Source organism: Podarcis liolepis, assembly GCF_965112155.1.
Source record: "Podarcis liolepis genome assembly, chromosome: 4".
NCBI classification, from domain to species: domain Eukaryota; kingdom Metazoa; phylum Chordata; class Lepidosauria; order Squamata; family Lacertidae; genus Podarcis; species Podarcis liolepis.
Genome location: NC_139558.1, coordinates 63047264 through 63191442, shown reverse-complemented (window position 1 = coordinate 63191442; position 144179 = coordinate 63047264). Strand labels below are relative to the sequence as shown.

The 144179-nt window shown below is 41.7% G+C and overlaps 1 long non-coding RNA gene across 1 annotated transcript; it reads right to left on the bottom strand.

The window, feature by feature from the left end:
• Window positions 1-38685: 38685 nt before the first annotated feature.
• Window positions 38686-95766, bottom strand: LOC310704828. The gene is made up of 3 exons (XR_014525054.1): window positions 95682-95766; window positions 73747-73908; window positions 38686-38753 (listed from the first exon to the last, which is right to left on the bottom strand). It is a non-coding gene; the product is annotated as an uncharacterized lncRNA (long non-coding RNA).
• Between the last annotated feature and the right edge of the window lie 48413 nt (window positions 95767-144179).

Here is a 144179-nt window from a genome sequence, read left to right as displayed (position 1 = left end):
CTTGCTCAGCACTGGGACCACATGTCATTGTTGTGTAGGGCCAGTGCAAAAAGTAGGTGGGGTCACCTCCCTCTCACATACCCAGTTATTCACATCTACACATAGACATAACAGCTACAAAAATCTATTCTAACACATAACACCCACACAGTCACTTACTCGCATCTGGACTCTCATTCTTACTCCTATGTACAGTGGTACCTCGGGCTAAGTACTTAATTCGTTCCGGAGGTCCGTTCTTAACCTGAAACTGTTCTTAACCTGAAGCACCACTTTAGCTAATGGGGCTTCCCGCTGCCGACGCACCGCCGGAACACAATTTCTGTTCTTATCCCGAAGCAAAGTTCTTAACCCGAGGTACTATTTCTGGGTTAGTGGAGTCTGTAACCTGAAGCGTATGTAACCTGAAGCATATGTAGCCCGAGGTACCACTGTATGTTCATACAGCATTGGGCCTTTTCTCTTTTTTTGCACTAGAAGAGCAATGAGGGAGCTCTTTATTCAGCCAGTGGGAGGCTATTGGTGCCATACAGATGGAGTTGGTCAAAGTTCAAAACAGGAGTCATGCATGTAGAACTCCTGGAATTGAATGAAAATGCCCATCAACAATCAGATGGTGCCTTTATGTACTTAGTGTCAATAGTGAGGTCTAAGCTGCATATTTTATTCATTAAAACTACCCTTTTCTGTCTTAGAAGACCTTCCTTTCATTTACAGTTGAAACCTTCTGTCCCGCACCAGGTTAGCCTTTGAGCTATTAGTTTTTCATTTTTAGCCTTGGGCCAGCTGCTTCTAACCTTTTTGTTGTGCATCAGTGGTAGCCAGGCTTTTGTAGTTTATACCAATCATGTAGCAATGACCTTATACACTTTCCTCACCTATCTCCTTGAATGTTCAAATTCACATCTAGACTGGCAGCTTTGCTGTGTAGCTTCTCACTTCTGTGCTCCAAGTTTTCAACAGACACCAGTTCTGCTTCAGTAGGCTCCGGCCTATGCTTTCTAATATTGCACTGGAGTCCAAATTACTGAGATAGCAATCTCTGAAGGCCATTTATTGGGATCCATTGTTCATCCTGTTCCCATATTGCGGTATTATGATCTTTACAAGAAACTGGAGCAATTCTCACAAGAAATCTTTTTCTCCCCATTACTCCTGGCCCCTATTCATAGCTTTTGGAAGAAAAAGAAAAATGCAGGCAACCGGATTTGATTTTCTTTTTTTTTACGTATACTAAATGTATGCTATATAATGCTCCTGTGGAGGTAGGATGAATTTTTGTCAGCGTATCCATTTTACATCAACATATCCTTCACATGATACACAGCCATTTTATTACTTTCCAATGTTACTTATTGAAAGTTTAGATTCCCTTCTATACTTCATTAAAAATAAATCTATTCAAAATAATAAGAAATACTAATATTTAGATTGATTGATATATTCCATCATCTCATTGAAATAGGGTGATTGTGGAGCCATATCCAACATTATTTGTTTTGTTTTGTTTTAAAATAGAAAGAAACACAGCACCTGCTTCCTTTTGTACACAGCACATGTAGAGAGCAGTGAACTTCTGATTATTCAGATTGTGGACTGAGAAAGCAGCCAAACTTTAATACAGGTGGCATAAGAACATACCTTATGTTGTCCATCTATAGCCCATTGTTGTCCACTATGACTACTCCAGAGCCTCAGACAGAGAAAGGTCTTTCACATTACATGCCACCTTGTCAACTGGAAATTCCAGGGATTTAGCCCTGAATGTTCTGTGTGCTGAGTCTGAGGGCCTATCATGGTACAGTCCACTTGCTGAAGCTAAGCAACTTTGGGTCTGAGTGGCATTTTTATGAAAGGCTAGTTGGAGATCCCATGTGCACCATGATGATGAGAGAAAGGTGGAATAAATAAGCGAATTTATCTCAAAGGAAATAGCGTCAACCTGCATAGCTGATATTCTCATAGTAATATCAAGACACTATTGATCTGTCCAATGAGTCCAATAACTATGGTCTTCTACGGAGTGTCATCTGGTGGCAATAAAGAAGTGGGTCTTCTCTGCTGGTGGCACCTGCCCTTTGGAGAGACCTCCCACCTGTTTTTAGGAGGGTTAAAAACACACTTTTTTGGTTCAGCACTTCCTCAGCCTTTAAACACTGGTTCCAGTCACTCTGTATTTCCAGTGATCTGTAATATCTGGGCTTTATTCTGTAATCTGCTTTGGGATATATTTGTGTGTTTTTTAACAGCAAGCTGTATAGAAATATTTTTGGATAAAGGAAATAAAAATAGCCACTTTCCTGGGAGTAAGCCCCACTGTTTAAATGTTTGTTTCTGAGTGATGAATATTAGTGTATAACCTTCAGTGTCTATTGTTAGGCAGGTATATAGCCATCACCCACTGGAATAAATCGGAATCCGTGGGGGGAAATGCTTGATTTTTATATTCCTTAAGGGATATTTTGGTGCACTGAGCTCTCAGTATTGCATTTCCCCATTTTTATCATCCAACATTTCCTTTTGCCTTGTGGGAGTTTTTTTAAAAATAGTTAATACTCTTACTATTTTGTTTTCTCTTGAGATGTTCACTAACTTGCCCAAACAAATCACTTTTACTTTTTCTCTTGCTGTAAAGTGTGTACTTTTGAACGCGGGGACAGAAACTAATAAGGTCACATCCACACTGTACATTTAAAGCATATTGCTTTTCCCAAAAGAAACCCGGTATTTGTGGTGATGATGATGATGATGATGATGATGATGATGATGATTATTATTTATACCCTACCCATCTGGCTGAGTTCCCCCAGCCACTCTGGGCGGCTCCCAATCAAGTGTTAAGAACAATACAGCAGTGTATTGCTTACAGATCTACAATTCCCAGCACTCTTACATTCCCATAATTATTGGGGAATGAACAGCCATGTGCTTTAAATTTGTTTCAAATATACAGTGTGAATATGACCTAACATTGGTGCAATTACAAAAAAAATTATTCAAGGGGCAAACAGCATTAATCCCCTGGCAAAGTCATAAAATGGACAACACCTACAAACAGGAAAGGATATAAAAAATAGGAGCACATTAAAAGTTCAATAGCACTTTGTCCAAACTAAACAACTAGTGCTGCAATTGCATTTTATCACCAAAAGTTTGCAACAAATCGGATCTGAAAAGCCACAAGACGTCAGTAAACACAATGACTTGTTCCAGGTGGTCCATTTAAAAAATGAACAAACAAAGGATAACATTCCAGAGAAATTGTCTAGTGTGAAAGTAACTTTAAAAGGAAGTGCAGTCTGCAATTCCAGTTTTAGCAGCATTGCAATTGTGCAGTAGCTGTGCCTTGATTTGCAAGATAGATGTATAGTGAATCAATTACTCTGCACAGATCCACTTAACTCATGTTTTCAACATAGCAATTTGATAATGTGAATTGGTCTTCAGAGATGTAATGATCATGGGAACTGACATAAACTTCTTCTTAAATCTTTCTTTTTCCAGTTAAGATTGTCTGAAATAAAAACAAAACACTCTTTTCTCCTGTTCTGGTGATCTATTTTTTCCTGCACTTAAATTATTTCTTCTAGCTTCTTTGAAGAAACAGGGCACACAATCTGCCAAATGTTACCAAGTAATCCCCCCCACACACACACACACAATTAGACTATGATCAGACGAAAGGTTTTTTGCTCGCAGACAGAATTAAAATCTAGAATTAATGAGTTTAAAATGTTTTGTGTATTTGAACTCCTGATGCTTCCTTCAAAAACAGGAACTTTGTGTTAAGCATCTTTACAGGTAGAAGAGTGGAATTTCACTAAGCACCACCAATCTGTGTTGTCACATGATAGATTGCAGGATGGATTCTTTTAAAAGCCCTATAAAAGAGATTTACTATAAAGGGGCTAAGGAAGGAAATCAGTTCATTTTTTTGTTCATGGGTTACTGTAAAAGCAAAGGGATCAGACTAATTATAGCCATTTCAGACCACTTTCCAGATAGTTCTATTAAAAATTATTCAACCTGAATTATCCAACCTGATCCATTGATCAAAACTTTGCCATCTCTGGTGTGCAGACCAAATAAGCTTTATGTGGCTAATTAGAACACTACTCTATAAAGAATCATATGGCCACTTCATAGTCTGGAGTTATTCTAGTTCAGTTTTCATGACTGCAAAGGTCAACATCAGTGCTCATGATGTCATCCAAATTGTAGCACTGAAGTTAGACAACAATATAATGTGTGAAGAAAAGCTAAGCCAACATCCATTGCAAGAGTCTTGTGCATTTCCCAGTTGACCTTAGAATGTTATTGGAGTCCCTGACCACCTCATCTGTCTCCTGAGAAATCTCTATGAGGGACAAGAAGCTACAGTTAGAACTGGATATGGAACAACTGATTGGTTCAAAATTGGGAAAGGAGTACGGCAAGGCTGTATATTGTCTCCCTGCTTATTTAACTTATATGCAGAATTCATCATGCGAAAGGGTGGGCTGGATGAATCCCTAGCCGGAATTAAGATTGCCGGAAGAAATATCAACAACCTCAGATATGCAGATGACACAATCTTGATGGCAGAAAGTGAGGAGGAATTAAAGAACCTTTTAATGAGGGTGAAAGAGGAGAGAGCAAAATATGGTCTGAAGCTCAACATCAAAAAAACCAAGACCATGGCCACTGGGCCCATCACCACCTGGCAAATAGAAGGGGAAGAAATGGATGCAGTGAGAGATTTTACTTTCTTGGGCTCCATGATCACTGCAGATGGTGGCAGGAGTCACTAAATTAAAAGACGCTTGCTTCTTGGGAGAAAAGCAATGACAAACCTAGACAGCATCTTAAAAAGCAGAGACATCACCTTGCCAACAAAGGTAAAAGCTATGGTTTTCCCAGTAGTGATGTACGGAAGTGAGAGCTGGACCATAAAGAAGGCTGATCGCCAAAGAATTTATGCTTTTGAATTATGGTGCTGGAGGAGACTCTTGAGAGCCCCATGGACTGCAAGAAGAACAAACCTCTCCATTCTTAAGAAAATCAGCCCTGAGTGCTCACTGGAAGGACAGATCGTGAAGCTGAGGCTCCAATACTTTGGCCACCTTATGAGAAGAGAAGACTCCCTGGAAAAGACCCTGATGTTGGGAAAGATGGAGGGCACAAGGAGAAGGGGACGCCAGAGGACGAGATGGTTGGATAGTGTTCTCTACCAGCATGAGTTTGACCAAACTGCGGGACGCAGTGGAAGACAGAAGTGCCTGGCGTGCTCTGGCCATGGGGTCACGAAGAGTCGGACACGACTAAACGACTAAACAACAACAACAACACAGCAAATAAAAACCTGAAGTATCCAAAGCAAAACAAAAACAAAAAAGGCTCCCAGTTGACCTTGCCTCTGTTTGCTTTGAAATAGTATGTCTTCTGCTAACTATGTACTAAATGAGATTGTTATGGCTTCTCCACATGCCCCTATTAATAATTGGCACGGAAGAAACTCCAATGAAAATCCTCGTTATTGCATATTTTACATGCCTGTTTATTTGTATATATTTCTGAGCCTCTTGGGCTTGCCGACCAAAAGGTCGGCGGTTTGAATCCCTGCAATGGAGTGAGCTCCCATTGCTCTGTCCCAGCTCCTGCCAACCTAGCAGTTCAAAAGCATGCAGTGCAAGTAGATAAATAAGTACTCCTGTGGCAGGAAGGTAAACGGTGTTTCCGTGCACTCTGGTTTCTGTCACGGTGTTCCATTGTGCCAGAAGCGGTTTAGTCCTGCTGGCCACATGACCCAGAAAACTGTCTGTGGACAGTTGACTCCCTCAGCCTGAAAGCGAGATGAGTGCTGCAACCCCATAGTCACCTTTGACTGGACTTAACCGTCCAGGGGTCATTTACCTTTACCTATATTTGTAATGTCTAATAAAGGTTTAGCAAAGTAAGTAATAGGCCACATTATTACCTTTTACAGCTTCATGTATGTGACAAAAAGGTTTCCCTAACACCTACGATCTGCTTTCATTAGACATCTAACAGGTAAGAAACTAGACACCAAAGTATCTCAAACAAAATCAAACAATAATTCATTTCATGCCCCCTACTATTCAGTTCACAGTCTTACATTGGCAGATTTGTTTTAGCTTAATTTTTGAAACCTCTTGATATTGCAAAAGACGATAAACTTTAGAAACAATAATAATTCTTCCCCTGTTGCTTCATATCTTTCATAAGGATGCAAGCCTCACAATATTATGTCAAGCACATATGGCGCCTATTATCATTTAATCAAACCACCTTACCGTCTTCCGTGTATTTGCCCTCACAATGCACTTGTGAAATTAGTGCTATTACCAGACTACATTATACTCCTGTGTAATTGAGATGCTGTTATTTGCCCAAGGTCATAGAGGACATTTGTGGTAACATTGATCTTGAGTCTCCAAAGTTCAATTTTAGCACACTGGAACATGCTTCCTCTTTGTACAATGTGACTTTGTTATAATAGAGTCCCTAGCCCTAGAGAAAATTTCAAAGAAAATGGGCATACAAAATGAATACAATTAATTAGGTGGCAAGATCTCTTCACCTCAGAAAACACTGCAGAATTTCTGCTGGCTCTAATTCAGTCAGCCTAGTACTGAGAATGGGGGCTTTGCACTTTCTTGCATTGACTTCTGGGATGATCTATGCACATTATCCTACACCATGAAATTCTCTATATATTTCTGTTATTTTTATGCAGCATCTTTTTGGGCAATGTGAAAACAGGATGCTGGAGTCGATGAGCCACAAGCCTGATACAGCAGGACTTATTCTGTATTTAAGTCTGATTATTTTAATTAAGCGTTTTATTTTCTGTTAAATTATCTTCCTTTTTAATTTTAATAGACAGGAGATTTAAGACTATTCTGTAATGGTCATTGTACCTATATTGGTTTTATTATAAAAAATGTAGCTCTTGGTGATATATAGTTAAGTGGTTGCTGCTGGAAAAGAGAGAGAAAAATAAGAAAAATCAGGTCCGCCTTTTCATTTCTTCTGTATGTAAGTACCTTCAGGACATCACGGTGTAACTTGTAGCTTGACTCCAAAAAGAAACCCAATTTCTTTGACAATTCAAAGAAATAAAATGAAATAAAGCAGTCAAAGTCAAGGCTTCAGTTATGTCATCTGTCTCACATGATGTCAGTATCTGTAAATGGCCCAAAGACAGATCAAGAGGTGAAGACTCCCTGGTGCTCCAGGTTTTCTTCTACAAAGGGGAAAATGTGGCTTGTTTTGTCTGTAGCTGCTACCAGGGATTTCTGCTTTTATTATTTCAGCATTTCCTTCAGTGCAAACAGTGTGCAAATGTCTGTTAGCAAGGAATAAGAAGATATAACACACACAAACACATATAAACAGCCATCAAACTGCAAAACTGTGTTTACGTGGAGAGAATATATGTACAATAGAACTGAGCTGTACAATTTTTCTGGAGCCAAGCCAAACAGGAATAGAGAATGCAGTATAGATGGACATAGGTTTTTCACATATCCTCATGGGAGAACATGTGTGATACAGAGGAGGCTTGGGCTCAAATCTCCATTTGGTCAAGAAGCTCATTTGGGAGAGCCATTATAGACCTATTTGGGCACTGGTTTTTATTTCCATGTAAGGAAACACACTAGGTGCCATGGGGGCACACTGCCAAGCCCCACCCTCTCCATCATAATCTGCCAAGCCAATCAATCAGTACATCACTTTCCTCAAGTTTTTAGTCAAGTTTTAGAAATTTCTCTACTCGTGGGTTCTCCCAGTGGAATTTACCACACATTGTGCGGGCGAGAAATAAATAATATAGACAATGCACTGGGATGGCTGCAAATATTAAAATCTGAATGAATGGGGTTGTATTCAAGTGTGTGTGTGTGTGTGTGTGTGTGTGTGTGTGTGTGTGCTTGTATGGTATTCAACTAAGATTTATTCAGAGTAGGCTCATTGAAATGAATGAGCATGACAAAGTTAGGTCCATTAATTTCAGTAGGTCTAGTCTGAGTAACATTTAGTTGAATGAATTTAGTTGTGAGAAAGTGGGAGGTGGCATCCAGCTCCCAGCAGGTTAGTTGAGGTAAATGTAGCTTTTGGGGGGGGGCAGGCAGGGAGGTTAGCCACACCTGATGAAAGGAATGTCTTAAAAGCCGGTCATAATGGCAAATAATGCCTAGATAATAAATCATAAGAATGCAAAAGACAGGAAAAGGATCACATATGAATGTTGCTAGAACTTCAGTTCCAGACTCACACCAAAGTGTTCACACTCACATTCGCTATTGTAGTGGTTCTTCAACTTGCTCCCACCCATGAACCACCAGTGCTGAGTGTCTTGGTAGACCACTGAATTATTTTTATGCATGTTGTAATGATTATAATTGTACAGCTAGTTACAGTGGTACCTCGGGTTACATATGCTTCAGGTTACATACGCTTCAGGTTACAGACTCCGCTAACCCAGAAGTAGTACCTTGGGTTAAGAGCTTTGCTTCAGGATGAGAACAGAAATCGTGCTCCGGCGGCGCAGCAGCAGCAGGAGGCCCTATTAGCTAAAGTGGTGCTTCATGGTTAAGAACATTTTCAGGTTAAGAAAGGACCTCCGGAACGAATTGAGTACTTAACCCGAGGTACCACTGTATATGGTTTTTCTTGTTATTTTATTTCTTATATTGCTTTATGTTGTATTACAATTTGAATTCCAAAGAATTCTTTATCATTCAAATTGTATGAATTTTTCACAGACATACCATGGACCACCTAAATGAAGGTTATAATAAATGAAGGAATAATAACCTGACACTTTTGGTTATTATTAATCACTAGTACATTTCAATGGTGCCTTTACTGGGAAACTGAGGGTTCTGCTCCACACATACGCTGTTCTGATCCTATGTATTCTGTTTGCTGTTTCCTTTATATTCATGTCAGCTAGCTCACAAACATGCAGCACTGAGACTGACTTTTAACACGCAAGCTTGTTTACCAGGTGGATTTTCCCCAGCTCTAATTATGATGAAATATAGCTGTATGGTCTGCTCGGGAACGTGTGCTTGTAAGCAGAAAGAAATCTGCTTAAGTAGCTTATTTTAAGGGATGCTTGTGTACTTGTCGCAGAGACAAAAAGGAGCAAGTCTTGCAGTTTAGTGGAAAAAACTCAAGCCTCAATACTTCTGACATGGAAGGTGCTGCAGGGAGAATAAAGCAGAGAACCATGGGTAATTTCTACACATTTGTCTAAGAGAGGAAATTGATTATTTATCCTTAAAGTAAATACCCGTAGGGACAGAGAGTTGCAGTGTCTGAAAGGGATGCTTATTTCAACTATACTGTTATTTTGTGAATAAAGAACTTGTTGATTCACACCTATAACTTAAGTCAAGTGTGCCCAAATGTGAAGTTTCATCCTGGAATAAAGAACCCCAGGAGATGTTTACACAGGTAAGTAGCCAACACCATTAAAAATATTCTTTGATAAATTGTTTTCTGCACTTGGATAACACATTGTCTTGGTTTTGCCCCAGACGTTCTATATTTTAGCATATTGGCTTTTTCCCCCACCTGGGTTACTTAAACAGATGATACTTGATTTTTTCTTAATTTATAGCACTTTGAACATCTTGTGCATAAATCCCACAAGTTGGCTAAAAGCGGACCAAAGTTGTTTTCACAGCTGGTGAGTGGGAAGGTGGTCAGACAGGCAAAACGTGTCTGGATCATGCAGCCTTAGTTTGTAATTGTCATTAGTAATCCTCAAAATGCCAGGGCTTGGAGGCTTTTCTTTTCAGAAGTCTTGTACCAAATGGGGGGAAGAGATACATATTTATTACACCTTTATTCATTTTCTAAGACCAGAGATTAGGGGGTGGGGCTGTGGCTGTGGCAAACCCTTCTACCACCACAAGTGTGTGATCAACAATGCTGGCAACATCCTGATATTGGTTGTCACCAGGCTGGTGATGAGGCCAAACTCCATGCTGGCTTGGGCAAAACGGTTGCCTGAAAGTTGAGGGCATTCTTCAGCTCATCAAGGAAGGGAGGGACATCCAGCTCTTCCAAAACACAAGGAGTCTAGATGCTGTCACTTGGTGTGTAGGAGACCATGCTTTCCTATGAGTACAGTCCTTGATAGTGTTCTGCCCATCACTTCATCTACTTGCTGCAGTCTGTGACAATTTCTCCAGACAAATTTTTCAGTGGTGCTGTTCCAACAAACCAGGCTGAGTTCCAACAATATAACCAAAAATTAAAAAAGTGAAACAAGATTATGCAATGATAAAAGCAATTGAAAGAATTCCAAACAAAGGCAGCACAGTATAGTTTAAACAGAAAGAGAAGAGGTGGGCCCCACAAAAAAAATCTTAACGGTCAAATGCCAGGTATAGATAAGCATCTTCAGAATGTGGCAGAGCCTATACAATCTCTGTGGGGAGAGATTTCCCCAATAAAAGAAAAGCCCTCTCCCTCCCAGGCCCCCATTCACATGAGAAAATTTCATCATAAGGCATATTAAAATAATTGTGAGTAGGGCAGGACAATAACTCTAAACATGTTAAATTATTACACCTAAGGATCATTAAGAAGGACAATGGGGCATACGACTTGAAACATTCCTCTTTTTATGGAATCAAACTTGAAATACCTCCTTACTGAGTTGATACCCACACAGGTCAGGAATGAAATGTGATATGTAAGTCCATATTAACTTGAGTTCAGCCCAATTTCTGAAAAATAAGTCATGTCAGACTAACCTGATCTTGTTTTTTGACAGAATTACAAGCCTGGTAGATGAAGGGAACGCAGTGGATGTAGCCTACCTTGATTTCAGCAAGGCATTTGACAAGGTGCCCCATGATATTCTTGTAAAGAAGCTGGTAAAATGCGGTCTTGACTATGCTACCACTCAGTGGATTTGTAACTGGCTGACTGACCGAACCCAAAGGGTGCTCATCAATGGTTCCTCTTCATCCTGGAGAAGAGTGACTAGTGGGGTGCCACAGGGTTCTGTCTTGGGCCCGGTCTTATTCAACATCTTTATCAACGACTTGGATGATGGACTCAAGGGCATCCTGATCAAATTTGCAGATGAGACCAAACTGGGAGGGGTGGCTAACACCCCAGAGGACAGGATCACACTTCAAAACGACCTTGACAGATTAGAGAACTGGGCCAAAACAAACAAGATGAACTTTAACAGGGAGAAATGTAAAGTATTGCACTTGGGCAAAAAAAATGAGAGGCACAAATACAAGATGGGTGCAGTGGCGTAGCGTGGGTTGTCAGCACCCGGGGCAAGGCAAGTAATTTGCACCCCCTAACCCGTGGATTTGCGCCCCCTAACCCTTGGATTTGCGCCCCCTAACCCTAACCCCCAGATGTTGCACCCAGTGCGGCCGGGCCCCCCCCTGCACCCCCCACGCTACTGGATGGGTGACACCTGGCTTGAGAGTAGTACATGTGAAAAGGATCTAGGAGTCTTGGTTGACCACAAACTTGACATGAGCCAACAGTGTGATGCGGCAGCTAAAAAAAACCAATGCAATTCTGGGCTGCATCAATAGGAGTATAGCATCTAGATCAAGGGAAGTAATAGTGCCACTGTATTCTGCTCTGGTCAGACCTCACCTGGAGTACTGTGTCCAGTTCTGGGCACCACAGTTCAAGAAGGACACTGACAAACTGGAACGTGTCCAGAGGAGGGCAACCAAAATGGTCAAAGGCCTGGAAACGATGCCTTATGAGGAACGGCTAAGGGAGCTGGGCATGTTTAGCCTGGAGAAGAGGAGGTTAAGGGGTGATATGATAGCCATGTTCAAATATATAAAAGGATGTCATATAGAGGAGGGAGAAAGGTTGTTTTCTGCTGCTCCAGAGAAGTGGACACGGAGCAATGGATCCAAACTACAAGAAAGAAGATTCCACCTAAACATTAGGAAGAACTTCCTGACAGTAAGAGCTGTTCGACAGTGGAATTTGCTGCCAAGGAGTGTGGTCTCCTTCTTTGGAGGTCTTTATTTTTTTTTCCTTTGGAGGTCTTTAAGCAGAGGCTTGACAACCATATGTCAGGAGTGCTCTGATGGTGTTTCCTGCTTGGCAGGGGGTTGGACTCGATGGCCCTTGTGGTCTATTCCAACTCTATGATTTTATGATTCTATGATTCACTCCACCATTGACATCACTCTTCTGTTACAGATTACTCCCTTAGAGATTGGGGGAGAGATCAATTCACTTTGCATTTAAAGGCAAACCTACCTAATTTGCTGATTCTGAAAGAGTGCACAAACCGAAACACTCCCCTCCTTTGAAATTCACACTTCTCTGAATTTTGCAGTGCAGTTTTCCAGCCAAGTAAGATGTACAAAAAATCATGTAGCAGGGGGAAATGTGCATATAGATGCATATATTGGTGAAAATAACACACAAAAATGCAGCATAACAGGGGTTTATTTTTATTTCTTTGAAATATGTGTGTTAGAAAAGAGTGCTTATAAGGAAAACTTAAGATTTGAAAATGAGAAACAACGATAAACTGAAATGGACAGATATATCCATCCTTACACTCCTGCACAGAATCCCTCCTCAGACATTATTATTAAGCATTACCTTATGGGGTGAGGCAGCAATGAATGGCAGGCTAGCCCCATTCCAATCACCCTCCAACACAGCTAATGGCTGAGAGTCAAAGAAACATCACATTTATTTAAGGAAGAACTTTACTCTTCCATAGTGGAGGTCACTAATGAAATGTCAGAAATGCATTCAAGTCCATCTCACATGCACATGCTTTGGATTCCACCTTAGAAATTATAATAGATGCATTGGGATAGGATAGTTGAATCCAGAGAAACTGAAGAAACTGCAACTTGAGAAATTGAATCTTGAGAAATTTGCAAGCGTTACAGTAATCATCGTTGTACAAAGATGGTTTATTTCACATGAGTCTAATGCTGAGCAGCAGATGCTGCCTTCACAGGAGCACATGGAAAAGAGTCCATCAGATGGTACGGTAGCAAGTATTTTTGAGACACTTTCAAAAATACAACTGAAAAGCTGAAGCCATCTTACAATCCACCTGCTAGATGTCAAATTGGGGAATTGTTTGCATTTCTACGGTAACAAAATGCTCTTATATGCAGATAATGAACATTTGGGGAACTTGAGCAATGGCAAATGTTTTTGGAGGAAATTATTTCAGATCTGTAAACTTCTCCATAAAGTCTTTCAAAGCAACATGAGGGGGGTGGAAAGAAACTAAAACAAGGTGAGCAAGTGCTTCTCTGGGCATGAAGTCCAAATCACATAGTTCCTTCTCTTTCCCCAACTGTCCTGAATTTTCACTACTATGTTATATGCTGTTTCAGTAATTAAATCAAGAAGTTCTCAAAAGATAGAAAAAACACAATTTGATGGCTGTGCAAAGCATAGGTGGGCAGCCCAGGAGATACATGCAGGACTCAACCTCATTCAAAGTGCATCCTCCTGGACATCTTCTGAAGCTGTTTCATTCCTTTACCTATCAGAGTTACTTCATTCCTGTTTTGAAACACAGGAACTTGTCTTATGCTGAGTCCAACCATTGCTTCATCTAGCCCAGTATTATCTTCACTGATTAGCAATGGCTTTCCAGGTTTTCAGACAGAGTCTCTAAAACCCCTGTAAGGAATTGCCAGAGTTTGAACCAGGCATCATCTTCATGTAATCCAGGTGCTCTACCACTCACCTATGGTCCTCTTTCTCACCCAGTCCCAGCTACAGTTATGTACACACTAAAGGCAGAAAGGAATAACTCGCTTCATTTCCAGAACAGTAGCTGCATTGTCTGCCTGTGCATTGGTTCGCTGCACAACAATAAAAATCCCCGGTACATATCTGACGGTAACCCCATCAAACCTAGTGGGGCTTAATTTTGAGTACTTTTGCCTAAGACTGGGGATTCTAATCTAAGGTAGCCATGGAGGAGACTGAAGTGAGCTGGTCTTTTTCCAGCTTAATTAATATTTGGTCTCTGTCTCTTCTCGCAGGCCTGACTCTGCCCACCATCAGCCATTGGTCTTCTACAGAGGAGACATGTGTGGTGCTGATGATGCAAACCTGTATCTCTCCTGACCTCATCACCGCCTCACCCTGGTCCAGCATGTGGCACCGCTATGACTGCTGGGAGGTCAGTACTGCCATTTCACCCAGCTCTCATACAGTGCTGCTGGTCAAATAGCTTTGGCATCTGCTGAAAGAAAGTTTCGTAATTAAAAAACTTCTTAGCTCTTGGACTCTGGATCCTGGCCCCCCAAATTGGACCCTTTTGCCTTCTATGAATCCCTAAGCATGATCGGGTTCAACTGCATAATTGAGGGTCCTCCTTGAGTGGTGGCAGGGCCTGTGCAGCAGGAAAGCCTGCAATGAAACCTGCAAATCCCATCACCCAATTTCTTCTTCTTTTTTGCCAATCTATAGCTCCCTTTAAGCTTTCTAGAATCTCCCTCAATCATAAAAGATAATGGATTCAGGTTCCTTTTGCCCCCTCCCTATAGTTTGAACACTTGAAGAAGCAGCTGAACATGTGTCCTCCCTGGGCACATAGCATGATGTGTGATACAATCACACCAAACAAAAGAGCCACATGCATGTAGGCCTGATAATATGTGTACTCTTTCCTTGCCTTTTGTGGGAGAGAAGAATTGCTTACATTTATGTGTCTAGAACTGTGGCCACACATTACCGGTAGCTGCTCTGCCACATCAGTGGAGTCTTTGGCCAGGTGAAAGTGTGATCTGGTGCCGCATGTCATCCTTGGGCAAAGTGCTGTGTGGTTCAGCTATAGATAAACATATTTGGTCCTGCTGAAGAGAAATGACTCAATTTGTCTGGGTTTTATCTTAAAGCAGGCCACCCGTGACAGCCCTTAATAAATTATGCATGAAATTGATTTAATCTCTGTTGGAAACATAATTTGTTTTGTAGAAAGCCCTGTGCATTGTTTAGTCACACATTTATTGCAGGCTCTGGCTTCTGGGTCGGACTCTAGACATAACTTAAAATATTAGAGAAACTTTTTCAAGGTTTCCCACACCCACACCCCTGCTTCCTGTTTTCTGACAGAACCTGTTAAACTGGCTAAAATCATGGTGTTAAAAATGGAGGCTGTGTTTCATGCCATTTCCCAAACACAGAATCACAAACCGTGGCTGAATATTTCAGTGTGTTCAGTGCAGATGGATATTTCTGTGAAGCTGCAGCTTCCATGACTAGTGAATCTAGCTAATTTAAGAGTAGCTTAGAAGGGACCATCCTCACTAAAGCTTTCTACTGCCTGTAAGCACTGCTGTAAGTAGTTCTGTTGGGCAAATTCCTATCCTTACAAAGGGCTTGGCCCTGTATTGTCCTATGTGTTCCTGTTCCTTTCTTAAAGAATAGGTCCTCCCTGGTCACCAAAAGGTTTGCTTTGCAAAAATGAATTTCTATTTTCGTACTGCAGTCACTATAGTCAGCTAATCAGCAGTGACTGCAAACCCCGCTTTCCTGTGTCTTTACCTGACACCCTGTCACACACCTGTTCTCATATATGATGCCCTGTATAGCTGTCCCTTGCTACAATGAAATATACGAATATACAGCGGGTGGCACTGTGGGTTAAACCACAGAGCCTAGGGCTTGCCGATCAGAAGGTTGGTGGTTCGAATCCCCACAACGGGGTGAGCTCCCATTGCTCGGTCCCTGCTCTTGCCAACCTAGCAGTTCGAAAGCACATCAAAATGCAAGTAGATAAATAGGTACCACTCCAGTGGGAAGATAAAAGGCGTTTCTGTGCACTGCTCTGGTTCGCCAGAAGCGGCTTAGTCATGCTGGCCACATGACCTGGAAGCTCCCTTGGCCAATAAAGCAAGATGAGTGCCGCAACCCCAGAGTCTGCCACGACAGGACCTAATGGTCAGGAGTCCCTTTACCTTTACCTTTATACGACTACAGCTTTGTGCTGGCTGTGTCCACCAGGGCTGGCATATATTCTCCAGCTGAAGACTTGGCGATATGGTGTGATGGTGCTCTCCCAGCTGCTCAGAAGAAATGTGCAGGAGCTGTGAATCCCTGGAGAAGCAATAATCTGCTAGAGTCTGGTTATGAGATTCTGACATGCCACAACAGTGCAGACTAGTAGGGTGGAAGGCAGGGAAACCAATGCTAGCTAGAGCCAATGAGAGGTAGAGACATAGGATCCAACTCCTAGGGGTTGAGGTCCCTTTGGGCCCCCCAATAAAATATTTGAGGTGCGAAGAAAAGACTAAGAGGACATACATTTGATAAAATTATTTAGAAGCTGCTGAAATAATTTTGGAAATTGGGATGCAGAAAGGGGAGGTATGGGGGAGTCCGAGAAATGAGGGTTATGAAAAAAATGTTATGAAATTATACATGTTTGTTTGTCTTTTTATTTGTTTGTATTGTTTAAAAAATGTTGTAAAACCAATGAAAATTTTTTTAAAAAATAATAAAATAAAATATTTGAGGTGGCTGCCCCCCCTCCAAAGGAGATGAGCACTGCCATTCCAATGGTGTGCATGCAATACATCATGTGCTCAAATATGTGGGGTGGAGCTTACCTGCACCCCCACCCCTATGTTTTATTCAAGTTGGCATCCCTGGGCAGAGACAACTATTTCTAGCTTTGACCTTACTCTTCTCCCTGATGTGTTAAACAAGGGCAACAATGGGACTCAGGAGGAAGCTGATAGGCAGTGCTACCTCCTGAACTGGATGTAAGTAGGAAGGCGGGAAGGTGGGGGCTGGCTGACAGAGACTGAGAACTCATCCAGACATGTGTTTGTCCTGCTGCTTCCCCCCAGGAAAATCAAAACAAACATCAGTTGGGTTTTCTCTGGATTGATGTTTGTTCCGCTTTAGCACTGAAGAACAGGTTTTCCAGAGGGATCGGGCAGGGCAAAGGCAAAATCACTCAGCCCCATGCCTGGACATCATGGGAGAAGCAGAAAACCACTTGGTCCCATGCTTTCTAGGCACGGCACAAGTGGAAATGTGGACAAGTTCAGAGGCTGATGGGTAGTGCCCCATTTGCTCTGATGGCCAGTCTACACTGCAGGGAACCATAAGACGCTACAAGTGATCCTCCCCTTCTATATCTCATTGCTCTAGCTGAGGTAGAAAATATAATGACATGCAATAAAGTTGCCCAGAAGAACTTACTTGCCAGTAGAGCATAAAAACAGTTTTGTTAGGTTTTTCTTTTTTTTTTTTAAAAAAAGACCCATGTTATTGTCCTCTAATAGTTTTCTGTTAAATGTATTTACCCAATAAACATTTCCTATTGCAAAGCTACATTTACCTCAAAGGGGGAAAATGTGGGATGCACAGTAAATGAAAATGAAAAAGTCAGTTATACTGGTTGTCAACCGAATACTCAGGGAATTCTATGAGAAATTAAATTGGTTTGATTATAATTACCAAGAGCTTCCCTGCTTGTATAGATACTTTGCGGGAGTTGGGGGAGGAGGTGGGGATTGCTTATTAAATAACAAGTGGAAGAAGAGAAAATGAATTTTCATTTATACTGAAATGCAATAAGCAAAATACGCAGGGAAGTATCTTGTGAGCAATATTATTTGACAAGAGAACCCAATGCAAATTCTTCTAAGGAACAGACAAACAATATAGAAAACATTTTTTTAAAAAAAAACCCTCAAGTAGAAACATGAAATTATCTTTGTGTAAAAGCCAAGCAAAGACAAGACTTCCAAACACATGTAATGGAAAGAAAATAATGAATGTTCACAGACACAAGGGAAGAATTCTTCTTTGCATTAAAAAAAAAAATCGTAGGAGATCCATCACTCCCATTGTCTACCACTGAAGGAACAGTAGTATGTGTAATTCTGATAAAGTATGGTCTTTTAGGAAGGCTGATTATCTGTGATTTTTTTTCACATGCAATATGTATATGTGAGACAGAAATTTGGCTTCTTTCCACAGTATTACATAGTCAGCCCCATTTAACATGTGTCAAAAGGACTTGCATTGCAGTTAGAGACTGACAGTCTCAGGACCGACTTCAGTGGAAAGCAGCTAATAATTCCACTGAGTGATTAAAATGTTTCTTCTTGACTTGGCTGCCTAGAATCCCAGTCATATTCCTCAGAATGGTGACCCTCTCCCCAGAGCAGCCGGAAATTGATCCTAATCAATGGTAGGAAACTGCATAAGCATCTATTATCATATCTGGAATACTACTACTACTACTACTACTACTACTACTACTACTACTAATAATAATAATAATAATAATAATAATAATTTTATTATATATAACCCACCCACCTGGCTGCATTTCCCCAGCTACTCAGTTGATGTTTTGACTCACTTCACTCCTGTTCTAATAGTTCTTTGCATTTGCAAATAGGTGCATTGTTAGCCACAACCCTGCAGAAAAGCAAGCTGGCTGTGATCATACATTTGACTGCATATTTGGGGCAAGGAGCAGGGGAGGGAAATATTTTACTGAGGCATATGTACTCTTCCACAGTGGTAAAACACTATAAAAAAAATAAGCCTGATATATCTGCATACAGTCAACACTCTCTTTTTTGCAGTATTTTATCAATGCACGCACGTGCGCGCACACACACATGCACACACACACACACACACACACCAATAACATGATAATGGGGTGCTATTTTGAGAATATTTTATTTTATTGCAGTCTTCAGAGCTTTGCATACATTTTTGTTTCTGTTTGGTATCATTTAGAGAATTGCAACTTCTTCTTGAATTCAGTCAGGCAAACAGATGCCAAAGTATGTGTGACAATAAAGGTATTTTTACATTCAACATTCAGGTTTTTAAAAATGTTAATTCCATCACCTTGTGGTAAGGGCTTGGTAATTAGTAGAATAAAAGTAGACATGGAGAGACACTAGTGTGAGGGATTCTTCTAAAAAAATAAATACATATTTCAGAAAAGGTATTTTCCTCAGAACCACAGCAGGAGAGGAAAATGCCTGCTTTGATTCTACTAATAAGCCCCCCTGAAGTGGTGCAATTTACTTAGAAACAAAACTGAAGTTCGATGCAAAGATACATTTGACACTATTTCTGTATGACTGGCTGCTGGGAAAGGTGCATGAGCAGAGTTGGGGAAAGGTGGAAGCCACAATAAAAATTCCAAACGGTATTGGATCCAGGATAGTTTCCAAATATTACCACTTTCCAGCATGGTATAGTTTAACTAGCAACCAATATTTGGGTGTTCCTTAGGTTGCAATCTTCCCTGGCAGTAATCCCCACTGAACACAATGGGACTAACTTCCATTAATCTTGCATAGGATTCAATGTTAGGAATTTTCCTTATGATAGTTTCTACTGAACCAATTTCCTCCAAAACATTATGAAATAGTAATGTGGAACTGGGTCAAAAGCCTGGTTGAAATCAAGATCTGTTCTATCCAATGTGGTCTTGTCCCTGATCAAAGATGTTCCCTTCTCAAAGAAGGACATAAAGCTTATGGGGGTGCTATATTCTTAATGAACCCTTGCCAGCAATAGAAAATTACCCCAATGAATTTATTATATGCCTGAAAATTGAGGCTAATTGCTTTGTTAAACTCAAAGTATTGCTGATATTATTATTTTGCTAATCTCTGGTCTTGATAGAACCCAGCTATGGGTAAACTATTTTCATTAAGTTTAAATAATCTAAACTTTGAAGTGATTGTAAAATACTAAGAGACCTCGGTGTCTGTACATGGACTTGTAAATCTGAGACAAACACACCTCAGTATTTCATTCAGCTTGAATCAGTGCACATTTAGGGTGAGATTCTTATCGTCAGACAACTGTTTTTGTTTTTCCTTTCTAAATCAATGAAGTTCCATTATTTATTCTGTCTCCCTGTTTGGTCTAAAACATACACAGTTCATTGTATTTGCAATCTTATCACAAAGCAAATGTTGGCTTTTCACAGCTTGAAATTATTATTGCTTAAAATCATCCCTCAATTTTAGAAATATAAAAACCCGAACTCATACCACTGTCTGCTTGTCTTACTTCCCATTGTACAATGATGTTCCTGCAAAGAAGAGCTAGCACATATTTATTATCTTAAGCTAACCCTTTTAGAGAAAGTAAAACTAGTTTATCACCCTTGCTGGATACTTTACTGCTGTTACCCACTGGTAATTGTTTCCTAAAGTACAAATAGCATTTTGTGCATGTAGTATGTCAATCTAATTCTAATGGTCTCAGATACATCTGAAGCTAATGTGAGAAGAAAGCTTCCAATATATTTTCCAGACATTCAGTATATGTCTCCCTCACCTTTAGCAGCTCAGATAACCCAAATTATACAAACTTTGCAATGTTAAACTTCTAACGGTTAACATGGCATAGCTGAGGTACTGCAGAATCCGTCTGAACCTAGGTGGTACAATTGCCATGGGATGGACAGACAATGTGTTATTTTTTGTTGTTTCTTGACATTTCATAAGCTTATGGTTTCTTTAATTCACACAAGCATGTACATTGTAAACGCTTGATGTCTCATCACTCAAGAAACACATCACTTTGGCTTAATATATGGCTTAATTTGTTTTTAATGTTTGTTGCTCTGTAAGATGCTGTAAGAATGTGTGGATGAGTCATATTACAGCTCTGGGATATCTGCCAGGGAACTGGAGAGAAGGAGTGTGTCTCTGTTAGTTCCCTGCAGCTTTCAGTACCATCAAACATGGAACCCGCCTGGACCACCAGGTTGGAATGAGACCTGCAGGCACTGTTTTATGGTAATTCTGGTCCCTCAAAAGTTTCATAAGATGATGTTGGGGGACTTCTAGGCCTTGATCATTAGTCTGTGGTGCTCCACAGCGTTCTATATGGTCTCCAATGCTGTTTAACATCTAGATGTAATTGTTGCGGGAGGCCACTCAGGTTTTGGGGATCTGGTATTGCCACTATGTTCTTGTCATCTAACTCCTCTCCTTTCCATTTAAATCAAAGGAAAATATGAATCTGTGTTTGAGGTCAGGAATCTCCTAGATAAAGCTGAAAAAACTGAAGTTTAACCCAGATAAGACAGAGATGCTCTGGCCATTCAAAAAGCAGGTAACAGGAATTCAACCTATCTTGGATGGGTTGCACTTCCTTTGAAAATTTAGGTATTCATGGAAACCCATGTTTCAGTGGTGGTCAGAAGCACTTTTGCACAGCTAAGGCCAGCATTTTGCCAAATAAAAAGAAAGATTAGCTACCATTTCCAAATGCCTAGTCATATTTTATCCCCTGCTCTTCTTAGAAGTCTTATATTTAGACCTCATAAGTGTTTGGTAATATAAACAATAATAATATAAACAAGAACTCTGTCTTTGTACATTTATTTCCATCTTAGTTGCAGGGCTGTTTATGCTGGTAATAAGAACAGCCACTGATATTACTGTCTCCTCATTATTTCTCCTGAATTCTGGCATTCTTTTCTCTATACTTCTGTACCTCTTAAACCAGGGAGTTGTGAAAAATGATGATGCTACTGTTCTCAGGCACCACACTGTGTCTGAGCACAATCTTTGCCCTTTCTTCAAAGCACAACTTGCAACGGTAGCCATTTTCAACATCAGCCTTTGTTTCTCTGGGTGTTTCCACCCCCCACTCCCCATTCTTCTCAATGACAAAACTATCCTTCTCTTCCTTAGCTTGTCTGAAAATCCAGAGTAATGTCACTAGAACCTTGGGGGCTATTATGTGGTGGCAACAAGAAACAACTATCTTTGGAAGTCAAGGCAGTCTTTTCAGTCATGCTCGGCTTTGTAATAGCAGCTTCCTCCTTCCAGATTTGTCCATTTTGATTTTGCAGTTCAGTCGGCAATGGCATGTGCTGTTTTCCTCCTTTCTGTTTTGCCAAAGGAAATGAGTCATTTTCTCTTCCAGGTGCTGCATTTGAAAAAAAAAAAAGTGGGGGGGGGGGCTTCTTTGAGGTTTCCATAATGGTTTGATACAGAAGCTGCATTATTTCCTTTGATAAAACAACCATAACGGATTGCATAATTTGGGGGAATATTGCAACAGCTTCTAATGACTAGAAGAAAGTAGGATGGGGAGCCTGTACCACTCCAGTCTTCTATATATGGCCTTTGGGAGTCTCTTCAAGCTGCAACCCTGACTGATCTTGCTTCACACTCTTCTTGACTGTTCCTGCCTGGCTGAATTGCCTGGCTGAACTCTAGTAATGACTCTGGAGGCCTGCATTTGTCCTCCAAGCCTGTGGGGTTCCTTACCTTTGTTAGAGAAATGAAGGTTTCTCTTTGTGTGCATCTGGATATGTATGTAAAAGTGCAGAACAGAGATTTTCTTATATGGAAAAGCATTGTTCATGACCTGATTGTTACTGAAACTTATGGTTTATAGGGATACAATAAAAAGGTGCATTTTGAGGCCCACGTCTCTTTTGTAGTTAATTCTGAAGGAATTCATGTTGACTTGAAAGTGAACACTGCAAAAGCAAAATCTATACTGTTACACAAGCCACACTATAAAAATGCAAATGCACCTTGAAGCATACGTTATTCATGAATCCCTTAAAATCTTCAATCCGTTTTTTAAAAACCGCAAAGCCAAAGTAAGCCCCTCTATTTGAAAAAGCTGGGACATAGAATATGTATTTAAAAAGATAAATTATACATCAACATTGTTTATAATTTATTGCCTATAAAAGTTTTATCAAAGGCACAATAGGAGTTGGACGTATGCAAATACAGGAAACAAAAATAAACATTTTGATAAGCCAAGTAGAGGGAATCTACTTTTGTACATAGTGTTATATTTTTAAAAAATGCTGTATAAGAGAAAACATCATGGAATAGTGGCACCCAATTGCCTTTTAATATTCATGCTTTGGTAATGTGCCATAATGCTTGAAGCAGTGCACAGGCAATGGCCATGCTAGTTCAGTTCAACCAATTTCAGTTGAACAGAAACATTCATCTAATATGGCCAAGATTCCTATTTGCTTTCTGCAGACTATTGTGAGGTCTTGATTCCAGCCTGAAGTTACTTTAATTCTGAGCAATCTACCCAGCACACTTAATAGCAAAGAATATTTAAGAAGGAAATAAGGAACATTCTCAGATGTCCTAGCCTAATACCAAGAGCTGGTGCTTTAAAAGTCTCCATGTGGTAACTGTCACCACGTGGTCTGTTCATTCATGCACAGTGTACCAACATTTCCACCTACCACACACACACATTTGCAAATATATAGCATATATTGTCCAGGTCACATGGCGAAATACTGCCAGGGGCCTCTGAATTAGAAACTCCTAAGCTTGTACCCCTGAGGAGCTGGCACCCTCCACATGGGTGATCTCACACAACCCTACAACTCAAGCAAACAGTCAGCAAGCCTGGAGGGAATGGAAAGAGATGCAGTACCTCGCCTTTGACCGGAGGATTGACACTTTAAGACCTTCCATTCTTTAGGGAAGGCATGGAACCCATAGGGCATTGACTTAGCCCTGGAAGGATGAAGGGCCTCAGTTCAGTCTCATGCCTTGATAAAGATAGTCACTCAGAACTGTCCATGGTCCTGCAATTTTAGCCTGCCATGCCTCATGGTCTTCCACTTGAGGTCACAACAGCACATCTGCCAGGGCTGGTTTGAAATCTGATCTGTGTTTTTTCCATAAGATTTCTTACCTGCCTTTCACACTAAGGTCCCAGGGAGGGTTACAACAATATAATATACAAGCATACAAGTTTGTTGAGCTCAGGTCCCTTTGAAATAGTGACTTGATTCCAGTGTGAATTAAGGTTAAGTAACATACCACACAGGCCTAACTATGTCTAATCAGAAGTAAGTCCTATTGAACTCAACTGTGGTTACTCCCTGCTGAAGTTACATTCACAGCCTTAGTCTGGATCCAGCCCATAGTTTTTCAGATACAACTCAGAGGAACATAGGAAGCTGCCTTATACTGAGTCAGACCATTGGTCCAGATAGCTCAGCATTGTCTACACTGACTGGCAGTCTCTTTTCAGAATTTCAGAGTATCTCCCAGCTTTCCCTGGATATACTGGGAACTGAACCTGGAACCTTTTGCATGCAAAACAATGAGCCACAGCCCTTCCCCTTATCTCTTTTATCTGTAAACCAAACCAGCCCCAAGTGGTGTCCTTCACCTGTTGCTATATCTGCAAGCTTTATAAGCAGGTATGCAGCCTGTAAGCTTCAGAATGAGAGTGATTTGTAGAATATGAAGATTTATTTGGCCTTAGATATGGAACCATAGATCTTTAGTTTGCTAGGCATCTGATTTGCTCGGCTGATATTTGATAGCTGCATACACCAGACTTAAGAATGGGTGAAGTACATAGAATTTGCTCAACTTTGTGCCACTCAGCACTCTTCATCAGGTTTACCCTAATGAAAAATGTAGTGTGGCTGTATCTCAGTCTATTAAATAAAATTATATCTATAGTTAGAAACCTAATGGACTGTGTCCCTAGTTCTGATTCACTCAGGATTAGTTATTAACTGTAAGAAATTGCTTACGTTTATACTTCAGCAATATATGCTATAAATATCTGGGGAAAGAACTCTACTAGCAAAATGGTAAATAAGCGGCTCTGTTAACAATAATTTTTCAAAAGGAAAAAAGTATTAATTCTACATTATGTAAATACGTTTGACTTGTCCAGAAGCAATATAAAAAGAAAAACACATATGCACGTGTGTGAACATTCACACATACTGAAATAACATACAGTTTCATTCAGAATATCCCTTGTATACTAGAGGCAAGGGCCTCTAGGCCAAGCAACAAGTGGACCTTCATAAGATGATACTGGTTATTAACGAAGCTATTGATCCCTCGTCACTATTTTTCCTTTCTTTTGCAATGTAGTGAAAACAAGTGACTGTGGCAACAGTACAATTCTTCCTGAAATCTTCCACAAAGCTGATTAACACTGTAAGTATTAGGTGCTATAGGAACCTAAGAAGAGCCTGCTAGATCAGACCAATGGTCCTTCTAGTCCAGCATCCTATTCTTACTGTGGCCAGCCAGATGCCTGTGGGAAACCCACAAGCACGACCCAAGTACAAGAGCATTCTTCCAGCAACTGGTATTCGGAAGCATACTGCCTTCTTGGAATAGCATAATTACTCAGACCATCAGCCACTTGGTCAAGGAGGAGGATTCCATATCTTGCAATAATGACTGCTGTATGGGATAGTTAGGTGTGAGAGTTCAACATATGTCATAATCGTGAGGCTGTATACATACCTTTACTTTATATGTACAGTGGTACCTCGGGTTACAAATGCTTCAGGTTACAAACTCCGCTAACCCGGAAGTAGTATCTCGGGTTACAAACTTTGCCCCAGGATGAGAACGGAAATCGCACAGTGGTGGCGGGGCAGCAGTGGGAGGCCGCATTAGCAAAAGAGCACCTCAGGTTAAGAACAGTTTTGGGTTAAGAACGGACCTCCAGAATGAATTAAGTTCGTAACCTGAGGTACCACTGTATCTTAATTTATATGTGGTATCAGTTAAAATCTGTCCTTGAACTTAGATAACTCCTGGAATGATATAGTCAAATTATTTCCCCCCTTTTTTCTTTTCTTTCGTTTTAATAATTTACTCCCAACACTTCTAGTCTATACTTTCTTTTTCAGAGTTGGGGTGGGGAGACCTGCTGTGTTATGCTCAACATCACTCTCTGTATTTCAAATTTCTTTTCACCATCTCAGAAGCTGTCATGCATTCACCTAACTGAAGTACCTTGTTCTTAAAAGAAATTTTGACATCACAGACTTGGCGTTAGTCTTCTCAGTGGAACCTGCTGAGCAATTCTGAAAATCTGAGCATGTTATTCCATCTCACATTGAGGCCTGGCCAATTGATAAATGGGAAAAAAGCCTGTCCACAGTGATGGATATGTTTGATGTATGTTTTATATAGTCAAGATTGGAATGATAGGTTTCCCCTCCCAGTAGCCTCCAAGCAGCACTGCAGGTGGGAGAAGATAGGAACAGAGAGGCCTGTTGGGAATTGAAGGTAGGAGGAAGATGGCATCCCCATGTGATAAAATATGTCTTCTATCCCAATCATTGTGCTTTCCAAAAGAGGAACGGATATGTTGAGACAGTTCACACATGCATGCATGTAACATGAGACAATGACTCAAAGCTAAATGGGAACGTCCAATTGGAGTGGTGTAAGATGTTATGAAAAGTCTATGTTAGAAGCGCCGCATCTGGGTATTCTCCGGTTGGTGTTAAACTGTGAGGAACATCTGTCTCAATTATTATCAATTTTCAGGTTTTTGTTTTTTTAAAATTTCCTGTTTGCTCAGGCTTATGGTGGCTGAAAGATGCTGACTAAGGCAACCTTGAAATTAGCAACTGCAAGGGTATGTGATTGGTTTTAATTGTTTTTTGGTGTTCAAACTATTTTCAGATAGTTTTAAATTGTTTTTAAATTATTTTAATATGTTGTTTTTTAAAATGCATCGTTTAAACCTTTTGGTGTTTGCCACATTGGGCTTTTTTTAGGAAGAGGGTAAGGAGACAGGTATAATAATAATTGTTGGCATCTGTTTGTCTTGGAGATGATGGAAGAGTGTGCCTTTGGGATGAAGTCAAACAGTTGGTGAGCTACTGTGATAAGAGGATGTCAGGCTAGAAGGGTCATTGGCTTGATCCAGCAGGCTCCTCTTATGTTCTTATCTGCTGCCTCAGACCTAATGGGATGCCATTTCTCGATCCTCAACCATTTGGTAGCAGCTTTTCATAATAAGGAGAATTTCACGAGAGTGGGGTGACCAGAAAGGGCTCCTGGGCATGTAGTATATGGTGAATGACTCATTGGATCCCCATTCATATTCAGCAGACTGGTCCCATGAGCAAAAATTAGATACTCTGTCTCTTTCATAGAGATGTCAGTAAAACCTGGGAGGCTCAAGCGTGGAAATGTGTTTCGAGGACTCAGATTAAAATCTGAGGGAGTGACAACATACTGGTTTACCACACAACTAAATCTCAAACATCTTGTCCATGAACAGTATATCACCACTGAAGTTGCTCTTACCCCCAGAGCTTTAGTGGCTGTTTCCCCCATGTATGTGTGCATACACACACTCTCTACACACAGAGAGAACCACCAGACAGGTACTGCAGCTTCTTTCAATCTCTTTACAGAAACCAACTGAGACACCCATAGAGAATTTGAATTGGCTTGAAATAAAGTCAACTCATTTTCCATGTGGGAGTGAGATGAGGAAGCTTGCCTTATTTCTGATAATCTGGCATGAATCATGGGGAGGTTGGGCAGCACAACCTTTTAATCCTGCTATGTAATAACTGAGGGCCAAAATGCTTACTTAAATTTATTGCATTAAAAAAAAATCATAGGTTAAGAAGTTCAGTATAAAAACTCCGCCAGATATTTCTTTCCTATTTTTATTCCCACCACCGCCCTTTTGGCATCCAAAATTATCCATTCCCCAACATAATTATTAGTAAAGAAGCCCTGACACAGACACCTGCCTCCCCCCAATAGCACAGATTTGCTGCTGTATTAATAAAACTCCACAGCTCTCTTAATAAGTGAACATTCATCATTCTAATTCAGTATGTTATACACACAGGATTTATGCTGATAGTAACACAGACAAGAAAGGTCTACAGAAGCTGCATATTTCTCTTTCTCATGCAGCTCTTGACTTTGGTATATTTTACTATTCAGAAACACAGCAGCAGCCTCTCCCCAGTGAGATTTCCAGGCTCATCCTCTGTAAAATCTGTATCAAGGAAGCAGATAGTAACAAGCCTCAGTGATTTATATTGTTATTATGTGCAAAACACTTCCATGGCATATATGGAGATATGAGCAACTAGGAGAAGAAGGTAAAGGATTGAAAAAGAGCACACGATCCATTCTCCTCCAAATGTACCCTACATAGATGCATATATTTTTAGTGTGGTGCATCTCACAGTACTATACCCCCCCATGCTGCCTGACTGTATCTAAGAAGGCTGGTTAGTAGATATATGGGGAACGTGACTGAATGGTGAATATATAATGTACAGGAATTCCCTTCCTCTCGCTAGCACAGATTTTAACATTTCATCTCAGTGATTATATGATTCTAGGCAATACTAGATTCTGCTCCCAACCATGATCCCATTGAGGCAGGACAGGATCATAGGCAAAAAGAAGGAAGAGTTTCATTGTTACTTATTTATGTTCATTTTCTAAGGTTTGTAATACAGGTTACAACAATAAAATACACACTTACAAAACAAATGAAATAGTTGCAACCCATAAAGCAAGTGTAAAAAACATTTAAAAGGAAGTCCATATACCTGTATAAAAACAATCAAAACATTCAAAAACAATTCCACATATAAAAAGAGTTTCATTACAGATGCAGACTGGGATAAACTGCTTAGAGGTCTTTTCATTAGTCTAACATGTATTTTTTTACGGATGAATGAATTTTAAAAAGCATAAAAAAGTGTGTGTCTTATGTTAAAAGTGCATATTTTACTTTTACTGTGCAAAATAAAATAAAATGCATGGCTTTTCATGCATCCTTTGAACAACAAATTCCACACAAAATGGTACAAAACAGATTGAATGCCAGTGAGAATGAATTGGGCACTGCAGCATGCCAGATCTAGGCCTGGCAGTTCCTATTAAAATGCTCATGGGGGATGCCAAAGCTGCTTGCATGCAGAAAGTTATTGGTATCCCTTGGGTGACGTATTGCAATAGGAGAGACCCCTAAGATCTGCCTGAAGAGCAGTGGTCCACCAGAGCACACCAGGCTTCCTCAGCCTGGTACTCTGTCATCCCTGACCATTTGACATGCTGGCTGAAGATGGTGGAAGTTGTAGTGAAGAACATTTGAGGGTCAGCGGGTTGAGGGAGGCTAGAATCGATAATACTGTGCTAGATGGAACAATGGTCTGATGCAGTATAAGGCAGCTTCAAAAGTGAGGGCTACATCAGTCACACTTGCATGCCAGGGGATGAAGAACAGGTAGCAAGGGAGATTTGCGGCAAGGATCTCCATAAAAAAGCAGCCCCAGATAGCTGCTTTGATGATGGTGGAAGTAGTGCCAAGTGGGACATTAACTCTTATTCCCTCAAGCCCTGTACTTCAGAGATCCACAAACCAGCTGTAATGTTTTTCCCCTCCCTTCCTTAAGTAGGTGACAACCATATTTGCTACACTCTTTTGACATCCATGGGAATGTTGTATTTTTTCTGAGCACCTCCCCAAGATATAAAGAGAAGCACACCCACACCCACCCTTCTGTTTAACTTGGCTTTGCAAAACCATAAAGCAGAGCCTGGCCTTCAGAAGAAATGTAGTCACCATTTAACAGCATAAATCTAATCACAGCTTGGCTTCTGGCCATTCCTGTAACTCAGATGTCTCGTATATATTTAATAAGCACTCTGTCTTTATATACTTATTTGCAAAGACTCCTCCCATGTCTTTTTCTCCCGCTTATTAAATGCTTCCAATCCCAAGCCTCGGTATTTTATCATATGTTGATTTTGCCACTTTGCATACTTTGAAACTTGCATTCCACTAAAGACTGCAGCAAATTTCCCCCGCAGTTTGCAATCTCAGTCCCATCCATGGTGCAATCTCAGTCCCATCCACGGTGTGAGGCACTCTAAGGACCAGAGCCACTTTGGTCCTTAAATCACCAAGGGGTGGGTGGGTAATGAGGACAGAATAACCATTTTAAAACAGTCTTTCAAACCAATCTCTAGAAAAGCAAGTGTCAAAAATAGCCCACCCACTTTGTTGTTGGTATTCAATCAATTATTCCAAGATTTGGCAACACTGTTTGATCCCCAGTGCTTTCCACAATGGCTCCTGATGCAGACTATATATAATATCTTGTGAATTTGGGGTTGGACAGAAGAAAGCTAATGGACCCAGGAGTACTGTTGGGAACTTACAGTTGTTCTGGCAAAGTTGCCACACGTGTATTTAAGGAAATTCTATTCTGACAGCTCTCTGTGGATTTTGAATCCTGAGGAAATACCTGAAAGGGGAAAACTTCTCTCCACTCTTCTTCCTGAGGTTGAAATTATCTTAGGACAGACATGTATTCTAGTTTATTCTCTATTTGATGACTACCAGGTCCGAGTCTTGTTTGAAGGTAAAGAATTAAAAGATGGATGATGTTACCCATAAACAGCACATGGACAACAGACAACAGAAGATGACAGGCACTGGTCACCTTCCCAATTTCTGGAAGGAGGTGATAATTGTTGCCTGTGTGGCCTGTAGTGGCCATCTGGTCCCTGCATGGGTGGCAAAGGACATCATTCCTCTGCTGGCTGTGGGGGCTGCTGGTGCTCTCCCACGACTTTAGCCAATCATAGGCGAGCCAGAGGGCATGAGTTTGAATGTGGGCCAAGGGAAAGACTGCGGGCACTAGTCTTCCCTCTGGTCTATTCCTGGGACATTGGATACAGAATGTGCCTGGACTCTGAGACTTAGATCTACCCTCTTCCCACTGACAGCTCCAACTAAGTTGAACTAATCACAAGCCCCTGGTTTGTCTTTCGCCTGGAATAGACACATGGAATCTATGCAACAAAAGCTATCATGCAACTGAAGCTACCATTCCACATTACAAGTACCCAACTGGCAACCAGCACTGTCCACAAGAAATGATACAGTCCACTGAACCATGTTTAAATTATAACCTGTAGAACCTACCTCCCCACCATCACCTCCAATTATTCATCACACAAGTGATCTGTGATTTAGTTGGTTCAACCCTAACATAAGGCCACAATTCTAGGCCTATAAATTTGCTTCTGGAATGTATAATTTCAGCCATTACAGGATGGAAATGCGATGGGAAAAGACTAGGCTCCCTGATGATTTTCAGCTTCCATATATCACGATAGCTGCGTGCATGCAGAAGCATTTTGAGTACAAGTATAATGCATGTGTTATTCCATTTAATTTCTGACTTCCACATTTCAGGATTAGTTTAGCAATAAAACTGTCAAATATACACCTAATTGTATCATAATAAATACAGTATTGGAGTAGACGTGCTATATAAATTCAAAACAATCCATTAATTATATGAAAGCTATGACTACAAATGAATAATTTCCTATAGACTGGGGAGCACTGACTTGCTGCAAAGAACAGATTTAATGGTGTTATAATGCGATTAGATCAAGGTTGCCTTGCTTTTGTGCAATTCTTCTATGATTTGTGCTACTCTAGTTTAGGATTTACATGCAACTATATACAGTATGATCCATTCTCCAAACTCAGTGTGACAATTCTAGTGCCTCTGAAAACTAGTTTGACACACATGCTTTGCTGCAATGGCCTTAGAAACTGGATTTAATGACTGCACACACCTCTCCTTGAGATGGTGTGTGTACTACTGCAATTGTGAAGCACACAGTTAACACATTTCTCCTTGCCATCCCACTGCTACATTCTACTTTATTCAGCATTCATCCTGATTTGCTTGCACAAAGCTTACAGGGTGGTTAAACTATGTTCAACCATTACTGAACATTTAATCTGATCTGCTTATGGGCTGGTTACAAGATAATCAACATTCAACTTGCTTTGCTTTTGGGGTGTTTGATTAAATGGAAAATGTGTATTCATCCAGCCCACAGTTTTGAATGCATTTTGCCAGTCACTTTCAAAACTGCAAAATATCCTGGTGTGCATATGTGTGTGTGTGTGTGTGTGTGTGTGTCATCAAACAATTTTGTTGTACTAAGGCAACAGACTGCTTTAGCAAGAAAATGAGCAAAATTGATTCAGCATCCACTACTAGCCTGCAGTAGGAGATGGACATGGGGACAAGAGTTGAATATATTCCCTTTGCTGAGGATGGGGGAGTGCCTGATCTTGGGTCACAGAGTCTATGGGCATTGGTGTCTCCGTGAAATGCCTTGAATTTCCATCCACATTCCCCTTTGCCCATCCCAGACAGCTACTGATATCTGTCAGCACCAGCACCGGTGAGGTTCTTTCCAATGACGTAAGGTTCAGAGTAGGGAATTCTGAATTTAAGTGTTGCCTTTAGAATCAAGGAGGAATTTGAACAAATCCATAGGCTGATAAGTTTGGCAGTGCTTAATGGTGGAAGATGTATGATAAAAACAGAAGAAAGTCCCTGCTAGATCAAGTCAAAGGTCTTCACATTGGCCAACCAGATGCTGTGGTTGAAAGGGTATGACAGATAGGCTGCTTCCACACTGCTAAAATTCCTGGTCTTGTCTAAGTGGCTGCTGAAGCTCATTCTCAAGTAAGTAAAAACTTGGCTCAATCAAGTAGAAGCAGTATGAAGCTGCCTAATCCTCCACCAGACCATCTGGCCCAGAATTGTATACTCAGGCTGGCAGTCCATCTGTGACTGAGGAATGTCCTTCCCATTTTCTGCTCCTTCACCATTTTACTGAGATGTCAGGACTGAACCTGGGAAATTCTGCATATGAAGCACTCACCCCTGTTGTTAAGCTATGGTGCTTCCTTGGTGCAGTCCAACTTTTCTGCCTTTTGGGACAGCAAGAACTATGGATCAGAGCTTGCAGATGCTCTTGCTACTCCACAGAATCTTACAATCCTGGATCAAGGAGTGGTAGTGGGGGGAAAGATGCACATTCTAGAGCAATATCATCCATGATATGAAATAATGGAGAAGGTGAATACTGGAATGAAAAAGACAAAAATGAGACTGCTTCAAGACATAACAGGTGGTGGGTGCAACATCCCTAGATTTTGAATTCCCAGGATTTAATTTCCCTAGTCAAAGTATTCAGGCTGCTTCACTGATTCAGTTCATGGAGAATAATAAGCCAAACCAGGGTAATTAAGGTTTGTTTTTGCTCTAAAATTCATGGTTTTTCTGGAGCAGGCAAACAAGGCACCCAGGTTTTGATGATACGCTAACCCAAACCATGGCCTAGCTCACAACAGCACCACAGGAGCAGAGAAGGAGCAAAGCACCTGCAATCTCCTCACCAGGAGCCCAGATGCTTGTGCATTGGCACTAAGCCATGGTTGGTTTAGCATTATGTGCAAACTGATCCTGCAGTTTTTGACTAGTGCTAACGCTCCTTCCTCCCTTGTTCAGGTAGTGGAAGGAGCAAGTGGATGATAACTAATTTAGTCTGTCTTCCTGTGCTGGTCCTTCCATCTGTTCTATCATGTTTAGCACTCTGTCACTACATTTCAACATTGTGGGAGTATATATCATGCTTACACCAGTCTGGCAGGTTTGAATTCCTGCAGACTTACTTATATAAAAAGTCCACTCATTGTTTTGCAGGCATCGTTTCAAATTAGCAAACATTACTTGGCATTATTTCCTTTCTTTTGTCTTCATTGCTGTGTCATGAGTTAAATGCAAATCAGCTTAGCATAGTCATAAAAATGGCAAATCCACTGAACTGGCAAGTGTTCATTGCGATTCCTAATGTTTTTAGCAATTCCACATCTCTTTTTAAGAGCGTGCACTCAGCTTTCAATAGAAAGCATATACACCATGCCAGTCATTAATTACAAAACGTTTACCACAGAACCGTTGATTTGCATCTGTGCCACATGTGTGGCCTTGATCAGCTGAGTATTTTTTTAAACAATTACAGAGTTAATTTCTAACAAAACAACAGACATCTGGTCTGATCGGAACAAAACAGCATAGATACTGCCACTCTCTCAAACAGACCACCTACTACATTAGCCCTCATTAGAAAATGGTCGAAAAACCAGCTGCTGCATTTTTAGAAAGGCTGGAAGTGACTCTCAGTTTAGGGCAAAAATGTTGGGATTTTGTGCTTTTGTTGAGATGCTTATGGTCACCTAACATACATTGTAGCACATATTATTAAGAGAGTCATTCAGCATGTTTGCCTTGTGCATGGATGAGCTGTTTATTCTGTTTACATTCCACCTCATTACAAAGGCTTGGGCAAGTAATGTTTAAACGCTTTACAAATATTAAAAAGCTAACCTTCATATCCCCTGATCCTTGATCACATTCCCCTACAACAAATGGGCAGCAATTGCACATCTGTTTCAGTAAAGAAAGAAAAGGGAAAGGAAACGATAATCTTGAAAGATCCTTCGACAAAATAAAGGATGAATACACACAGAGAGAATACGGGTCTCATCCCACGATATATCCCAGTCTTCACATTACTCAAGTTAATGGGAAAAGACCAGAGGAATATAAAGCAGAAGAAAGAAAAATGAAAAGAATAGATAGGGGGCAAAAAACTAACGAACCAACTTGTTTCTGCTGCAGCAGACAAATTCAGTAGAGTTGCTCACCAAGTTGAAACCCATTTTGAATGTACTAAAGTCAACAGCTGCCTTCTGTTGTGAATTTCAGTGTGTCCAAATGCATGTTGCGAGTGCCATATGATTGATATGAGTCACAGTCTGAACTCTTGACACATATTAAAAAGACTGATTCTGTCCTCCCAAATCCACTAGAAAACCCTTTATGTTTGGGTTTCAAAATGTTTTTTAAAAAGGTGTGTGTGTGTGTGTGTGTGTGTGTGTGTGTGTGTGTGTGACTAACTGTCCATGCTAATTAGAGATATGTGGTTTTTATTGGAATTGGCGTTCTTGTTTGATAAATGTGGCTGGTTTGCTCAAAGGCACAATCCAACAAAGCTAAATTTTCACTAAAGCAGTAGTTCTATGTGCATTTATATAGGAGTAAAGCCCACTTAGCATGTGCAGCAGCAGGCAGAATTGTGGCCATGCATGACCCTGGGCGATGTGGAGGAGGGATCTTCTCTTGAGGCCAACAGACAACAAGCCCACATGGGACAATGGGAAAAGCCCACAAAAATTAAATTCAGTCTGCCCAATAAGGACACATTCAGGAGCATATATGCCAGCTGCACTTGCACTAGCAGATAGGATTCATCAACCTGAGAAGGTAACCCATCTAGGAGAAAGAAAATGCTGATCCTAAGCCTCTGTTGCCTTGTTGCTATACTCATTCATGAGAAAGCCTTTGAGAGTAAACCCCGAGGAAAAAAAACCATACGCACTGACATCTTCAGCAGAAGAAAAGGTTAAGGAACAAATCCTACACAAATCTGGAGTGGAGTCCCTAAAGAGTTGGGTGGCATCTTGTGTGCTTCCTTCTAGCAACTCCTGCAGCCAAGCTGGTGCCAAATGTATTGTTCTACTTTCATTTGGACCACATCAGCAAGGCCGAGAGGGAGGGGTCTTGTCATTTGGGCCGCCCATGACCTCCATACACAATGCCCAGTCTTGCACCCCAGAGAGGTCACTTTGGTGTTGCTAATACAGCAAAGCCATTGTGGGAGACAGCAGTTACGAGTTACCAGTCTTTGCAGCCATGGCAGGAACTCCGTCGGTTTGACTTCACACTCCATTGTCTCTTCAGACAGACTGGTGACAACAACAAAAACAAGAATGTATGGGATTTGACTCACGTCTTATTGAAAGCAGCAGCTAACCTTCACTGGCTCATGCCCTCAAGTCTACATATATCCGCTATCCAACTTTGAAGCTAACCGACCCTTTCTTAATCTGGTCCACAGATCAAACTACCTGAAATGTTGCATTGTTGTTTCCCTGAGCTAGCAGACTCTATTCTCATCATGTATTGGGTTGTCATGATAAGTACACCAGGAAAAGTGACCTAGAAAACAAAGGCTCTTTCTGCTATTCTCCAACGTGGATTTGCATGCCATTTTGCTAAAGGGCACAGCAGGGATCAAGGCTGTCAAGAATTAACATTTTTTATGGCTGGTGCATAGCAGTTATTGCAAGGCTAGTTGCAGGAACAAGATGAGTACTGAAACAAATCCAGTTTTGATCCCTAAACCCAGATTCACACATGCAAACAGAAGTGTAACAGCTGCTTACAATTCTACCTAGGGACAAGTTGTTTATGCACAGTAAATTGTTACTGAAGGAGCATCTCCACCCACATGGTTCTGCCCGGACACTGAGGTCCAGCGCCGAGGGCCTTCTGGTGGTTCCCTCACTGCGAGAGATGAAGTTACAGGGAACTAGGCAGAAGGCCTTCTCGGCAGTAGCGCCCACCCTGTGGAATGCCCTCCCATAAAATGTCAAAGAAGTAAACAACTATCTGACTTTTAGAAGACATCTGAAGGCATCCCTGTTTAGGGAAGCTTTTAGTTTTTGACAAATTATTGTATTTTAGTATTTTACTGGAAGCCGCCCAGAGTGGCTGGGGAAACCCAGCCAGATGGGTGGGGTATGTATGTATGTATGTATAAATAAATAAATAAAATTATTATTATTATTATTATTATTATTATTATTATTATTATTATTATTACATATTTCCACAACACTCAAAACTGCAAACCTTCTAGCCACTAAGCCACTCTGCCAATAAGTGGCTGATATTGGTTTAAACAATTGGGGTCTGTTGTATGCAACTGACATTTCTTCAGATAATATTGTTCTGAATAGGCTTTACCTAACATTAACTGAAGGGTTTAACGAGACTGACCCTGTTGCTGACCATGTCATGGCATCAAGTGATGGCCCTGGCATTTATTTATTAAAAGAATTTATATTCATCGTTTCAAAGAAATCTGCCAGGATCACTTACAATATGGCAAAGACAAAAATATAATGTTGAAATACAAAAATTAATAATATTAAAAGTTAAATTAAGAAATGGCAGTGTGACATGAAATATCAGCATCCATGATTTAAAACGGTATTTTAAATGCCTGGGTAAAACAAAATTGAAAAGACTTTGCTTGTTTGACAAGACAAATGTGTCATGCAAGAATGACACCTTAAGGAATCTATCTATATCCAACTACTATTTTAGCTGCTATTTCTACAACCATGTCTAAAAAGTCAATTTGGATCCCAAGGGTTATAAGCAGAAGCTTTTGGGGTGCACAATGCCCCCCCCCCCCGTGGCAATGCTGTGCTAGTCAGAATGGGACAGGGTATGGTGACACTAGCGAGATCAGAGGAGGTGGCAGCAGACATTCAGGTGCCATCTGTTTTCCTTTTCTGTCCCAGCACATCAAATGCCACTAGGAGGATGCCACTTCTGCCAGCTCCCCTCATGAGCCACCATAGAGAATTTTGACCCATTTCCTCTCCTCTCTCTACATCTATTTTGCTATTTTACCTCGCATATTGTGCAGGACATATGTATTGAGCAGGCAAGCTGAATAATGTTGTTTGATTTAAAACACACAGAGACAGAGGGAGCCCACAGATACCATGGTTCAATATGGACTAAAATAATTTACTGTCTCTAACTCTAACTTGAGGTAGCAGTGTTTCTTCAGTCTTGAACTCTGGCTATAAGTGTTGATTGGGACTTCATCTTCATCTATTTTCTGGATGATTAATGTCTGCCTGTGTCGTGTGGCGAGCAAATGCAGAATGCCCAAACTGCTTAAGTCAGGTCAGTTCTTTGTCTTAAATTCTCCACCATCTTTCAAGTTGTGAAGTCTTCTCATAAGTCATGTCTTTTGTTTGTTCAGCTTATACTCCTGGAACAAAGGCTCCAATTCCTATTTCAGTTCAGTTGCTCAATAAAGGTCCAGCGCACAAAAGGCTAAAAGTCATAAAGCACTTCTTCTTTTTTCTTTGTGGAGCAGAATAATAATAATAATAATAATAATAATAATAATAATAATAATAATAATAAACCATTGCAAAGTTACAGAGACTACTCAATCTCTTTCTTCACTGCTTCACGATCACACCTTCTTTAATTATATGGAAAACTTTCTGAATTGTTTTGTAAAAGATGGGGATAAAAAGCATTTATCCTTCCATGTTGGTGAGTGTAAGAACATATGGGAAGCACATAAGTAGGACCTGAGAGCAATAACGCTCTCACCTCCTGCAGCTCCCAGTAACTGACTTTTGCAACCAGATTTTAAATAATATTTGAACTATGTTTGATTAACAAGAAATAAAATGAAAAGAAGCAAAGGTTGTTGAATCTTAAGAGGACCATACGTTGTTTCCAACCGTATCCTTTCACTGACAGAAGACTCTGTGATCCAGCCATGGGTGTCTGCAGAAATAATCCTGGCTTGACATCCTTGTGTGTTTATCTCAAGAATGAGAAGTCCCCTTTCAGTGCTCTAGTAAAGACTGAGAATTTTGTCTTTTTTATTATTATTTTATAAAATTTCTTCACAAGTAGGTCTCAGGACAGGTTACAGCAACGTAATCGGACTATAAAGAGTGAAAGAAGCAAAAGAAGCAAAACTTTCAGATGGATAGTTTCCCTTGGAATAGTTCTGATCACATTTTCAAATAATGAGATTCGTTTTATTACGGCAGTCTTGTTACTTGTCTTACACTGCATTTCTATGTATGCCTACTCAGAAGTAAGCCCAGCTTAGCGAGTATAAAATTGCAGCCCTCATGAGATAGAATCCATTTGAATGTAAGCTATAAATCTCTCAAATAAACATGTTACTGATACAAAACTAGTCAATTAGCATTTAAATCACTCATTAGAGCTAATTTCGTGATATTGCCTTGAATGGTATTGAAGATGCTAGCTGGGATAAATGATGCACAATTACCTGCCGAAGCCTACTGTACAATCCAAAGCCAATCAGGATTGTTTTATGAAGCTCTCTGCATAATCAGCACTATAACTGCCCAAAGCACACTGCCATATTGATAGTCTTCAAATATTTAACAGTCTGTCAGGGAGATGAAAGAGAACAGTTGTTGACCAATATCCGTGAATATTACCTCTGGTCATGAAAGCAGTGGGTTTCCATTGGAGGACAGTTGACTTACGTTACATGTGGGGTAGGGGTGGGGGAGTCCTAATTGTAAGAATGGTTCTTCAAAGGAACAAGCTGCTTAGGGTGACTGAGAATCTTTTCCCTTGGCATTCTCAATGACTCTTTCAATAATGAGTTGAGTGTATGATATTTTGATCCAAACCAGTGTTTGCTGTTGATAGCCTACAGCTGCCATTCCAATTTGTCATTCTACAATGGTGCGATACTGAGCTCAGACAATGGGACACGGGGGGGGGGGGGGAGTCTGCAAAAATTCTCCCAGTTTGCAAAAATGTGAATACATGCACAAACAAACATACATCTGGAGATGTATACATGTATTCATTACACAAACACCATTGGATTTGAGGGTTTTTGAAAATGCAAGCTGATGTTAAGCATTACTGTTTAAAATTAATCGATGAGAGTTCTGAGCATGGCTGTGTGTTTTGAAAAGGTAACCTAACCATCAATATTTTTCAGAAATATTTTAGTATAGAAATTGTTAACATTTGGCTCTGCAGATGTGGCTGGATTCTAAGTCCCATCAGCTATAGCAGGCATAGCCAATAGTCAGGAAAGATGGGAATTGTAGTCCAACAACAGCTGGTCAACATCCATGTTCTTTTAGAATCATCAGATAGTTCTGCTTTTTTTAATGAGCACCAATTATCAAAGCTGTTGTTCTGGCCTCATTTGGATGCTAGAAGGCAATCTCTGTTGCAGAGTTGTCCAAGGATTTTGTAAGAGCAGAATGAATAAAGGACCTCTTGAGCCCTGCCTTTAAGGCTTGGGGTAGCCTTTGCATGGCTACCAAGATAATTTCCTGTTACAGCTAGAGACAAGTGGTATAGAACTGTACAGAGGTTAGTTTTGATCTACTTGTCTTGCAGAGTGTGTTTTTCCTGTTTGTGCTCAGAAGATTGAGATGCCCATTTAATGAATGAAGAAACAAATGAATGAATGAATACCCTCTACACATACCTTGTAAAATAAATTTCAAAAAGCATGGATTTCATAGTTTATTGAGACTGTGCCATCAGAAGAATGCAATTTCTAAAAAGGTAAAACTGGAAAATTACAATCTGTTTTTAATAAATTGACATTTGAGATTATATATGTATGAGAAGCAGCCCTTTGTGATAAAGGTTCTGGCATCAGTCCTTTGTGAAATATGTTCTCATTTGGATATAAGAAACAAATGTGATTATCACAGTTTCTGCTGAAATGTACTGGCCAAAACCCAGAGAACCACAGAACTAGCTCTGCATGCTGTATACCACGGGCATTGGGGCTTGTGCTTCTCAAACAGCCCACCATGGTATACTATATGCCACATTTGTAACTCAGCCAGTTACAAACATAGTTTGCAACATGGCCAGAGCAAGTGCTCCATTCTGATACTCCAAGAATGATGTCTAAAATTTTGACAGCCATGTGTGAGATGTGCCTAAAGTTGTTTGCTGGATTGTCGCCATGAATGCAGCTTTTATTTATTCAGTATTGGGTTAATCCTTCTTGCTTTTGGAAAACACATAATTTTCCTATTAGACCTATTAGATCTCTGGACTAGAGATACATACTTTACTCCCAAAGACGTATTCATTATCTATTTGATCCATTGCTATTTCCCCAGCCACTACTCCATTTCTATGAATACTCTGAGTGTTATAAACAGCTGATCACCCTGTCATAGGTTGTTTCCCTAAGAACCAGTACCACCAGTACTTGCAATCAAGCTACTTTGTTTATTATTATTGTTACACGCCACCCCAATCACTGAGAAGTGTGAGACTCCAGGGTTGTGTGCTTACCAGAGGCTCAGTTTCCTTGGCAGAAAGGACAGTGTAGACCGTGTATGGTTTAAGAGGAATTGTTTTATTTATACATCTATACAACCTGACTATAAGATGGAGAGGCTCACAGCATAATACCCACAAAAGAACTTGCATCTCCATTAGTCACAACTTTGGATCCAGCACAGAGCAAGATACGTCTCACAACAACTCCCTCCACATTCTAGCTCACTCACACAGCAACTCTCTAGCACCACCTTCTTTTTGCCTTCTTGCTTGTTTCTCACTTAGATGCAGCTATTTCATCCAGTTCATTCCTTTGGTCTTCCTCTTAAAAAACAAAAACCTTACCTGACCACTTCCCCAACCTTCCCCAAACTCATAATGCCAGAAACACGAGATTAGAGCTAGACAACATCTTCCATGGATAAAAAATGGTAAAGGACCCGTGACAGTTAAGTCCAGTCACAGATGACTCTGGGGTTGTGGTGCACATCTCACTTTACTGGCCGAGGGAGCCAATGTTTGTAGGCAGACAGTTTTTCCGGGTCATGTGGCCAACATGACTAAGCTGCTTCTTGTGAAACCAGAGCAGCTCACAGAAACACCGTTTACCTTCCCGCCAGACCAGTACCTATTTATCTACTTGCACTTTGACGTGCTTTCAAACTGCTAGGTTGGCAGGAGCTGGGACCAAGCAACAGGAGCCTCACCCTGTTGCGGGGATTCGAACCACCAACCTTCTGATTGACAAGCCCTAGGCTCAGTGGTTTAGACCACATCACGACCTGCGTCCATGGACAGAAGATGCCTTCTTTCCATGGAAGACTTTTGATCCAGCAGAGGGATCCTGGTGACAGGAGAGAAAAAAACTCTTCCCCCAAATTCTTCACCCTCTCAGCACTGCTTCCCACACTGTTCTTGAGAATCCTCTAATTTCCAGAACAGTGTGGGAGGTGGCAGTAAATGCTGCAAGGGAAGGGGAAACTGGCAAAAGTATTCCCTTCTCCATCAGAGGCAGAAAAGTTTGGATCCTGCACATTGTTCTTAGCTTTTTCAGACCACTCTTAAGAAGAAATTTGTTCAATATCACGATTTCATAAAATATCTGGTCAATTAAACTGCAGCTAGATGTGCTGGGCTGCGTTATTTTGCATATAATGTAATTTTCTTTGGTGATTTTGTATTTGACTTTCATTTCAACAACTGTATTATTTCTATTGCATTATAAAAAGCACAGGACACATTTCACACTGGGTGTGCTTGCATAGCAGATTGTGGCAGTTTTCAACCACTTGAATCTTAGCACTTCTGAAGCCATAGCAGTGAAAAGTGGACTGTAGTAATGTACTCAAACCGGGCAATCGTTAAGATGATTTACAATGAGATGGATGAGAGCAATATTATGTACTAAGAGGGAATGACCAAGGATATGTTCTACATGCATTTGAAGGCACCTCAGGAAGTACAACATTACAGGAAAAGGTGGATGTGGGTGTGAAAGAGAGAGGGGAAAAAATAGAAAGGATAAAAATGGAGGAAAGTAAGACAAGTGAAATGGATACTGTTGTGCATGATGAAGTCTGATAGAGACTGAGTACACTATAGCTTTGAAGCACATTCAGAGCTCATATTCTTCCCCTCAAAGTGTCCTGGGCACTATAACTTACCACTCACAGAGTTACAGCTCACAGCAACCCTTAACTAACTACAGAACAGAACTACAGAACTAACTACCCAGAACTCTTTGAGGGGAAGAATGTGCTTTAAATATGTTTTAATGGCATAGCATGTACTCAGTACTATACACACAGTCTCTTTTCTTTTCTTTTCTTTTCTTTTTGGATGTTGAGTGATAGGCCAAGCTTTTTGGCCTCCACAGTCACTTATGGACTCCTTGTTAAAACCATGTTTATGGAAGACAATCTTACTCGGCTATGAGTGATCACCAAAGAAGAAGACACACAGTCTATAGGGATATGAGAGAAAGAAAGATTGCAAGGTTGGCCCCAAGGGTCAGCATCATTTGGCCCATGCCAATTCCTACACCAGCTCAGGGGCCCACTGTGGATACCTGGAGACTCCCAGCTCCTCCATTCACTTGCTATTCTCCCTATACATGTTTTTTATACACGTTTCCGAATGAAAGAAAAAAGGACATTCACAAAATCTCTCAGACACTTCAGAAATATGGAAACCACAACAAAACCTTTGAATCTGATCCATGATAATTTCCTCTCCGCTTTGCTAAATTTTGATTGCCATTTTTTCCCCCATTTGCTGAAGGGGAATGTTTGGGGGAGGGGTAACCATGCAGAATGGTGCTTTTGGGTGTGTGTGTGTGTGTGTGTGTGTTTTGGCATGGCTCATCTGCAGTTTAAGACAATGGATAAGCTGCTCATTTGCTCATGGTTGCCCATGCTGAGGTAAACTTGTTCTCTTTCCATGAACCAGTGCTGTTGACAATATTAGCAGAGCGTAGAAAGAAATAGGTGAAATATTCCAAATGCACTGCAAACAAATGAAACCCAAACACCCCAATATATATGCTGGTTAGCTGATATGTGATTCTGTGGGACTTTAATTAAGGCTGGTTTTCCCATTGTCACTCTTAGACCTCACACAGATAATGTGAGCCTGAAATAGTACTTGTAAAACACACTAAAATGTGTAGGTAGAAGATGTAGTGTAGTGTAACTTATTAATTATTGTTCACCGTGTTTGATTGTTAAAAATGTAAACAAACCATTAGCAACTGGCACACAAATTGCTTCCCATTTTAAATCTGCTGCAAATTAATTAAATTACTTTTTCCAAGCTCCACTGTCTAAGCATGATTATTATTTGTGTCGGCAGCAGCAATGTTCCTTTCAGCTTGACTGAACGATACAAAACGAAGACTTTGCAAATCCAGCCTAGAATTCCCACTTGGGATAATTCTCTTCCATTAAAGTTCCTAATAAAAACACCTCAGGGTCTTTTTTTATTGGAAACTCATTCCCAATTATTCAGCAGCACTTACGGTTGCAAAAGAGCAATTGAAGCACTTTCATTTTAGAACAATATGGGTTTTATTCCCGCACTGAATGTAACTATGAGAGTAAAACAGAACCAAAAACTTCCATATTGTTGTGTTGCTGGAATTAACCACACGATGAATCATAAAATTGCTTCTTCAGATATAAAACAATAACATATGAGTGTGTCAGGGTAACAGAACTACCTTGATAATTTCACAAATACTGTATTCATATGCTTTACAAATGATCATTATGTTTGACCCATCTGGGAAAATCTGTAGATCAGCGCCAATTTCTGTAGCCCAATACTTTAATTAAACTTTGTCCTCAGAGAGGTGAGGTAAAGCTGCAGTATGTGTGTCCTTTATGGATCTGTTAATTAAATGTCTACTTTCTTGTAAAAAAATGATAAGACTGTAAACTGGTCTAAACCTCAAATTAAACATATAGTGCATCTGATAATGTGAAAATTGTTATATAGTAGCCGAAGGACATACATGGGTTTCTTTCCCTATTTCCTTGTATCAAATGATAAGATTGCAAACTGTTCAGAGCCCTAAATTAAACCTGCACTGTATTCGATAATGTGAAAATTGTATATTAAGTAGCCAGAGGATACACGGAGTAAGTGCAGACACCAGGTGGGATTCAGACATGTACAGAATCATCCATGAGACTTAGGGCACTCAATTATTCCTTGCATCTCTTCCTGCTCTTCAGCAGCATGCAACTCTCCATTGCCTTCATTTTCTTTGTAGTTAACCATGTTTAGTGCTATGTGTCCTCCAATCCTAACGCTAACCATAATTAGCCACAAACCACAGTTTGCAATCATGGTTAGGATGGTACTTGAAGGCTCTCATTTGAACGATGATCAGCATTATTATCAGCAAATGCATTATGCTAACCACAATAAGGAACTGGGACCAAGAAAAAAGAGAACAGGGCAGTGGTGGTGGTGGTGGGGAAAGCGTGTGAACACATGAGGAGGAAAGTGAGGGGGCAATCATATAGTGGCGATAGGTAGGGAAAGATGCATAATGGACACAAGAGCAAAATGGACCCCACAGCTCCATAATAATGGGGGGCCTTTTCCTACAGGATGGTGAGTTGTTTGTACCCCTTTTTCTATTGGCTAGGGGATGAAAATAACTAAACACATTGGAGAATTTTAAACACGAGCCTATCTGGCATCGGAACAGATGCATGGTAAGGACTCAAAACATATTAATTATCACCAAGAGGGAAAGGACTGGCTTACACTCTTCATCATTATCTTCATCATCATCATCTTAGAGCCCCTTTGTAGGTCAAGAGGGACTCAAAACTTGTTCCTTCAGGTCAGGAACACTGAGATGGTCACATACATAAGCTACATAATACCCTAAAACAAACTTTTTTTCCAAAAATATATATACAAAGTTTATATTAAATTTATATAATTTGATATAAGCTTTATATTGATTCATATCAAAAGGTGGAACTTCCAGTGAAAAGGAAGAGAGGCACTTGTAAATTTGTATGTGTGATGTGGTATTATGACATTTATTCTTCTTGGAGGGAATCGTGCTTCCCTCTCCTTAAACTGACAGGTTTAAAACTTGTATATATTTCTGTTTTAATAGCAATGATTTCCCATTGGTTTGTCCTTTTCGTGGTAGAGTGGGTCACCTTGCACCCTGGAAACACAGGACTTTGCATTTTCCTAGAGAGGAGCATTTAAGCTGTTGTAAAGGCATTTATTATAGATATGGCACTTGGGGAAAAATGCTTGAAAGGCATCTGGAGGGGAGGAAAGTATTGTAGGGCACATCTGCCACCTCAAAAGAAAGGCGTGATGATAATAGAGGGGATTCACAGTTTCTATCTTTCACAAACTTTCCTTGCTCTCATAAATCAGCAAGGGGGGAAACCAGCCCCAAACCTCATTATATCATATGCACAGGCTCTCGTTTTCCCCACCCCTTTTATTTTCTAAAGTAGGTTTAGAAAGAACAAAGAGGTAGTAGCAGTTCAATGATATTATGCTTGGAAAGAGCTGTACTTGCGGGTTCCATTTTGCCATCTCAAAGAGGATTTTATTCAGCTGTCACATACACAGAGAGCTCTTTTGCCTCTAGATAAAGTAGAGCAGGGAGAAGTTTTTTGTTGTTTGTTCTTTAAAAATAGTGGAAAACATCCCAGTCTTTGTGGGAAATTTTTGAAGTTTCCTTTTTTTAACATCGGAAATAAAGTCAAAGTCACTGTTAAGTCAGCCATGATGCGTGTTTCTTATGCTTATTCTTCAGAGAATGGAATATCACAATTTTAGTCAAGCTAAAAACGATGCTTCAAACTTCTTTTTTAAAATAAAGCCCTGGGAAGCAGATCTGGGGACCTATTTTGATGTTGCCTAAAAGGCAAACACTTATGCAAGGTCAGCTATTTTATATGCTTTATTTGTGTGTTTCCATTATTTCTCTCACAATGCTACTAATATATTCTGGTCCCAAAGCTTGAAACGGGAATTAAAGCTTCCATTTGATTAATATCTGTTACAGATATAGGCATAATTCTTAGGATGACCTGCTCACCTTAGACTGCTCAACTTTGTCTAAAAAATTAAGACAGAGGTCTTAATCCAGTTGTAGTAATGCAAGACAAGTAGTGTAATTAGTGACTCTAGTAGGAACTGTGAATTCCCATTCAAATCACTGTCAAAAGACGATGGTCTACAGATGAGTATTATGATACAGACTTTGTTGCAGATGCACTTTCCTAGGGTCTTAAAGGATTTGGGGCACACACTTTCAGAGGGGCTCTTGCCATTAGGGATTGCTCTGAGATAAGGGATGCCAGTAGTACACTGTATGTAGACTGGGTCTCTACTCCACACCCAATATATAGGCAAAATCTGCTAGCTGTGTGTATATTAAAACTAAGGCAACTCTCATCCAACTTCTCCCTTGTCAATAGCCAGCAACCACAGATAAATACAATCTATATCACAACCCAAAACCAGGAAAATGCCTTATGTGTAGAGGAGATACTTCAAGAACTCAAGCCACAAATGTTGAGCATTATATCATAAAGGTGTTAAGCTTGTGGAAGACTTTCCATAAAACATCTGCCCATTTCAGTGATGAGAAAGCGTGTTCTCCCTGAAATGAGAGCACGTGTTGTGGTGGGGTCTGCCAAGCCAACCCTCTGTTGCCAGGCAGGTAAAAGTGAGCTGGCCTGGGGCAACGATTGGATGGCCGGGTTGCTGGGGCAAATTGCATGTTGCAATATGGTGGGTGGGACCAAAGGCTTTAAATATTGGGGCACTCAGCTTTTGCTTTCTCTTTCTCTGAGTGCATCGGATCACCCGCCCGCCTGCCCTGAGTTCCAGTTGACCTTGCTATGCCTGTCATGGGGCCGTCTGCTGTTGGGGCAGGGGCCTAGTAGGAATTTTGTCCATTTGGCTGATTGGCTGGTGCCATTTGGTTTTTGCCTACTACTTAGCAATTCGTCACAACTTGTAAGGTTGCGGTTAGGCATTGGTTATAAAAATTGGTGGAGGAAGGGTAAGGATAGGCTGGGCCTGCCCCTCCAATGGTGGTGTGGAAGGGAATTCCATTAAAGGAATCCAGGGGCTTGCCATGATTTCGTCAAATCCCTGAAATGGGACCAGGGCCGGCAAGCCCTGGGGAGAAGGTTGGGTGAACGGTGAGGGCCTGTAACTCAGCTCAACTGATCCCAATATTGTTTTCCCTTCACTGGCTTCCGAGGTAGTTTGGAAAGTCAGTTCTGTCCCAGGCAGGGGGGGGGGGACAGATAGTCTTAACCAATGCCTAAGCAACCACTCACAGATTAAGTATTTTAATAAAGTTGTGGCCAAAATTATGCCAAAAACCTTAAACAAAAATTATGTGTGATTTGTGAATCATTTGAGGGGTGGCTTGGGGACCTCGACACACAAGACAACACTGAACCATAAGATAAGGGATGCAAAAATACAGGAATGGGTGGGTGGGTGAGTGTAATTAATGAGTAGTCCCTTCCTAAGGAATTGTAAGAACCAGCCATCTTTCACTCTGTACTGGTTTTTTTTTTGTGGGTTTTGTTTTTAAAGTTTGGACCACCTCATAATCATTTTGTGTCCTGACTTGGCAGAGGAGGAAAAGTGGTGACCACCTCCCCAGCCTGACCCTTCCAGAGAAGAGGAAGAAAGATTAGATTTACAACAGGGGTTTGTGGGAGGTTACAGCTCAGAGGCAGATGATGGGGAAAGCTGGGAAATAATGATAGAGGAGGAAGAAGAGGAAGCAGCAGGGGGGCAACAGCTGTCTTTAGAAAGCATTCCAGACCCCACACCGAACCCAGTGATCCTTGAAAGTAGGAGAGCAAAGAATTCATAGACAGTGGGCACTTCTCAGCATCCATAGGAGAGATATTGAGATTGACGAATGAGGAAGTAGAAGAGATGGGGCAGTGAAGATTCACACAGGACAACACCATTATCAAAGAGACTGGGTTTTATAGCCTCTCTCTGTAAATACTGAATAAAAAGTGGACGGTAAGAACATTCCTTGCCTTTGTACGTTCCTGGGCAACTATAGCAAGCCATGGGAGTCGCTGGCAGCAGCCTGACATGTGCGTATGCATAAAAAATCTGCTCACAAACGCAACAACCCAGATACCATTTTGTGAACACAGTAAGTTAGCACAGGACAGAAATTGGTTGAGCCAAAATCTAGGCTTTCTGTTCTACTATGCAAAATTAGCAGGCATTTATGTAGTTTATACAGTTTGGGGACCATCACAAGCCACCTCTGGGCAAGCCCTGACAATGGAGGGAGACATGTTTTCTAACTTGCCTAGAAGAAACAATACTTTTTTCTATGATTTTTCATCTTATGCCATTACTTTATTTGTTTTATGAAATTGTATGTTTTAGAAATTGTATGTGTCAGAAACCAACATAATTCCCATGAAATTATATATATATATATATATATATATATATATATATATATATATATATATCCCTTTGTTTGTTGATGTAAATCCAGAAAATCCACGACATTTTACAAAAGAGCAGCCTTGCTAAAGCTGGGTGGGCAGACAATCTTCTCTCATCTTCACTTCCTTCCCTGGGGGAGTAACAAAACTGAGGTGAAGGAGCCTTCCTCTCCCTTTTTAGCACATGATTACCAGGCCTGTTGTTTATTTTTCTACCTTTCAGTAACTTTGGTAGCCGAAGTTCTAAATCCCTGTCAGCACATGAATGAGCTGCCAATCTTAGTGCCAGTCCAAACATTATGAAACAGCATTGGAGGCAGAGGTAGCTCAAACGCGAGATCTTTTTTTTACTCTCTCTCTCTCTCCCCTCCTGATGTCCTGATTTTGTATAAGCCATTGCTAATGAAACTCTGAGCAACTGCCTATCTACTTTTGTTTGCTTGTCTGTCTTGTCAACACACTGTAAGCCCTTTTGAGGCATGGGCTGTCTCTCACCTGAAAGAACAGTGCAAACTAAACAATGCCTTTATTATTGGCAAGATTTATATGAGCTATTGGCACACGACTACTCTGTACTGTACTATAAATGAAGGTGGTGGGTGTATGTGAGAGATCTGGACAAAACCATTTATCAAAGCGAGGTTCTACTAAATCCAAGCTACAAGGCCGAGGGCTAGGCCTGGCTGTAGTGAGGTCAGGAGGAACAAGGAGAAAAGATATGGCAGGAACAAAGAACGCAAGGAAGAGCAGCAGCATCTGCATCTCTCCATGGCAGCTGCCATTTCCCTACACATAATGCCCCTGGAGCATTGAGGATGCAAAATGATGGCCAAGCTGCCAATATACACTGTCCTCCTATCACTTGCTGTTGCAGCAAACAAACAGAATTAGGAAGGGAGGAGAAAGGCGCTGTCTACTGCCACTGTTAATGCTGATCTCAACTTGCAAGAATCTTTGAGAAATTTCTCCTTCCCCTGGAGGAATTTGGTGAAACGGTTCCCCCAGTTTCATTGCCCACTAATAGGGTAGAGAATTTCAAGGGGCCATCTGAACACAGCTCCAGTCTTCAGAAAGGTGGAGTCATGAAAAGTATTGCATTTATTTGTTTCACTTACCGTATTTTTCGCCCTATAGGACACACTTTTCCCCCTCTAAAAATGAAGGGGAAATCTGGGTGCGTCCTATGGGGCGAATGCAGGCTTTCGCTGAAGCTTGGAGAGCGAGAGGGGTCAGTGTGCACCGACCCCTCTCGCTCTCCAGGCTTCAGGAAGACATCCGCAGCCTAGGCCGCCCTGCTTCAGGGACCTCCCGCAGGGCTGTCTAGGCTGCGGATAGTAGCCTGCTTCCCGGAGCGCCGGGCGCCCTGAAAGCAGAGCGCCCGGCGCTTCGGGAACACATCCGCAGCCTAGGCAGCCCTGCAGGAGGTCCCTGAAGCAGGGCGCCCCTCGCGCAGGGCAGACATCGGCCAGCCCCACAAGCTTGGGGGACAGCAGGGAGGCACAGCGCCGCCATCCCACTGTCCCTCAATCTGGTTCGGTTTCCCCGACCTGCTTTTGGGGGGAAATAAAGGGGGGAATTTCCTTTATTTCCCCCCCCCCAAAAAAAGGTGCGTCCTATGGGATGGAGCGTCCTATGGGACGAAAAATACGGTATATCCCACCTTTCCTCCAAGGAGCTTGAGGGGACATGGATAGTCCTCCACAAGCTCTATTTTATCGTCATTGCAAACCACATTAAACCAAGTATTTACCAATGTTTTTATTGTTGTATTCTGTTGTTATCTGCATACCACCTTGCTTTATTTTCTGTGGCGGGGTGGTTTATCATTACTTATATAAACAACCCTGTGAGGTAGGTTAGGCTAAAAGACAGGCTAAAAGATAGGCTAGGCTTACTGAGCAGAAATTTGAGCACTGGTCTCCCAGGCCCTACTTTGACCCTCCAGCCATTATCCTACACTGGCTCTCAGTAAATGCGGCATCTTAACTGAAAAGGTTAAAGATTGGTAGTTTTGGGGAAATTGGATCCCTGTGGGAATAATGCTTGGCTCATTTACCAGCCCAACTTCTTTCACTGAGCCACCATAACCTCTTTTCAAAACAAACGTTTGGGCTATTGAAACAACACAGTGTGTGCAAGGTTGCTCCTATGTAAAATCTTTGCACACACTTTCCCCCTCTGTCAGAAAGAAGTATATATTAGAAAGCAGGGAGGATAGAGTCAGAGGACAGAACAAGGATGGAACAGGAGTAAAAAGAAGTGGCTGGCAGGACATTTCTGAGGACTTGGCCAGCCTGGCATGGCAAACAGCCTCCTCCAAATCACTTGTTGGCATTTACTTGCTGATTTAAATGCTTCATGCAAGATTTTTGTCAAAGCAAGCTTCTCTACGATCTGAAAACCCAGCTGAAAAACAGAGATATCAGAATGAAACTTGGATCATACATCCAATGCACAATGTTTTATGTAAAAACTGAACACCCCACCCTTTTTTGTTGGTTGGTTGATTGGTTTGCTTATAGATATTTGTATCTTTACTAAAATGATCAGGGTCCTTTACAAGGAAAAAAATCAGTGCAATAAAAATACAATTTAGCAGGAAATAACTATAATGAACCTCTCAAAAGACAGCAATGTGCAAGCACATAAATAGCAACAAACCCCACAAATGGGTAAGACAGTGTTATTTCTGTTGAATATTAATCTGTTGGGTAATTTCTTCTAGGGGGTGGTACATGCCAGCAATGGGAATTAAGCGAACTGGCTGTGGGTGGAACCACAGCAAAAAGTGGCCAAGGCCACTGCCTCTTCTCTGCGCCCTCCTCTTCCTCTTGCTTCATGTTGAGCAGGCTGCCATGGAAGTGATATATTGCTGTTTCTTCAGACAGATGTTTCAGCTGATGCGTTACTGAAACAGCTGGAGATTCCAACCAGGACCACCAAGCTCAGTGATTGGCCAGGTCAGGCACTGACTGAGGGCCCCAGGGGCTCTCAAGAGCCCCTTGTGCCCTGGTCCACCTCTGCTGCTACTCCCCACCCTTCGCTTTGGGCCCCTAGATGGGCATCTTAGCAGTAGGCTAAGGCTTCATTGCTAATGGAAACAAAGCTTGATTTCCATCCACAGCAGCTGCCCACCTCAATTTGCACAAAATTCAGTGCCCTGGCCTAAAGAACTATAAAATCCACAAAACCCAGCCTATAGTTCTATAAAATTTGTAGATCTCTGAAATGTAGATTTCATATAGATTGGGTCTGCAGCAGTGCATTTTGCATAGATCATGGACAACCACGATGGATGGAAATACAAGCAGTATTGCCTCCCCCCACAATACTGCTAAAATCATGGCCGGCCAAGAAGGGCAGAAGGTGGTGCTGTTGTTGCCACTGTAGCAGCAGCAGAACATAACAATAATCCTGCATGTTCACGGCTATAAGGAGGGAGGGTTTTTTTGTGGGGATGAGGGTCTTGTCACATCATGTCTAGCCTGACTCTCAAACACTGTGTTTTAATAAATGTTGTGCAGAATAGAGTCTATTGCATTACCATTAATGTTTGATTTCATATGTATATGCTTCCCTTTTTTACCAGTTGCAGTTCTCCGGCTCACTAGTATGAATTTAATTACTTCTGAAGTCAATATGGTGTTCTTAGAGCTGGCTTAGCCGGCCACAGAGTCTGCTAAAGCTTTATCCTCATTCAATGTAAACCAGTATTTCTCCTTTTAAGGTCAACAGACCTCTGCTGATTTTTCACCAGCTGAGAAAGTAGTTTTATAATTCATTGTTGATTCCTCCCTCTCCCCCAAAAAAGATTACATTCTTGTTGCTTTGGGTTTTTTTAACCTTATGGCTGAGTGATATCGTTTTGTTTATCAGCCACCTGCACCCCCTCACCCTATTTTGAGGCAAAAATCAAGGAATAAGAAATTCCAATTTTAAATTCAATCAGCTCACAAGTTGTTTGATGCCGTGGATTCAATTTGAACAGCTGCCTCTGTCTACCTCACCCACATGAAAAAACAGCTTCCTCTGGAGATCTGAACATGTACATTTGGTGGCTAAAATTCAATTTAAACCTGTCCAGATACAATATTACTGGCACCAGTCCCAGTCCTTGAAACTGATTTAACCCCCTCAGAGCTTCCCCCTAAAGTCCAACATTGTGGACTTTGTGTGCCAAAATACTTTACACCTTGCTATGAAACATTTTCACTTGAAATAACTGTCCAGTGAGTTCAGTGAAATTTATTTCCCCCTAAAACTGTTTAGGATCATAAGTGAGGAATGGCAATGCCAGTTACATAAGGGTGTTTACTTGAGTTTCCCTACCCAGACCAAAAATGTTCATACAATTCACTCCTGGGCTCAGCCCACCACTGCCAACTCAAATAGAAAAGCTTGTGAAGAGGCAACCAGAACAGCAGTCTCTAATTTATAGGAGCAGAAGTAGGTCCACAGGTGAGTCATTCAGCTAGAGATAGGAATGTGAGAATTAATCAGCAGTGACTAGAATTTTTCAGATATCCATAATGCAAATATTCACGTCATACTGCTGATATAAGGCAAGACATAAAATCAACAGAATTGCAATACAGCTGCAACAGCAGTAGCATTTTCAGCCATCTATACTGGATAAATATGATAAATATATATATTTAGCCATTTAAATTATCTAATGGGGGATTGAGGAAAAGAGTAAAAGGTATACGGGACAATATACCTACAGAAATTTTTGGTTGTCCATGGAACATTAGCTTCGTGAAACATGTCAGAGAAAAAGTTAATTAGTTGAAACCTCATATGGGGAGAGGACCCAAATTCAGTGGTCAAGCACATGCTCTTTGCATGCAGGATATCCCTGGTTTAAGCTCCAACATATCATTAAATTGATCCCAGGGAGGAGGGCTGAGAAAATACCTTTGGCCAAATGAGATGCTGGCTATTCACCTTCAGACAGAACAGGCAGCACTAAGGGAGACTGACCACTGGGCTTACACAGTAGCAGGAATTCAAATTAACCCAGTGATTTACAGGTAACTATATTGTTATCATGAAAAATAGGAGATCACATGAAAGCATTCATTTTTACATTTGCAAACAATATCATACTTAATATGCTGCATCTATTCTATTTGTTGAGGTTCATTTGATCTGATACCAGATCAGTACAATCCATTTTTCTTTCCATGGAGTATTAAACTTAAGTCTCCTGCCCTCTCCCTTCCTCATTGAAGGCTGGGAGCTTTGTCTCACTCCCTTTCATTTCCCCCCGCCCACCTGCATCTCATGAACATGCTCAAAAAAAAGTTCCTAGTGGAATTTTTGGCACAACACTAGTATCTACCTGCAGCCAGTCCTAGAGGAATAATTTTCATCTCCTGCTTTCAGACAGTATTTTATTCCAATCTTGGGCTTCTCCATCCCTTAATTATTTTGCAAGCAGGCTTGACTTGGATCAAAGCAGCATTGGTCAGGCAAGGTTGAGATTGATTAAAAATAGGCTTTAATTGAATGCATTTGCTAAAGTTGCCTCTCTCGCTTTTTTCTTTTTCCAAATAATTGAGATATAGCCCTGGAAGTGGCAAGCCCTATCTGCATGTGTCATATTGGAAATGGAAAGTGGTTCATGTCACGGTTGCTTTTGGATAATTTGTGCAATTGCCTGTGAAGTGTGGGTTAGATCATTTTGGTGAGTGACTGGTTTTATCCTTTAATTCAAATAAATGCCCTAATAGGCCATTAAAGCTTGTTTTCTCCAGAAATTCATCAATAATTTACTGTATGATACATGGAAAAATCAAAAATGGTCCTCCAGTTTCCTTCAACATATTAGATCTCTCTTCCAACAAAAGCTGTATTAAAATAATTTGAAAGGGTATATGTCATGCAAATGTGCAGGAACTTATGCATGTAATTCCTATTAGCAATTACAGATGCTCGTTAGGTAAAATGTCACTCATGCTGACAAAATTCTATAAAAAGAGTTGCACTCTTATGACTGTAATATTTATCCCCTCTTCAAAGCGCACTGCAAGCAAAAGGCCTGTTTACTGCACATAGGGGGCTAGGATGGCCCCAGGTTATTATTTGTATTGCTGTAGTGCCTAGAGGCACCACCTGAAGTTAGGACCAAACAGTTTTTGGAGAATTTATATGCAACTAGAGCTGAGCCAAAGTTTTCAATTCAGTTTGTCAGCTGGGAGAAAATAATGATTTTTAAGGGATGCAATAAAATATTTTTTCAAAGTTCTACAGAGGGAGGTGCTTTTGATAGGAAATGGTGGTGGCTTTTCTGGGAAAGTTCTTTCTTTGACTAATTGTTGTGCCATTGCTTGCAGCCTAGGTGAGCTACCATGGTCTTCTGCAGTGACCCAGGAAGGAACAAGAGGACATTCTGACATAGCATATTTCAAACAAAGCTTTACAGAGGAGGGATACAAGTGAACAGTAGTGGAGCATTCATTTGAAGGAAAATACAAACACAGAAAATACACACACCATATCCTCCAACATTCCTCAGATGAAAATGGGGACATTCTCTTCTACATCAGAATCACTGCCGGGAGGAGGTGCTTTTTTGCACCTTAAGATTTTTATTATGCTGACAACCCCCTGTGAAAGCCCAGCTTGTTCTAGTGCCCACCCTCAACACCCATAATCTCCTTGCTCCCACACCTCTCAAACTCCAACCCCCACAAGCCTGTCTGCACCCCACCAGCTACACCCTTCCCCACCACCCCCAGGACCTACTCCTACACAGGGTCTCATCCAGCTGCCAACTTCTCTTCGGGCCTGACCTGACTCAATTTCTCCTTCTTGTTTTTATTGGGAATGGCCAGCTGGATGGGTGGCTGCAGGTCTGCCAAGCCAGAGAGTCACAGCCTCTCATGCCAGGGACAGTGGCAGGTGGCATCCTGGTTGCTTCAATCCCCTTTTCTCCTGCTGCTGCTGCTGCTACTCCTTGGACCCAGCACAAGACTCTTTCCTCTTCTTCCCGTCCCACTTTCTCTGTCTCCCAGGAGCAGTGGCAAAGAAGGTGATGGTGGAAGAGGAGGAAGAGAAAGAGACTTCAGTTGGCAACTCTCTCTTCCCCAAATTGCCCCCAACATAAAGCTATTTTCAGTTAGCTTACCTCAACAAAGATGGGATTTTGGGACTCTGTGTGACAAAGTGAGAAGCTGTAATGGCTCAAGGGTTTTCATCATGCAGTTTCATCAGCATATTCAGAGCAGTTGGAGACTATCACACACACACACACACACACACACACACACATGCACACACACAGCTACTGCTGCAACAACCACTGCTTATCACTGTAAGCCAAGGGTGGGAGAGAATTTTGATTCCATTTGCTACCAAATTTTCAGTTTCTGAAGCAAAGCACAAAGTAAAACACAGGCTTCCTTGAAATCCGCATTTTGCAATGCAATTCTCCAGCTAAGTAACATGTACAAACAATGTATATTTGGAGGTAAATGTGCACAAAAATGCTTGTACTCATCAAAACAACATACCAAAATGCATTATATATGGGGAAAATGTTTTCAAAAATGTGTATGTTAGGTAAAATGACATACAAACATGTGTATATTAAAAGAAATTCCCACTAAATGTTGACGAATTTTCACGAGAACCTTTTCTTTTTTTAAAAAATACACTGATGTGGAGAAGTGAAGTCTGGAAAAAAGAGAACTGGAGAAAGATTGAAACTGACAGATTCACCCATCCCTACCATAAGCCCATTGAGGTAACAATATGTAATAAGTGATAATTTTTTGAATTTCTCCTGACCCCTGGCAAGTGAACTGAAAATGCTGTTCCAGGTTTGCAACTTGAAAAGTAGAATGAGGACGTGTTTTCAGATCACTACTATATAAAACTCACAACCTGCCCCACCAAGGTCCCAGTGGAAAGCAGCCTGTATGAGAAGAGAAACAAAGGCAGAAAGAGATGAGAAAACTGGGCTAAGCTCCTGCAGAGAGCTGATGTGATCCAGTACAGAGAGAGGTGGGATTAGGGCCATATCCCACACTACACAGCTATGCCTCCAAGTGAACACTTGAAAAGAGAGCTGTAGACAATCCCTCCTCTCTCTTCATTTCACCCTTTGATATACATGCCGTAATTACTGCTTGCAGCAGTCATTTCATTCCAGGCTTCAACATTTCTTCTATTTTAATAGCATTTAGTTGAAAAGTTAAGTTGCATTTGGTTCCCTATGTAAGCCATACATCCTAATTGTGCTCTTGCTTACCCTTTCCCTTATATTTTTCCCTTCCCAAGGTTCATTTATCTCTCATATGCTTTTGATTTCCTTTGATATTATGATTGTTCTGACATCTTTCATAAATCAAAATGCATTCACTGGTTTTCTGATAACATATCTACATTAAATTTTACAAACTGATGTCAGCCTCTGGTTTGATCTGGTCACAGTCCTCTTGACCACTGGGGCAAATTAAGGACCAGAATTCCAGTAGTAGATCATATGTTTGGCATGCAGAAGGTCTGAGGTTGTATCCCTGGCATCTCCAGAGAGGGATGGGAAAGCCTGCCAGCTGAAACCTTGGAATGCCACTGCCTGTCATAGGGCTAGATCAGGGGTGCTCAAACATGCGTAAGGGCCGACCAAAGTTGGTGAGCTTTTTTTAGGATTGAAGTTTTTACCCCAGGACATATACTGCCACAGGGGTCGGCTTAAATCGACCGGTGGGCCAAATTAGGCCCCCAAAATGGACTTTGGACATGCCTGGGCTAGATAGATTAGTGGTCTGGTTTTGTGTAAGGAAACATTATTTATTATGGACATATTATTATAGGAGACATACACGTCTCTCAAAGTAAGTAATTGTTTGGTACAATGTTGCACACCAGTGCCCCAGCCAAAATCCAACACAAAATGAAGAAGAAGGGGAAAGGGCTCCATTAATGCTTATGGAAGGGGTCCTCCTGTTTGCCCTGCTCTGCATATGGGTGGGAATATTGTGCCCCCTTGGTTTAAATGGGTTTTTTAATATATATTTTAAGCCAAGTTTTTTGATGTTGTTAGGAAAAAATGATTTATTTTACTTTTTGAGGGGGGGAACAGTATTCTTTAAAGGAATTTGCAAATGCAGGGAGCTATATAAATGAGAAATAATGGAACAAATAACAAAGCAGAAGTTTTGGATTCACCCACCTTCTTCGCTGGTTAACACACAGACCCTTTTTAGAGAGAACTGCATTGCTGGTCACCCCCATGCTTCATTAAGGGAGTGCCTTGATTTTTGTGTGTATACAGAACAACCCTATTAGGTGACCCTTGGGTTTTTTCCTTTCTGAACATTACAACCACCTATGATTTCTGCCCCCATTTCCACCCGTGCTCCCATTTATCTGAATGTCCAATTATCTGAAAGTTTTTTGATGTCCCCACCGACAACTCAGATCAATGAGTTTAAACTGTAAAGTCATTAGAGCTGTCAACCAGTTAAAGATTTTAGAGCTGATTAATTGTGCTGCTTCAAACAACTAACTGACAAATTAATTAAAAAACTTAGTCCTACAGAATCTCAGCACACCCATTCAAAACCCCCGTGGGGCCTGCAAGATGTATGTGATCCTTGCGCTTCACATGCTTAACAGAGAGAGCTATTGAAGTTGCTTCTTTTTATTTTCGTGACCATGTAATTTTCTTTCCCCATTTCCCCCCCCCAAAAGCAAGAGCTTTGAGCTACACGGTTCATTTTGTTTCACCTGTTTTTACTGTTCCTTTAATGAGATATTTTATAGACGGAATTATAGTTATGGTGCAAAACCCTATTCACATCTACTAATTGAGTTGTGGTGCTCAGCGACACTTATTCTGAGGTAAGTTTGTGTTAGATAACAGACTTAGCATTACAGCTGGGCCAAATATCCACATTTTCACAGGATTATTCTTTCCAATTGCCAGGACTTGGGGTAATAATGGCTTTCGAGTACAGGCAAAATTGAAGAATGTTCAGGGATGGGTTTACCATAATGGCAAAGTGGCCAAGGGTTTCTTCTTCTTTTTTAAGCTTTGCCACTACTTCAAGTGACAGCTTGGTTGCCTTAGCAGCCTTGGGGTATTCCTGTGGCGTCTCTAATATGTATAGAGATAACGGGCCAGGGAGGTCAGGGCTTGGCAGCCCCCCACCCTACCTTATGTGTTTGTTTCCACTTGAGGAGATTGCAGGCTTGCACACGGTTGCGGTAAGAGTTCTTCATTTCTCCTTCTAATCCAAATTTTTGGAGGGTGTTTTTCACCCCACCCATATGAAAGTAACAAAACTATTGAGGGCAGCGGTTCATTATCATGTTATTTAGGATCCCTTGGGGTAGCCCAGCTCTCTGATCCTCTTATCCCAGGGGACTACTCTTCTGTTACCCAATACAGTACAAATTAAGTATTTAGGGAAACAATTTTTTCCACCTGCTCCTATATCTCTCACGCCCTAATGTGTCTGTGGCAGTAACATTTTCTGTTTCAAGCTACTGAAATGGAGTACAATGAATCATAAAGCAAAGGCAGTTTAACACTGTACATTTCTCATGCGACTGATACTTTGGCTTCCTGCTTCTTGCTGGTATTGCTTTATGCAATAATCTGGAAGTGCTTCCTTCCGATTCACATCATTACCCAAGGTCCTTTTTTACAATGTCAAGTCACTATGTGACCAGTACTCAGTCTTCAGATGAGAAGCTAAGTGGTTTTATTATTTTGTCACAAATTAGGCAAGACACAATACCACAGGTGCTAAAGTGGCTCATATAATAACACCCACCCCTTTCCACTGAGACATATATTAGAAGATGACAGGATTTCTTTAGTATGGCTCTAAAATGTGTGAGCGTCTTGGGTTTGGCTCAGAAAATCTTCCCAGTAGACCTGTGCATTCATTTTTAATTTTAATACATTTTGCTGCCTGAAGCAGAGCAACCACGTCCCACCCCAAGTCAAAGAGTCAAGGTAATGATATCCTTGAACATGCATGGAGTTGGTTTTAAATGAATGTTTTATTTCAGATTGGTAGGTAAGGTAGAGAAAACATAATCCACACTACTGTGGATCTTTATCTTCTTCCCATAGAAAATTATAAGCAGATGAAGAGAAGCAAATCTCTAACTGAAAACAAGAGGATGCTTTTAAGATATATATCTGTTTAAATACCTGTAAAATGAGCCCTGTTTCCCAAACTTTCTGAAATATGATAGATATGTGTTTAGGGAATAGCAGAAGGTTGGAAGATTTCATGTCATTTGGATGGAAAACACCAAAGTTAAATGCAGCAGAAATATCTTCCATTGAAAGCAGGGGTAAACAGAAACAAATAAGAACAAGGAAAATGAATTACTGATGCAAGTTATGCAAATGAATGAGTACTGAAATGAATGTATGTTGAATGACAAAAGCAAATGGCATAACTAAACTTAAAACAAACAAAAAAATCCACACCCATATGTCTTGACACATAGTTTGTCGCAACCTAATTCCATAAGAAAAAGGAAAAGACAAGAGCAACACTCATGCTTGCCCATTGTTTTTCATCTCATAACCATGGCAGGGTCACTTAGAATAGTCAGGGTGGAAGGGGAAGGATAAGAACTTCACTCATTCACTTTCATGGGGGAACGAGTCATCCACAGTGGGGAATTCTAGTAGGTCACTTCATCCTTGAACACTGAAGATCTATACGGTCATTACTGGACTAGGGTCTTGGTTCTCCCAACTGCTTTGACTTCCAAGGAGTTTGGGGATAAATCTCACTATGTACAATGTAAGATGTGCCATGCTAAGGACTCTTTGGCAAGCTGCCGTCTGCTTAATTTTATATATCTAATGCACATAGAAGCCATTTTAAAATATCTTTTCATGGTTTTATTATTCCCAGTACCTTAACTGTGGCATTATGTTGCAGCACAAAGAAAGCCCATTGAGAGATAGCTCAGATTTCTCTGCGATTTTGACTGCCTTCAAAAGCAAAAGCTTCCAAATTGTTCTGAAACATCAGCAGTAAATATTGTACTACCAAGCCGGCTGTGATTAAAAAGATTACTGTTATTGAGCAGAATAATCAGCCGCCTGAAACTTTTGAGCTTGACAAAAAATAATGAGGTGCCCTTGATCTGTTTAGCCCAGTAAGGTACCATGAGATAGCCTGAAGCTCTGAAATGAATAGTGCCAGCTATGTTCAGCAAGAATGGGGACAAATTGTCTCCTTTGACACTACAGGAATTTTTATGTTGCCAAGTTGGGAAGAATCTTTTTTCTTTTAATTGATTTACTTTCTATAAAGTGCTCAGTGTTTTCTGGTCTCAGTCAGGGAATCTGGTGCTTTCCCTCCCAAAATGTTATATGTGACAGATTAGTGAAGCTGCAAACTGAGGCACAGAGGAGAATGATTCTATTATACAATGACGCAGAGTCTGAATACAATAGAAGACTAGATGAAGAAGCACCTTTCATCAGATGCAAAGGTTCATTAACTGAGCACATTCTTACCTGAGCATAAGTGTCGGGTTTCTCAAATGCTGAATGATCAGAACTTGTTCTATCTCTTCACAGGCCTTTTGCTGCTATGTTCTGGAAGAAAATGAAACATGGCTAATATGGCTAACAGGCAGGGGTACCAACTGGAATAAAATATTGGGGGAGTAGGTAATCCCCACCCTGCATAATTGATTTCATGACATGGCAAAACACACACCATTTGAATGGCAACAGCCATCAACTTTGCTCTCCCCCTCCAATATTTTAGTGGGGACAAAGAGATCTTGGCTCCTACGAGTTGACTCCATGCTAACAAGAATTACATAGGAAAATTAAGCTGAAATCAGTGGGACTTGTTCATCATGACTAACTTTTGTTCATTGATTTCTAAGCATGATGTCAGGGACTGGCTGGATGAGGAGCAATGATGGGAGGCTCCCTCTGAAGAGCCCCTTAGGGAAGCCTTAGAAGAGGAAGGCTTTGAGCCAGGAGAATGGTGGTGGGACATGGAAGATAGGTCAGAGGATGAAGGGGAGGGGGCAAAATGGTTGGATGCTGAACAAGCAACAGGCTTGAAGGAGAGAGAGGAAGAAGAGGCAGCAGCTGAGGAGGAGGTCAGGGCTGAGGCTGTAACAGATTCAGAGGACCCTGGTGGTCCTTCTGTATTCAGTTCCCTTCCCCTCCTCCCTTGTCTCTAAGGGCTTAGAGGCTTTTGCATGTAGCAGAACAAAGAGCACAGAGAATGCACACCTGATGGAGTTTAAGACTGCAGGAGGAAACCTGGACAGGGAGGAGACTTAGGGGGAAGTGGGATGTCCAGATGGTCAGTTCTGGCAGCTGTTTTACTGGGAATAGTTTCGCCATGGTTTCTCTGTTTGTATTCTGTTTCCTTAAATAAAGAATTACAGCTCATCTCTAAGTCTCTGTACTGACCTGCAGCTGAACCAGCCCTGACCAAGGCTACACCTCTTACCTGAGAATCACCTTCAATGAATCCAGTAGGGCTTTCTTTTGAACTGTCACTGTTAGGATTGCAGCCTAAATCTGGATCTAACACAAGGATTTTGTTCATATCATGAGCTGTTAATCTGTAGACATAATATCAACAGTGAGCTTCTGGAGGAAGCTTCATTTATCCCATCCCATACTACGTATAGATATTCTGCCCTTTGCTTCTTCTGAGGCAGAGGCAAGTGGTGCTTTATCGTCTTTTAATTTCTTTCTTCCCTCTCCCATTCTTCCTTTCTAAAATATTCTACCCCTGGCAGGTGCTCCATCCAGATTTTCACAAAGCTTCTTTTTTTCTAATTCTAAGCTCTCCAGGCACATATGAGTCTTGCAGTCTACCCTATCATTCTTTCCTGAGTCCCACTGAAGGTGCTGTCATTTCTGCACTTTGCTTTCTTCCATCAAGGCAATCACGAATCTTCCAGCAATGTAAGGGGAAGGGCAGCTGCATGGGTCAGTGGACAGATGGAAAGTGCGGGCTTGAGAAAGCTAAACAGTTTGCATCCTCCTCTGAAAGACAGCAAAGCCGGGGGCCAGGGATCTACTGTCGGATTTGACAGTGCAATGCCCTATAGCTGTTTGAGTAGATTTACAATCTATCTATTTAACTGACGGGTACTTTGGTTACAGCTCTGCTCAAGTCATTCCCTGCTTTATATTTACCAAGACGTAACAAAGTAGAATTATACTTTTTTCCAATTGCATTTACAAAATAAATGGTGTTTTCCTTCCTACAGCAAAGGGAAAGTGCTCTGTGATTTGTATCTTTTTTCAATAAAGACTTCCATGAATGCAAACATTAACCAAAGAGAGAAAGAGAAAACTGTTTTCAGCAACTGTCAATGATAGCCTTGGGGAGGGGGGGGAGGAAGATGTAGCTTCATGTGGTATCCAATGTGTTTATCCACACTTTCCTGTATAAATTCAAAGTGTGACATGGCAATGGCATGGCAGTAAATATGAGGAAGAGAGTAGAAGGGAAAGAAAGGGTGAGAAAGAGGGGAGCAGCAAGAGCAAAGTATGAGTTAAGTGCATGAAATTTTCTGTGGTATTGGTTAACAATTTTGAAAATAGGATCCCATCTGCACTGCAAATTTAAAGCAATGTTATACTACATTAATTTGGGATAGCTTCCCCCAAAGAATCCTGACAACTAAAGGTGCTGAGAGTTGTTAGGATGCCTCTGTTCCGCTCAGGGCACTATTATTCCCGGAGTTCCCTGGGAAGGGAAATTGATTGTTAAACCACATTTTTACATACTTCACCACTTCATGAAAGTAACATGAAGGAGTCATATATATGAGTATGTATGAGTATATATATATATATATACTCACCCCCAAAGGGCTTTTAACATGTTGTTTGGAGTAAATCTACCACAACACTAGGGAGAGTCATCTTTTGATTAATACTAAAGGCCTCTTCAGCCATTTTGCTCCCTATGATTGATATCAAAGCTTGCCCTTCACCCAGTTTTCACTATTATACTAATCCCTGCCCAATGATGTCCACATTTTGGGTGAAGGTTTTGAAGAAGAGATCCCTTACAAATGCATGTGAGGTAGAACTCTATATGCTTGAGGTTTCATATAGCAGAGACCAGCGTTTTTATATATATATATATATATATATATATATATATATATATGCTTTCGTAGATTTTCACGGGTACAGGAATGCAGGTTTTGGTGTCTTCGGGTGTCTTCCCGTGTAAGAGTTGGGGTGTCTAGGCGACGTTTCGACGAGGTCTCACTCGTCATCTTCAGGCTGGTGCTTTCGGCTTCTTGTTACTGGAACAGAGCAGGATCTCAGTGTTTGAGTTCCTAGAAATACTGTTGAGGGGGTGTGGTGTATAGCCTCCAACGTTCTGGGCAGAGAGGAAGTTCCCAGGTTAGTGTGCCTTTTCTTCTTTTGTTCCTTAATTACTTGAGGGATATCTTGAGTGATTTCTTGAGTGATATTCTGAGTACCACTTAGGTGGGTCATTAGGTGTGGATTAGTGGCTAAAGCTTTCGTGTCTTGACCTCTTGAGCTTGTGAAGAGTTTTTCTGAGAAGATGGCTGTACTGCACTTAGAGCCGAAAGCACCAGCCTGAAGATGACGAGTGAGACCTCGTCGAAACGTCGCCTAGACACCCCAACTCTTACACGGGAAGACACCCGAAGACACCAAAACCTGCATATATATATATATATATATATATATATATATATATATATATATATATATATATATGCTTTCGTAGATTTTCACGGGTACAGGAATGCAGGTTTTGGTGTCTTCGGGTGTCTTCCCGTGTAAGAGTTGGGGTGTCTAGGCGACGTTTCGACGAGGTCTCACTCGTCATCTTCAGGCTGGTGCTTTCGGCTTCTTGTTACTGGAACAGAGCAGGATCTCAGTGTTTGAGTTCCTATAAATACTGTTAAGGGGTGTGGTGTATAGCCTCCAACGTTCTGGGCAGAGAGGAAATTCCCAGGTTAGTGTGCCTTTTCTTCTTTTGTTCCTTAATTACTTGAGGGATATCTTGAGTGATTTCTTGAGTGATATTCTGAGTACCACTTAGGTGGGTCATTAAGTGTGGATTAGTTGCTAAAGCTTTCGTGTCTTGACCTCTTGAGCTTGTGAAGAGTTTTTCTGAGAAGATGGCTGTACTGCACTTAGTTGTGCTCTGGCTTGGCTTCGTGTATAGGGGCGAGCTGTGGTTTTGTGCCCTGTGCCAGCCAGATCTGTGTAGGGATTGCAGGGGGGTGCAGCATCCGGAGGTGCCACTATGGTTTGGCTACTGGATGGTGTCTGTAATTTATCTGTGGAGAGGGTCTGGGTTTGGGTCTGGTGTGGTTGATTGGTGATGGCGTTCTGTGTGCCTCTGGTTCTGGTGTCGGTTTTTGTGGGGAGGGCTAATTTCCAGATGTCTGGCAGGCGGGACGTGTCGTCACGCTTGTTCATGTTGTGAGGGTGTTTCTCTATCTCGATGGCTTCCATGATTATTCTCTTGTGGTGATGTTCCATGTTAAAGAGCAATTTGGAATCTGCAAAATTAATTTCGTGTCCTGTTTCTTTCATGTGTTGGAAAAGAGAGGAAGTTTTTTCTTCTTTTTTGACGGCATTCTTGTGTTCTGCGATACGTGCATTTATTCGTCTGTTTGTTTGTCCAATGTACGTGGCTGGGCAGACTTTGCAGGGTATTTCATAGACCCCTTGGTTTTCCAACTGGATTTTATCTTTGGGGTTTCTGAGGATATTGGCTATTTTTTGGTTGGTGCAAAAGGCTGTTTTGATATTGTGTTTATGGAGGATTTTGCTAATTTTATCTGTAGTGCCCTTGATATAAGGAAGGAGGGCCATGCCATTGTTTTCTTCTGTGTCTTGGTTTTTGGGGGGTGTTTCTTTTTGGATTAGCTTCGTAACCCTGTTTTGCTGGTATCCATTGGCGATTAACACATTTGAGAGATTCTGTAACTCAGTTGTCAAGTGGTCTTTGTCAGCCAGGCGTTTGGTTCTGGAGATGAGAGTCTTGGCTACGGAGTTTATTTGTGCAGGGTGGTGGTGTGATTGTGCATGTAAGTAGCGGTTGGTGTGTGTTTTTTTCCGGTAGATAGTGTGTCCTAGGGAGCCATCAGGTTTTTTGTAGAAAATGAAAGAAACAGGACACGAAATTAATTTTGCAGATTCCAAATTGCTCTTTAACATGGAACATCACCACAAGAGAATAATCATGGAAGCCATCGAGATAGAGAAACACCCTCACAACATGAACAAGCGTGACGACACGTCCCGCCTGCCAGACATCTGGAAATTAGCCCTCCCCACAAAAACCGACACCAGAACCAGAGGCACACAGAACGCCATCACCAATCAACCACACCAGACCCAAACCCAGACCCTCTCCACAGATAAATTACAGACACCATCCAGTAGCCAAACCATAGTGGCACCTCCGGATGCTGCACCCCCCTGCAATCCCTACACAGATCTGGCTGGCACAGGGCACAAAACCACAGCTCGCCCCTATACACGAAGCCAAGCCAGAGCACAACTAAGTGCAGTACAGCCATCTTCTCAGAAAAACTCTTCACAAGCTCAAGAGGTCAAGACACGAAAGCTTTAGCAACTAATCCACACTTAATGACCCACCTAAGTGGTACTCAGAATATCACTCAAGAAATCACTCAAGATATCCCTCAAGTAATTAAGGAACAAAAGAAGAAAAGGCACACTAACCTGGGAATTTCCTCTCTGCCCAGAACGTTGGAGGCTATACACCACACCCCCTCAACAGTATTTATAGGAACTCAAACACTGAGATCCTGCTCTGTTCCAGTAACAAGAAGCCGAAAGCACCAGCCTGAAGATGACGAGTGAGACCTCGTCGAAACGTCGCCTAGACACCCCAACTCTTACACGGGAAGACACCCGAAGACACCAAAACCTGTATATATATATATATATATATATATATATATATATATATATATATATGGTACTCTCATTTTGACTCAAGAAAATCACCGGAAAAGGAAATGAAGCCACCATCGGAGGTGGTAACAATGAAACTGACCAATCACCATGCTAGATTCCAACTCCTACTTCACACATTAAATGCTCACTTCCATCTAAGACTCAAATGTGAGAGGAAATGAGGCCGCCATCAGGGGTAGCAATGGAACTGCCGATTCACCATGCTAGAGAAGAAACTATTTTTTTTAGTTTCTTCTCCTGTCATATTCACAAAATGTTTAGGGGTAGGCGTACCCCTGTGTACCCCCAGAACAAAAAGCACTGGCAGAGACTGCCTGCTCACATTTTCCCCAACAGTCATTACTCTAACATATGGATAGTCAAGGGCATGATACTGGGCATGGAGCAGGCATACATGGCCCCATTGTCTCTCTTCAAGGTATCGCCATGCTGATTATGGGGAAAACTGTAAGAGTATTCAGCTCACAAATCCCCTGAGATGAGTGGGGAGGTGAGATGCTGCATGCATCTCTATGCCCCCTAAAATACAAAGTTCAAGGACACCTGAAAAAGGCTTAAACAGAAATGGGAACTGAGCAACTTGTGAAGGGATAGCCTTTCAGGGGATAAATGAATATGATAAAGGAAGATCAGGATCATAACTCAAGAGTCCCATGTATACAAAGCCTAGACGCATATAACTGAAGCATATAGGGTCCCTTACACAGGGTTTTTGTCTCAGGGGAAAATATCACCTTGATGTGTGTGACCTTACCACATTTCACATGATTTGACATAGCACAGTAGATAAACAAATGACACTTGCCAGTCATTTAATGTTTCCAGCACAATGTTTGTTAAATTTCAATCTGTACAAAGTCATAATGAAATAAAACCCTTCTATCATGTGCAGTAAAATCCCACATAAAGAACAGCATCCATTAGGCTGCGGAACAAAAAACAGGGGATCTCTCCCTTTGGAAAATATTTGCAATCTTGTTCCTGGAAACATTTCAAGGATGTTTTGTAAAGCAGTCAAGGATACAGTGAAGATAAAAGTCAGTGCGTTGGCAGGAAGAAGGACGGGCTGACCCAACAGAGCCTTTCCCAGCTCTGATTTCTCTGATACTGTGAAGCATGCCCTCTATTTATGTAAAGCTGAGAGCAATATAGAAGCTTCAAGGAGGCAGGCATTTGACAGTAGTTACTGTTGTGAAAGCCATCCCCAAGAGAGCCTTGCTGCCTTTGATTGCCAAGACCTTATGAGCATTTTGCAGCTTTCCGTACCTTCTGAGTCTAAAGAGTCTTTAAGAGCTGTTGACCAGGATATCAGCAGAACGTACTGAATATGCATTGCATAAAGCAGCTTTTGATAGACCTACCTAGGATGTATCATTCCCCAATTCTCAGCAGTGTGACTGTGCACAACAAAAGAAATGGATAATTAATGACTGCAGCCCCCTTCCCCCCCAGGCATGTTTCTGCCCTGGGCACCCCAAGGCAATGGCACACACGCTTTTTCAAGCTCAGCAGCCCTACCATGAGGAATAGGAAGAAAGTAGCAACTGAAGTGGCTGACATCAAAGCCTTTTGGGGCCATTCAGCTTCATGACTTCCTGTGAACAATAGCTACTAATCATGTTCCAAAGGAGCAGCTGCAGACACACATTTCTGAGAAATATACTGCAGGAAATGTGTGCATGTGTCGCAGCTAAACGGAACATCTATTTTGTCTCTTCGCAGATCCACTAATATGCCAAGGTTACTTTCTGTGAGCAAAGCTGGCTCTTTTTACTCGACAAATGTGCTAAATAGTAGACACTGTAGCATGATAAGCAAGGAAAAGCCAAAGCACAGCAACAAATAGAGTTCAAAAAAAACCCTATATTACTGTAAACTCCCAGACATTGGGGCTCAAAAAATATAAAAAACAAGTGGGACTCTGCAATGTTGCAGTGTGTACTTAACATGCACATGTTATCTAAGGGAGAGGAGAGCAAGTGTCCTTCTAGACAAATAACTTGCCCTCCCCCCAGTTCATGGATGCCTGTGGTAAGTTGACAGAAATGCACTTTTTGCATGCTTTAAACACTTTACTTAATTATTTTGCTGTCTAGAGAGTAGTGCCCCATGGGCTGTTTTCCTTCTGTTGGTGACAGAACTAGCATGTGGAAGAGACATACGAAAGTGGAAGATAGATGATGATACTCTGAGACATTCAGCGCTCCTCCATACTCCCAAGCAAGCACAAATAAGAGTGCAGCCTCGGCTGCTTGCAGTGCAAAGCTTCCAAAGGTTATCTCAGAAGGGCTTGTCCACACCACTTTCCCCTGGAGAAACCCATGGTTTTCCACTAAATCAAAACAAACATCAATCACGTTTTTCTGTGGATTGACTTTGGTTCTGATTCAGCAATAAACAACAGATTTTCCCAGTGAAAGCCATGGGACAAAAGAACAACCACTTGGATCCATTACTGAAAAACAAGAGACAAGCAAACACCTCTGTGACCCATGCTTTCTAGGCATGTATCAAACAGAAGTGTGGATGAGCCCTAAGTCTCACTGTGCAGACTCTTAATGGGTCCTAACTTGGACATCAAGAATATAAGGGATGGGATATGCTTTACTATACATTATATGTGTGAGCAACCCTAGAGAGACAGGGAGAGATACATAATTGTAAAACAAAGAACGGATATTTTCCCTCTCTTCTCACTTCCAACCCAGTATTTTGTTTATATTGGTTGCTCCATAAGGGCATGTTCAATGAGGGTGGCAGGCAGAGCAAAGAAAGGTTGATTGGTCAGAACCAACCAGCCAGCCATAGGAGCCTTCGCTGTGTTGTTAGGCTGCCAGCAGTGACAGCAGCTTGGGGAAATGCTGCAAAAAGCCTAACAGGGTTTCAGTTCCAGGTCAAAAACTGAAATTGACGTGTGGGTCCCTTAGCAAGAAAGGATTCCATTTGTATTGTGGGTCTTCTTGCAAAAAATGCTTGGAAACTACTGAACTATACCAAACTGTGTCCTGATTGAATTTATTATGTGGATTGCTTTTTATATGTTGAAATATATATATATATTAAAAAGACAACTTGAGGACCAATCCATTCAACCATGTGCACATGTCATAGCCACTTTATCTTATGTAACTCTCTCTGCAAAAAGCCAAGTGCCACAACATGTAGTATTATGTTCCCAGTGCGCTATTGCTATCCCATTGACCACTTGAGAGGGCTAAAGCTTATCCCTGCCACCAGTGTATTGTTAGCAGGTTTTCTGACACCAATGTTAAATCTCCATCACAGGGTATCCATAGCTGCAGTTACTCTCATATAAACGAACATCTGCAACTCATGTGGGGGGAAATAAGGTTCGACATCTGGGACAGTGTTTCAGTCACTATCTTGTAACAGAGGATGGCCCAGTCTCTATCAATGCCACAGGGAAGGGTTGCAATATGACCCAGGGGTGCCAAGGGGAAAGGTTGTGATAGATTTCTGTGCACAGAGCAAAGCACATGGAGATGCATATGATTGTACAACACACCCAGACACACCAGCAAGCCCAGCAGTATGCAACCCTTGACACAGACTGTGTAGCAGGCATTTTTTCTACTATTGAATAAATATTGAAAACAATTCACTTTGGCTATGCACAAAGAAACTAATGATATACTGCATGTCATGTTTCCCCTCATAATAGATTGACACGTGTTTGAGGAAATGTTGATGATGCATTTGAGTGCATAATAATATGTGTTAACTGTGTTAATTATTTTGAATCGTTTGGAGAAGCCATTAGTAAGGCATTAGAAGAATTAAATATAAATATTTAACACATTTAAACTGATTGCATTTCATCAAATCTTGGCTTATCTTTTATGTTTCCCTAATCTTCATGCAGTCCTCTGAACTTCTGAACAGCTTCATGACTTCCTGTGAACAGTGCTACACTGAAGGATAAAAACCCGGTGTGTACTGGAGTCTGTACACATACAATTTTTGCACACATAGGCTCTGTGCAGTAGTTCTTGGGACTGTGTGGTTAAGGGCAGAGCCAAAGTTGCAATCCCTCATTTACTCTTTTGAAGAGGGCGTTTTATCACATTTTGTCGAGCCATGTTTGCAATACAAAAATTAATAAAACTAAAAATCATTAAATCTCAATCCAGGATGGGGAACCTGTGGCCTCCCAATTGTTGCTGGACTATGACTTCCATCATCCTTGATGCAGGCTGGGCCTGATGGGAGTTGGAGTCCAGTGACAACTAGAGAGTCTTTGGTTCCCCATACCTATAATAACTCTCTGTGTTTGCCCATTGTTCAAGTGGCACACATGGCAAATGATGGCAGCTCCCAGAGATTTTTTTCCATAGTACCTCAAATAAAGAAAAGACACTTCATGATGTGCACATTCTAGTCTTTTCATATTTCCTTCCCTTCCTCTGAAACCCATAGACCAAAGTAAATTTCTTGGAGTCATATCTTTTTTTGTGTTTACTTCAGAACTGAACCTGTCTGTCAACCTGGAAGCAGTGCTGATAGCAGTAATGTCCTTCAAAATTAAAAATAGGAAAGGCAACAAAGCCCATTGGCCCTTTTGATATAAAATGCATGTTCTCATAGCAGGACAATCAGATTGCTCTTAGTAGAGAAGGAGGAGAAATAACATTTATAGTACATTAAGCCAAGATGGTTTTAAAAACAACAATGGGGATACTGTGAAACCACGTCAGATACAGCAGAAGATATTTGATGTCTTTTGGACTAGACAGTGTAGCCTGCTAACCTAATAAATCTAGTGTCTGGGCATTGTCAGTAAGCATAAAACCCTTTAGATCTATATGTTGCAATATCTACATTATCTATTGCCTTTTTGCTTTGCAAATTATTTCTTTTCAAAAGCTACCTTGTGGGTTGGCTCATGTCTTTCAATGTTAAGACCTGGGCTATAGAGCCAATGGAGAAGGTCTTATCATATTGGGGATACTAGCTTCTTTGCAGATCATCTTTAATGACACAGGATTAACAGGCAAGATCCATGGCAGCTGAAAAATGCAGTTGTGTTGGTATCCACTAGCACAGTGTTTCCCAACCACTGTTCCGCGGCACACTAGTGTGCCGCGAGATGTTGCCTGGTGTGCCGCAGGAAAAATTAAAAAATTCGAAAGATTTTTTTTAAAAAAAAAGTCAAATTTTCGATTGGGGCGCCGTCACTAGATGACCCCTGGGGTTCCCTCCCTCCCGCTCTGCGCCTCCCTCCTCCTCCTCCTCCTCCGGGGAGGCCCTTCCTGGCTCTCGGCCAAGGCTTGGCGGCTGCCACTCACTCACTCGCTTGCCCACCCGTCCCTCCATCCCTGCACCCGGCCTCTCCCCCTCCGTCCCCGGCGCGGGGGCTGCCGGGATCCGTAGTCCCCTCACCCTTGGGTTCCGCACCCGCGCGGGGTGCACAAACTACGTTTCCCAGCATGGCCTGGCGGGCCGGGCGTTTTGTTTGAAGCGCTCTTCTCCCGGCCATGGAATGAGCGCGGCGGCGGCCGGGCGGGCAGGGGCTCTTCCGCGCAGACCCCGCGCAGCCTGCCTGCGCCCCCGCGGAGATCGGGCGGCAGGATGGAGCCCGGGGATCCCCGCGGAGGCGGAGCGGCGGAGGCGGAGGCTGCCCCCCAGGTAGGGCTGCGTCGGGGGGTGTGTTATTTTTGCAATGCTGCATCCGCGCCGGAGGGGACGCATCAGACCGCGGGGAGACCCCTTGGCGGGCGTGCAAGGCAATGCATGCGTGCAGGCGTTGCATGGAGTGCAGTGCAATGCAATGGCAACGCGGCGCCCTGCATGCATGCATGCAACTTCCACCGGCGCTCCGGACTTGGCAGGTGAGGGGGGTCCCCAGTGGGCGGCAGAGAGAGCCGGGAGGGCGAAGGGGAGCCGGGGGGAGCAGCGCTGCTCCCTGAGCCGAGCCCGGGGGGAAACTTCGGCGTCGTTGCGCCGGGTGTTGGAAGCGGAGGCTGGCGGGGGCCCCTCACCTGCAAAACCTGGTCGCCTCTCATATATTTCGTGCATTGCATTCATCGCCCGCTTTCTCCTCCAAGGAGCTCCCGGGGGCGCGCGTGGTTCTCCCCGTGTTATCCTCGCAACAACAGCCCTGCGAGGTGGGTCAGGCGAGTGGTCCAAGGGAGCACCCAGGGATTGTCCTGGCCAGGTGGGGTGATTTGAACCCTGCTCTCTGCCCGGTCTTCGTCCTCATTTAGCCCCCACATGTGCATGACTGTGCATGACTGAGGTTTTCCCCCCTCGTCTTGGCTATGGTGTGAGTCTGTGCTGTTAATTAATGGGGTTCTGCCTTCGGAGAAGATGAGCCAGCCCTCAAGGAGGTGATTATGTAATTTGCTAGCTGACGTCACGGAGCTGTAATGGTGGTGTGCCTCGAGATTTTTTTCATGAAACAAGTGTGCCTTTGCCCAAAAAAGGTTGGGAAACACTGCACTAGCAGCTTCAATAGCAAAATGTGGGGAGCAGACCTACAGGAGGACCAATCAGAGTGCTGCTAATTGGCACCATCCTGACCCCTGCCTGGTTTGCTCTCCCAGCCAGTGAAATTGTATGTGCTTTGGCTGCCTCGGTCTGAGAGTTTGTCATTCTTAGTGTGATTGCTGCCTGCCCACTAGTGATACCAGATGATGCTGCTAGAATGTGTTTAGGTGGTCAGGTAGCAGGGAATTACAAAGATGCTGCCCCAATTTCAGTGGTGGTGGGCGGGGGACTGGACCAGTTTACTTGCAGGATCTCCTTAACCCATATGCACCCACTTTGATGTGCAGAACTGACCCTGTTACAGGTGCCATGTAATACTCATTACACAGTTGTAAGAAATCCACCTTTCTAGTGTGGCAGCACCTACAAACTTTGGTACTCAGGCAGAAACCTTTGCTGCACTCTTTGGGTGCATGCTTAAGACATTTTTGTTTAGGCAGCCCTATCCAGACCCGTAGATGCTGATATGCTTTAAATTTATTTTACTGCTCATTTTAATGATCTTGATATGTTTTTAAATTGTTCTTATTGATTATTTTAATATTTCTGCCTGGAGAGTTTATTATTATCAAGTGACATATAAATGTTGTTAAATAAGGAAATAAGAATAACCTTACGGTCTCCGTGTTTGCTGTGTGAATGGAGCTCAGCCATCAGAGGGAATCGCTGAAAGTGGACTCCATAAGGGGGTCTGTTTCATGTGTACCAGCTTTGAGGAACTGACTTGTGAACTGAATGTTAAACTGAACAATTTCTTCACCGCCTCCAATAATTATTTCCTGAAAATGAAACATCAGATGATATATCATATATGAGTCAGATACATGTAGCTTGTGATGAGAAATAGCAGTTGAAGATCAAAGGAAGACAGGTCTAGTTTAAAAATAAAAACACTGTTCATTATCTGTTTTAAACAAAGTTGTCGCTGAAATGTCAGCTAGATGCCAGGCATATGTTGTAAGCTGCACTATTGTATGTAAACCAGTTTCAAGAACTAATGATCATTTTGAAAGGGTGTGGGAGTTGTGAGCTGACCAGGAATGAACTATAGCTAAATACTTTTTTTTACTGTGAAATGTTAATTTTATGAAATTTAAATACCTAAAATAAGCATTCTGAGCCATATATTTAAGTGTATTCTGAATAGTTTGCAGTACCCAAAAGAGAAAAGTGACATTTCCCCCCATATAACGGAAATATCTGAAAGACCACCTTCTTCCCTACAGACCCTCTTGAGTGCAGAGTGCCCTCTTGGTAGTTCCTCCACCCTTACTGAGATTCAGATGGTGGCAGCTGGGGAGAGGGCATTCTCCATGGTGGCCCCTAAGCTGTGGAACTCTCCAGAAAGGTGTGTGTGGCATCTCTATTGTACAATTTCCAATGACTGCTGAAACCCTATTCATCTCCTTACCCTGGCTTTCGAAACTTGAGGTGTATATTTTTAGGACCAACCTTTTATGTGACTGTAGGTTGCTTTAAGCAGTTTTTAATATTGTGTATTAATGTTGTAACCTGTCTGATGATGATGATGACCCCTCTCGATCTCCATGCTTCAGCAAAAGCCTGCATTTGCTCCATAGGACGCACACACTTTCCCCCTTCATTTTTGGAGGGGGAAAAGTGCGTACTATAGAGCGAAAAATACGGTAGTTTTGTTGCTCTCCTGAACTCATTTGACCAGCTCAGTGTGAATGAATGGTCACAATGGCTTGATTCAGGCATTTGCCCGCAAACATGAGGGCTGAAAGTGTGGAGGGGGCTCGGCTATGCATGCAAGCCCCAGTGCCATTGGATGTAGCATAAGTCCTGTTTCACTGCCAGAAAGGTAGATCTGTCATTGGCATGGCACTTAAGCCTCTAGAAACTCTATGCTCTGCCCAGATAAAACTCCACAGGCATAGATGTAATGTCAGTGATCTTACCTTACTGCTGGGGTGAAAAGGTGTTATTTGGGCATGCTGTTGGCAGGAGCTTTGGAACCACAGCAGCCAACCAGGTACCTATTGGAAGCCCACAAGCAAACATAGCACTCATCCCACTTGGGATTCTCAGCAACTGGTATTCAAAGCCATACTGCCTCTAACAGTGGGAGGGGGGGAAAGCCATCACCATCATGACTAGTGGCCATTTGGGAGCCTCATCCTCCAGGAATTTACGGAAATCAGCCCTAAGTGCTCACTAGAAGGACAGATCATGAAGCTGAGGCTCCAATACTTTGGCCACCTCACGAGAAGACAAGACTTCCTGGAAAAGACCCTGATGTTGGGAAAGATTGGGGGCACAAGGAGAAGGGGATGACAGAGGATGAGATAGTTGGACAGTGTTTTCGAAGCTACCAGCATGAGTTTGACCAAACTGCAGGAGGCAGTAGAAGACAGAAGTGCCTGGCGTGCTCTAGTCCATGGGGTCACGAAGAGTCGGACACAACTAAATGACTAAACAACAACATTAGTGTCAATGAAAGCAATGGAAATGGTTGAAAAGTGAGGGGAGATCAGGCATTTCTCTCCTTCTTCCAGCCTGGCCACAGCAAAGGAGTGGGGTTTGGATGTAGCAGAACCACCACCATAGAACTCCTCCCCATCCCAATTCAGCACATTAAATCTATTAATTAGAGTCAGCCCACACATGAGGTTGAGATCTTGCCAAAATCATATGAGATCTGGCAGAGCACAGATCTCGGCAAAGTATGTTGCTGCTGCTTTGAAAGTACCACCACACAACCCAGGTAAGAGAGGACTTGGTGGTGCAGCAATGCAGTGGTGCAGTAGTGAGGTGGCACGTTTCTGCTTTGCCTTAGGCAGCAAAACAGGACACACCGCCCCTGCTATTAATTAGGCATGATCAAGACAAGAAAGTGACTTTCAGTGAAAGAACTGTAAAGTGTCATGTGCCTTTTCTAATTGAAAACCAAGGAGCAAGAGCTCTATGTGTCAAACGACGTGAAGTAGCTCCACTAGGGAAGACAAAGCTTCTTGCGGATTCAGTTATTCTTGGCTCCGTAAATCATTTCCCCCCTTCATTTAAAGGGTGAAATTCTGACTCTATTGATGTTAATGGAAGCTATCCCATTGGGTAAAGTGTTGCCAACAGGTTGAAGCCAGATGCTCTTCAGCCCCTATGGAACTGTCAAGCAACAAGCAGCTGGTGCTTTAGGTATTCTTCTCATTGTTCCCAGTTATGGGACTGCGTCGTGATTTAAAATTTTGATGGCAACAAGATATGCTTTGTGACTAAGTAACGATTCTTTAGCATATATTTCCCAGAGAACATCTTTGTCAGCTACAATTTGGCAGCTCGGTAAGGTTGCACTCTGAATAATCAATGTAAAAAATAAAATATAGAATGATTTCTATTATTCAGGCACAGGGATGCCTGAATATGTAAAGTTCAACAACTATTCCGTTTTCTTTTCCAGGGAGGTCAAGGAAAGGAGCCCATTACTCTTACAGTTTTCTTAAGGAGGGACTGCTTCTCAGAAGCAAGTTCAGGCACCTTCCCTTACCCCTCATAAAGGTGCCAGAGGTATATCTGACTCAACCAACCCTTGCTAAAAGTCTCATTTTACCAAAATCTTCTCAATTCCTGGAAATTACTCCATGAGTGATCATAGTGAAGTGGAAATCTAATCCATCACATCCAATATCTCTGTCTCTCTTTGGATAGGTTCTGGGGAGAAAGGAATAGTTTGTGAGTTAAAGGTCAAAGCTACCAAGCAATGGCTTCCTGCTACAATGCTTTTGATTGGCTGATTATTTCACAACAAAGCCAAAATGCCATGATATATAAAAATGAGATGAGCAGGTTAGGGGAGGGGAGGAGAGAGAGCGCAGAACATATGATGCTTCGGCAGAAGTGGCTAAGAGACAGATTAGTATAGAGTATTCATTCAAGTACTGTTAAGTTAAAGGGGTTTTAGGAATACACATTATTCATTTTCATTCATCACTGTATGTTGCAATGGAACAACAGTAAATGTGGATTAAGTAGTTTAGAATGAAAAGCTCTAACCCTGTGCACATGTCTTCCTTGATGCTTGTCATTGATTCCTGGAAATTTATGTTGCCAGCAACAGCACTCAAAATAAGGAGGATAGGTAATGTGGTCACAAGCCACAGTAATCAAGCACATTTTTCAGCAGCACATCTGAGGAATACATTTGCCCTCCTGAAGTCTTGAAGAAGCACTTATTTCCACAATACATTGTTAAACTATGGAATTTGTTGCCACAAGAGACCACCAACTTTGACAATTAGACAAATTAATGGAGGGTAAAATTATCAATGGCTACCAGTTAAAATAATGCCATTTGAAATAAAAGCATATTTACAATTTTTTTCAAAAGTTTAAAAATCAATTTTAAAAATAATTTTAAAACCAGCTGGAAGTATTTCAAAACATTTAGATCATCTAAAAGCATAGTTATATGGTGTGTCTGCCTATCACATATCCATCAAACAATTAATTATGATGATTACGATTATTTATGAGACACATTCTTGCACTCAGGTGTCTCAAAGTGACTTACACAATAAAAATAGGGGGGGACAATAAAATCAGATATAAAAAATTCCTCTTAGAGGGGAAGGTTCCCCTTAGCCCACAGAAAAGTTTATTTGTTAAGTAATTGATAACAGCAATCTACATTTCCAAAGGGATGGAGAGCAGGAGGAAGCATTTGTTGCTATCTTCTTATAGCTCACTCAGCTTTGTATCTTCAGCGATTATAACTGTTTAGAACCTGGCTTTTCTAAGAGCAATGCCCTGTTCATTATTAATTTCACTTTTCCTTGAAGCACATTTCCTAGAGACTATAAACATAAAGACTATATTTACACTTTCTTTGATTTGAACTGATCTGTCAATACAGGTGTTGTTGCCACCAGGCGTAAGTTTGCTTCCGACATTAACATTTTGTTTCCCTTCAAAAGGTTGGAACTAAGCTACATCATATAGCACCACTGACCATAGAAACTGAGAAGTATTGATTTATTTGGATGAGCAGACCTGTCTGATAGGCCATAAATACCACTGACTAGCTGGCTATAATTAACTACCTACAATTTCTCATTGCTAACTTTAAAAAAGAGAGGGAAAGAAGTATTGTGTGCTTAACTCATTGTAAGGAAGTAGCTCCCAATGTGGAAAAGGTCTAAAAATTATTTATGGCTTCTATTCTGCTTACAGGCACATGTCTTGGGGAGGTTCCCTGGGATTTCTGGCAACATGGTTATAAATGTTGCACCAACAAAAAGCTGCTGTGATTTGAGATTGCATATATTGCTGAAACTGTACCCAGAATGTTAACATTTGGAAGTGAATATATTATCACAAGGGAATAGTTCCTTGTCCAGTCATTCAGGTCTACCTACTGACTTTAAAGGGTCACCCAAACCATGTTTCTCTACCCTGGGTCAGAAAAAGAGAACCCACCAGCAACCCCCCTCCTAAGTTCCCAGAGCTTATCACACAGGGTGGACTGGCTGTATGAATGTAAGGGTTAAGCCCTGTTTTATGGTCTCTTCAGAGCAGGAGCTGGTGGAGCAGATCTCCACACTGCCAGTGACTCTGAAGAGCCTTTAGATCTGGACATCCCTGCCCCCAGTATAGAAGCCATCATATTAGCTGACTGGCTCTCATATCCTTTCACATTTCCCTGGGGGGGCCAATCAAAAGGCAAGGGCCGTGTTTGGTTTGGTTTCAGTTGGCATCTGTCTGCCTCAAGAGACACTGGAAGAGTGTGCCTTTGGGGCTGAAGCCAAAGTTCCATGGGTAGGCAAACTAAGACCCAGAGACTGGATCCGGCCGGATCGCCTTCTAAATCCTGCCCGCGGATGGTCCAGGAATCAGCATGTTTTTACATGAGTAGAATGTGTCCTTTCATTTAAAATGCATCTCTGGGTTATTTGTGGGGCACAGGAATTCGTCCATTTCCCCCCTTCAAAATATAGTTTGTCCCCCTACAAGGTCTGAGGGACAGTGGACCAGCCCCCTGCTGAAAAAGTTTGCTGACCACTGAGTCAAACCATTGGAGAGTTTCAGTGCCTACTGTGACTGTAGAGACTGATACAGGAGAGATACTTTTTTTGCAGCTGGGGCAGATGAAGGTGTCTGGTTGTGCCAATGCAGGTGCACCATGGTGTTTCTTCTTTCTGTGCTCTTCCCAGCAATCATTCATCCTCTGGTCACTGCTGTGACCTGACTAATTGTCTCCAGGCACTGAGGTCATCTGCAATGGATTACCACACGGCGTGGTTAATGTTTCCAGCCTCCATGTGACGTTTGCAGACTTCTTTGTAATGCAGAGTTGGTCTGCCAATGGGCCTGGTGCCTGAAGCCAGCTTCCCACAGAGCACGTCCTTGGGGATGCTGCCATCTTCCATTCTGTAGACATGACGAAGCTGGCATAGACATCGCTGAGACAGGAGTGTGAACATTCTGGGAATGTGGGCTTAGTTGCCATCATTTAAATCACGTCAAAGCCAAATAGTGTGGTCCAGTCAACTGACTGTAAACTAAGTGTCCAAGTGGCTGGTTTCTAAGCATGACCCATAAATCCGTGGCAATTGTACAGACAATTTATGTGCATGGCAGGCTTCTCTTTTTGAATATATATTCACTATGGGCACATACACATGCTGTCAGTCTGTTGTTCCAGACTACTTTAGGTTGCCAGGACTGGCAAAAGCAGTAGCATAGTGTTGAGACCTTTTAAATACCAGTTGGACAAAATTAAACTAATCACTCTATTGTGGCTTTTGGGAAAGTTCTGTTGTTGTTATTATTACAACTATTAGCTTCCAGTTGCTGAAATATTATGTGCAATAAAAAATAATAACATTTTAAAATAATAACAAAATACAATCTGTTTCAGTCTGGACTGCTTTCTAGCTCTGCAAATGAACCTGGGTAGCCATCTACATTTGATTTCAATGTAAAATACTCCAAATAGTTTTCATTCTATGTTCTGTCCTATTCTGTTTTTTCTCCTATGTTGGATGTCAAGGAGACTATCAGCTGTCCTCCTCTCCTGCTGGTAAATGCAAGCTGTTTTGGATGGCAGTGCTGGAACACTGCAGCAGACAAGTGGGAATTATGTAAAGGCATTTTCTTTCCTTTTCAGCTAGGAGTTTTATCAAAACTCTCCATCACATGGGAAGACAAAGATTGCAAAGCTAATTGAGATTTGGATATTTAGAGCTAGCTTCTGCTGCTTCCCTTATAAATATATAATAAATGAAATGAATATTTAAGAAGTAGCCATTCCTTTTACAGTAGGAGCCTTCTTTCTGAACCTCACATTTCATCCTGTAAATCATCTTAAAATGCAAAGCCACTTTGACTGCCCCCCTTTAAAAATTGGTACATTATGGAACCTGAAGGATAGTGCCTGTACATATGCAAAATAGTCCACTTCGAAATGTAGAACCATTGTTCAAAATGTACAAAATAGTATATTAAACAGAGAAGTTTTCCATTTGGAATGTTTTATTTCAAAGAAAGCAATAATGCTTTAATTTAATATGTTGAAATGCAATAGTACGTAGAGTCTTTGTAAATTAGAAATGTGAAATTCTTCAATGCCCTATGACACATGCATTATGTAGTATGGCACTTTTTCTTTTTGTATTTGCAAACTATCTGATTTTGTTGTTGTTGTTGTTAAAAGGGGGGGTCAACAGCTTGTGTATGTATAATAATAAAAATCATACCAATGCCATGCAGTAGGGTCTGGCAGTGGCGTAGCGTGGGTTGTCAGCACCCGGGGCAAGGCAAGTAATTTGCGCCCCCTAACCCGTGGATTTTAGCACTCGAGTCTCTTCCACTAGATTAGTGCGCCCCCCCCCCCCCCGATGTTGCGCCCGGTGCGGCTGGCCCCCCCTGCACCCCCCACGCTACGCCACTGGGGTCTGGTGGGTTGCTCTGGGTATCATCGGGGAGAGGGGGGATTGTAGAAGGCAGACATTTTTTCTAAATGTACAGCATGGCTTTAAATTTTGTTGGCCCTTACAGACATTATTGCACCAGCATTGTAGTAATAATCAGTTTAGAAACTTTATTCTTTTAAATACATTTTGGTAAGTAGTCCCCTACTTACCAGCATTCTAAAATAGGCCCAAGAGTTTGTTAAATCAGTAAAACCAGTCTTCTGAAGTAATTGTTAGCTCTAGAATTAAGGTATCATGATGGGTACACCCATATGTACACTTCCAAATGTTGAATGCATGCACAACGACACAGGCTCTGTGGGTTAGATGTACCTGGTATCACCTTTGCTTGAATACCACTATCACGGTACACTGGCAGCATGCTCCCCCAACAAATGTCCATTTGATGTCTGCCAGAAAGAGTTCTCTGCACGTAAAGGTATACACTGGAAGTTTCTCTGGAAAGGTCTCTCTTTGCAAGCACAATCTCTCCATAGGTACATCTGCACATATGGGAAGCTTTTTTCAATGAACATCAAACAGACTTTCCTTGCGCAAACCTGGAAGCAGTGTGTGGTGATAGCAGGGCTAGCTTCTGTGGCCCTCTGTCTATTGGAGAGGGTTGTGTGTCCCCCTCTTTGTAGGCCAGCTCTCCATTTAAGGCAGGTTGTTCTCTTGCAAAGATTTCAGTCAAAGATCATCCCTGGCCCCTTGAACTCTGAAGTGTGAGGAACTTTTGAATGCAAAGCATGTGCTGAACCACTGACCTATAACCGCTTCCTGTGCATCGCCAATCTCATGAAATCTTGCCTGATATATGTGGCAACTGTGCAATATTCATTTTGGGTGCCAAGCCATGGCTGCATAGCCCTAGCTTTAATGGCTGCTTGAAGGTTCAACAATGACTGTATCAGTAGCAATGAATTTGGTGTGTACTGTATTTCAGATTAAGAAAAATGCAACTTTTGCTGCAGGTTACGCAGCTCACAACAAATAGGTGCAATTTAGAAGTTTGGGCGGGTGGAGATCCTCCTCCAAAGATTAGTTTTATAATATACTGTTCCTATTTCTCCTTCTTTTCCTTATTTTTTCCTGCAGCTCTGATATCTTCTCCTAATAACCAATCTTAAACCTCCCATTTTATTTTCCTTACACCATACACAAAGCCCCCATGGGAGCCAGTTTCTTGGTGCAATCTGTTTCTCAGCGTTCAGATCATGCTCCTCTTCTGTTTCTTTCTCTTTCTGTACAATAGTGAAAAATGTGTTTGTATCAGTTTTATCAATTCCCTTCAGAACCAAAAAAACCTTTAATTACAGTATTGATTCCAAGTGGTGCAATATGGCAGGTAATTTCCTACAGAGTTCCAGGTCAGCTCTCTGATGGAAACAATTGTATTCAGAAGCAATAACTTCCACATTATCCCAGCAATAAGATCATCTTAGCTCATGATAATTCAAGGGTTGACAGGTGTCACAAGGAGTGATAGGTGAACCATAAAATTCATAGATTAAAATTAAAAAAAAAGTTTTGAGGATCATCTGAACTTCTTTGATCTAGGCTAGTCTGAAGAATGCCTTGTCTTGTGATTTATTGAGATTCTTCAAATAGACAGCTTGTCTCACTTCATGGAAAATATTATGGAGTCCGACCGCTTTTAATCATGCAGTGTCTTGAATTACACTAGTTTTTAGTGTTTTCCAAAAGAGTGTGAATAAACGCCACAACAGGAACTCTTGCAAGTTCCTCAGGGAGAGAATGAAAGACAGTTCTAGAGCAGGAATCACCAGCTGGTCCTTTCCTTTTCCGATCTATCTACTCTTCTTCTCTTGTGAGCTTTTGGAAAGGCTTTTCTAACTCCATACCTTTTCCTTTGTGATTTAAATTAAATGAAGAACAGCATATGTAAAAATTAGATTAAGACACCACAATATAGTCATTAAAGTTGCAGGGGCACAGCTTGGGGACCACATTCCATCTTAGGCAACTTTCTGGGAACACTGGCTCTCAATATGTGAAGCTACCCTAAGAGCACTGATTTCTTTGTAAATTTGCCACACATATCTATTTCTATGAGAATGATAGTCTCTCCTTGCTTTATGAGAACAGAAGCCAAAGGGCCTTTTAAAATATCTTTTGTGTTTGTGAAATGATTAAAAAAAAATTAGCTTGCCAAACAGTTCTGAAAGGCTATCAATTCCCTGTGATTTCTTAACTGCCGTGGTTAATTACCATTTACTTGCTCACATATGTTATCAGAACAGTGCCAGGACATTTACTAGGGAACCTCCCATTGATAGCACTGGTGACCACTTGGCTATGTCCCTTGATGTAATATACACCACCAAGGAATGTTTTCTGTTTCTCTGCCAAGCTCAGCATATCAGTAGTGGGAAACGTTGCCATAGCTAACCTACGAGTTTTTCTTTCCCTTCAGATAGAGAAATGCAAAGCCAGCATAGAAATACACTACAGGGATTGGCACAGCATAGGCCGCATCTCCCACGGCTAATAGAGAATTTGCCCAGCAAAGGCCAGAAATCATAACATGTATTCAATATACAGTTCTGGCATGTACACAAGCTTGCATGCCAAAGCAATCTGAAGATTTAAGCAGTCAAGTTCAGAGAAACTGAGGAAACAAATAATAGAATGATAGAAACCCAAAAGTCTTTGTCTAGTTTTTCTAGAAAGCAGCTGCCATTTCCTACATATGTGAATGATTTCTCAATGAAAGAATTATATCACTGTGATATACTCTGCTGTTTTGAATCCGTGTCAACGATCTCCTTGAATGTTGAGATGGTAGCCATCTCTGTTACTCCATTTATTTGAAACAGGGCTTTTCCCAGCACAACACCTCAGATTAATTATGAATCATAAAAATAAGTTTTATTTTTATCAGATAGTAGCACAAAGATTGTGTGGGGCTCAGACAATGCAGAAATTTGTACTCATTGCTAATTATCTCCAAATGACTACAGATTAGACATAACACGACAGGTAGAAAGATGTGTTTTCCTGTTAATCAGCTCCACCGTCTGATCGCATTCATCACTTCCTGCAAAGCAGGCTGTTTAAAGAAAATTGTAGTGATGCAACAGGAAACTCTGTGCCTTCAATAAGACAAACTCAGTAATTACTCCCTATGTGGGGGATTTCTTGTTCCTGGTTAGTCTACACAATTCTGACCTGGATATATCATAAAGGTAAAGGAACCCCTGACCATTAGGTCCAGTTGTGAACGACTCTGGGGTTGCGGTGCTCATCTCGCTTTATTGGCTGAGGGAACCGGTGTACAGCTTCCGGGTCATGTGGCCAGCTTGACTAAGCCGCTTCTGGTGAACCAGAGCAGCACACAGAAACGCCATTTACCTTCCCACCGGAGCGGTCCCTATTTATCTACTTGCACTTTGACATGCTTTCAAACTGCTAGGTTAGCAGGAGCAGGGACCAAGCAACGGGAGCTCACCCCGTCACAGGGATTCGAACTGCCGACCTTCTGATCGGCAAGTCCTAGGCTCTATGGTTTTAACCCACAGCAGCGCCCGCGTCCCGGATATATCATACCAATGCAGCAAAACATGGGCTATCTTTTAAGTGGTGTGATTAAAATAATGTGGAGTGATTTTAGCATACACACATGCTACACTAAGCAAAATCATGGTAGGTCTTGCATTTGGGTTCTGATTCTTGTCCTTATAATCCACAAACTGGCTAGGACTGCAATAGCTCTCTCCCATTGTTGCATCCCAGCAACTGGTGTTTTCTGGATGCATCTGATTTCACCAAGGCTACCTGGAGAGGTCCATATTTGAGCAATAATTGTAACCTGTTTCTCCTAAGCATATTTGCTATACTTTTGTTGTCACTTGTAACTGGAAACATAGGAAGCTCCCTTTCACTGATTAAAACCATTGGTCCACCCTGGTCAGTATTGCCTGATTCACAGTGATACTCCAGAGTTTCAAGCAAGTCTCTCCCAGCCCTACCTGGAGATATCAGGGATTGAAACTGGGATCTTCTGCATGCAAAGCAGATGCTTGGCCACTGAGATGAGACTCTTCCTCATCTATGACATTATGTGTGTTTTTTTGAGGGGAGGGAGAAATTAATGAATGTCAGTCAGAAGGAAAGATTGCAGGCAAGTGGAAAAATACAGGCTAAGCTTCCTTCCAAGCCAGTGCCTCACCTGGGACAGAGGAGTTAACATGACAAAAGGTGTTGATGGCCCATCTAAGAGGAATCCTTGAGGCTGGGCAAGCAGAAGTTGCTATGGTGGTGGGTGGGTGTGTTTGAGGTGACAAGAAAAGAGTGTCTTTAGCAAGGTGTGCTGGGAAGAGGAAGGGAGAGAACAAAGACTGAGATCCATATTGGGCAGGCTGGCTGAAGGCTGGCTGCATGAGTTGCCTTTGACTCCAGTGTTGCAGTGCTGTGGGAAGCAAGCCCTGCTTAAGATAACCATCCCATAAGATCTGGACTCCCTCTATCTAAACTCAGGTGTAAATATGTGAATAAATAATATTTCTAAAGCTACGACAGTCTCCACCGTGTCTTCAATTCTCTAAAGGAGCACAAATCCTGGGTGAGCACCTGGAACCCCCTGGAAACTTGCTACTGCACAGTTGGGAGTGGCACCCAGCTTTTGTAACAATATGTATAACAAGCTTTCTTGAAAAGTGGTATATCTTACTACTGAGGACCAGATTTCAGATATGTTATATTCATTCCCTCTGGAGCAGAAGTAGCAGTATAGCAGAGAGGCGTTTTTCAATTCCCTTTTCCTGATATGTTTGCCCTTCTTCAAATGCACCCTGCTCTGTCACCCTAAACAGCAAATGGAATCTGTTCCTCAGGGAGTATATCTGCATGCGCGTGGGGGAAAGAGGGTGCACAAATACATGTGCATGGTGCAGACCTCACTCGATTTCATGTATTTTATACTCCTTTCTCTTCTAAAGGTCACAAAAAAACTTGTGTAACCAAAGCTGGATGCCTCCTCACTACCGAACCATGAAATTGTTTATGACAGTACCATACAGAAATGTATGTCAAAAATATATATGGGTAGTTTATCCAATGAATTCTGACTGACTGCAGGTATTTTGATTAATCCAGGATTCTTAAATCACATGACACTTCAGGAGGAAAGGGATTTTCTGGCAATCTCTTTACTTTGTTAAAAAGATATCCACAATATCTTTTTCTTTGTTTTAAAATATGTAAGACAGAGCTTTTTGAAAACTTGCCTTTCTGCATCAGACCAAGTACCCAGGGTATGATACAATGCATGATCCTCTCATCATCTGCACTCCCCCTTCCATTTCTAATAAACACAGCAATTATTAGAAACCTTTCATTGAACATGGAGTCTCTATTGTAGTTATTCTGGCTAATATTCATTAGCAGTTATCTTCCATAGATTAGACTAATCTGAGAGCAGTTTTGTTCCTCGAAAGAGCATAACAACAGAAGCACAAGTGCTTTTGCACACTCTTGGTGAGTTCCTGTGGGGGGGGGTGCAGAGTTAACCCAAGTTCTTTTTCCACTCCTTTCTCTCCTAAAGTTCAGACAAAAACCTTATGCAACTAAAGCTATAGTGAGATTGAGATTTGAAAGGTTGTCCTTCGACAGAAAGTCATCAGTCTCACTACCAGGGAAAAGTACAAGTCACTGCTTGAACATTGCAGGGATAGTTCAAAATTCACTCTGTTGACTCTTCCATGTATTCAAGGTCACCCTAAACAAGCCTTTCCCAAACTTGGGTCTCCAGCTGTTTTTGGATTACAGTTCTCATCATCCCTGACCACTGGTCCTGCTAGCTAGGGATGATGGGAGTTGTAGTCCAACAACAGCTGGAGACCCAAGTTTGGGAAACCTTGCCCTAAACTAATGGCCATAACTTTGCATCATTCATAATGCTATAAACTACCTTCATTTAAAAAGTATAAATAAAAACTAAAAAAAAAAAATGCTCACCCATCTTAAGTTGTTCTCCAACATCTAACCACAAACTTCCATTAGCTGGTTCTTTTTTTAACTTTATCCAGTTCCATGATAGCTTCCTTAAGATCAAATTAGTTCACAGTAGTCTAACTGTGGTCCCATCATAGATTGGCTTATTCCTGCTTTATGTTTTTAAATAATCTGGAAAAAGTTTAGATTTATTTGTAAAAATAAGTAAATGAAACTAATTCAAAAGTGAAAACAGGTTGTTCACACTGAGGAAACTGAAGACAAGCGCTGTATTAGTGTCCTAGAACATTTCGTGTCAAGGGGACTCACTACCAGGTGATCTAATGTGGGCTGCTGCTGCAGCACTTCCACAATAGAAATGTATGACCGAGAGAGAGAGAGAGAGAGAGAGAGAGAGAGAGAGAGAGAGAGAAGTGAGTCCCCAAATGCATGTTTGGGCTGAGAGTGAATCCTGAGTATCAAAAAGTTGAAAGCAGAGCATGAGACTCTCAATCTCAGGATTGTCAGTGCAAGCCCCATGTTGGGCAAAAGGTTCCTGCATTGCAGGGCATTGGACTAGAGGATGCTTGTGCGCCCTTCCAACTCCACAATTCTATGATTCTATGAAACCTATTCCTCTAAAATATCCATATTTTCCCATTGTCTTCATATCAAAATATGCATTCTACAATACTGGTAACCTAGTTTCAGTGCTGCTTATTTTAAACAGACAGGACACAATACAGCAAAGTTTAAGTTGCTGTGACCAAGCATTCTACTTCATTGGTTTCCACAACATTTAGTTGTTACTAATGTTTACTAGATGATATCCATAGGGCTTAGACAGTTTTATACACATTAGTGGCTTTTCCGTAAGAGACCATTTAATTATTTAGGAACTATTCCCTTTTCCTTAAGACTCAGGAAAGAGAATGCACAATGGTGTGGTTGAAGTCAAAAAAGGAGTGATTTTAAAAATATTTACCCTCTCAGCTTACGCCAAAATCACCGCACTGGAAAAACATGACTGTGATTACAGCCCTAATGGATTATTTTGATTGCTTATTTGAGAAAGCTCCCTGTTTCAAATGAAATCCCCTGAAACTGTTTAGATGTTGATTGAAACCTCTCCAGTGGATGTATGGTAATCCTTGTTCTTTATTGTCCTCATCAGTTTCTAATGGCGCAGTGTTTACAAGATTTAGCTCCAATCCTTTGCAACATCTCTCAGCTAAATGTCTTTCCTTCTCTTCTTTTCTTGACTCACTTTTCCTGCTGCCACATGTTTCAAGTGGGTCTTCCAAGGATTGAGTTTTCAAAGGAAAAGCCATCCCGCTGAAACTTCATTGTCTCAGAACATATGCTCAGACATTTCCAGGCACTATCAAAATGAACAAGAAGCTTCTTCCTAAAAGAAGCTCTGCTCCCCAGACTGATCAAAGAGAGATGTTCATCGGATAGAAACAAATATTGATAAGCCTAATGTGGCCTTGAAATGCCTCCTGAAATTCCAACCACTCTTCAACATCTAGAAAGAGTTGTCTTTTAAACTAATGTACCTGAAATCTTGGTCAGGCTCCTAATAATTTTTAATATACAGTGGTGCCCCGCAAGACGAATGCCTCGCAAGACGAAAAACTCGCTAAACAAAAGGGTTTTGCGGTTTTTGAGCTGCTTCGCAAGACGAATTTCCCTATGGGCTTGCTTCGCAAGATGAAAACGTCTTGCGTTTTTTGCAAGTTTGTTTCCTTTTTCTTAACACCGTTAATACAGTTGCGACTTGACTTCAAGGAGTAACTCATAGAACACGGTGTGGTAGCCTTTTTTGAGGTTTTTGGTGATTTTTGAAGCTTTTCCAAAACTCTTCTGACACCGTGCTTCGCAAGACGAAAAATTCGCTAGATGAAAAAACTCGAGGAATGAATTAATTTCGTCTTGCGAGGCACCACTGTAGTAATGTATATATTTCTTGCATTTATATTCCACCTTTTCTCCAGGAAGCTCAAGATGACATGCAGGATTTTCTCTTCATCCCCATTTAATCCCCTAAACAACCTTGTGAGGTAGATTAGGCTGCAAGGCAGTAACTGGTCCAAGGCCAGCCACTAAGTTTCATGGCCAAGTGGGGATTTGAACTGCAGCTTCCCAGGTCCTAGTCTGACACTCTAACCACTATGCCACAAACTTATTTTTAAAATGTCCTCACATAGAATGAAATTCTCTAGCCACCACATAGTTCTTACCAATTTTGTCATTCAACTTTGTCATTCTTCATCTCACATCACCCAGTTTGATTGGGTATGAGTAGCCAGTATAATTTCAGTAGACACTGGAATCTTGAAAGAGCAAGCAACCACACAGGAGATTATTTCTAATTATTAGCCTTGGTTTATCTGATTTCTCGGAGGGACGCGGGTGGTGCTGTGGGTTAAACCATAGAGCCTAGGACTTACCGATAAGAAGGTCGGCGGTTCGAATCCCCACGACAGGGTGAGCTCCCGTTGCTCGGTCCCTGCTCCTGCCAACCTAGCAGTTCGAAAGCACGTCAAAGTTCAAGTAGATAAATAGGTACCGCTTCTGCGGGAAGGTAAACAGCGTTTCCGTGTGCTGCTCTGGTTCGCCAGAAGCGGCTTAGTCATGCTGGCCACATGACCCAGAAAAACTGTCTGCAGACAAACGTTGGCTCCCTCGGCCAGTAAAGCGAGATGAGCCCCGAGATGAGATGAGTCGGTCATGACTGGACCTAATTTACCTTTTTATCTGATTTCTCAAGAACAGAAGAACAAGGGTACAAGGGAAAATAACTAATGTGTTTGCTAGATAAGCAGTTTATCATGCTGAAAAATTGTTTTTGGACTCTGCCACTTCAGTCTACTGTTTAGGAGTTGTATGACTGTATGTTCCAGTGGGGTTGTGGGGGAATTCAACAGCACACAATCCAACATAACCATGCAGCAGAACTTTCCTGCTTTCCAGTTTCAAAACATTGCGTTGAAGAAGTTTCAGATTGTTCCTAGAGGTGTTTACAACTGGCATGTAAAATATTCACATGACCCATCAGAACCCCCTAAAGAGTAATGCTACCCATTATAGTACTGGTGACACAGAGAAAACACCACACAGAAGTCTATATGACATGATAGGAATCACACATGCAGGACAGCTCTTCAAGATTACATAAAGGGATGTAAAGATTCAGAATGATGAGATACAAACTTTACGAGAATGTGCTATACTGCTAAAGACTGGGTATATTATGCTTTTATTCCACATAATCTCTACTACCCTTCTGACTCCAACCTTGATACATGAAAATAAATCCCACTGATCTCCGTGGAACAGAGCCCCATGGAAGCATGTTTAGGAACATACCTTTTGTGACTTTTGAAAATAGGAAGTACAAGAACTACTACTGCTAGTACTCCATGTAACAGGTTTCCCAGGAAGAATGATCAGTGTTACTGTCTAAAGCTCACAGGTTTTTAATTTGTGTTAAAGCCTGTGGACTTCAAGCAGAAAAGTGACGCAGACCACCAGTCCAATAGCCCAATGTCTTCTTTATTATTTCAGTGAACTATTTGCTTCTTATTCTCATCACTCTGCTTCCCCTCTGAAAAAAACTTATCAGCTTTAAATGGGTTAAGCCCTTCCCACCTATTCCCTAACTTCTTGAAAAGGAAGTCTGGTATATCTCTCACTTTATTATTTAAGGCAGCGTCTCAGCATCCAATTTGTCCCTAGGCAGGCTATTATTCTCCTTGGAACATTGCAGGTCTAGCTCTTCTATACCACAACCACTTTGACTGATAAAATTAGATTTCCGTTTCCACCATGACAAAAATTATTTAGCAATTTGAATATATTCCAAAGGAAATCATACATACCACAAAAAAGCAACAATTTCCCTATTAGTACTTACGATGGGTCTAAAACTGCATATAGCATTGATTTAACAATGCATGTGTTTTTTCAAAGTTAGGATCAACAGGCAGCGGTTGCGCACACTTGCTGCTATTCTTATACAACAACATCCTGTCTTCATTTCCCTCTCATTGGAAAAATAAGTGAATGCTGTACTTCCAATGTGACATTATTGTTGCAAAAGAAAAGTGAACTGGGGGGACCTTAGTTACACGTCCAGTTCAAGCACAGAAGCCAGGAAGTGAAGCTGCTGACTGAATGCTATAATATGTATATCCTTCAAGTTTGTCCTTACGAAAAGAAATGACTGTTGGGTGTCCTTGTACTTTAAGCAAAACAAATAAATTAGAGAGCCACGCTGCTGCTAGACCCAGTGCCCATCGGGACTGGTAGGATGGAAGACAGAGGGCCCAACGGTAGGTGTAATCAGAGCCAATAAGAGACAGAGGCAGAGGTGATTACAGGCAGAGCTAACTATTTGTAGCCAACCAGATGTCTTGTAGAACTCAATTACCTGTACAAGGGTTTAAGGAGGAGGAAGGTGACAGGCTTGCCACCCTCTGGGCTAGTTGTAAATAAAAAGGCAGGCAGATGGGGGTGTCGGAATTCAAGCCTATATCAGGAGTAACTGGCAACACTCCCAGGCACCCGGCTTGATCTCCTGTTGACCTCCCTGTCTGCACTCCCCAGCAAGATTCAGGCTAGGTCGCGATAGGCGATTCTACTCAGCGTGAGAAGAACACACACCCTCTTTCCTACCCCCCCCCCCCGGCAGAGGAAAAAGATAGACAGAAACGTATTTACATGCCTTTATTTCTGTCTTTGCAGCATTACAAAAAACATGACTGCTCTCTTCAAGCTCCAGCAGTCGAGTGACAAACACTTCCTGTACTTCCTGTACAGGAACAAAAGGAAGAGCTCATATTACACTCTGAGCTAATTCCGGTGCTTCGCACTGTGAACTGACTGTCCCTCTGTTTCCCACGGAACAGTCCAAACATTCCATCATGTGATGTTTTCAAGCTACCAGCTTGCAGCTGCATTGCTTCTATATCGTAACAGGGGGTAGGTGGCTCAGCCCAATCCCAGAAAACTATGTCCAGTATAATCCTGCAAACAACCACCACCTTTATTATAGGAACATAAGAAGCTGCTCTATATTGAGTGAGACCATTGGTTCCTCTATTTCAGTATTGTCTACACTGACTGGAAGTGATACTCCAGAATTTCAGTCACAGCCCTACCTGGAGATAACATGGATTGGACCTGAGATCTTTTACATGCAAAACAGATGCTCTACCACTGATTTATGGCCCTCCTCATGCCCCCAATTGAGGAAACATCAACAAGAGAAAAGGGGTGGGCAGTTGAAATAATGGAGATTCTTGTTTGTCACATAGCTCTCCACAGACTGGGTGACTACTGCTGAAACCAGAAATATGTTTAAAGAAAACAACAGGCTGGGTGGTTGGACAGCAGACGAGCAAGATGGTTGGAGTTGGAACTGAGCAGTCAGAGTAGTTGGAGAGGGAGAACCTGACTGCGTCTCTCTTTTAAATGACCACTGATTCAGAAATGCCATATAATTTGCTCAGGCTCCTGTGTGTTTCAGTGAGCAATAGCAAAAATAAAGACACAATGTTCTACTGCTGAAAAGTGCAAAATGTGATGCATGAAGGATGAGAGTTTTTCACAGCGGAAAAAAAAGAATCTCATGAAAATTGCATTACCCTTTTCCAGAAGCTCAGCCTTGCACATCTCTAAAATATCTCAGCCAAGAGCCTTAACATACCTCACAAACACAGTGGTAAGGTATTATTGATCATTACCTTTTCAACTCATAAGGGAAAGGAAATGTGTTAGAAGTCTGACAGTGCTATAAAGTAGAAGGGACTATATTACAGCACAGCTAGATAAGCTGTGACTTTGTAGCTGTGGATGACAGGCAACTCCCATGTGTGTTGACAGGTAGCATACACATATACCTCAGTCATAATGCAGATATAAAGCCATGATAGGAGGAATAATGCATAGAGGTATACAGTTTGATGACGAAGCTAGATAAGTAGCTAGACAAGATATGAATCTGTTAATGTTACATTTGATGGTAACTGCAATTAATATCTTTCTTATCCACAGTGCACAGAATCTTTATCAATTGTAGGAGCTCAGACACTCGTGCCTACATCTATAAGATAATATCTGTGCTACATTCCTTCTTCTCCAACAGGTGTGGGAAACCTCTTTCAGTCTGAGGACCACAGTCTGAAATGTGATGCATGCCAGTGGTGGGCATGACCAGAGACAAGAATGGACATAGCCAGAGGTAGCTGCAGAGGTAGACTACTTTCCAGTCACACAAAATCAAGAAGCTTCTACACACATGCACACACAGCAAAAAGCTTTATTACAGTAAAGAATGCATTCCAAAAGCATACCAGGAAGGCACACAAGCAGAGCTGATGGGAGATGCAGCCTGGGAGGAAAGTTGTAGCCTGGAGAAGTTGTGTGAATCCTGAAGGCCATACAGAGAATCCTAGAGGACCATCTTTTGCTGTCCCCAAGATTGAGAGTCCCCATCTATTGTTGTGCACTGTATCTGATGCAGAGATTGGCAAACACCCCAAACTGGGAGAACTTCTATAATTTTTCTGATCCAGGGAAAACTATTCTGGCCATAGGATCCAAGAGTGAGTCCTTCAAGATGGACTAAGTCTGATTACCTAGTAGGGGGTTAATTTGAATAGGCCTTGGGGACTCTGGCATTTGAAACCAAGGCAATTTAGACTACCAAAGCCCCAAAGATCCCTGGCAAAGGTTTAGCTCAGACCATGCAAAAGATTTGCCAGCTGGGCAAACCCCTCTTGGATTATAATCTGAGCAGGAAAATAATTGTTATCTTTCATAGCTCACAGCTCCCTTTGAGGTGGACTTTTATGAAGCCTCTGGCTCAGGGGCATCCCTACTCTAGGCATTCTTTCAATTCTGAATCCGATGCTATCCAAATACAGTGGTACCTCTTGATACACAAACCTCCAGTTGCGTATCCTTCAGGATGTAAACGTGGCAAACCCGGAAGTATTTTTCCAGGTTTCGCCACATGTGCATGCGCAGAAGCAGTCCCTCCGGTTGTGGAAACCTCAGGATCCGACTGGAGCTCCAGAACGGATCCCGTCCACAACCGGAGGTCACATGGTGCTGAAATTTGCTCCCTGAGCTCTGATTTGAATCATTTAGGTGAAGTATCTAAATCAGCGGAGACACGGGTGGCGCTGTGGGTAAAACCTCAGCGCCTAGGACTTGCCGATCGCATGGTCGGTGGTTCGAATCCCCGCGGCGGGGTGAGCTCCCGTCGTTCGGTCCCAGCTCCTGCCCACCTAGCAGTTCGAAAGCACCCTTAAGTGCAAGTAGATAAATAGGTACCGCTTTATAGCGGGAAGGTAAACGGCGTTTCCGTGTGCTGCGCTGGTGCTGGCTCGCCAGAGCAGCTTCGTCACAATGGCCACGTGACCCAGAAGTGTCTGCGGACAGCGCTGGCTCCTGGCCTCTTAAGTGAGATGAGCGCACAACCCTAGAATCTGTCAAGACTGGCCCGTATGGGCAGGGGTACCTTTACCTTTACTTTATCTAAATCAGATGTCCCACTAATGCACAATGATTTAGGGTGTGTGTTTTCATTTCAAGACCAATGGCAAAGCACAACTAGCAAGGCCATTTCATCATATCATTTCATTTCATGAGCTAAATGCCGAAGACAGAAGCTAGTCTTAAATAGTATCATTGACCAGTGCCTTGCAGCTTTACTTCTGCATTTACTTGGTTTGTAAAAGTTACCAAATTATTCCCATCTCCTAAAGACATATTGAGGTGCTCTGATGCAGTGAACCAGGATCTGAAAAGTCAAGAGGAACCCATCAGCACCATGGCCAGCGATCTGACTCTTGTCTTGAGGAACTGCTTTCAAAGGGACTGAGGGAGCTGGGGATGCCATTAAACCCAGGCAAATTATTTGCTGTTGAAGCCAAAGGTTGTATCACTTCAAATGATACATTTAATAATGAGATTAAGCAGGTAGACTGCAAATAGGTCCGGGGGCAGTGCGATGCTGTGTGTGTGTCCAAATTATAGCAATAAAATCTCAAGTTGAGGCTCAAGTCATATGCTAGAATATTAGCTTCCTGCTATACGATGCAGTTGCTATAGAAACTTACAAGTGGGAACTAAATAAAGTAATTTCTATGCTGGTGCTGATGTCTGGAACTTCAGCACCTGATGCTAACAAAATTGTGCTCGATAAACAAATGTAAACTTTAGAAGCATGCAATAAGTTCACAATAGCTTCTATCCCACTAATTAATCTCAATTAATCTTGCCCTAGAATGCAAGACCATAAGAAAACATGGGGGGGGGGAAATCAGAAGATTACTTAGGACCAATGTGCATACTCCTTCTGTCTTATCTGAAATCTTCTTTCATTCCTCTTTCTCCTGTCTTGTTTATTTTCAAACTTTCTAGTTCACTGGAACTCTAGTTGATAAAACTGATATATCTAATGATTTTAAGCAAATTAATTATATCTCTGCTGACTTAACCCAAGCTAATTTAAAGATAAGCCTGAGAACAAAGTTCATGTGTTCTTTTTCATGAAGACACAATTAACCACAAAACAATAATACTCTACAGTGGCTGTGTAAAATTTGCAGAGATCAGGACTGCAACCTTTAAACTTCAATTCTATACCCACTTACCTGGGAGTAAGGTCCACTGAACTCACTTGGGAGGGTCTAACTTCTGAGTGAATTTTAGCTGGTTAGTCAGTCAAGCCCAGCCAAGTGGTTGGGGTTTTGTAATTACTATTTTTGTTGTACAATAAGGAATAAAATTAGAAGAGGTTATAAATACTTTTCTGCTAGCAAAAAAATATTGAGTTTTATGAAGGGGGAGCTTCTACTTGTGCAAGTCAGGAACTTGGCTTTCACCAATCCTGATAATGCAGAGTTATAAATTGCTTGGGGAAAGTCCACAAAAAGTGTCTTCCCACTATGGAAGCTGACCCTCCAACTCATGGAGGAGTTGATGAGCCAGCATGCCCCACTTTGGGCTGTGGCATCCCTGGAAAAGCATTGTGACCTTTTTGCTGCCTTGACTTGTATCGTTGAAATCGCCCAATTTATCTCCATCTTCTAAAGTCATATTGATGTGTTGCACATAAAGATTTGTGCCTACATTGCCTACAGTGATGGGATGAGTGCCAAAGAGCCTCACAATAGTGATGGCAATGATGAAAATCCAATTAAAAACTCACATTTTCAAATAGGCAAATTAAGGATATGAATAAATAGGTTGGTACGGCCTGACGCTCAAAACCTGATTGGAATTCGTGCACACTTGTAGGGATGGTTGTGCCAGTTCAACAGAGTACTTGATGGACTGGCAAGAAACTGAAATGTCTCTGCTGACATCATCGGAATTCATTGCATCACACTGGTGTGGGTGTGTGTGGGTGTGTGTGTGGGTGTGTGTACTGTAACAGGGACTAATTGGCAAGCCATTTTCAGTTGGTTTGAACAAGCCCTGAGTTTGGGCTTGCCATATGCAGATAGGACTATGAGGTGTGAAAGCAACTGAGAATGCATCTGGAAGGATCTTGCAAGCAGGCTGGAGCAGCAGCATGCCTGCGTATTAGCCCGAGGCAAGAGATGGCAGCTGGCAGGGTGACCCAAGCCAGGTGGTCAGAGTCTATTCACTGCTCATTTTGGCACTTGGGCCAAACAGCTGCAGAGCAGAACCAGCCTGATATCAGACGGAGCAGCAGTATAAAATCAGAGCCAGGCCCTCAATTTGCCAGCCAAATCTGAGCACAACAGGCACCCATCCAGACCACAGAATATGAAGTCTAACTTCTAGAGGCGCCTGCAGGGTTCCTGCGGTTGGTTGCTTCGGTGGGGGGGGGGACCTAGTGTCAATAACCACACTGGACAAAAGTGTGTGTGCTGTTGCTTTTTTAGCACGAACTTTAATCCACATTGTATTGTATTTATTTATTTTAAAAGGAATGATATAGGCTTGGCCTGCCTTTCTTTAAAAAAAGAATTACACAGAAGGCGCTTGAAACAGCTTACATGCAGTGCCTTACACAGTCATCGTCGTGAAGTGTAGCACTGGTCCTCATGTTATACTTCCTCTTGATATGCAGTATTTTCATACCAATATTTTCTATACCAAGCAGTGGCTGCCTGGGGAAAACTTTATGTCATAACTCTAAGGTGAACAAGTTTCATGTTTCAATGTTCCCCACACGGGGAAACAGCAGTACTGTGTGCACTGAAAACTAGCATGCCAGACTAGATATTTTTTCCTTGACATTTAGTTTTCTACATGCAGAGAGTGATTGGGTTTAATTATACCATTCCATTCCAAGTAATCTAAAGTAGCACACTCCAGAAACACTTTTTCCATGTAATCTGTTCTTGGTGTAGACCAGCCCGCCCCAATTTGGAGTTTTCCAGATGTTTTGGACTACAACTCCCTTCATCCACCACTATTGGCTATGAGATTGATGGGAATGGGGGTTCAAATCATTTTGAGGCCACCAGGCTGGAGAAAGCAGATGTAGCCTGTCTTTGAGAACTTAGATGTGTCATTAAATGTTGTTGAGGCAGAAAACTGATGTAGACTGCCATCCTAGGCATAGCTGACTGGGAGGAAGCCTCACTGAATTCAGTGGAATTTAATTCAAGCATGAGATTGACACTGCAGTGTTAAAGAGAACTTTGATACCTCAGGAACTAATCTACATGTGATAAAAATAAGAGGTTTTCCCCCCCTCTATTTTCTTTTATCAGTGTTTTCATTGATTCTGTTGTGATGTTGTGTTCTTATGTATACTACCTTGCTGTATTTTTGTTGTGCATTTTAAGTGTGTGTGTGTGTGTGTGTGTGTGTGTGTAAGAATGTAAGACCATAAGAAGAAGTTGTCAGATCAGGCCAATACCCCCATCTAGTTCAGCACCCTGTTCTCACAGTGGTCAACTTTCCAGATGCCTCTGGAAAGCTTGCAAGTAAAACCTGAGTATAACAGCACTCTACTCTGCTGTGGTTTTTAGCAACTGGTGCTGTGGGTTAAACCACAGAGCCTAGGACTTGCCAATCAGAAGGTTGGTGGTTCGAATCCCCGTGACGGGGTGAGCTCCCATTACTCGGTCCCTGCTCCTACCAACCTAGCAGTTTGAAAGCATGTCAAAGTGCAAGTAGATAAATAGGTACCACTCCGGCGGGAAGGTAAATGGTGTTTCCGTGCGCTGCTCTGGTTCACCAGAAGCGGCTTAGTCATGCTGGCCACATGACCCGGAAGCTGTTTGCAGACAAATGCCGACTCCCTCAGCCTATAGAGCGAGATGAGCGCCGCAACCCCAGAGTCGGTCACAACTGGACCAAATGGTCAGGGGTCCCTTTACTTTATTCAGAAGCATTATTGCCTCAAACCATGGAAGCAGAGCAGAGCCATCATGGCCAGTAGCCATTAATAGCCTTATCCTCCAAGAATTTGTCTGAAACGCTTTTAGCCATGCTAATAGCTGCACTGGGGAAGGGTGGATTTCACAGAGACTGTCTTCTTTGTCTTTGGCGATCACTCGTAGCCAAGTCAGATTGTCTTCCATGAACACGGTTTTAACAGTGAGTCGTCGTAACATACCACTTGTTATTTTCCTCCTGTTCTGCAGTTGAGGACTTCTTGGATCATTCTTTGTCTAGCTCCTCCCCTTTGACCTTACCGCCTTGGATGACCCTGCTGAGAGTACGAGACTCCCAACAGCTTCGCCCACAAGGGTCATAGGAACGTGCAAGCCCACTCACCATGACAAGGTGATAATCCAGCAAGTGAGACAGAGACTAAGATAGAAGGCTGCAAACCTTCCTCCACACATTATGTAATCTTAATCATTTCCCTATCCCTCCACACTGGGTATTTCATTTTCAAACATACACATACCATGATTACTCATGTCCTGTTTGTAGGATTCTCATTGGAACCTAGCTGACCACTGTGGGAAAGAGGATGCTTAACAGATAGACCTCTGGCCTGATCTAGCAGGACTAATCATGTATGCTAATCATCTTGCTAATATTACATCTAGTTAAGCCCTAACATAGCACAGTGATTCTATATGCCAGGGGTAGCCAACATGGTGCCTTTAGAAGTTATTGTTTATGACTTCCATCATCTTTGACCACTGGCCTTGCTGAGTGGGGCTGATTGTTACCATGTGAGCTTAACTGCTTGTGCAATTGAGCATAACAATGTAGGGGATTTGCTTCCAGTCACATTTGCCTAACTGATAAGCCATATTCTATTCTACAAATGCAGCTCATATGCAAAACCCTTAGGATGAATGAGAAGATGAAAACTCTATGCTTACATTTCTCGCCTCTCCCAAGTTGCCATGGTAGGCATGATGAAATTAATATCTTCTTTCACCCTGTAAAGATGTGCACTTCGAAGGAAGGTAATGAAAACAATATAGCTATGATCCAGAGAGCATCCAACAAAATGTAAGATACACCATTTGCAGAATTCTGCCCATTAGATTTAGCAAAACTTCATCTGCTTCATGAAATAGGCATCTGTTTTGCAGAACAAAAAGATCTAGGCACAGCTTGGTCTTCCTTGTTCAGGAAACTTGTTTGAAGTGTCTGTATGTCAACCCCCATTTTCACATGCAAAAGCGATTCCTTGGATCACACTATACTAGGAATATTATACAATAATGTATGAACTCATAATCTGCAAAGGCATCAGAATTATAGATTGCTAAGAATTATTTTAGTTTTCTTTGAGTCTCATTATAAAGTAACCTTGGAGAAGTCTTAGCATATGTATAAAAAAGTCATTAGCACATTCTTCAGAGGATATCAGCTCTCACCTACGCAATAATTATAAGCTGTTCATGTTATTATTTAATAAAGTGTTTTTCCATCCATCTGATTGGTTCTGAATATTCACAGATGAACCATACCTGTGACTGGGGTAAGCCGCAGAATAATCCTAAATACTCAATAATAATTGAGTTATGTTAGCCTTTTCCCAGCAGCAAAAGTTGTGTGTTGGTTAGCAGTACAATGCTATGCATGTCTACTCAGTAGTAAGCCATACTAAGTTCAATGGGGCTTACTCCCAGATAAGTGGGTAGAGGATTGCAGCCAAAATAATGAGAACCCCTGAAAACTAGCTAAAGTAGACATTAATTTTAAAAAATAGCAAAGTTTTTAGGGAAGAGAATAGAAAATGATCACCTATAGTCTTTCTGGTCTCTGGTGAGCCTGAAATATAAAATATGAATCCAAATCATATTTTCCAGTAAAGAAAATGCTGATGGCATAAAGCATATTCTAACAAAATGCATGACACTTTAAATTGAGTTAACCACAAATAAATGAATACCATGCAAGTGTGTAATTAATAATAAAATTTTCGACTTAATACATATTGTTGAGCATGCGTGCACTACATCTGAAGCATCCCAATGATTATTATCTATGGCATACACGATGCTTTCTAGTCACTACAGCTTCTGAGAGCACCTGCTTTATCTATTTATCTTTCCTTTTGTAGCATAAGCTGTGGAGACAATTCAATTTATTGAAGCCACTCTCTTAGCCATCTAATGGTGTAGTACATTTAACTTGATACGCTATTTGCCACTCGCTCTTAATGAATCTTTGATCAGCTTATACTTAGCTCACAATTTTGCCTCCATGTTTCACTGTCCACAGATAAAAGGGTAAGAGTTTAATTTTCAAAAGGTCAAAATGGTAAACAAATTTAAGAGGGTCAATGCACTTCAGAGTGCAATCCGAAGGCAGATCATAGATGGATCCCCTTGATTCTAATTCTCTGACTCTGTCGGTCCTCCTTAGGCTCTCCTGATGCTAACAAAGCCAGACAAGGAGTGAGTGTGTGGCTGGGCTCTGCTTTCCTTTCAAGTGGAGTACTTCAGCATGGCACAGCCTACAGACAGCCCTTACAGAACAGGAACATCTAATCACTCCTCATGCTTCATGCACAATAGAGCCAATTAGAAGTGAGGAGTCTATTCTGCAGATTTAATTTGGAAAGGGCTATTCTCCCATTATGGGCATGAAATACACATGGATTTCCATACAAGTCACATATTGAGAAGAAGCAAAGCAGTGGGAAAATTCAACAAAGGCAGTAGGCCAAGCTTAAATAAGTTGGCAAGCCTTGTCACTGTTCCAAAATCCCTAGAGTGGATAGTGGTGACATGAGAAAGGGCTGGGGAAAGCAAGTGGACAGCTTGTATAGCTTGTGGCCTTCACATAGGCACCTGGACTAGATGGGCCTTCAGCCTGATCCAACATAACTCTTCTTATGTTCTTATGAAGTGGTACAGATGAAACAGGCAAAGTGTCTATAGCATACCAGCTTTTCATGCATGCCTGTACTCTAGATACATAGACATTGAAAAGTAAGCTTATGGATTTACATCACTTTCTGATTCTGTTCCATTCCCTTATCAGCCATGATGCTTTCTGTATGACCTTGCACAAGTTCACCAGACCCTTCAATGTCCCTATTTTTCATGTCTCTGATTTAGAGAAACTGTCCCGGTTTCTGATTTGATCCCGGAATGTCCCACTTTTCCTTAGGATGTCCCTATTTTCACTGTAGAAATGTTGGAGGGTACAGCATTATCCAACCCCTGAGCTGTTTGAAGGCAATCCTGCATAGGGAAGGTTTTTTTTAATGTTTTATTGTGTTTTTAATACATTGGAAGCCACCCAGAGTGGCTGGGCAATCCAGTAAGATGTGGGGGGTATAACTAGTAAAATTATCATTATGGAATGGGACGTCCCTATTTTCAACGGAGAAATGTTGGAGGGTATGTTTCACTGAGCCTAACCAATCTCATAGGATCGCTGTGGATATAAAATTGAGAAAATCCTTACATGCTGCCTTGAATTATTTGGAGGAAGGATGGAAACATGATAACACAGCAGAAGGCATCCGTCACTGTTAGGAAGGACATGGTCCATTTAGGGGACCATCCCTGACCTCAGCAACCTGACCTACAAAACCAAAGGACATTCCTCACTGAGGCCTCCATGCCTCCCTTTCCAAGTCAATGTCTAGGTAGCTGCTTAAGATGGTGTAAATAAACCTATCCACACTTATTTTTTGTAGTACAAAAGTACCAAAAATGCATGTATCTGTACTCCAGTATGTGAGAAGCAGCCATGGCAGTTTAACCAACCATCTGGTATAGCTGTGACACCAGAATGCTTCTGATAATCTTTGTTTGTTTGTTTATAACACTGAGCCAAAATTATTCAGCAATTTTCACCCCAAGATAATTTCAGGAGTTTTTGTTTTTCTACACCTCAGGGGGAAAGAAGAATCTACTTTGTAGAATTTTTTTTCTGAATATTGTCCACTATTTTGGGGGGGGGGTGGCCACCATTCTTCACCTGCCCCCAATAATGGCACTAAAATGACACTAGGTCCAGGGCATTGTACAAAATGGCCGCTAGACAGCCAGTACATTTGGTCCTGCTGTCACTTGCAGTGACAGCAAAACAAACAAAGAACAATTTAGGGAAGAAAGATTTAAAAAACAAACTGCGCTGCTTCCAGACTGAGAAAGTCCTGGATAATTTTTTCTTCTATTGGGGAAGTTTAGTGAAACCCAATTTCTCTGCTGGTAAGTAAGGTGGAGAATTTCAAGAGACTATTTGCACACTGCTCTGGATATATGAAATGGGGGTAATAAAAACACTGCATGCAGATGACACAATTTCAGAAATAACTATGTGAATTAAGAGGTTCTCTGTGTTCCCGTGTAAAAAGGCATAACTCCATGTTCGGCTCCTGTTAATAATGCTTTGATTTCCTTCTGATAATTTCCATGTTTCACCAAGGTGCCTTAATTGATCAGCACTTCATTCAGTGTGTCATCAGATACCAAATACAATGCTTACATCTATGATATAATCATACATATTATATATAGAGAGAGAGAATTTCCTTTAATCAGGCTTTACCAACTCATGCCCACCAGATGTTCTGTACTGTAATCCCAATCTGATAGAAGCTGTAGTCCTGTTGTCCTAAACATCTGGAAGGCACTAGGTTGGTGAAAGCTGCCATAAACACAGTGCCAACTCTGTACATAGCACTCTTATTCTAGACCAGTAATAAACTAATACCCCCAAATCTGTAGCTATAAAAACAGCTGCATCCTAAAAGGAGAGAGAGCCCGTGATAAGCTTCCAGCTACAAGTGCTGAGAGTCAAACTTACAAAGATTTACCTTGTTGCAGCCTATTATCACATCGAGCTTTGCTTGTTATAATGGTGGCTGCTGAATTACAGCCAATGGATGGGGTGAATAACATTAAAGCACTCCAGTGTGTGTCAGCTCCAGCTTCTCTCAATGCAAAGAGCTCCCTGATTGAGGGAATAAATGTGTGGCTTGTCAGCTGGCAGAAGAGAACAGCAGGTGGGCAACCCAAATGTGCTGTTTGTCTAACTGAGAGGGACACAGTCTCAATACAGCTTCCCTGCTCACCAATGAAGATGCATCACACAGGCTACACTCTTAGCAACAGAAGAAATGAAAATGGGCATTTTACATCGTGGCCCTTGACTGCCATGCTTTAAAAAGTCTGAAAAGGACTAGTATGTGCCACACCACATGAGTCTCATTCAAATGCTACACTGAACAGGTGTGCAATCAGTGTACAGATTGCATGTGTTTGTTTACTTCCGCACATGGTGGACGGTTCTCATGTGTTCATCAAGTCCTTGAGTGGTATTCCAGTCAGTACGACAGTAAAGATGAGACAAGAGAAAGGCATTCAGAAAATGCTTAATATAAGCATTGCTTAGATCTTCTGGGAATTTTTTTTACTCATGGCACTATATCCTGCAGAATATCACAGGGCAGCTACCCACAAATAGGAATTTCTTGCCCCTGCACTCCAGAATGTCCTTGCCTCTCTCAAACATGAAGCATTATCTATCACTTCCTTCAGAAATCATGTACAAATGTATCTTTTTGTCCAGGCTTTTCCCAACACATAAGGCTGCAGCCAGTTATTACTAGATTCCTGCTTTTATCTGGTTTTATAGTACTATTTTACTGGTTTTTATTATCCTGACTCTGGTTTTATTATACTGTTTTATTGTTTCTAATGTTGCATATTTGGATATTTTTAAAATATTACATGGTTTAGAAAAACTCTTAAATAGATAGATAGATACATACATAAATAAAATACTTCCTTTGGAAGAAGTGCCAGTCTGTGGGTATGATCTCTGTATCTTATTTACCCTTTTCCCTTCTCCATTAAGAACTATGAATGTCGACCGGATTTTACAAACATGCAGGACAACTCGGAAGAAGTTGTGTAATGCCTACTGTAACAAATATGCACATTATTTATCTAAGAGGAGAACAGGGGAAGCCACACTTTGATTTTACTCCAGAATAAGTGATCTGAAACCAGCAAGCTCCCTTACACTAATTCATCCAGCACCTCCAAGCATAAATAGCAGGGGTCCTTATCAATAGCACAAATGTGTCCGCTGGCAGCAGCAGAATATGTAAATGTACACCAAGCCTTTGTGTGTCGGAGATGTTAGCAGTGAACCATTGCAGGAATTGATTTTTTCCCCCCTTCCATTCTCTGTTTCCTACAAGTACCTTCCCGAAAGTGCATTTGCTTTCCTTGTGGTTGCTAAGGCTTAGGATTTCCGCCACCATCCCCATTTGGGACTCCTGAAACACCAGCCTGTAATAGACCCCATTGCCTGCTTTTTTCTGAATGACTGCATCGTAAAACCAGCAGTTTCCAGAGGTCCCTTGCGTGAAACGCATTAAAATTGCAGTATTTCCTTGCTTTCTGACTGGGGTTTTCACCTCCCTTCCTTTCTTTTACTGGACATGCTGGACGTTTTATGACAATCTCTTGCTTCACACATTTGAGTGCAGAAGCAAACTGTATGTGTACCAAAAGCAAAAATGAGTTGAGCAGCACCTTATGAGGAACAGAAAGAAATGTAGGGGAAAAAATACAATATGGTTTCTCATGCCTGCCAGTCTTTCAGAGTTTTGTTCATTTTTTATTTTTATTTTTACGTATGATAACCCACCCACTCCCCACCCCGGCTTACATTGGCTCCAGGAGAGCACCCCTCTGAACCAAAAAGGTTGGGAAGATTTGCAGATTTCCCCTTCCTCCTGTGTCCTTTCCTAGCTGTACTAGAGAGTACTCCATCCTCTAGGTTCTTGGATAACTACAGGAGGAAGGATGAGTCAAGACTCAAGGGTGCCCTCCTCACAGAACTCACGATTCAACCCATATTTTATGTTGTGTTTTAACATCATTTTATTTCATCTGTCATTCTCATGCTAGGCAATGAATCAGAATACCTGAAGAATTGTTGTGTACCATTAATAGTAAATAGTTCATCTAATTCTATGAACGGCACGAAACTATTCTTCCTGTGAGTTAGGGAGCTGCATGCAAAGACAGGAAACAGTGGATTGAGTGGATGAGATCAATAGTGAGTCCAACTGTCAAGAAGGTTGTTTCTGCATGTGCTGTAGGAGGAAGTGAGGGGTGGATGGGAGTCATCAGCCTGGGAAGGTAGCCCATCAAGCAGGATGAAAACTCAGATCCTAAACTTTTGCTGCCTTGCAGGACATCTTTGGGAGAAGAAAAGGCTAAGGAGTAAGCCCTGCACAAATCCAGAGTGGAGTCCCAAAGAAGGTTGGATGTTGCCTTGAATGGCTACTTCTGGCAACCCCTGCAGCCAAGCTGGTGCCAAAGGTATTGCTCTACTTTCCTTTGGACCACATCAACGAGGCCGAGAGGGGGGTCTTGTTATCTGGGCAGTGCAGGACCCCCATACACAATGCCCAGGCTTGCACACTATGGAAGGTCACTTCAGTGACCTCTGGAGGCACACTCCATTCTCTCGCAAGACAGGTGGGTGCCAACAACAACAAAAATGCATCTTGTTCACCTCATTTCTATAACATCTAAGGATCAAAGCGGATATGATGCAGGAGGTCTCAGGTTAGGAGTCTTAGGATCTCCTGTCTTTTACAACATTAATAGTGATCCAGAATTGGTTTGGGTCCATGACACAGATCTCATTTCCCTCTGTGCCAATTTCCTAATTGGGATTGGGCTGTCTTTATCTTGGAAAAGCAGCCTACAGGCTTTACATTCTCATAAGGATAAAGGCTATGATGGAAAGTCTATGGTAGACTAGTCTTCATTATTTTCCCTTAAGCCCTGCACAACACCGTTCTCAAGAAAAGCAATATGGGTTCTTCCTGAACTCTCCCAATTTTGTAGAAAATAGAAAGATATCTGTTCTTTTAAGCTATGAGGCTTTTGTGTTCTGGATAGACTGAATAAAATTACAAGCAGAGAGAGAGAGAGAGAAGGACACTGGGGAAGTAGAAGTAAGGAAGGGAAGGTTGACCAAGGCTAGAGAAATCCAGCCAAGGTCCTGTGAAGCATTGCTAATACTGAACAATGTGATTCCTCTGAGGAGAACTCTTAAAGATTATTTTACCCAAGGAGAGGGATTGCCTTGAACAAAATGAAAAGGCTGCTCGGGGGTACTTTAGGGTTCCCATCACAGGAACACAAATGAAAAGTAAAAGGCGGGTTCCATGTGAGTAGAGAGAGTAGAGAAGCCTCCAGCAGTGGAGCTTTCTGAGTTACTACTGGAGTTCTGTGTGCAAATAGGGTGTGGGTTTCCTAATTTTGGAAGTATGACTGAGGTAGGTTGACATTAAAATGCAAACCAAATCAAATGTCTCCCCCAGTCTTCCTATAGGACATACTCAGAATGATAGTGAGGTGGTGAACCTCAGTACCAGCTTTTCTCCTGTGCCTATAAATGATCTTCAGTTAGGGATTAGTAGAGAGAGGGCCACCTTTGTTGATGGTACCACTCAGCCATGAAGCTCACTACGTGATCTCTGGACCTGTGGTTGTCTTTCAGCCTAACTTACCTCACAGGGTTGTTGTGAGGATAAAATGGGGAGGGGTCAACTACGTACACTGCCTTGAGTTCATTGTAGGATAAGGCAGTAGCTAAATAGAATAAATAAATAAGCTGAGAACATGGCAAAGAATAAAATGATTCACGATTCTCAATCCTATGGGTTCATTTTGCACGGCCTTCCATAATTTTATGAAACATTCTGAATATTCAAATCATGCATCTCCCACATCATGTCTAGTTGCAACCCTACAATACCTAATGTGTCTTTTGATATCACTGCACTGCACATTTCAATGTTCTTGCAATCTGCAATTTCTGGGCATCAAGGGGGTTCTCAGTTCAGTAGATAAGGTTGTGGGGGGGATAACAACACTTGGCATCATGTAACCTATTTTCTTTGACTGGATGTTGCAAAGGAGAACGAGGGGAGATAATACGATTTAGGGCTGTTCTTTTCTGCAGCTTCTATAATGTCTAGTTTCACCCTCACAGCTAGAAAAGGAGCAGTTGAGATTTCTTCATTTGGCCATGCCAAATGCTTTAGTGATGGTGCAAGCACAGCTGTAATTCAGTCCCCAGATAATTGCTCTTTTTTCCCTCCAATCACTAGTGTTAGTTGTGGCTTTAGTGACACAAATGCTTCCCCCTTTGGGGCTTTGATGTAGGCCACCAACTCATTTCTAGTAGGCCAAAGAGCATCAAACAACCATCAGATAGCAGCAACTTTTCATTGCTGTCAGTCTGGTCTTGATCTGAACCAATGACTTGAAAATGAACAACCCCATGTCCAATTACCAGTGTCCTAGGCAACGCATCTGTGTCATGCAGATAAAATCAGTTACCGTTTGTATGTTCAGACTTCAAGATAAAACTGGCGAGCCCAAGGGACAGACTGAGAAAATGAAGAGGAAGTTCATTCTGACTCTATCTTGTTTTATCCCCTCATTCTGTGATATCATCTAATAGTACTTTTCAAGGCAGGTGTCCAGGGTTTTTCCACCCACCTCCCCCCGCTTTCTCTGTTGCAATGTGAATGCTTTACACATCTTCTGGGTGCCATTGGAAAAGAACAAATACTAGGAAGATGCAGTGAAGGGGATGAAATCTTTAGAGGGGGGGAATTAAAGCATCAAAAACGTTCTTCCTTCGTTAACAGGGGAACTGAATTCATATGGAGAGGCTCTATCTGAATTCCCAACAAATCAATCTCTTGAAGGTAGCGGTCTAAGGCTAAAAAAGTTTTACAGAACAGTGAAAAGCCTTAGAGCGCAAATCTATATAGGATCCTGTGATGTACATCAATTGAAAAGGGGACTAGATCAGCCAGAGGCAAGGGGAATTGCTCTGAAGAAAACACACCATTTTAGAAACAGATGCACCACAAACGTAAGCCAGTAGAATACGGCGGCATACACTTAAACCAGTATGTTTTGTTATCATTGCTATCACTCTCCTTTTTTCATTAAAAAATGAGACACAGTCACATGGGAGCTCAGATGTTTTAAATCCTGGCAGCCTAATTGGAAAGCCTTTAGAAAACACATAATTAAGGTCACTGGGTTGCAGCTTAATCACAGCACTTTGTATGCTCAGTGTGGGTTACAATGTTACATAAAAAGAATATTTTTTTTAAAAAAAGGAGAAAAAGGAGAGGCGACCTGTTAGAGTAAAGAAAGGAGTGTGAATTCTCTATTAAATTACAAATTGCCTAAACATTCCGCTAAGGGAATCTGAATGACAGCATCTTTTAAAGCCCATGCAAATTTCCTTGAGGTGCAATAATAGATGTTCTCTGAGGATGGAAGACTACTTAAAAGAAACATCATTCCAGTACTGATAACAGGGTTGAATAGTTCATTGCTTTGAGAAATGAACTCAAGTCTCCTCAGTCTCCCAGAAGGACCCAGCTTGGAGAAATGATAAGTGAAGAAGGAAATTCTCTTGAGCTCCACTGAATTATGGAATTTGAACTTTTCAGGCTCTTAGCCTGCTAACAATATAAGATCACTTGCTATTCTGTTGTGGCTTTCAGTTTCCAACACCCTTTCTCCTTTGCATTTTCTTTTTCTCTGGCCACCGCACATTACATATTTCTATCTCATCCTGTTCCCCAGATAAATTTCCCCATCATTTCTCTTCCCCCACCCTTTTGGCTCCAGCACACTGTATTCATCTCCAAAATGGCAGAAGCACTCCCATATCCCCAAAATAAAACTTTCACTTTCACCCAAAGTGAAAGTTTGGAACATGCCTATCAGTTAGCTCAACAAGAGGAAGAACTGGACTGTGGGTAAAGAGAAAAAAAGCAAGTTTATGGAGCTTAATGAAATCCAACAAGCACATATCTGAAGTTTTAAAGAACTTGAGGGAAACAATGTAGATGCTATGGCATTTGTATGTAAATCAATTGTTATTTTTAGAATAAAGCTGCAAAATAGAACCCAGACTGAAAGCACCATATCAACAATATTGCATAAGAGGCTGAATTTAGATGATCAAAATTGTTCAGATGTCATTAGTAGACTTTTAGATAACGGGGTGATAAAAAGCTCAATGGATTGCTTCAACATCCAGAGTCAGGTTTCATATCCATTTGCACTCAATTCCTCATTCTGAATTTTAAAAGATTTCTCTGTCCAAAGCATTTGTAGAGCAAAAACATCCCTTTTCATTGCCAGCAACTCTAGCCTTACATTTATCCTTCTCTCCAAATCCCAAATGACCCTGACAGTTGCAGCCAAAGACTCTTGCTCTGCAGACTTTTCTGAGGATGTCATGGCCTTGGGATCACTTCACACACTACTTGAGTCCAAGAGGGCAGGAGCTACCAGCAGGAACTCAAATGAATCCTTGATACATTCCTCCTATTTGTGTGGTACAGACATCAGACCGATGCAGAATTCTGCTGTGAAGAGATCACACATATAGAAAGTGTATTTTATATTCACACACACACAGGCATGTTTGTATGTGTGTCATCCAAACCCATATTATCCAAGGAAGCACTCTAATCTGGAATAATATTACAAAAACATTGAGACTATGTCTAGTGGTTGATGTTGTTCCTGCCATCACTGCTGCCATATGTCCTCTTTTTCCAGGACTCGTCCTCTTTTTCATGGGTAGAGTTGTCATAACAATCTGTAGTTAAAAGCTGAAGATGGCAAATGTGGCCTCTTTTTTGCTCTTCAGAATATAGCAACCCTACAAGGGACTGAACATTGCAGACTTCCTGGAAAGGTAGGGCATGTCCCCTTCCTTTTTACAAATAAAATCTGTGCAATCAAAAGTAAGCACTACGGATTTATATGGTGGTAATTCCAAGAAACCCATATGTGGGCTTACAGCCATAGTAATCCTAATAAATTGGGTATTGCACTATGCACTGCTACTAAAGTTTTGATTTGTTGCATTTTATTGTAATATTCGTACGCCACTCCGGAAACCTTTCAGGTAAAGGGCAGGTTAGGCTAAGAATACTAATACTTAGGTTCACGGTTTGGTTCACAAGTGGTATAAGTCCTGGCTGAGGACGTCGGGACCGGGGGCAAGATGGCGGGGTGGGAGCAGGAACGGGGGGCCAGAAGCCAGAAGTCAGGAAGCCAAGAGTCTGAGGGTCAGAAAGCCGGGAGTCAAGAAGCCAAGGGTCAGGAAGCAAGGAGGCCCGAAGTCAGGGGTCTGAGGATCAAGAAGCAGGGAGTCAAGAAGCCGAGGTTCAAGAATTAGTAAGCAAGAAATCAAACGTAGCAAGGCAGGGAGCGTGTTGCTGTGGCAAAGAGCCGAAGGGAAAAGCTGACCTTATAACCCTTCCCAGCTCTTGTGAGGCCGCGCCTTGCCTCTTCAGAACAAACTTAGGAAAGCCCCAGTCCTGCAAAGTCCTATTGGTCACAGGGCCTGGCTCCTGCAAGCACACCTGCCACTTAGTACTTGCAAAGTACCAATACTGCTAATAATGATGCTTTTCACTATACCACTAGGGGTGTGTAGGAAATCTATAACTCAAATATAGTCCCTTGTGAATAGATGAAAGGTGTGGAAGACTATCAGGATTCCAACAGGCCTATAAAATTCAGGTGCTCTAGTGAGAGTCCATTTACATAATATTAACAAATAGTAAATCTCCTGTTTTTCATTGATTTGCCAGGTCTCTTTGTCAAAAACTCAGTATCTCTGATGATCACTATATTCTGTAGCAAAGAGCTTCAAATATAATTCAGGTACAATGGATTGTATCCAGGTCATACACAGAATGGGCCCACTAGAACCAATTGGCTACCTTTTTTTACTTCAATAGGTCTTCTCTGAGTATAACTTAGTCACATACCACCCTATTGGTTTTATCTAAACTAAAACTATTCTGGTATTAATTTTCTGGAGTACTTGCCTATTCTAGTATCCAATGGAAAAGTAAGTCAATTCAATTATAGAATCTTATACTTCTTTATTATGACACTGTGCTATCTCTTCCTAAATTGAAGAGAATTAATATTATTAACCTCTTCTCATTCTAAAGATGTTCCATACTCCCTTTATCAATTTTGGTGCCCTAAATGTTAATGGGAGGTTTCCCAGTCATAAGTGGATACTACACAGCTTTTTGTGGAATTTTCAATGTTTGAAGCTGATTTGGATTAAAAAATGGGTGCAAAGAAGTCCTGTTTTTAGAAGCTACCATTTTTCACATTTGGTTGCATTATTGTATTTAAGTATTTATCACTATCCTTCAGGGTCTCATTTGATTTATTTCTCTGGTTTTAATTGTAATAGTATGATTTAAAATAGTGGGTTTTTGTTGTTGTTTTGCTATTTTCCATTACTAGTCTTCTTTTGTATGTGTTGCAATTAAATGCCCATTTACCAGGTATCTTACTAGAACTGTGCTGTTCAAAGTTAAAAAGAACTTTCCAACTAAAGGAAAACTTGACATAATCTGTTAGCTGGATGTGCTTCTGGAGGATTTTGTTTGTATTTAAGTGTTTGGCTTGGAATAACTTACAGCAGGGGTGGGAAACTGTTGGGCAGTGGGTCAAGCATGGCCCATGGAGTTGTTATCCCCAAGCCCACCTGGCCTCCTTGTATGTCTGAGGTGAAGCAGGTAAACATGGTTGTATCCTTAGATGGGAACTTATTCCTGCAGCTGATCCCAGTAAACTGGCTTGAAGTCACTACCCGTGGATTGGCTGCAAGATGAAAGCTGATCGTGCAACCAATCCCTGTAATATGCAGGCTTGAAGTCTGTTGGTAGGTGGTGACTTCAATTCTGCTGTATTTGCCATGTGAGTGAGCCACCATTTAGTGCAGCTGATCCCTACAGATTCCCAGGTCCCCAGTATGGATCCCCAGTCTAGAGCTAACTGGGTTCATTCTCATTCAGCTTTGCTTTGCACAAGAAGAAAGCTAATCTTTCACTTGTTACCTCATTTTATCTTATTTCCCTTTCCCACAAAAGGATTGGGTGAATATTTGTGTCCTATTTTCCCCCAAAGGAACTATAATTTGCCAAGGGTGTTGGGAGTTAGAGCTTTGTGAGGGTAAACGACAATTCGTAGGATTAATGGGAGGAAAGCTATGACAGTTACATGTGTTTCTTACTGTGTGGTATGCATGTTGTGCAATAAAAGTGTACAGGGAACTCCCCCCTCCCCCTATCATCATGATCCCACAAACGTTACACAGAAAAGTATAGGAAGGATTTAGAATGTAGGCAATAAGCATTTATCAGATTATTTCAGCATATTTGCAAAACTAGAAGGAAGAAAGAAATACTTTTCGGCTTGAGCAATCAGAACAATTACCTCACAGCTGCTGTAAAGCTGAAGGTAGTTCAGTTCAATTTTCTACAAGCTGTAGTCCAAATGAGAATTGCAAGGAAAGCAATGAGCAGCAGCATTTCCTCCCTCCCTTCACCCCCACCCAACTGCCTCTTCAGAATTCATTCAGGAGAGATGAGTTGCTAATTCTGAGCACTGGGTAGTGATCTCCACACACACTGGAAAGAAGATAATCAGTGGGGGGAAAGTGTCAGAAGAGAGAGAAGTAAGCTGGGGGTTGTGAAGGATAAATATTACTTCATAATAGCATGGAAGACAAAACAAAGATACAACCTAACAAATAAAAGCCAGAACTAGTATGTGTTCTTTCAGAAACAATAATTTATGAACGCTGAACAGCTCCGTGGAGCTGCACAGACATTAATAGAAAGGTAACTCAGGATGTTTCCATTTATTTGTTCCTGCTTTGCCGATATTGTGCTTTTTAGCTTGGAAATGGTTCAGTACAGAAGGCTCTCCCATTTCAAATCTGCCTGTCTTGCTGATCCTCCCCAATCACATGGCCAACTCAAGCTAATTGTTTCTGGGAAGGAGCTTTGGTTTGGGTGGCAAGAATGAAACACCTCTGAGGTCTCAAATCTCAGCACAGATGCATGTTGTTTTCCAGGGTGGAAATGTATAAATGAGAGCGTTTTGCTTAGCTTAATGTTGAAAATAGCGTACTTATTTCTTACTATTAACTCCTCCTCCCTTTCAAAACTATGATTTCATTTTTCCGGAAATAGATGCTATTTTTAGCACAGTAAGATCTCTTGCAACAACCAACTTTGTATTCCCATTATGCCATATATTGAAGAACTCCAGTAATATTGATGAAGAAGACGGAGGAATAATAATCAACAAACACAACAACATGGTCCATGTGGACTCAGATATTTCTATCTCATCTTGAGATTTGCTGAAATTCAGGTAATTGGCAAGCAGTTTTACTATGAAGAATCTCCTGGTGGTGTTTTGACAATTGTTGAGACTAAGCTGGAATCCTATAGGGACATGAGATGATGGTGTTCTCAGCAGATGAATTACCTCTGGGATTCTGCATATCTAGTACCACAGTCTGAAACATATTTATTTAGTCTTTTTAAGACTAATATTATTTTTGGTGAAAAATATTACAGTGGAATATATCCAAATAAACATCCTTGGGATCATTTCATATCCAAACTGTTCTATGCAGCTGTGAAATAGCTAACAATGGGAAGGATAACAACAAATGTGTAAAACAAAACAAAAAAACTGGATGTGTTCATGTCTACACTGAGAGTGTGACTAGACATCCATAGTGGCATTTACACTTTTAGCCTGAAGCACACAGTGGAGCTACCAGGTTTGGGTACCCAAAGCAAGCTGCCCTCTGGAAAACCGTAATACCACCCTGGCTGCTTCCCCATGCAATTCTTCCCTTGTGGATATGCACTACTATCCTGCTTGATTTGTCTCCCTAAGCCATGCTCTGTTTGAGCATCAAGTTGTGCTGCTCAGCAAAGCACTGCCAGAGGTTCTATATGTGCCTGCCATCTTTATTTCCCCAGCATGGCAACAGCACTTGGATCTCCTGCCAGTGGTTCACTGACAGCCCATCATTTCAAACCCAGCTTTAAAGATAATTAGAAAAGGAGAAAACAGCTCCCCCACCATCCTAGTTGGTTGCTTTGAAACTTCCATCCTATTTCAGTTGTTGTTTTTTAAAAGAGAGAGAAAGAGAGAGGTGGAGGGGGAAGAAGTAAGTGAAAGGTGATTAGTCCCAGTATATTTATGATGACTACTGATGCAGACCTCTCCCCCATTATGCCATGCTCCCTTCCATCACCTGCTGTTATCTCTGTTGGTCATTTGATGTCTGAGACTTACTTAGGACCAAAAGTCTGGCTCCAGCAAAAATATTGGGTGTGCAACCTTTCTTAGAGAACTAGGTAATAGGAATTTCCTGTTTCCTGTAGAAAACTGGTGGTTAAGAAGAACCCTTGTGATAATCATGACAATCCCACCTCAATCAACTACTGTGAAGTATGATTGGCTGTCCCTTATGGCAATCACAAGAGACACTTCTCCTTTTTCCAAGCAGTGTTTAGAGCCGATGGGAGTAGGATTGGATTTTTTAAGAAGCTGAAAAGTAAATGTTTAACTCAGTAAAGCATGCCAAGAGCCACAGGGCCATGGCCAATTTGCTTTTATTGTTATTGATTAAATTTATATTCCACCCTTCCACCCAAAGGAACCTGGGGTGGAAAACAACAAAACAGAAAATCATCATCATCATCTCAGACTCCTCACCCCCCCCCCAAAAAACCCACACAATTCAACAAGGAGAATAAAACCAAGTGTTTTGTTTGTTTGTTTGTTTGTTTGTTTGTTTGTTTGTTTGTTTCAAATGAAATGCCACTCCTTCCAATTATTTTGAAGCTACATCTAAAGTGTGTGAGAAAGGGGAGAGCCTTGATAAGTCAGGGAAAATGAATAGAAAAGAAGGCATTCTGACAGAATGGCAGAAATGGGCCACCAACATGATCGAGGGAATGGGGAGACTCCACTTTGAAGAAAGGTTGCACCGTTTGGGACTTTTTAGCTTACAGAAAAGGCAAGTAAAAGGCAACATGGTAGAAGTTCATAAAATTATGTATGCCAAGCAGAAAGTGGCTAGAGAAAAGTTTTTCTCCCTCTCTCATAACACTAGAAATCTTGAATCTCCAATGAAGCTGAGTGTTGGAAGACCCAGGATGGAGAAAAGAGAGTACTTCTTCATGCAATATAGTCCCAGTGAGGCATGGATGGCCACCAACTTGGATACCTTTAAAAAAGGATTAGACAAATTCATGAAGAAAGCTATTGATGGCTACTAGCCTTTGATACATAGGCTCTGCTTCCACCATTGGAGGTACCAATGCTTCCGAATACCCATTGCTGGAAACCAAAGGAAGGGAGAGGGATCTTGTGCTCAAATTCTGTTTGCTGGTTTCCCACAGGCAGGTTGTTCTTATGTTCTTAAGTTCAAAAGGTGCTGAGGGTGCATATAATGGGCCGGAACCACATTTTGCCTATCTGTGCTAGAAAGCAGGTGAGGTCCTCCAGATGTTGCTGAACTACAACTCCCATTATCCTGGGGCACTGGCCACGCTTTCTGTGGTTGATGGAACTTGCAGCTCAGCCACATATGGAGAGCCAAAGGCTTCCCACACCTCTCTAGAGGGTCCGATATGACCTTCTCCTGTTTTAGGTTACAATACACCACTTCTACTTTGCAACTATAAAAATGAAAATCACACGAAATCATCTGCAGGTAGTGTGGAAAGTTATGTGTTCCTTTCAGATTGCAAATGATGTAAAAGAGTTAACTTTTGAGTCATGTCTGATTGGGTACAGCTGTAACCACTTTCCATAAAATTATGGGAGGGGGGCAGTCGAGAGAGATTTAAATAATCCCAGGAACCTAAATGAGTGCTAACTGCAGCTGAAACATCCTAGTCCAATCTACATCAAACAGAACACACAATCCTCTAGCAAATTGTCATAGGCACCAGAGGAAGAATCAGAATCAGAAGAATCTTTATTTGCATTAGCTACTAGCCATTGCAATAAAATAAAGTAAACTGAAGATAAAGGTAAAAAATTAACTATACAAAATACATTCTGGAGGTTTACATCAATAATCAAATAAAATATCTTATTCTAATTGCCTCTGCTAATTTTTTTGCAGCTTTTGCTGTCACCTGATTATCTTGATCAGCTAGAAGAAAGGACACAGTACCAATGTTTGAGTGACCTGGTATGGATAGTAGTAGAGCGGTAATAACATCACTCCTTAAATCTTTATAAAGAGTGGAAGCTAGAAGCACATGAGCAAGTGATTCAATACTGCCATCTCCACATAGACATAACTCTTTTTCCAGCCAATTTTTTTGAAATCGACCCTCAAGTACAGCTGAAGGCAGTATTTTCAATCTTGCGTAAGTGAAAGCACACCTGTATTTTGGAATTGTTAAATTTTGTAAATAAGGTGCCAATATATAAACAATGACTAGGTGGAAAATAATCATATCATGGACAAAATTTCCTTATCATGAACAAATTATTCTTCATTCGATATCATATAGGCACTGTCTAATTAAATTATTTGCTTTACTGAAGCCCAGTGTTAATAACTGTTGTGGTGATAAACCAGAAAAGTAAAGCTTTTGGTTGACAATTTTAGTCCAAGCGCTCTCATGACAATTTTGTGATACTAAAGGTAGTAGACCTGTGGGGTTTAAATTTAGCTGAAACCAATAATTAAATGTCCTACACCAAGTCTGTAATTCAACAGAAGGGAGATTAGCCTCCAAGCACAATGAAGCATTTGGAACACAGGATGGAACAGAAAAAAATGCCTTAGGAACTTAGATTGAACAGCTTCTGTAGATCCAAGGTAAGCGCCTGTCCACATCAAAGCCCCATATAATAACTGTGCTAGGGGTTTAGCTTGAAACACTTTGAGTGCTGATGGTATGCGATTGCCACCTTTTGTATGGAAAAAGCGTGTCAGAATTTTGGTGCTTTGAGACGCTTTCCCCATTTTTCTATAAAATGGGCTAGTACAAAGCAAAGGTCTGTAGTGGATCTGCCTTGTCTAAATCCTGCTTGCCCTTCAGCAACAATAGCTTCATAATCCACAGAATCCATTAATAAAGATAGCCTCTCTCACCCAGCACAAAAATGATCACCACAAATATGTGGTGATCAGGGATGTGTATACCTGTGAAGAGATCCAAGATTTAGAACCTCAAAGCCAAAGTGAGAGCATTTGGGTCAAAATAAAGGGAGAGAAGAATAACAGAGACCTCATTGTGGGAGTTTACTATAGATCCCCAAGCCAAACGGAGGACATAGATGATGCCTTCCTGGAACAGATGGCCAAGCATGCAAAAGGAAGGGAGATAGTAGTAATGGGGGACTTTAATTACCCGGATATTTGTTGGATGTCAAACTCAGCCAAGAGCATAAGGTCAAACAGATTCCTCACTGGCCTTGCAGACAACTTCATTGTCCAGAAAGTGGGAGAAGCAACAAGAGGAACAGCCATTTTAGATCTGGTCCTAACCAATGTTGATGACCTGGTTAGTGGGGTAGAAGTAGAAGGATCATTAGGCGCGAGTGATCATGCTCTTCTGAAGTTTACTATACAGCGGAAAGGAGCAGCCAAGCACACTAGGATTCAATTTCTTGACTTTAAGAAAGCCGACTTCATAAAACTTAGGGAAGTGCTGGGTGAGATCCCATGGACAGTAATACTAAAAGGAAAGGGAGTTCATTATGGCTGGGAGTTTGTTAAGAGGGAGATAGTAAAAGCACAACTTCAGGCAATACCAAAGAGACGGAAACATGGAAGGTGCCTAAAGAAGCCAGCGTGGCTACCTAAAGAACTTTTAACTGAGTTAAGATTAAAAAAGGATGTGTGCAAAAAATGGAAAAGGGGGGAAACCACCAAAGAGGAATTCAAACAAATAGCCAGCACATGTAGACACAAAGTCAGAAAAGCTAAAGCACAGAATGAACTCAGGCTTGCTAGAGAGGTTAAAAGCAACAAAAAAGGCTTTTATGGGTATGTCCGTAGCAAAAGGAAGAACAAAGAAACAGTGGGGTCACTCAGAGGAGAAGATGGTGAAATGCAAACAGGGGACACAGAAAGGGCTGAACTCCTCAATGCCTTATTTGCCTCAGTCTTCTCCGATAAAGAAAACAATGCCCGACCTGAAGAATTTGGAGCAAATGATTCAGCAGAGGAAACACAGCCCAGAATAACTAAGTACAAGAATACTTGGCTAGTTTAGATGTATTCAAGTCTCCAGGGCCAGATGAACTGCATCCAAGAGTATTAAAAGAACTGGCAGATGTGATCTCAAAACCACTGGCAGTCATCTTTGAGAATTCCTGGAAAACAGGCGAAGTCCCGGCAGACTAGAGGAGGGCAAATGTTGTCCCTATTTTCAAAAAGGGGGAAAGAGAGGACCCAAATAATTATCGCCCAGTCAATCTGACATCAATACCAGGGAAGATTCTGGAGCAGATCATTAAGCAAACAGTCTGTGAGCACCTAGAAAGGAATGCTGTGATCACCAATAGTCAGCAGGGATTTCTGAAAAATAAGTCATGTCAGACTAACCTGATCTCGTTTTTTGACAGAATTACAAGCCTGGTAGATGAAGGGAACGCAGTGGATGTAGCCTACCTGATTTCAACAAAGCCTTTGACAAGGTGCCCCATTATATTCTTGTAAAGAAGCTGGTAAAATGTGGTCTTGACTATGCTACCACTCAGTGGATTTGTAACTGGCTGACTGACCAAACCCAAAGAGTGCTCATCAATGGTTCCTCTTCATCCTGGAGAAGAGTGACTAGTGGGGTGCCACAGGGTTCTGTCTTGGGCCCGGTCTTATTCAACATCTTTATCGACGACTTGGATGATGGACTCAAGGGCATCCTGATCAAATTTGCAGATGACACCAAACTGGGAGGGGTGGCTAACACCCCAGAGGACAGGATCACACTTCAAAACGACCTCAGATTAGAGAACTGGGCCAAAACAAACAAGATGAACTTTAACAGGGAGAAATGTAAAGTATTGCACTTAGGCAAAAAAAAATGAGAGGCACAAATACAAGATGTGTGACACCTGGCTTGAGAGCAGTACATGTGAAAAGGATCTAGGAGTCTTGGTTGACCACAAACTTGACATGAGCCAACAGTGTGATGCGGCAGCTAAAAAAGCCAATACAATTCTGGGCTGCATCAATAGGAGTATAGCATCTAGATCAAGGGAAGTAATAGTGCCACTGTATTCTGCTCTGGTCAGACCTCACCTGGAGTACTGTGTCCAGTTCTGGGCACCACAGTTCAAGAAGGACACTGACAAACTGGAACATGTCCAGAGGAGGGCAACCAAAATGGTCAAAGGCCTGGAAACGATGCCTTATGAGGAACAGCTAAGGGAGCTGGGCATGTTTAGCCTGGAGAAGAGGAGGTTAAGGGGTGATATGATAGTCATGTTCAAATATATAAAAGGATATCACATAGAGGAGGGAGAAAGGTTGTTTTCTGCTGCTCCAGAGAAGCGGACATGGAGCAATGGATCCAAACTACAAGAAAGAAGATTCCACCTAAACATTAGGAAGAACTTCCTGACAGTAAGAGCTGTTTGACAGTGGAATATGCTGCCAAGGAGTGTGGTGGAGTCTCCTTCTTTGGAGGTCTTTAAGCAGAGGCTTGACAACCATATGTCAGGAGTGCTCTGATGGTGTTTCCTGCTTGGCAGGGGGTTGGACTCGATGGCCCTTGTGGTCTATTCCAACTCTATGATTCTATGATTCTATGAATACCACTAAAAGCCAGAGCCTTACACTTGTTCCAATACTTGAGAAAACCAAAACGTATTTGCCCAATGCTGAAAAGATGGCAAAGTTGAAGGTAGGCAAGTTTCCTTCAGGAGAACATTCCATAAATGGGGGACTATCACAGAAATGGCCTGTTCTCTGTTTGATGCCCCTGTCCTCAACATCTCACAGAAGGGGCAGACAGAGAAGGACCCCCCGTTTCTTGGTGATTCCTCTACTTTCTTAGTCCCCCCCCCCCCCCAGATAGACATGAAATGGAGCCTCAGGGATTCAGGTTCACATAATTCCGGTAATCTTAAGAGCCAGTTATTCTTAATTGTGTATTCTTGAATCCCATATAAGCACACACACTACATTCACATTACACAGCAGTGCTGTGCTACAGAGAGAAAGAAATGTGGAGATCATTTTTGACACAAATTTTCATTTATTCAATGAAGCAATTGGATTCCAGCTCAGTTTAATAAGCATAATTTGCTTTCAAGTCTGATGGGATGTTGAAATAATAAATCAAATGACACGGCCCCCAAATGTGCATTTTAAAAACACAGAAACATCAATACACTTTGGTATTCTGAGCTTTGACACATTGTTTCTTTCTTTGATAACACATCAAACCGTCCTCTAAAAGATCTGAAGGACTGCAAAGTGTATCGAGGGTAGTTTGCTTCAGCAAAGATCTAAATGGGTTTGGCAACTACTTGAAAATGTCAAGAGATTCATAAACAAATATTCACCCAAACACATTCCATCTCAAGCATAGTCGGAATTCTGGAACCACATATGTTTTAAAATATAATCTTCAACTTGGAAAGAGAATCTATCAGCAGATAATGGATTCCACCAAACACAAGCATTGATTTAAAATGCCACAGGAGAATCTTAGTAGGAATAAAAATGCACTAAGGAAACATGTGAGCACTAAAACTTTATAGTACATAAACAGCCTCTTTGATGGTTAACATAAGGAATTTGTCAAATATTCACATTTGATTGTCCCAGTAATTTTCTCCATGCAGTTTTATAGTGCTTAACTAAGTGTGTTTGCAGTAAATGACTGTGCAGTAAATTACAAATGGAAAAGCCTAACCTGCTTTACTTTATCATGTGCACAAAGCAAGTTGCCTGATGAGGTGCATTGCACAATGCCGATCAGAACGGTTGCACGTCAGGCAACTTGTTTTGTGCACAGTGTAAGCCCCTTGCCCCCAACCCAAGACATAAAAAGAAAAGGCACACATTTCACTTTTCTAAAGGGATCTGGTTAAAAGTTGGACCCAGAAGAATTGACCTGACCTTTGAAAAGCACATAGAGATGAAAGAGGAAGTGGGAAATTGCACCACTCTTCCAACTTCCTCCTTCAGCTCTATGCACCTTTCAAGGGAAAATAAGGTAACCGCTCTCACCACCTCATGACCATGGGATCATTGAGTAGGGTAGAGGAGGGTGCAGAGGTTTCATGGGAAATATCAAGGGTGCCACAGGAGTCACATTGACAACCCTTGATCTACATGTATAAATTTACGTTTATAGGGTTGGTGTACACTGGAGCTTCTAATTGCAGTGAAGAACATCAGTGTGAAATTTACACACTAGGGCTGTGCAAACCAAATCAGAGGTGGTTACAATTATTTAAAATTCCTCAGTTTTTAAAACCACTGATATCTGACACAGATCTCCATTGGATATCATTTATTGTTTGGCTTAAAAAATGAAGTAGTTGTTTGAGTTCTAACACCAATCTAGGCTTCGTAGGACAATTCACGGCACGAAACTAAAACACTTTTGCTTATGAGGAGCTAAGTGAATCATGCTCAGGCACATCGTAATGTGATAGCAAGATTATGCTCTACTAATTTTCTTTTAGACGTCTGTGGGTGGCTATAGTCCTCTTGGAAGTGGGATGCAAAGAAACACTGGCATAATGTAGTAATATAAATCTAGTAGACAGTTCAATTATGAAAGCTCTTTGCTAGCACAAGTCCCATTAAAATGCTTGGAACTTGTGCTGGCAGAACACTTGGGGGATCAGATAGTTAGTGCCATAGAATTTTAAATGTCATCTTGATATTTCTTGGATTTCTTGGCTATTTCTACAGGAGGGATTGAACCCAGGCCTTTCATAATAAAACCGATGGAACTTTTCTCTGAAATTTATTTTTTATTAAATGGCTCCCCTCTGCAGCAGCATCTTCATTCTTTCTGCACTGATGGGTCCGAATGGTATCTAAATACATTTTTGGGCATTTATCCTAAGATACTTGCCTGCCATCCCAACATTACACTGGAGGCAAAGATGGGTCCAATTTGAGCAATCACCCTGGAGCGAGAGAACATTCTGTAGATGTGTAGAAAACTAAAGGGCAGTTCATACATTACAAGGAAGGCAGGGAAAAGTAGAAGCAAAGTGAATTACACTTTATGGTTTTTTCCCACCTCTAACAAGTGAGTGGAAATCTGTCAATTTTGGTTTTTCTATTTCCCTTTTTTTAAAAGTATATGCCCTTTTATGCACACTTTGCATTTTTCTACACATTCCTTGGCTGGAGAACTGCACTACAAAATCTGGAGAAGTGTGAATTGCAAAGGATTGCTGTGTTTTAGTTCACATGTTGCTTTGGAAAATGAAAAGTAACTAGGCTTGCCTGAATCAAATTTCTTCTCCACCCCCACCTCCCACAGATGAGATCCATAATCTCTAGATGATTTGAAGCTAACATCACTTTACAAAAAAATATATGAGAGAAATGGCATTATTGTATCCATTTTCTGTGTTTTTAGCAGGGGTGAGACTAAATATATGGACTGGTACTGAAAGTATTAATTTTCCTTTTTTTAAAAAAAAAGCTTTAGCCCTATGATTTGCCTCCCCCAATATGAATTGATCATGAAGATTGCAAAATAGTCTGTGGGCAAAATTTATGCATTCTTGTTTTTCCCATTTAAGCAGATAGAAGTGGGAATCGGCTCTTAGTTGGCTGAAATCTTACAAGAATGTAGCACGTTAATTTTCCTAACACAGAGAAAATCTAGAATCTGAAGAAGCAAAATATAAAATAGATCTGAGAAGCACGATCAGCTACCCCATGGGACAGAATGAGGCAGCAACCTCAGGCAGCAGATTTGCAGTGTCATGGAAGGGCAGCGCATTGTTAATTATTTTAATTTATGACTGTTGTATTTTTACTGCTGGGGAGGAGGAACTTGTGGGATTTTCTTCTTTAGCTGCCAAAACAAAATGGCTAGTCTTATAAACTATGCACCTAAACTGCGGGGAGGGGCTTGGGGGGGGCTGATTGTGTATGTTGGGAGCTTAGCTGCTTCGCTTGCTAAGAAGCTGAGATGTTCTTTGAGACTTAATGAAATGCATAGCTCCACATTCTTGTCCCCTTTTCTCTCCCTAGTTTTTGTCTCATGAGTGTCCACAACTTTTCCCTTTTCAAGCAGCTTGTACTTAATAGTCTCTAGCTGCTAGACCATTTACCATCACTTCAGAGCCACCTTCAAGCTACTTGCTAGAAAGCTTTCAGCACTACATTAAAGGCAGCAAGAGAAATTTGAATCTTAGTTCAGCCCAAGTTCAACGTATTCCTGTAATGTAAAGATAACTGCCTGTTACAGGGCCTACCATCATTATTATTTCACCAGTGCCTACCTGCTATTATATGGCCCTGCCTGGTGACAATATTCCATGACTTCTTTGTACTATAAAGAATTGATGCACTCTCATAGTGAGCTCAGGCTTCCCTACTATAATGTATTGGTGGTTAAGTGTGACATGAAATGGTAAATTGCCAAAAGAGGACTTTTCCCATAATTCTGAAGAAGCACATCACTCTGCCCATGCCTTAAGATCAGCTTCAGGGGCCCTGCTTGTCTGCCCACCATCAAGATCAGTTAGGCTAACAGGCATGAGAGACAGGGTCCTCTCAGTGGTGGCTCCTAGGCTTTGAAAAGCTCTCCCAGCGATTGGCACTGGCCTTTAAAAAAAAAAAGCCTTGGTAATCCACTTGACTTTAATTTAGAATGACTTTAGGGCTGCTGCTCAGGAGAGCCTGAGAGGAAAGTGGCTGTCAAGAGCAGATGCTGACGAAGAACTCATTCTCTTTTTTTTAATGGGCACAGGTTCTGAAAGGGTTTTCAACTCACAGCCACCACCCGTAGCTGCCCAATCAACTGGTAACAGAAAGAGAAAGAGAGAGAGAGAGAACAAAGTCCCTTCAATGGTCCAGCTATGCATCAGTTTTATTTTACAGTTTTTGTGCTCGTTGCCATTCCTTATCAACTGAAAAAAACCTCATGTCAGGATATGAATATAAAACATAATTCAGAAATATATATGGAAAGGAGCATCATACTGAGGCTAACGACCACAATCCAAATGGTCCATGAAGTTATACATGAAATGTTTTCAGTTATAGCCAATGTAAATACAAGCCTAAGACCTTCTTCTCACTGATGCTTGCATTATACAAATTAATCTAACAACAGAATTTTATAAACTTACAAATTAGCACTCCAGAGATGGAAAAAAAACAACTTTCCAAATTTGGAGAGAAGCACCCAGTGCAATGGCTGATAATTTAAACTTCAGCAATATTGTACTGATGCTTTGAGATGTATTAATGATTAATGAGGTTGTTCTACATTTTCAAAAGCCATATTTTGAGTCATCACAGTTGACTTCCCATTCATTGCATCTGCCTTTTGTTAATGTGTTGTCCTTTTGCTTTCCTCGGTCCCAATGCAAGCAGATGATCTATCAGCATAATTTGAATACTGAAAATTAAATGGTTTTAGAGCCCCTTGCCATCACCACTCATATATTAAATGTTTTTAAGTCAACTCATTCAGCAAGGAGATTTTGGATAAAATACAATGTCGTCACTGTCAAGAGATAGAATGCAGAAGTAATGGCTATAAATAGATGTATAAAATCATATTGCCAAATCTCAGAAGCGGCTGCTCTCCAGAAGAGCAATGCAATTGACAAGCAATTTAAGCTTGAGTGTGAAAGGATGCAGAAATAACAAGATTTGCATGAAAAATATTGAGATCATGAGAACATCAAATTTAAACAAAAAAAAATCCTCATGTGCCTCATGATTAAATCATGAGAGCTGACATTACTGTTAGAACATTCAATATCCTTGGCTTTGAAAATAGTCTTATAATGAGGAAAGTGTGTATCTGTCTTTACAGAAAGTAAACATTGTTTGTAGGCTGCCACCTCATTATTATGGGAATCAAGGACACACAAATTTCAAATCGTGAAACTGGTCAAGAGATCCAGTTACAGTTGAGCCTCTGTTGTCAAGAAGATAAACCAAAAGCAAAGACAGACGTGGACCTTGCTTGTGAATCGTTCAATCAATCAGAGATTAAACAATACAAAAGGGCAAAAGAATTTCAATCAGACTCTTGATTGTCTGCTTATTACATCTTATCAGGGGCTAATCTTGCTTAGCAAAGGATAAAGAGTTAGCCTGCTCAGCGATGGAGGCAGCAGATGTAAGGCCAGATCACAGGAGAGAGAAACTCTCACATCCACTTGTCATTGGCCCTTTGGGGGTGGGGGAGACCACTTCTAAGATGTGATATAATGGAACATCTGAAAAACCTGCAGGACTTGTTATTGCAGGAAGGGACGCAGAATCCTGATCATGCTTTCACCATATATTATTGCCCTCTGAACCTGAATGACATGTCCAGAGGGATGCCATGCTTATTGCAAAAATGGAGAGACTGTGACAGGTACACAGAACTTTTTGAAAACTGCTTTTCTTGATAGACATATTTTTAAAATGTTAAAGCCCCCTTTCCCTGGTATCGTCACAAGTATCTTTAAGTATTTTAAGCTAATACTTTTATTTGTTGCAGTGTAATTGAAAACTGCAGAGACGGCTACATTTCCAGGTAACTATCATTCTCCCAGTAACTCATGACAGATTTTGTAAAGGACATGGTATTTCAACTGAATAAAAGGATAGATAGTAATCTAACTAGGCTATTGTCTCAGAGCTGCCAGGAGCAGCTGCTTCAGTGAACCCTGTTTAATGGGAAATATTAAGCATGAAAACTTCATGCGTTGCTCTCTAAACAGAAAAGTATTTGTATTTGAATTTCCACTGCACCAAACAGACAGATGTGTTACTGTAAAAGGATTGAGAAAACCTTACATTTGATTACAAATAATTAAGCATGGCAGGACATGTCCTGCTGTGTCATAATCCCATGGAACCATGTCATTTTGTCCTACAAGTTTCGTCATGGCAATGTTTTGGGGCTGACATTTCGTAGCGTTGACATTTCGCCATGCACCATTTCATTGCGGCAGCATCTCGTCATGCAGCATGTTGCGACTGACATTTCATCATGGACATTGTCTAGGACATTTCTTCATGCTCCATCTCATTGTTGACATTTTTGTCAGAAGGATATTTTGTCTTTCCCAAAATGATGGCTCCATCATCTGACAAACAATTAAATGAGTATCATTGGGGATCTCATTTGCATTTCTGTAAATTGAAATGAGCCCATATGACAAACCAGGAGGCAGAATGGACATCAGAATTAAAATAATGTGATTAGTCCAGTCCCCACTTCATCCTCACAGCAAAATGTACTACCGTTCCCTAAAATAGAAACTAATCTGTGCAGTCACATGTGGGAAGTCACCAATAAAGCAATAAATGTCTTGAAAAGTATTATGGGGTATCTGCAGATCATTAACCCAAAATAACTTTATGTCTTTAGTCCAGAAGAGAGAATACCAGCAGGGAATGTATCTAAAGCTAGTAGTTCAAACTGTGACTGAGTAGTATTTTATCTATGTTGAGTGATAGTCAGAATTATCCATCATTGAAATCAATGGAATTGAATAACTTAAAGCCCTTTCATTTCAATGGGTTAACTAACCCTGAGTATGACTTAGCTGGATTTTGCCCTTCATTGTTTTTGGTTTAGTTTGGTTTTTTGGCACTTAAAATTGCTGTTTCAGCCAGGTACAAATGCTTGTCAAAAAAACAGATGATCTAGGCACAAATAACCCAGCATTTTTGAAGCAGTGCCAAGGAAAGAAGTTTACCAGCCTTTGGATCTATGACGTTTCAGGTATGTCCTCAAAGTATTGGCTTAAAGTCGTTTCAGTTCCCAGTGAGCCCTAAAGAAATATGAAGCAAAAAGCTGGCCAGCCTTTCAAGGTGAAGCTGTGCATTCTATAGACTACCCTACAAAAGATCTCTGTGTGAAGCTTTCGATCCTTGGTCTTTCGGAGAGTTTACGGTCCTCAGGCTAGACCAAAAGGGTCCTGGCAGTGATTTCTAGGGCTTTGCACAAGCCTATGGCCCTCTTCCTTGGTCCCCAATCAGGCTGACCTGCCCTGAACCAACCCAGGGACCATCCTATCTTGTAGCTAGTCCCAAATTAGTTTGGAGGTATGGGACTAATTGCATCTCCTTCCTCCCTCCTCCCAGCCAACAGCAGGCAATTAAGGTAGTTTTCAGTAGCCAGCAGTCAGGGTAGGTCTTGCCATTTTGAGGTAGGGTTTTCACACCTGCTTCTCCTTGATGCCCCACCCCTGACAGCCAAGGATCACTCTGGGCCATCCAACCCAACCTGTGGCAATCCATGGTTGTGCCCAACTCATCCAAGGCTTGATTCCCTCTCAATATGCCCAGTTTTCCTCGGGACTCAGTCATGTCCAGCCCACAGTCCTAGTAAACCTCCTGTTCCAGAACTCAGGAGGTGTCGTACTCAAGGCTCTTCCTCTACGTCACATGGCCATCAGCAGCCCCAATGTATGGAAACACTTACAGTGTTTCCCGTAAGTGTGACAACAAAATAATGCCAATGTATTATCACTGGCTGAATCAACAGGAAAATCTAGCTGCATAGCGCCATTAAAAAATCAACTAATCTAAACAAAAGCATAGAAAAAGAAAGAGAAAATAATACAAAAGTTCTATTTCGCAGAAAAAACTTAACTTGTCCCATACAATGAAAGGTGAATCCTGTCAGCTCTCACCTGGGAGCTTCCCTTTCTTCTCCCAGTCTCCCATCCCTGCCCCTCACACAGGGTCCTTTGTCAACTATCCATCACTTTCATTTGCATGTTAACCCATCTTTAACCCTGAATAGAGAACCACAGAAATACAGAACAGAAACAAAGAAACAGCAGAAAACACTTCTAGTTTTAGATGCATTGTCAAAAATGATTGCTTTATTAGAAAAGGCCTTGTGCTTGTGAGGCATTATCTGGTCATTTTACTGTTGATTTTCTCTCTGACTCGCTGGTTTACCCTTTTGTTTTGTGTATTTATTTACCGAAAATACAGAACAGGGCCTTTAGTGTAGTGGCACCTAACTGTGAAACTTTATACAATTATATATCACAGGCACCTTTTTATTGACTTTTCAGCACCTGCTAAAAATGCTCCTCTTTCCTCTTGTATTATGTATGTATACATATGCTGTTTTAATATAGGTAAGTGTTTTAGATTGGTTTTTATTATATTATTAATCATTTCAGGATACCTCACAGAAAGCGAGTCATTAATTAATTATAGTAATGACATTTAATGATTTAGATTGTGAACCTAGCTTACCTGCGAGTAAGCCCCATTGAATTTAATAGGACTTAGTTCTGAGGAGACATGGTTAGGTGTGTACTGATACTTTCCCTGTTGTTTTAAGCACTAAGCTGCCCTGAAAGTGGGCTATAAATTATATTTCATTAAAATAAATACATTTTAACATATTATTCTCTGCCCTGAACTTTTTGGGTACAGCAGAATTACCAAAACAACAAATAAATTCATGTTAACTAAAGGTCACAGAACCTATTCTACAAAAATATAGCATTTGTAAGGTAATTTTAAATCGTTATCCTTTTCCTGAGGAGGAATTATCAGATGCACACACAACTGAAGCATTAATTTCTAATACAATGGAGGCTGGACAAAAGTAAATTATAGACAAGAAAGAAGCCATAATTTTGAAGGTCACATCACTTTCGTCGCACAAACTTATACGTGTATATAGATACTTTAAGTGTAGATATTTTTCAGCTCTGCACTTTAACACTAACCAAAGTGGACAGGACTAAACAAGCCCATACTCCAGACTTCGTTTTAGAAAATGGAAATCAGGGGGACTCCGCACTAAAGAAATGCTATTTAGACATAAGGAAATGTTATCTGCATCCATGCTTGCCAACGAAGGGAGGATTGTATTCAATACATGCCTTCTCAAGCTTGTTGAAAGAGGGGAAAAGATTAAAGCACGCCTCAAAAAGCCATTCACTGGGAAAATGGGGTTTACCTTCTTGAAATGTTACCATTTCCTTTTTTACAATTTAATTCAAGTGTCTTCAAGTTTCTGATTCCAGTTGGAAAACAACAACAAGCTGTAGTATGGTATGTCAGTTTTTATTTGACACGCCTAAAATGCTTAAGATGCTCAGAATTATCCCTTGCAAAAAAAGTGTCAGATCGGCAAGCATATGTGTTGACTGCTACTCCTGCTTATAACACAAGCAAGTGGAGGAGGAATTAATCTGTGTAGGAGTGATCTGGAAGTATTGGAGCAAGAAAATATGATGTGATACCTTTCTGGGTTGACAGGCCCCACATCAGTCAGGCCAGACTGAGTGCCTGCACTTAAATCCTGACCTAGAGGACTATTTGCCAGCTCAGGGTCCACAAAGTTATCCTGGAAGTTGGAGCAGGAATGCAGCAAGCAGAGAAAAACTGTCCGATACATTTTGCTGCCTGATGTGAAGGACAAGATGGCGCCCTTCTCCTCAGTCCGTGTCTGGGCATTGTGGTATGTGGCCTGCCCTGCACCACCTAAACCAGGCATGGCCAAACTTGGCCCTCGAGCTGTTTTGGAACTACAACTCCCATCATCCCTAGCTAACAGGACCAGTGGTCAGGGATGATGGGATTTGTAGTCCCAAAACAGCTGGAGGGCCAAGTTTGGCCATGCCTGACCTAAACCATCCTACTGCCCTCAGATGTAAAAATGCCACCCCAGCACAAGAGTCAGCTTCCTGTCTGGGAAATTTTTCCCTTGGAATGTGAGGGGGAATAAAGATATGGTATTTATTTGTTTCTACAACTTACATTCAACAATGCGCTACGGTGATCAGTCTATCAGTGCAAGCATTTCTGCTTGCCAGATGGAGCATTCGTCCCTCTCCTACCCTTGTATGCTGCTCTGGCGTTCACACAACCGCCCGTCCATCCCCTATGCCGACCTAATTTTGGGACACACACACACACACACACACAGGGAAGAGTAACCTGTTGTGCTAGCAAGACTCCTTGCACTGGCTCCTGCTAGTGCAACTATTTAGTTCAGGCTTCCTCAACCCTGGCCCTCCAGATGTTTTTGGCCTACAACTCCCATGATCCGTAGCTAGCAGGACCAGTGGTCATGGATGATGGGAATTGTAGTCTCAAAACATCTGGAGGGCCGAGGCTGAGGAAGCCTGATTTAGTTGAAGCCACCGCATAATCTCTAAGCAGCATCTAATAAGGGTACAAAAGTGAAAATAAAGAGATAAATCAGTTAAAAATTAGCATAACATCAAAAAAGCTTAAAATGCCTGATGGAATACAGTGGTACCTCTAGTTACAAACTTAATTCATTCCGGAGGTCCATTCTTAACCTGAAACTGTTCTTAACTAGAGGTGTGCTTTCGCTAAGGGGGCCTCTTGCTGCCGCTGCGCCGCCGGCACACGATTTCTGTTCTCATCCTGGGGCAAAGTTCTCAACTCGAGGTAACTCTTCCAGGTTAGCAGTTTGTAACCTGAAGCATTTGTAACCTGAGGCATTTGTAACTCAAGGTACCACTGTAAAATGTTCTTGACCAGGCAATGGAGGTTTAACAGAGAGAAAGGCTGCCTGGTCTCATCTGGAAGGAAATTCCACAGAGTTGGGCCCACAATACTGTACAAAGAATTGTGGAGTTGGAAATGATCCCGAGGGTCATCTAGTCCAACCACCTGAAATTCAAGTGCTTGGTGGATATGAGCTATGCAACCCACAGTGATTTGCCTAGGGACATTTGTGATTGTGATCAAGCTATCTCTGCCCAAGAAGACCCATAGTAGGAATACCAGCCACAGCTGGTAAAAGCATAGCCGTCAACTTTTCCCTCTTCCTGCAAGGAATCCTATTCGTAATATGGGAATTTCCATTTAAAAAGGGAAAACATTGACAACTATGGGTAAAAGGCATTTCCATAGTCTCCAGTGAAAAAGATGGATTTTTGTCCTTCACGTCATGTAGCAAAATGTATCTGGACCAGTCCTGATGCCGATTATGACACATTAATATATATGTAGTCACCCAAATTACAAATTTATTTCGCTGCTACCGTAATTAAGCCACTTCTCTGAGAAATGCCCATAGGATGTGTTTCATAACGCTGGAAGAGGAAAACATATATCCTGCCAATGGATCCTGCTCTCCTTCAGACGAATGTGGTCTGTTTGCTAGTCACTGATCTCTCTCCCAGACTAAGGGATACTTCTGACTCCTTGGTTTAAAAATGTGTACAGAAAAAAATAAATATGAAAACAGAAATACATATTTTAATTTAAAATTTCCCCCATAAATAGACTGTCTCCATTTGAAATAGACATGTTAACCTGAATATTTGAGATAATGTTGCATCTCATCCATACGTGTGAACTGGGTTATGTTTCTTAAGATTAAGTTGCTATCAAATTGCAACATCCTGTTGTTACTCTTTGAAGCAATGCATCTGATAATTAACACTTGAGCTTTAGCACAGTTTTAGTGAAAAGAACATCTGCCCCAGACAAAACAGTTACTTGGAACAGACAGGTAATTGTGTTTGCAACATGAGCACCTGATTTTGTGTTCATTTCCTGGCGAATTCTATGGCGGTGATTCAAAATAGAAGTACTGTACCCATACGCAGCAGGAGCAGATGTGAGTAAAGCAACCCGAGGTCATCCCCCCCCCCCACAAAAAAATATGATCTACTTTATAGATCCAGCTTTGCTTGTGCCTCTTAGCTTCGTTTGTGATACAATTGATGAAATGAAGCACTGTAAGCACAGTAACAAGCCAGGTGAGCTGAACAAACTTCTCAGAATAGCTTCGTTAGGAAACTGGGAAGAAAGAACCACAAAGGTCTTACACATGAGTTGACATGCCCTGCTGATCAATACAAAATCCGTTAGAAAAGTCCCAAACTTGTGAATAAAGATGTTGTTATAAGGGGGTACAGTACAAAAGACGCCACTCCCTGTGTGTATAAGAGGAACGGGAGCACGGCATGGAGACTTAAATTGGGTGGGGAAAACTGAATGGTTTTGCACAGGATGGTAATTAGGTATTTTGTTTCTACAAACGTAGATCTCCGTTGTTATAAACCTACTTCCTCTGTAACCTTGTGGCTTACATAGCTTCAAGAGACCAGATCCTGTTGATATTCTTAAATGATTTTCAAAAGAAAATCTTTGCAAGTTGCTCAAGCGATTTCCCCCCAGATGAATAATAGCTAACGGGGACTCTGGGATGGGAAGCATTCAGAAACTCAGTTGGTGCCTCACACTCTATTGAAGGCAAGGAGGGGAGCCTGCTGGCTCCATTATGTGAGTCTCACACTATGAGGCAAGGAACGGGGCTTCCCACTGAAGGCTCCGCAAAATAAAAATCAAATAATATACAGAGAATGCATAGCAGTTGTTAGCTTGACAGCCGCCAGTAACTTACCTGCAAACTCTCACAATCCCCTTATAGCAGCTCACGGAGAACAATAATTGTTTATTGATCTAAATGTTAACCATGTATCACTTGTTCTTCAATAAGGTCTAGAAATGTGACTGAAGGGCAATAACGGCTTCGTTTAGCAACATATCCATGGAGTCTATGTACTTTTTCTTATTACCATAATTTTGTCAGCAAGCTTGAGTGTTGTTGCTGCTGCTGCTGCTGGCTTTTCCCCTTACCACTGCCAGGTTATGGAATCATTCCTGTTTCAGTCCCTAATGTCATGGAGGGAGTTGCCTCCTCGATTCCTCCCTCCAGACTGCTAATCAATCACACACAGACACTGAATGGGTTACTAGGCTTTATTGCCTTCTTCTCTGGCACCAGCTAAAAGGTAAAGGTAAAGGGACCACTGATCATTAGGTCCAGTCGTGGCCGACTCTGGGGTTGCGGCACTCATCTTGCTTTACTGGTCGAGGGAGCCGGCGTACAGCTTCCGGGTCATGTGGCCAGCATGACTAAGCCGCTTCTGGCGAACCAGAGCAGTGCATGGAAATGCCGTTTACCTTCCCACCAGAGTGGTACCTATTTATCTACTTGCATTTTGACGTGCTTTCGAACTGCTAGGTTGGCAGGAGCAGGGACCAAGTAACGGGAGCTCACCCCGTCGCGGGGATTCGAACTGCCGACCTCCTGATCGGCAAATCCTAGGCTCTGTGGCTTAACCCACAGTGCCACTCACCAGCTACAGAACATCAAACAGCAAGTCTAAAACACAGCATGTTCTCCTCCTTCTCCTGGCCACCACCTGCCTGAGGGATCCCACTCAGCAGTAGTTGCTCACAGAATCACTACTTCATGACACCTAATGCTAGTTGTTTTCATAAACACAGTGAAACACTCAGAGACTGGACAGATTCAGTTCTCAGAACTGTAACCTATGCGCTGAAAAAAGTAGGATCTCTAAAATCAAGCATGCAGCCAGAGCAGAGATGGGGAACCTCTGGCCCATCAAGTGTTGTTGGACTCCACCTTTTCTCAGCCCCACCAGCATGGCTACTCACCAGGGAAGATAGGGAGTTGTAGTCCAACAACAACTGGAGGCTAAACTGGTCCTAGAATGACTGAGAAGCAGACACTGGTATGGAGCTATTAAAGGATAGAAAGATGATGTTGTGCAAACAGAAGTAGGGTTGATTAATGGTAACTAACCAGGTCAGAAAGAAGATTGGGGATCAGCTTCAATTGTGTCTTTGAATGCACTTTTTCAATGGCTTCCTCTCACTTCTGTGACAAAATGTAAGCCATGTAAACATAGGGCTCTTCCGGGTGACTTCTTTATTAAACAGTGGTGGAGAGTGTCCAGTGCTGCCTGGGTATTTTTAGAAACTAAAAAATATTATGACTTTTAAATGGATAATACAATTTGTGAGTTTACATCCATCAGGCCAAAAATCAGGTGGAATCAATCCAAAGTCATGATTTGGTTTGCCATCTTGATTCAAAATGGTGCCTGGCATTCAAACCTCAATGAAGACTGCTGCCCCCACCTTCAGAACTCTTGAGCAAGTTTGGCAATGATATATTGAGAGGTGACTAAACAGATGCCAAAAAAGGGCAAAGTCATGAAAAGGTCATGTTTCAGTCTGCCATCTTGATTCAAAATGTTGATCAGTGTCCAAAGAGCACTCACCACCACCCCCTCAGGAACCCTCAAGCAAGGTTTGGTGATAATATCTCGAAGGGTATATGAGAAAGAGAGGCAAGACAAAATATATAGTTCAATCATTCATTCTGATTTGCTTGCACAATGCTTATGTGCATATTAGACTATATATCCTGAACCCTGGCCTACTTGGCAGCAAGTCAGTACGCCAAATCCAAAGTTCAAAGTCCAAGGGTCAGTCCACACCAGCAGAGTCCATAGTCGAAGGGTCAGGAAACACAGTCCAGAGTCAGTCCAAGTAAGCCAAGTCCAGAAGTCAGGAGATAGTCCAGAGTCAAACCTGAAGCACAGTCTCATGGAGGTTCAGGAGCATCCAAACCAAGTTTCATCAACATGGGCAGTTCAGAAGACACATCATCTCAGCTCTGCATGCTGATTGCAACATCCAAGCTTGATGAGACATGTGAACCTCACCTGTTCAAAGTCTACTCTAGCTGAGGAATCACACACCACCTCCCAGAACTAATGAGACCCATCTGGGCTGGGCTGTGGGCCCTTGCTTTCCTCAGCCTCCTGGAGAGCCACTCCCAGAAGCAGTGGTATTTGTGGAGATAGAAGCTTCTCTGGCTCTGGTGATGGATCTGCTCTGGTTTCTGTGCATTGACTCCTGTCCCCTCACCATCCTCCATCATCCTGTGAATACTTCCTTCCTTATCCTCTGCTTGCTCCAGTGTGTCCCAATCCCAGCTACAGCCTTTGCTGGGATCATCTTCCTCCTCCCCATTGTCCTGCCAGTTCATGACACTATATCAGGCCTTTAGTGAACATTTGTTCTGATTTGTTTGTATGGCAGTGAGTATTCGTCCTGAATTCACCCTGATTTGCTTATGCAGTGGTAACATGCCTTCTGGTTAATAATTTGTTCATCCCACACTTTTCAGGGCATTTGCCCATCACTTTCCTAACTGCAACAAAAATCCTTTTTTAAAAGCAAATTTGTTGTGCCAAACCACCAGAACACTTTAATCCACTTTACAAGAACAAACCTACATTTCCAGTATGTGCTTGAGTCACTCCAACAAAATACTGGCAGTATGGTGGCAACCTAGAAACAAAATTGTGATGTATCCGCAGTAGTCATGTTCTCCCTCACCAGATTGCAATCTTCACCCTTGCAGTGCACATTCCCTTCCTCCACAGTGTACCCATATCACCTGTCACATTGACAGACATTTTGCTAGCATTACAACCGTATATGGACCAGACTAAATGTAAAATTAATTGCATAAAAGTAATTAACTTACACTTTAAAAAATGTAAACAGACACCATAAGATAGGAAGGAACACCCATAATGGGTGGGGCAAGTGTTAACACTCTCACCCTCTGCAATACCAGTGAAAATATCCCCATCATGAAGCTGCTAATTGGCTCAGAGAGAAAGCTCCAGTTGGTATCAAAGACCATTTCTCTCCCAGGGTCAGGAAGATGGGAATTTTCATTAGGATCACAGCATGGAGGGAAAGGACTAAACCTCTCCTTGTCCGCCGAGGTCCAGCTGCCCCCCCCCCCAGCTATTTACCTTAAAAGGAGTAAAAGCTAACTGATTTCATTCAATTAATGTCATATTTTGTTAGGCTCTGCTTTTTATTTTATGGTAGATATGTTCTAAAGTACAAACACTTTGGGATCAGATCTTGGACAATATTTAGTTATTAGTTGGAATGTGGGGACTCTATGACCAAGGTGGTGTTCCACTTGATATTGACAACTAAGATTTTAATAGCACAGTGTTTCAAAGACTCAGAGCCCTCAGCTGTAATATCATGGGAAATTAAGTGCTATTCTATGTTGTGTTGTGTCTTTTAGACAAAGGCTAGGAAAGAAGGTTTGTATTGATAGATTTTATTTTATTTTTTACATTGCAACACGTATAATCAAACAAGACCAAGTTAACTAAGCTGATTTTTTAAATAATTAAGGGCATGTTAAATTTACATAGGAATATAGATCTTTTTAAAAAATGAAATGATTGTTTGATTTATGAATTTATTTATTTTTAGACAGTATGTGCATATTTCTTCTTTTTATAATTTTGGTATTGTACTGTACACCCCAGGTAGTGTGGTTGCTGACCTTGAGCCAGACATCCTAGAGAGTGAAGTCAAATGGGCCTTAGAAAGCACTGCAAATAACAAGGCCAGTGGAAGTGATGGTATTCCAGCTGAACTGTTTAAAATTTTAAAAGATGATGCTGTTAAGGTGCTACACTCATTATGCCAGCAAATTTGGAAAACTCAGCAGTGGCCAGAGGATTGGAGAAGATCAGTCTACATCCCAATCCCAAAGAAGGGCAGTGCCAAAGAATGCTCCAACTACCGCACAATTGCACTCATTTCACACGCTAGCAAGGTTATGCTTAAAATTCTACAAGGAAGGCTCAAGCAGTATGTGGACCGAGAATGCCCAGAAGTGCAAGCTGGATTTAGAAGAGGCAGAGGAACCAGAGACCAAATTGCAAACATGCGCTGGATTATGGAGAAAGCTAGAGAGTTCCAGAAAGACATCTACTTCTGCTTCATTGACTATGCAAAAGCCTTTGACTGTGTCGACCACAGCAAACTATGGCAAGTTCTTAAAGAAATGGGAGTGCCTGATCACCTCATCTGTCTCCTGAGAAATCTCTGTGTGGGACAAGAAGCTACAGTTAGAACTGGATATGGAACAACTGATTGGTTCAAAATTGGGAAAGGAGTATGGCAAGGCTGTATATTGTCTCCCTGCTTATTTAACTTATATGCAGAATTCATCATGCGAAAGGCTGGGCTGGATGAATCCCTAGCCGGAATTAAGATTGCCGGAAGAAATATCAACAACCTCAGATATGCAGATGACACAACTTTGATGGCGAAAAATGAGGAGGAATTAAAGAACCTTTTATTGAGGGTGAAAGAGGAGAGCGCAAAATATGGTCTGAAGCTCAACATCAAAAAAATGAAGATCATGGCCACTGATCCCATCACCTCCTGGCAAATAGAAGGGGAAGAACTGGAGGCAGTGAGAGATTTTACTTTCTTGGGCTCCATGATCACTGCAGATGGTGGCAGCAGCCACGAAATTAAAAGACGCTTGCTTCTTGGGAGAAAAGCAATGACAAACCTAGACAGCATCTTAAAAAGTAGAGACATCACCTTGCCAACAAAGGTCCGTATAGTAAAAGCTATGGTTTTCCCAGTAGTGATGTATGGAAGTGAAAGCTGGACCATAAAGAAGGCTGATCGCCGAAGAATTGATGCTTTTGAATTATGGTGCTGGAGGAGACTCTTGAGAGTCCCATGGACTGCAAGAAGACCAAACCTATCCATTCTTAAGGAAATCAGCCCTGAGTGCTCACTGGAAGGACAGATAGTGAAGCTGAGACTCCAATACTTTGGCCACCTCATGAGAAGAGAAGACTCTCTGGAAAAGACCCTGATGTTGGGTAAGATGGAGGGCACAAGGAGAAGGGGACGACAGAGGACAAGATGGTTGGATAGTGTTCTCGAAGCTACCAGCATGAGTTTGATCAAACTGCAGGAGGCAGTGGAAGACAGAAGTGCCTGGCGTGCTCTGGTCCATGGGGTCACGAAGAGTCGGGCACGACTAAACGACTAAACAACAACAACTGTTTCGCATAATTTAATTTTAAAATGAGTCTTGAAAGGCATGGCAATAATATAATTTCTTCTCTGTAAGAGTATTGTGGAGTATTGTGCACTAACTTAGAATGTGTGAGCCATCATGCTTACCACAGCACATCACCAGCTGCATGTGATATGGTTGTCTTCTGTTTGTGATCCATCCTCAAATTCAAGTTTTGTACTACATATTCAGATTTTTGAGCAATGTAAATTAAAGATCATTACCTATCCAGTCTGTTTTCATGAGAATGTAGGTACCTCTTAGAAATGGGCTAACTCATAGGTTATGAAGAAGATATTGGCTGTTACCTTGTCTTTTTAAAAATAAATGCCCCCTCAGTGGCCCTGAGAATGAGTCCTAGGAGCTAAAACTACCTAGACACCAGGAAAATAGGTTCATTGAGAAGTGATCACAGCATGTTTTTAGGTTGCTTAAAGGTAAAAGGACCCCTGACCATTAGGTCCAGTCGCAGACGACTCTGGGGTTGCGGCGCTCATCTTGCTTTATTGGCCGAGGGAGCCGGCGTACAGCTTCCAGGTCATGTAGCCAGCATGACTAAGCCGCTTCTGGCGGACCAAAGCAGCGCATGGTAACGCCATTTACCTTCCCGCTGAAGCGGTACTTATTTATCAACTTGCACTTTGACGTGCTTTTGAACTGCTAGGTTGGCAGGAGCAGGGACCGAGCAACGGGAGCTCACCCCGTCGCGGGGATTCAAACCGCGGACCTTCTGATCAGGAAGTCCTAGGCTCTGTGGTTTAACCCACAGCGCCACCCACATCCCTTTTTAGGTTGCTTAATATATGACAATTCTGATTCATGAAACTGAAAGCTTTGTGTGTGTGTGTGTGTGAGAGAGAGAGAGAGAGAGAGAGAGAGAGAGAGAGAGAGAGAGAGAAAGAGAAAGATGGATGGATGGATGGATGGATGGATGGATGGATGGATGGATGCAAGGATGGATGTGCCTGTCATGGATGCTTTAGTTGAGATTCCTGCATTGCAGGGGATTGGACTAGATGACCCTTGGTGTCCCTTCCAACTATATGATTCTGTGAAAGAGAGAGAGAGAGACCAAGAAAAGGTACATGCCTTTTTTCCAAACTTTGTTCTGTCATCTTTCAGACAACTTTTTTCTTTCTCAGGAAATAAATATACCAGGATGTTCATCAGCTTAGGTCCTCCTATCTGCTGCCATTGCTGGATGTGGCTGCTGGAGCCCCATGTTCATATTCTTTTAAGCTGAGACTCCCCCTCCCCCCCCAAAAAAAAAAAATATGGTGGACATATTTCCCGTAACCGTTTCTGGCCCTGTGTATTTAAATTGAGCTGGCAGTACAGCATGATTTTAAATGCAGTGAACGGCAGATGAAATATTGCACTGAAAGATGTTGAACTGTTTGAAACGAGGTAATTCATTACTGCTTAATAAAGCAGAAGGCAGATAATCATCGTGATGGCCCTAAATAATGACAGCAGCGGCAGTCAGCTACAGCACAGTTCTCGCACAAAGGGCTCTCCATGCCAAACTAGTACAGTAAAGTTTTCAAGTTCATGGCTTATAGCAACTTCGTAGATTTGGGTGCCAGATAGACCCTCAGATACTGTGCTGACAATTAGTTACTTATCTTTCAATTCTGAAAATGGAAGCTGAAAGTTAAGTGGCAACAAAAAGCAAAGCACCTCTGGGATTGAATCTCAAGCCAAGGCTAGACAGAAATGACAGAAAATCATTGGGAACAGAAGGCATTAAAAGGTCAGAAATAAATTGCGATCAAGCCCTGTTTGATCATTTTATCAGTCGGTATTTTTCTTTGCTTTAGAATAAACAATATGCTCTTTTCTCTAACACAACTATTAAGCTCTGCAATTAGGAACGTACCTGGAAGCAAACTGTCTTCCTACTTGGGTGTTATTCAGTTTCAAGAGTGTCAAATTTGAGAGCTGGAAGAAGAAATGCATACTGTCAGGGGTTCAGGAGCAGAGGCGAGGGCAAGGGAGGAAACAGAGAGCGAGGGGGAGGAGGCAGAAGAAAAGATGAGTGATGACGACGACCCGAGATCTCTGAGTCTTTCCAGTGAATCAGAAGATTCACAGAAAGGAGCACCAGTGGCCAGGGCAAGGGGGGAGACTAGGGGGACACCCCAGGAAGATAGAGCCAGAGGGGACTCAGAGGGGAGCAGTTGGAAATCGGGACCAGCGTCACCGCCAGAGAGCAGGGAAGAGGAAGGGCGCCAGGGATCAAGCGCTGGCAGCTCACAACAGGAGGGAGGGCACGAGTCAGGAGTGGCCACACCTCCATCGGGGAGCGAAGAGACGGTTAGACGGAAGGTGGAAGGTTGGGCGCGCGCGCCAAGTTCAAATGCACAGGAAGGTGGCGCAGTAGGCAGCCCGGAAAGGGAGCCAGGTCCTAAAGCCCGGCGCAAGGAGACAGGAGGGTCTGGGGGGTCAGCGTCAGAAGAATCCCGGAAGGAAGAGACCCCGGGGGGCAGAGGGACCCAGAGAAGAACAGTCAGGCGGAAAAGGTGGAGCAGGGCTAGGATATTAAGTTGGTGTACAAGGGGCGGAGACTCAGACGGAGCTTCGCCGATCTAAGCATAAGACGTAGAGTTGCACGCAGCAGCTTGAGAATGGAAACTGTAACTCAATAAAGACTTTTATTTAATGATCGCTGGCTAGCGTGATCCTCTGTGAGCTAGGATCTGGAAGCAACTCTGACACATACTCTCTCAGTTTTCCTGAAGGAAAGACTAGTTTTTAAATCCAGAAAATGCACAAACTTTGGTAAATACTTTTAATTTCTGATTTGTGAGATAGGGCACTTGTTTACTGAGGAACTGATGCATAAAGAGATGTGCTATGTTGATACTTCCCACCACCACTGGACAATTCTAAGCACATGTGGGCTCCCCAAGAGGGCTCCAAGTGTCTATGCAACTTGAAGATCTGCAGCAGATAGGACGCAAACCATAGGTTGATGCGCCACATGGATCTTGTCATGTTCAAATGCACTTGCCATAGAACTTAGCCAAGTCAAGTCCAGTGGTGCAGTGGTACATCTAGAAGTGCAGGAGCTCCTGCAGACAGCCCTTATAGACCTGTCCCCAAAGAGACTCCCAAAATTCAGGCAGCTCTGTAGATCCATTATTACATACACAACAAGCACAATACCCACTTTACTGGGATTAGAATCCCTGCAGTCCTATGCATAGTTCCAGTTGTGATATATGAAGGGTGGTGGAGCAGCAGTAGTCTCCTCCTAGTAGCAGTGCCATGCTCACAGGTAGGGCAGAGTGAGGTGGTGGTGAGGTCAGAGGAGCTCTGGATTGGTGGCAGAAGTGGCCCTGTTCTCCCCTCGTGCACTGCTGTTCCATCGTTTCATGGGACACAGCTGTGTTGAACTCATGTGTGCTTACTTCTGACTGTATAGCTTCAACTTGTAACCCACAATGAGTTTTAACCAAAGACATTCAGCCAGCTAAAATGTGACCTTTGGCTTTTAATTAGAAATGCAACCTATCTTGCCCAGAAAGGTTATTTAAACTGGTAGCATCCGAGCCAACCAGTTCATGAGGTGGGGTAAAGCACCTGCCTCAGGCGTCAGAAGAGCAAGAGGTGGCACTCCACCTATCTCACATCCACTGCCAAGAGGGAGGGGGTCCAGTGTGTGGTGTTGCTGACCTTCTTCCCTGCAGAAAAGGCAAGTTAGCAGCAACGTTTTGAGGAGCACCCTGTCTCTCATTGAGTTCAGCAGGAGCTGGGGCATTCCTACACTTCATCTGCCAGTCAGCTCCCCACCCCAGGAAGCCAAGCAGCAACAATCTGAAGAGCATCTCAGTTCCCACTGACTTTGGTGAGAGTGGGGGTGCAGTGGTGGCAGAAGTGGATGCAGAGCAAAGAGCCAGGAGGCACCAATTCCCATTTCAGGTGGTGAGATGGAATGGGTAGCATAATGTAATTATACTACCAAGGAAAAAGAAGCATCCACAAGGATAGCCAAAATGGAGTTCAAATGTTGTTGAACTCCAACTCCCTTCATCTCTGACCATTGGCCATTGTGACTGGGGTCAATAGGAGCTGCAGTCCCATAATATGTCGCCTCACTGGCTCCTTCTCTACTGCCAGTGGTGTGATGCATTCTGTGCTATATGGGAACTTCATAGGCATCACAGCTCAAGGCCAAGTTTGCACTGGAGTCAATTCAAGGGGGCAACTTGTCTCCCATACCAATTGTGGGATCTTCGTGCTTGATCCTACAAGCATGAATTTACTATAGTAAACAAAAATCTGAATGTGGGGGGGGGGGGTTGAGAAGTATTTGACAAGTTCTGAAGGATTGTAAATGATGGCTCATTCTGTGTGTTTTCTTTGAGATGTTCTCCTTCAAGAAGTCTATATTCTACATGATTTTAACACGCTGCTTATGAATTAAAGCATTTTATCATTTACACTGTGTCCTGAATAGGACACTGTGATAGTGTAAGATTCAATTGCCTTTAATTACTACTTGCTTCTGTCTTGAAGTGCCCACACAGGGATCTTTTTGTTAATAAGTTAATTTCCTTTATGCTCTAAGAGTGCTACAATTACAAGGTTTGATATGCCCATTTGTGTTTCAGTGTAACTTTTTCTTCTGGGATGTGTCTGGTTTCTCTCTCTCTCATTTCAAGGCAAATTTGTAGCTCAGGTGGTAGAATCTGCAACTTACCTACTTTTCAGTACTGAACTCCCTAATGGCTTCTACTGCTGAAGTGGGCCTTTATACTTTCATTTTTTCCACCTGAAGATTTTGAGAGCCATAATATGCCCTGGAATAAAACTTTAGTTGTGAGTGATAGGCCAAGGTGGGCTAGATGAAGCCAAGGTGCAAAGGCATTGAGCTATCTTTCCTCAAAAAAATCAGGGTAGCATTTCTGTTTCCAGGAGAGATCATGGCTGGTACTTTGGGAAGTGCTTTCACCAGAGCAAGAGAGTGACTGAGGTGTTTATTGGGGGCAAAGTAGCACACAGGGATGGAGATGGGTTAAGGCAAAATCTCAGAGAAGGAGAATAGGAGTGAAGATTGACTGACCCTGGAGTCATGTCTATTTCTATCCTAGTTAATGCGTGTGCACAGAGCCATCACAGCAGTTTCTGGTGAACTGCATTCATAGAGCAGGAGCGGATAACCTCAGGCTGTGGGACCACCCAGGGCTCTCCCTCCGGCCTTTGGGACTGTAACCACTTCTGGTCTCTTCTCCACACACACCCTGCCTCCTTTTGCCTGGTTAGAATGCGTCCTTCAACTGCGATAATTTTTCTTGTGTGCCAGTGTGGTGGGATGCAGGTATGTGTGTAGAAACCTCTGACTACTTTTACTTTTGCTTCTGACTCCACCCACTATTAGCAAATGGCCCCTAGAAGATTGCTCATGAGGGAATGTGGCCTTTGGGTTGAACAAGGTTCTCCAGCAATGACCGAGGGTGACCAGAGGTGTCCAGCACTGGAGAAAAATGAGAGATGTAACCCCTGGTTGGGAGGATCTTACTGGAGGGAGGAGCTGTCTCAGCAGCAGTATAGGAGTGGAGATCCATGTATACCCAAGCAACTCCTGGTTGTGTGTGCGCCATGTGGATTCATTTTACCTCTCGAGGGCCTCCTACCTCTCCATTCTTTGCATTCTCATACAATGAATCCTGCAGCATCCATTTCCCCCTTGCTGTGAGTGTGTGGCTTTGCTGGTCTTCTCTCTTTGGTTTGAGAAGGGTGGGAGTACATATATATACATATACATAACCACTTCTTTCACAGCATTTATACTAGCGGAGCTGTGAATTCACATCAGGAACATTTTTTTCAGCCAAGAATTTGTCACCAGTAGTTAGCATACTGCAATTTATTTATTTATTTGAAACATTATCACCTGCTCTTT